This window comes from Lissotriton helveticus, chromosome 3_1, assembly GCF_964261635.1.
Source record: "Lissotriton helveticus chromosome 3_1, aLisHel1.1, whole genome shotgun sequence".
Classification (NCBI taxonomy): domain Eukaryota; kingdom Metazoa; phylum Chordata; class Amphibia; order Caudata; family Salamandridae; genus Lissotriton; species Lissotriton helveticus.
In genome coordinates, this window is record NC_136061.1 from 1,165,146,198 (window position 1) to 1,165,290,376 (window position 144,179).

Genomic DNA, 144,179 nt, shown 5'->3' on the forward strand with positions numbered 1-144,179 from the left:
TGCTGTGGAGAGTGGAAAAAAGTGTTACCAATGGATGAAGAAGTCTGTCTGAAAGCCCTATACTAAATACATTAAACATAGAATGCTAGTAACGTCAAAGAGGCCTTGGCTACAACTGAAATGAGCAGATACATTGCCCAATGATGTATGCTGTAGAAGTCTTGACTAACAGCAAACATAAAAAAACTTACACTGCTTTTCTAAACCATGCTTAGATTTCATGATCCCTTGATGGTAATGTTAAATTAAATGCAGTACGATTATTTATAGTACTTTGATTGCCAGAATAACAAATATAACATTCGTCGAAAATGTTCCTCACTGCTGTTCCTTCGACTCTTCTCTGTGGCAGTTCTCTTCCTGTGTCATTTACAGCTAGATTCATCAAGCTCAATTGCGCTCGCAAAGGGCCAGATTCTGAGAATCTGGCCCTTTGCGAGTGCAATTTTTGCATTTGGGATTCATCATCCCAAATGCAAAATTCACTAATAAAGAATTCGCACATTTGCGAGGAAATGCATTTAAGGAATCTCTATTTGAGATTCCTTAAATGCAATTCATTAACCATTTCTACATTGCGAATTCGCAATTTTTGGTCGCTATTTACCACGAAGTCTGACTTCGTGGTTAATAGCGAAAAAATAGAAAAAAACACTTTAGTGCATTTTTCTCAATTGCATGTTGCACACACACATGCCCTTTGGACATGTGTGTGCGCAACACCTGTGTAAATTTACATTTCAGGGGTGCTACAGGGTGTCCCTCTTCCTCGTCCTGACCGTATGTAGAGGTATTGTCGTAGTGAACCTGTACGAGTAGACGTGGTCGTTTCACTGTCGCGGCATGGATGGTCCCAAGCTTGTTCACTACGACAATACCTCTACATATGGTCAGGACGAGGAAGAGACTTAACTTCCCGGATATTAATAATTGCTCGACATTGGGAACGTGAAACGTATGTGGGGAAGACTACATCGCCCCACATGACAGACCAACATAAAAACTGCTAGACGGGCAGGAAAAAGAGATATTATTCGAAAACAAGAATTAGAGTGATTTAATCATATGTGTCCTGATAAGCACCTATTTGCCCTGAAGAAACTCCCGGGAAGGGAGTGAAACGCGTTGGCTGATCTGTTTTGTAAAGTGCCTGGTGACTTGTATTTTAAAAGAATGGATAAAAATAAATAAAGAACTTTTCTATTTACACGAGCAATACTCTTTTTTGGACTTCTTCTTGGTGCGCCCCCACAACAAATCGAACTATGTATCCCTTTTGATCTGGAAAGCACAGCAACGTCAAACAGCAGCTGACGTTGGGGTTGGCAGCACAAAGCTCTAAAGACTTATTCTGGAATTGGATTTTAGGTGCGGCACCGTAGGGTCCGCTGCTGCATTCCCTGAGATTTCTAACAAATACGTTGGTGTTTTTTTACATTTAAAAATCAAGACCGTGTCAGAGAGACAACGTCTAGGCCCACACTACCACCACAAATCCTATCTCCAGTGCTTAATTTGAGCTGGTGTTTGAAGGTGATGCTCAATAGCACTTATATGTATCATCATATCTTGCCCCTAGTCCCACCCCTAGCCCTGCCCATTTGCCACACATCTAACTCATTTTAATGAGTACCTGCACTTATTTTTCCCCATTTAAAGCACTGGTTCTGTGTGTAAAGACAAAGCCTGCTTTCAGGTGTTTAGCGGTGACGTTCTTAAGAGCAGAACAAGGACAGAGGGTGTGTGTTGGTATTTTGTTTCAGGCCATATGAGGAGGAGGGAGGTAACAGGCAAACTATTCATGGCAGAGCTGATGTATTTGTGCCAGGGCCTTGGGGTGTTAGGGGCCCACAGGATTCAACCTTCTGCCTGTCTTTTACTTCCTGACCAATTGATTATAGGAATGCATGACCCCCCACGCTTCGCTTCACATGCACGATGAGGAATCCCTGCAAAATGAGATGAGGGACCACAGAAACACCAATAGCTGACATTCATACACAATGATGAAGACGAAATCCACTCCTTGTATGGCCGCACCAGTGCCTCTGCCCTAAATCGGGTCTGGTGCCTTTATCCTGTAGCCCTGCATCGAACCCTCCATGTGAGCCTCATTTAAAGGGTCCGGCTGGCACCCCACTCTCGTTATTGCACAGAAAGACCACGTCCCTGTCCCTGTCTCTCTAAATAAGCCATTCACTCTGATGCATCCAAATAACATGGTCAATGCGGGCAGCGACCGCGCCTCGATGTCAGTAGCCTTTCATTAAACCACAGGAATAGGGAACTTAAAAGCTCTTCTCCACACATAAAATCAATCGCGGGCACCAAACAGCACCACCCAGAGTAGGGATTTCTGAAGGCGGGTATTTAGAGGGATATTTTTGAGAATTTGGGGGAATATTTACATGGGCTTTATCTCCGCTTTTTTGGCTTACAAAGCCAAAAAAGCAGAGATAAAACCAGTGCCCTATTTACAAGAGGGTGATAACATGCATAATCGCATGTTAGCACCCTTTTCCCCAATGCCTCCCTTTGCATCTCCAATGAGATGCAAAGTGGGCGTTAGTGGGCGTACCCCAGATGGACTACCTTGTAAATATCGCTGATGTTTACATCGCGATATTTACAAGGCAGCCCACATGATTTTAGCACACATTAGATTTTGGTGAAAACAGCAGTTTTTGCCAAAATCTAACGTCTGCTAAAATCCTGATTTAAGGCAACTGGGGGTTGGGCCCGCTGGGAAAGAGGGTAGGTCGGGCCACTAGTAAATACAGAAAAAATGGGGATTTTACCTATGCCTCTATTTTGAATAAACCAATGAATGCTGGATTGGGTAAACCAAAATTTATTAGTTTAACCAGACTTTCAAGTCTTTTGAATTCATTTAATTTTTAAGTCGATCAGTTGTTCTAGTTTAGGCACAACAAAGAACATTATCAACTTCACGAATTGCCATATACTCTACAATACATAAATATTCCACAAAAATACCAACATTAATACAGTACAAAAGACATGACTACATAACTAATAATTACATGTATGTACAATTCCAATACCAGAGTGCTCTTGGACACAGTGAAAAAGATAGCGCTGTTATCTAATAGTACAGTCTTGATCCTGCCACACTTTTAGACAAAAAAAACATTATCAAGTATCTCAAACCAATACAGCATATATCTGCTCATATGCAAATCTGAAGGTGTTCTGTATTAATCACAATCAAATGAATGTAACAGAAATGAATAATGCCGACGCGTTTCAAGTCCCTTGGATGAATCAAAGGACTCTCATCAGGGCTGTCAAAGTCTGGTCCATGGAAGCTATTTCTAAAATAAAAAAACATAAAAAACGTAATCTATCTTGTCCTACCGCCATTCAATATTTACAAAGGGATTTCTCCCGTTGGGAGGTGCAGCCTACCTGCTAAGTTCGAATTCCAGGGCTGCACTTTACGTGTACTGTGGTCTGTGCCGTGGGTGCTCACTGGAACAAAGTGAGATTGTTTATATCAAAAATCTGTGTGGTTTCAAATTCAAAATAAAGAGGCCACCGGGGCAGTGTTTTACCTTTCATGTGTTGGTGTTGACGTCACGTGTGTGTCACTTCAACCGACAGGGGAAATTCCTCACCCGGGTCACATATTCTACAATAATGTGAATAACAGTAATCAGCCTCACATTGACTGCGAGTGCAATGCTTTAATATTTAATAAGTGCTGCACTGACTTACTTTTGGTCCGCTCTGGGGCGGTTCGACCCCGCTCTGAGTGAATTGATGTACTTGATTTCTGTAAAAATGCAAGTAAAACGGACACGTTTTAGTCTGGGCGCGTACTGGCGCCAGACGCAACATCGATCTCATTGTTTGAGCCTTCCCAAAGAAGCCTACCTTAACCCGTCTGACACGGGGCTTCTGCCTGTCGCTGCCGGTGGTCTCAATGATTCAAAGTCTGAAAGAACAAGCGGTGCACGTGTAAAACGGGCCGCGTTGTACTGAGTATGAAGCCAATTATCACACACTTCTCTGCGCTGCACAGGGGCTTACCTTATTGTTTGTTTTAGGTAAACGTCCACATCACCCGGGACAGTGCTGCTACAAACGCTTAGGAGATCGCGCGGGTGTTTTGCAAGTCTTAAGGAACCAAGTCACATGATCATCATGTGACTTGGAAAGGTGTGTGCCCCAACATGGAGGCTTCTGGGAACAGTAGTTCACCATGACTGTGGATACCTGCCTATTGTTTACATTCTGTTTATTTCGCTCAGACAGTTGAGCCCATTGTTCACACTATTGAACTTCATTATTAAATAGGCTTCCTTCTGGAGCAAGGCCGTTTCTACATTTGGATTATATTTAGAGTCAATCCAAAAAAGAATCGTCCACTTAAAATCATTTTCGGTGTGTTTACAGCTCACAAAATGTTCCACCATTGGCGCGGTCAGCACTTTTTTCTTAATCCGTGACCGGTGCTGTGTGATTCTGACATTGGCTGCTTGGGTTGTTTTACCTATATACACTTTGTCACAGACGCACACCACAGCATAGACCACATTTTTAGTTCGACAATTTGTGAAGACATCATGTCTCCATGTCACATCATTATTGGAAAAAACATTTCCTTCAAGTGTTGACGCACAGGACACGCAATTGCCACATTTGCGGTGCCCGCAGATGGGTTTTAAATTCCATTGGGCAATAAGATCACTTTTTGGCTTCTGGATAAAACTGTCTGCCTTTACCAACTGTTGCCCTATGCTTTTATTTTTACACATGGCGAAGATAGGTTTTTGAAGGGGAGGGTCCAGCGTTTCCAGTAAATGCCAGTTATTTAAAATGATGCGCTTAAATTGGTTTGTGTGTTGGCCGTAGGTCGACACACAGACCAATCTCGCAAGCTCCTCCTTCTTCTTCACCTTGAGCAAAGAGTCCCTTGAGATGAAACTAACTCGTTTCTTCGTGTGTGAAAGCAGCTTTTTTGGGTACCCCCTATTTGCCATTTCTTTACAAAATATGGAAGCATGTGTCTCAAAATCAGATGAGTTCGTGCAGTTGCGTTTTATCCTTAGCATCTGCCCGTAGGGCAAGTTTTCTCTTAAACTTTGTGGATGCGAGCTTTTGAAATGCAAGATTGTATTTCTATCCGTTGTTTTTTTGTGCATTGTTGTAAATAGCGATCCCTCGTTGTTGCCTACTGTGACATCCAGAAAGGTCATTTTGTTGTGACTAGAATTTAATGTAAATTTAATGTCACTGTGGCGAGAGTTGAGCCAATCATGGAATTCATCTAGCTGGGTCTGACTCCCCTGCCACAGGAGCCAGACATCATCGATGTATCGTAGCCATTGATGTATGTTGTCCCTGAATGGATTGTTATTATATATGAACCGATGTTCATATTGGTCCATATATAGTACCGCCAGCTCCGGCGCATAGGGACAACCCATGGCTGTCCCCTTGATCTGAATGTAGAACTCGTTTTCAAACTTAAAATAGTTGCTCCGTAGCGTGATTTCTGCTAGTGATAAGATGAATGACGTTGGGACCCTGTGTGGTCTTTCCCGCTGGTCTAAATAAATCTCAATCACTTCCAAAGCCTCATCTTGAGGGATTTGAGTGTATAAAGAGGCCACGTCTAGTGTTACCATCAGTTGTGTGTCTGCATCAAATGGGTTACCCTCAATTTTGGTGATGAAATCCATCGTGTCACGAAGATGTGACTTAACCTGCAGTATACACGGTTTCAGGAAGAAATCTATATACTTCGATACTGGCTCAAGTGCAGAGTCACAGCCCGAGACAATCGGGCGGCCCGGTGGTACCTGGGCATTTTTATGTATTTTGGGCAGGAAATACAATACCGGTGTTCGGGGTAATTTTTTGTTCAAGTATTCATACTCTCTGGATCCCAGATAGCCCTCATCAAGCCCTTGTTTTGACAGTCTCTGGATTTTATCTTGAATCGCGTGTACCGGGTCTTCCATGGATGGCCTGTACCACTCGCGATTATTCACATGTGCCTGGCCCTCTGTAAGGTACATGGAGCGTGGCCATAGCACAACCGCCCCACCCTTATCTGCCTGCTTGATTATGATCGAAGTGTCTGATTTCAAGTCACTGATTGCTGTAGTCATTCCTTTACTGATGTTTTTTTTCAAAAATCTTTTCGTTTTTTCCAGTTTGGTCAGTGATGATAAGACCGTTTGCTCAAAAGCAACTATTTGTTTGTGGATATTTTGGGTGGGTGTGAACCTCGACTTAACTCTCAAACCTGTGGTTTCTCTACTGGATGTCATTTCGGCAGAAGCGAAGAATGCCTTTAGTCGTATCTTCCGACAAAAGTTCAATGCTTCCAATTTTAGTTTTGTGAAATCTGTTTTTTTGTTCGGGACGAACTTGAGGCCCAGGCCCAAGAGCATCTCCTCATCTTTTGTTAACTGTTTTTCAGAGAGATTGACTATGGTTGACACATTTAGTTGTTGTAAGTCTTGTTGCGGGTGCGCATCTCCCATGGTTGTTTGAAACGGACGCGCGTTTGCCCGCCCCTGGCTAAAAAAGACGAAGAGGACGAGGAAGCCGATGCGGCACCTCGTCGTTTTGAATTATTTTGCCTAGAGTCGTTAGAGGAATCAGATGATGTTGTGTCAGAAAAAGTCAGGAATCTATTCTTTGATCTACCTTGATACGATGAAAGTGCTCCCCGTGACTCACCTGACGTGTAAAAATCCTCTTTAAGAAAGGGATACACTTGTTCAAGTTTAAAGGCTTTAGAGTCCCTGTCAAATTGGGTGGATTTAATAGTAAGAGTGTTATCCTTAAAGATCGCAATTTCTTTCTCAATCTTATCAAGCAATGCTTTAGCCTCAGTCACAGTTTGGGTATCATTAATAGCTTTAATCAATTCCTCGATCTCTGACTCTTCTTTACTGCAGATGCGTTGGGCTGTCTCAATGGTATGCACCATTAGATCTCTGCTACACTTCGTATTAATTTGACTAAACCCCTTCTTGTATTCTGTGTCTTCTATAAAGATGACCGGGATATTCTTCACCTGAAGGCCCCACGGTATCGTCCCTGCTTTAAGGTGTTGTAACAAAAAATGGCCGTGCAGTTCTGTGCGGATATGTTTTTTTTGGAGACGTATCAATTTGTCAGCCTCATTTTGCTGTTTTGCTGAGGTACTGAGAGTGATTGAAGAGAATGGGGAGGACGCAATGAGGTTCTGTATATGGCTTTCCGTGAAGGACAGCGTATCTTTGTCTGCCATGCTATGCAGGAGGCAGATCTCCTGCCCAGGAATTAATCACTATCGCGATCTGTAGGAAAGACAAATAATTGTCAATCCCAACCCGCTCGGGTGTACACCCGCTCAAGGAATGAAGGCAACTGGGGGTTGGGCCCGCTGGGAAAGAGGGTAGGTCGGGCCACTAGTAAATACAGAAAAAATGGGGATTTTACCTATGCCTCTATTTTGAATAAACCAATGAATGCTGGATTGGGTAAACCAAAATTTATTAGTTTAACCAGACTTTCAAGTCTTTTGAATTCATTTAATTTTTAAGTCGATCAGTTGTTCTAGTTTAGGCACAACAAAGAACATTATCAACTTCACGAATTGCCATATACTCTACAATACATAAATATTCCACAAAAATACCAACATTAATACAGTACAAAAGACATGACTACATAACTAATAATTACATGTATGTACAATTCCAATACCAGAGTGCTCTTGGACACAGTGAAAAAGATAGCGCTGTTATCTAATAGTACAGTCTTGATCCTGCCACACTTTTAGACAAAAAAAACATTATCAAGTATCTCAAACCAATACAGCATATATCTGCTCATATGCAAATCTGAAGGTGTTCTGTATTAATCACAATCAAATGAATGTAACAGAAATGAATAATGCCGACGCGTTTCAAGTCCCTTGGATGAATCAAAGGACTCTCATCAGGGCTGTCAAAGTCTGGTCCATGGAAGCTATTTCTAAAATAAAAAAACATAAAAAACGTAATCTATCTTGTCCTACCGCCATTCAATATTTACAAAGGGATTTCTCCCGTTGGGAGGTGCAGCCTACCTGCTAAGTTCGAATTCCAGGGCTGCACTTTACGTGTACTGTGGTCTGTGCCGTGGGTGCTCACTGGAACAAAGTGGGATTGTTTATATCAAAAATCTGTGTGGTTTCAAATTCAAAATAAAGAGGCCACCGGGGCAGTGTTTTACCTTTCATGTGTTGGTGTTGACGTCACGTGTGTGTCACTTCAACCGACAGGGGAAATTCCTCACCCGGGTCACATATTCTACAATAATGTGAATAACAGTAATCAGCCTCACATTGACTGCGAGTGCAATGCTTTAATATTTAATAAGTGCTGCACTGACTTACTTTTGGTCCGCTCTGGGGCGGTTCGACCCCGCTCTGAGTGAATTGATGTACTTGATTTCTGTAAAAATGCAAGTAAAACGGACACGTTTTAGTCTGGGCGCGTACTGGCGCCAGACGCAACATCGATCTCATTGTTTGAGCCTTCCCAAAGAAGCCTACCTTAACCCGTCTGACACGGGGCTTCTGCCTGTCGCTGCCGGTGGTCTCAATGATTCAAAGTCTGAAAGAACAAGCGGTGCACGTGTAAAACGGGCCGCGTTGTACTGAGTATGAAGCCAATTATCACACACTTCTCTGCGCTGCACAGGGGCTTACCTTATTGTTTGTTTTAGGTAAACGTCCACATCACCCGGGACAGTGCTGCTACAAACGCTTAGGAGATCGCGCGGGTGTTTTGCAAGTCTTAAGGAACCAAGTCACATGATCATCATGTGACTTGGAAAGGTGTGTGCCCCAACATGGAGGCTTCTGGGAACAGTAGTTCACCATGACTGTGGATACCTGCCTATTGTTTACATTCTGTTTATTTCGCTCAGACAGTTGAGCCCATTGTTCACACTATTGAACTTCATTATTAAATAGGCTTCCTTCTGGAGCAAGGCCGTTTCTACATTTGGATTATATTTAGAGTCAATCCAAAAAAGAATCGTCCACTTAAAATCATTTTCGGTGTGTTTACAGCTCACAAAATGTTCCACCATTGGCGCGGTCAGCACTTTTTTCTTAATCCGTGACCGGTGCTGTGTGATTCTGACATTGGCTGCTTGGGTTGTTTTACCTATATACACTTTGTCACAGACGCACACCACATCTATGCTGTGGTGTGCGTCTGTGACAAAGTGTATATAGGTAAAACAACCCAAGCAGCCAATGTCAGAATCACACAGCACCGGTCACGGATTAAGAAAAAAGTGCTGACCGCGCCAATGGTGGAACATTTTGTGAGCTGTAAACACACCGAAAATTATTTTAAGTGGACGATTCTTTTTTGGATTGACTCTAAATATAATCCAAATGTAGAAACGGCCTTGCTCCAGAAGGAAGCCTATTTAATAATGAAGTTCAATAGTGTGAACAATGGGCTCAACTGTCTGAGCGAAATAAACAGAATGTAAACAATAGGCAGGTATCCACAGTCATGGTGAACTACTGTTCCCAGAAGCCTCCATGTTGGGGCACACACCTTTCCAAGTCACATGATGATCATGTGACTTGGTTCCTTAAGACTTGCAAAACACCCGCGCGATCTCCTAAGCGTTTGTAGCAGCACTGTCCCGGGTGATGTGGACGTTTACCTAAAACAAACAATAAGGTAAGCCCCTGTGCAGCGCAGAGAAGTGTGTGATAATTGGCTTCATACTCAGTACAACGCGGCCCGTTTTACACGTGCACCGCTTGTTCTTTCAGACTTTGAATCATTGAGACCACCGGCAGCGACAGGCAGAAGCCCCGTGTCAGACGGGTTAAGGTAGGCTTCTTTGGGAAGGCTCAAACAATGAGATCGATGTTGCGTCTGGCGCCAGTACGCGCCCAGACTAAAACGTGTCCGTTTTACTTGCATTTTTACAGAAATCAAGTACATCAATTCACTCAGAGCGGGGTCGAACCGCCCCAGAGCGGACCAAAAGTAAGTCAGTGCAGCACTTATTAAATATTAAAGCATTGCACTCGCAGTCAATGTGAGGCTGATTACTGTTATTCACATTATTGTAGAATATGTGACCCGGGTGAGGAATTTCCCCTGTCGGTTGAAGTGACACACACGTGACGTCAACACCAACACATGAAAGGTAAAACACTGCCCCGGTGGCCTCTTTATTTTGAATTTGAAACCACACAGATTTTTGATATAAACAATCTCACTTTGTTCCAGTGAGCACCCACGGCACAGACCACAGTACACGTAAAGTGCAGCCCTGGAATTCGAACTTAGCAGGTAGGCTGCACCTCCCAACGGGAGAAATCCCTTTGTAAATATTGAATGGCGGTAGGACAAGATAGATTACGTTTTTTATGTTTTTTTATTTTAGAAATAGCTTCCATGGACCAGACTTTGACAGCCCTGATGAGAGTCCTTTGATTCATCCAAGGGACTTGAAACGCGTCGGCATTATTCATTTCTGTTACATTCATTTGATTGTGATTAATACAGAACACCTTCAGATTTGCATATGAGCAGATATATGCTGTATTGGTTTGAGATACTTGATAATGTTTTTTTTGTCTAAAAGTGTGGCAGGATCAAGACTGTACTATTAGATAACAGCGCTATCTTTTTCACTGTGTCCAAGAGCACTCTGGTATTGGAATTGTACATACATGTAATTATTAGTTATGTAGTCATGTCTTTTGTACTGTATTAATGTTGGTATTTTTGTGGAATATTTATGTATTGTAGAGTATATGGCAATTCGTGAAGTTGATAATGTTCTTTGTTGTGCCTAAACTAGAACAACTGATCGACTTAAAAATTAAATGAATTCAAAAGACTTGAAAGTCTGGTTAAACTAATAAATTTTGGTTTACCCAATCCAGCATTCATTGGTTTATTCAAAATAGAGGCATAGGTAAAATCCCCATTTTTTCTGTATTTACTAGTGGCCCGACCTACCCTCTTTCCCAGCGGGCCCAACCCCCAGTTGCCTTCATTCCTTGAGCGGGTGTACACCCGAGCGGGTTGGGATTGACAATTATTTGTCTTTCCTACAGATCGCGATAGTGATTAATTCCTGGGCAGGAGATCTGCCTCCTGCATAGCATGGCAGACAAAGATACGCTGTCCTTCACGGAAAGCCATATACAGAACCTCATTGCGTCCTCCCCATTCTCTTCAATCACTCTCAGTACCTCAGCAAAACAGCAAAATGAGGCTGACAAATTGATACGTCTCCAAAAAAAACATATCCGCACAGAACTGCACGGCCATTTTTTGTTACAACACCTTAAAGCAGGGACGATACCGTGGGGCCTTCAGGTGAAGAATATCCCGGTCATCTTTATAGAAGACACAGAATACAAGAAGGGGTTTAGTCAAATTAATACGAAGTGTAGCAGAGATCTAATGGTGCATACCATTGAGACAGCCCAACGCATCTGCAGTAAAGAAGAGTCAGAGATCGAGGAATTGATTAAAGCTATTAATGATACCCAAACTGTGACTGAGGCTAAAGCATTGCTTGATAAGATTGAGAAAGAAATTGCGATCTTTAAGGATAACACTCTTACTATTAAATCCACCCAATTTGACAGGGACTCTAAAGCCTTTAAACTTGAACAAGTGTATCCCTTTCTTAAAGAGGATTTTTACACGTCAGGTGAGTCACGGGGAGCACTTTCATCGTATCAAGGTAGATCAAAGAATAGATTCCTGACTTTTTCTGACACAACATCATCTGATTCCTCTAACGACTCTAGGCAAAATAATTCAAAACGACGAGGTGCCGCATCGGCTTCCTCGTCCTCTTCGTCTTTTTTAGCCAGGGGCGGGCAAACGCGCGTCCGTTTCAAACAACCATGGGAGATGCGCACCCGCAACAAGACTTACAACAACTAAATGTGTCAACCATAGTCAATCTCTCTGAAAAATAGTTAACAAAAGATGAGGAGATGCTCTTGGGCCTGGGCCTCAAGTTCGTCCCGAACAAAAAAACAGATTTCACAAAACTAAAATTGGAAGCATTGAACTTTTGTCGGAAGATACGACTAAAGGCATTCTTCGCTTCTGCCGAAATGACATCCAGTAGAGAAACCACAGGTTTGAGAGTTAAGTCGAGGTTCACACCCACCCAAAATATCCCCAAACAAATAGTTGCTTTTGAGCAAACGGTCTTATCATCACTGACCAAACTGGAAAAAACGAAAAGATTTTTGAAAAAAAACATCAGTAAAGGAATGACTACAGCAATCAGTGACTTGAAATCAGACACTTCGATCATAATCAAGCAGGCAGATAAGGGTGGGGCGGTTGTGCTATGGCCACGCTCCATGTACCTTACAGAGGGCCAGGCACATGTGAATAATCGCGAGTGGTACAGGCCATCCATGGAAGACCCGGTACACGCGATTCAAGATAAAATCCAGAGACTGTCAAAACAAGGGCTTGATGAGGGCTATCTGGGATCCAGAGAGTATGAATACTTGAACAAAAAATTACCCCGAACACCGGTATTGTATTTCCTGCCCAAAATACATAAAAATGCCCAGGTACCACCGGGCCGCCCGATTGTCTCGGGCTGTGACTCTGCACTTGAGCCAGTATCGAAGTATATAGATTTCTTCCTGAAACCGTGTATACTGCAGGTTAAGTCACATCTTCGTGACACGATGGATTTCATCACCAAAATTGAGGGTAACCCATTTGATGCAGACACACAACTGATGGTAACACTAGACGTGGCCTCTTTATACACTCAAATCCCTCAAGATGAGGCTTTGGAAGTGATTGAGATTTATTTAGACCAGCGGGAAAGACCACACAGGGTCCCAACGTCATTCATCTTATCACTAGCAGAAATCACGCTACGGAGCAACTATTTTAAGTTTGAAAACGAGTTCTACATTCAGATCAAGGGGACAGCCATGGGTTGTCCCTATGCGCCGGAGCTGGCGGTACTATATATGGACCAATATGAACATCGGTTCATATATAATAACAATCCATTCAGGGACAACATACATCAATGGCTACGATACATCGATGATGTCTGGCTCCTGTGGCAGGGGAGTCAGACCCAGCTAGATGAATTCCATGATTGGCTCAACTCTCGCCACAGTGACATTAAATTTACATTAAATTCTAGTCACAACAAAATGACCTTTCTGGATGTCACAGTAGGCAACAACGAGGGATCGCTATTTACAACAATGCACAAAAAAACAACGGATAGAAATACAATCTTGCATTTCAAAAGCTCGCATCCACAAAGTTTAAGAGAAAACTTGCCCTACGGGCAGATGCTAAGGATAAAACGCAACTGCACGAACTCATCTGATTTTGAGACACATGCTTCCATATTTTGTAAAGAAATGGCAAATAGGGGGTACCCAAAAAAGCTGCTTTCACACACGAAGAAACAAGTTAGTTTCATCTCAAGGGACTCTTTGCTCAAGGTGAAGAAGAAGGAGGAGCTTGCGAGATTGGTCTGTGTGTCGACCTACGGCCAACACACAAACCAATTTAAGCGCATCATTTTAAATAACTGGCATTTACTGGAAACGCTGGACCCTCCCCTTCAAAAACCTATCTTCGCCATGTGTAAAAATAAAAGCATAGGGCAACAGTTGGTAAAGGCAGACAGTTTTATCCAGAAGCCAAAAAGTGATCTTATTGCCCAATGGAATTTAAAACCCATCTGCGGGCACCGCAAATGTGGCAATTGCGTGTCCTGTGCGTCAACACTTGAAGGAAATGTTTTTTCCAATAATGATGTGACATGGAGACATGATGTCTTCACAAATTGTCGAACTAAAAATGTGGTCTATGCTGTGGTGTGCGTCTGTGACAAAGTGTATATAGGTAAAACAACCCAAGCAGCCAATGTCAGAATCACACAGCACCGGTCACGGATTAAGAAAAAAGTGCTGACCGCGCCAATGGTGGAACATTTTGTGAGCTGTAAACACACCGAAAATGATTTTAAGTGGACGATTCTTTTTTGGATTGACTCTAAATATAATCCAAATGTAGAAACGGCCTTGCTCCAGAAGGAAGCCTATTTAATAATGAAGTTCAATAGTGTGAACAATGGGCTCAACTGTCTGAGCGAAATAAACAGAATGTAAACAATAGGCAGGTATCCACAGTCATGGTGAACTACTGTTCCCAGAAGCCTCCATGTTGGGGCACACACCTTTCCAAGTCACATGATGATCATGTGACTTGGTTCCTTAAGACTTGCAAAACACCCGCGCGATCTCCTAAGCGTTTGTAGCAGCACTGTCCCGGGTGATGTGGACGTTTACCTAAAACAAACAATAAGGTAAGCCCCTGTGCAGCGCAGAGAAGTGTGTGATAATTGGCTTCATACTCAGTACAACGCGGCCCGTTTTACACGTGCACCGCTTGTTCTTTCAGACTTTGAATCATTGAGACCACCGGCAGCGACAGGCAGAAGCCCCGTGTCAGACGGGTTAAGGTAGGCTTCTTTGGGAAGGCTCAAACAATGAGATCGATGTTGCGTCTGGCGCCAGTACGCGCCCAGACTAAAACGTGTCCGTTTTACTTGCATTTTTACAGAAATCAAGTACATCAATTCACTCAGAGCGGGGTCGAACCGCCCCAGAGCGGACCAAAAGTAAGTCAGTGCAGCACTTATTAAATATTAAAGCATTGCACTCGCAGTCAATGTGAGGCTGATTACTGTTATTCACATTATTGTAGAATATGTGACCCGGGTGAGGAATTTCCCCTGTCGGTTGAAGTGACACACACGTGACGTCAACACCAACACATGAAAGGTAAAACACTGCCCCGGTGGCCTCTTTATTTTGAATTTGAAACCACACAGATTTTTGATATAAACAATCTCACTTTGTTCCAGTGAGCACCCACGGCACAGACCACAGTACACGTAAAGTGCAGCCCTGGAATTCGAACTTAGCAGGTAGGCTGCACCTCCCAACGGGAGAAATCCCTTTGTAAATATTGAATGGCGGTAGGACAAGATAGATTACGTTTTTTATGTTTTTTTATTTTAGAAATAGCTTCCATGGACCAGACTTTGACAGCCCTGATGAGAGTCCTTTGATTCATCCAAGGGACTTGAAACGCGTCGGCATTATTCATTTCTGTTACATTCATTTGATTGTGATTAATACAGAACACCTTCAGATTTGCATATGAGCAGATATATGCTGTATTGGTTTGAGATACTTGATAATGTTTTTTTTGTCTAAAAGTGTGGCAGGATCAAGACTGTACTATTAGATAACAGCGCTATCTTTTTCACTGTGTCCAAGAGCACTCTGGTATTGGAATTGTACATACATGTAATTATTAGTTATGTAGTCATGTCTTTTGTACTGTATTAATGTTGGTATTTTTGTGGAATATTTATGTATTGTAGAGTATATGGCAATTCGTGAAGTTGATAATGTTCTTTGTTGTGCCTAAACTAGAACAACTGATCGACTTAAAAATTAAATGAATTCAAAAGACTTGAAAGTCTGGTTAAACTAATAAATTTTGGTTTACCCAATCCAGCATTCATTGGTTTATTCAAAATAGAGGCATAGGTAAAATCCCCATTTTTTCTGAAAATCCTGATTTAGCCATCCCTAACATTGGGGTGGATTATGCTGATACGACCCTCTGGGTCGTAGCAGCATGTTATCACCCTTTTGCAGGGAACATCGCTGGAAAACCAGCGATGTTCCCTGCAAAAGGGCGATGACCTCGCTATCTCTGGAATTTGTATCGCCCTGGAGTAACGCGTTGTTAATTACGCGCTACCAGGGCGATAAATACCAGAGATGGACGGTGATAATAAAACTATCGCTCAGCACGGCCAGCGATGATTATCGCTGGCCATTGTTAATATGGCCCTTGGTATTTTAAGAGGGGTGGTTTATGAAAGAGAAAGTGAAACTTGGTGCAGAAGCATCTTACTTAAGACCGGAGGAATCCTCTTTGCTGACTAAAGGATGGGTAACCCAATACAGTGCGGCTTACAGCTGCTCATTAGGTCTCGCCCTGGAACAGGGACGGAGACTTATAGTCGGCTGATGCCGGGGAATGAGGGACACAAAACTGGCACGATTTTTAGCAGTCGGATTTGGCTGCGCGAACGCGCACGTTCCGTCCTGCGCCGCCCTCCCAGCCTACTGCGCATGCGCCGCCCTCCCAGCCTACCGCGCATGCATGCATGCACACAGACACAGACACACACACACACACACACACGTCGCAGACAGACACTCGCTCACACACACACCCCCTCCCCCACAGTCACACACACGCACTCCAAGACACATACACACACGCACGCACACACATACACACACATACACAGGCCGCCCCCCCCCCGCGCCTACATGCTCCTCTCCCTCCGCCCGCCCGCCGCTCAGCAACGCACTCACCGGCTTCCTCTCCTCAGCTGCAAGGCCCGGCAGCAGGACTCTTCTTCCCTCCTTCGGCACCGGGGCGCAGGGTAGGCTCCTGCCTGCTCCGGTGCTCCCTGCTCCCAACACGGCTCCAATCGCGGCTCTTCCGTGGGAGGCGGGGTAGGCTCCCGCCCTCCTACTTCCTGTTTCCGGGTGTCGCGCCGGCCTGCCTGACTTCCTGGTCGCAGGCCGGCAGAGTAACGAGGATGTTTTGCGGTATGTATTTATTTATTTAATTATGCATTTTTATATAGCGCAGACTTTACCCGAAGGCGGTATTTATTTATTTATGTATTTATGCATTTTTATATAGCGCGGACTTTACCCGAAGGCGGTATTTCTTTATTCATGTATTTATGCATTTTTATATAGCGCGGACTTTACCCGAAGGCGGTAATGCTTGCCTTAGCGTAATGGTGTTCCTTCTTAATTTATTGGTGGTGTCCCTGTTAGAATTATTCCCACTTTTAGTCTAGCAATGCTTGGCATGATGTTGGCATCTTTGGCATTATTGAGCCCATCCCTGGTATAATGGGACCACAACGTATTGTGGGCATTCTTGACCCAATTGTGCTTCTCTTCACCAGCGGTGATGGTCATCCCTGGCATGCGATGGGTGTTCATGGAATTGGATGTTGATATGTAGACATGTAAAGCCAGACTCTGTCCATGGGGCAGTAATATTCATGAGTACTTGATGACATGGAGATCAAAGATACAACTAAAACTGAAAAGCCATTATTTTGAGAGACTGTCATATTTGTTTTTGGGAATCAGAAATATTTATTAAAATGAAATGCTTGTAATAACAAGCCAATGCATGATTACCAGCTGTGATCGTGTTTTCAAAATGTTTGTAAAGTTGATATTAAAGTGATAATTCATGCTAATTTCTGTAGTCTTATTTACATCTTGTTTACAATTATACTATACTACTAATGTATGTTTACTAGCCATAACTGTACTGTTATATGTTACATTTTAATTACAGTGTTTGCCTTTTACAATCATTTTCTTACAAACTACCTCGTAAAACAAAAATATTTATGGCTAAAATATTTTGCACTGTTTGCACAATATATTTGTGATGTTTACACTTACCTATTTGAAATTAAAATGTACAAATGGACATTTAGTCAATTACCATTAAAAAGTTTAACTTTTTTGCTAAGATATTCTTGTAATCTTTTATGCAAACAAATTTAAATACTGCATAAATAATTTTAACAACAAATACTTTATATGTAGCTTTTTATGTACATAAGAAAACTATAGCATAAAGCAAAAAACATTGCCATTTACAATAATAATAGCTCAAACTTAAATAATGCGAGACCTATTGCATTGCAAATGCTTGTTTTTATATGCTGCAAACAAAGCACTATTATCAGCATAAGGCTTCTTTTCGACAGAGACTGCCACTCCCCTGGCATCACTTGAGCCCCACTAGGGGGGGGGGGCACCTCCCAGTTTGAAGAAGCCTGCTACTAGGTGCACACGTCTCACCTCTTCGATCCTGCCACCCGCTGTGAGTTTCACCCCCGGCTGTCTGGGTCAGGTGCCTCCCTGTCCTCCTTACAGCTGAACACAGGCTGGCATCTTCCTTCACAGCCTGACCCGCACTTTGCATACTCAAATGACTTCCGTTGGCGTGGAACGAGGGGCATTAGTGGAAATTTCACATGGCCAGTCACAGGTTGTTACTGCTGATCCTATAAGGGACATATAGGTTAATTAACTGCAAAACAGGGAATTCAGTTTGATTGCAGTCGCACGGTTGAAACTTGACAATTGCATTTATTCGATCCAATTGGTATTTTTATTTAACCACCTGAATTTTTTTAATGATTCTTTTTATTGAATAACATAGATCAGCAATTTAGCAATGACAAGTTGACATTTTACACATGAGAGTAAAAGATAATCAGACACAATGTTAAGCATGGTATGGGTTGAGCAGAGTTACAACAGCACAATGAACATTTCAGTTAAGGCGATGACATATCAGCAGTAGGAGATTCCCGTGGCGGAGTGCAAATCTCTCCTCAGTTGGAACTCCAAGCCCCCCATATCAACAACTACTTCTTCGGGCAACCCCTAGTGAGGTAAACTGTCTTTTCACGAAACATGCACCAGTCCATCTGCTTTTCCCAGTCCGATACTGTTGGTGAGGTTGTGGCTCCCCATAATTGAGCTATGTTCCGTTTTGCCACTATGAGGCCACGAGTGACCCAAACCTTACCCATTCTACTCAGATCCGTGGGCTCCCACACATTTAGGAGGCATCTCTTCACCTCTAGTCGGATATCCATTTCAAGCACCTCACTGAGAACAGTGTGAATCACTCTCCAGTATGAATGAATGTGCACACACTCCCATATGATGTGCATGAAAGTGCCTTCGCCACCGCACTGTCTTCTACATTTTCCTCCCTGTGCCCTCCCCATGCGACTTCGACAAGGCCCAGTGACCTATATCCTGTGCAATATCTTCAACTGAACAAGCCTCAATCTAGCCGATATTGCTACCTCTCGTGGAGAGGCGAGTGCCTCCTGCCATTCCTCATCATCCAGATCGAGGCCATCTCCCTCCCATCTCTCTCTGACTGCCTGGAGGGAAGTCCCAGTGTTGTTTATCATTTTTCTGTATGCGAGTTAGACCGTCTTCTCCGGTAAATAGCCATCAAGTAATCTATCCTCGAGGGGTGTGTATTGTGGGGGGGTGGACCCTTTAGGAATACAGGATTGTAGGGCATGTCGGACCTGAATATATCGAAAGTACTCAGTCTGCGCAATTTCGTATTTCTGTTGTATGGTGTCAAATGACATTACGTCTCCCTTCTCCCAAAGGTCTCCAATATTCGAGATCCCAATAAGATCCCACTTGTCAAATCCCTTCGATTTCCAAATATCCCCAAGTATCTCCCAGTCCCAGAGTGGTGTCGTCATCGTCAGTTTCCATTCCCATCCCAAAAGTTTTGTTGCCATGTGCCAGATGTCCACTGAGTGTTTAGTAGACCCGGTAACCACCAGAATTTTACCTCTATGTCTGAAATTCAATATTCAGCAGTTATCTTATAGGTCACACTTGGCCATAGGATAAGCAATTTAAACTAGTTAACAGATACATCCAAGTGTGCCCCTACCCTCAAGACTCACTCATTAAGCATGAGCCCCAAGCATTAAAAGACATTAGTTTCTCAAGAGTGTGAGTGAGACGAGCAAGTGTGAGAATAAGTATTCTTTAAAACGCGCAAACAGCAGTATGAGAAAATATCTTTAAAATTTACAACAAATAAGTACAATTTTACATCTCGAGGTAAATAATGGACAGCAGCAATGTAGAGTTCCACCTCTTCATATCTACATATGACGATTTCTGTAGATCCGATATGTTGAATCAAGGCCGCTTCAGCGCGCTCGCTAAGTGCCATTTGTTGAGGGTTAGTTGCGATAGAGATCGTTGTGATGGAGACAGGCAGACAACTTGCAATTAGCAGTTAAAAGGCTGGATTGATCGTTGCTGCTTCACTCTTTTTTCTGCATACCATGTGCTGTCCTCACACTTGATGTTTAATCTGATAACAAATCAGTCTCCTCACTGTGGGGCATATTATCAAGGGATTTATCTCCGGTTTTTTGGCTTTAAAAGCCAAGAAAGCGGAGATAAAATTATCTCCCTATCAGCAACAGGGTGCTAACACGCAAATTCGCATGGTAGCACCCTTTTTCTCTACGCTTCCCCTTGAATCTCTAATGAGGGAGGCGTTCCAGAGAAAAATAATAGGAGAAATGTTGTTAAGCGACATTTCTCCTATTATCAAGGATTTCGCTAACCCTGGTAGTGATAAAAAAAAGCAGCGCTAACCGCGGTTAGCGCTGCTTTTTTTACACCTGGTATTTTCCTGACTTAGCCATGATATCCTATGGAAGGTGGATATCATGGCTAAGTTTGTGAGCCCCTATCATCAAGCTAACGCCAAACTACGAGAGATTATCATTGGTTTTCCAGCGATAATCTCTCATTTGGCAGCTAGCGTGAGGATTTTTATCACTTCTGAGATAAACCTTGCTAATAGCAAGTTATCTCTGCGATAATTTCCGGCGATGCTTAGCGTTAAAAATTTTGTTGCTAAGCATCGTTAGCGATAAATATCGCTAATCGTTGGTAATATGCCCCTGTGTTCCCTGGGATGACAAACAATTTTATTCACTCTTTCTTTTGAAATAATTCCCGTCAGTAGTAGGTTGCGAGCGAGGTGATGAGGTAGTTGGTCGAGAGGGAAGGGGTGGGAAGTTGCTAGCAAGTCAGGGTGAGTCGCCGCAAACATTTCCTACCTTACACGTCAAAACACTTTGCCACAGTGCTCCGGGTCCAATTTGCCTTTCAGGGCTCACAGCACTTCTATTACATTAAACACCTTCCTGTGAACGTTCAGAAAATGCAAATCGGAGCTGCCCCAGTACAATGGCAAACAGCGCGGTTCATCCGCCATGCAAAAAGTAGCTGGCCACTTTTTGGTAACACTTGGAGTTCCTGCCTGCTCTACCTCCCCTGCAGCTTCTATTCTTTAATTTCCCAATTTCCATTGCCCCCTTTTCTCACAGAGAAGCAGTGGAGGGGTTCATGCATGGCACCTTTCCGTGCGTGCGCAAACAACCCGGTGCCTGCTTCAAGTGAACTCCCTGAGAGGCGCTCCATACAGGCAGCCATTCTGGACACAGGTTTTGTGTGTGTCCAAAAATCTCCCTATTGTCAATGCTATGGACAGCTGCTTCACTATTGAATTATAGAATATGTATATGTCTATGTATGTTTGTATATATGTATATGTACACTTGATGAAAGTCTGAGTTTATTAGATTCAACTTCGGTCTATACATGTTGCCTTCCTTATACATATATACCTTCCGTGTACTTATGTATCTTTGTATTTATTACTTTGCTTCTAATTCAGCATCTCCAATGCAGATCATGTAAATAAACTCACTTCTTCTTCATTTAACACCCTCAGAATAATTTTAAAAGTCCTGCCTTTCATACCTGCCAACCTACAAAAAACATTAGTTACATCGCTGATCCTGTCTAGTGCCGTTTACTTGCCGGGCATACTCGCCGTTGCCAAACAGAAGAATTGTGGGACCATTTTGGTTGAAGTCTATCCTTACTTCATCCGCACTGTGGGATAGTCGATCAACAGTGCGGATATCACTCTCTGATTACTGGGGTTGTATCCCACTCACTGTTACTGCTTTTTAGCATTCCCTTACGTTTGGATCCTGCTGTATAGCGCATTTTGATTATTTGGGCCGGATTCTAAAAATATTTAAACTTCACTGTGGGATCTTCTACTTTTTTCTATACAGTTGGATTGTTTAGCCGATAATGCTTAGATCACTCTGACCGGAATCTAATGTTACTCTGCCCGCAGCATGGGACTGATTATTCCCTTGATTTATGCAAAACCTTCCCTCTTCTATCCCTCCAGTATCCTTTCAATCCAACTAACAGACTAACATTTCGCACTTTCAAATTAATTTCATATTTCCCTATACTAATTGGCCTTCTATCCTGTTTGGGTTCCATAGCAGCGTGCTACTCGCCATAAAGCACCTCAACAACTCATCAGGGGTATCAAGTGCTATATAAATGTAAAACCTTCCCTCTTCTATCCCTCTACTATCATTTGCAATCCAAATAACAAACTCACATGCCCACCGCTCAAATTAATTTCATATCTCCCTTTACTAATTCACCACAAATCCTGCTGCTCACGAAAGTAGGCTGCTACTCACCAAAAAAGCGATTTGACGCCTCATCAGCGGTAGTAAGTGCTATATAGATACAATTACAATACAATCCAGATGCCAAAAAAGCTGCTCTTTCCTTGACGTAAACATATAGGGGCATATTATCAAGGACAGGCGATACATTATCGCTGCTGTTATCGGCAGGAAACTGCCGATAAAGCGGCGATAATGGCCTTGATAATATGCTCTATGAATTCCAATTGAAGCCCATGTTAGATGTGTTCACATCTAACATGGGCTTCGATTGGAATTCATAGAGCATATTATCAAGGCCATTATCGCCGCTTTATCGGCAGTTTCCTGCTGATAAAAGCGGCGATAATGTATTGCCTGTCCTTGATAATATGCCCCATAAAGCTTAGGCAGTAGCTTGGCTTATGCCAGGAACAATTGGTGCTTGAAAGCTGTGGATCATTAGGTGCTTTGATGCTATGGGATGGAACTGCGACCTTAAATGTTTAAATGTTGGGGTCTCCTGATATGTAAAGTACATGCCTGGTGAAGTCAGCCTCTGAATAAGCTGTAATGCTGTCAATTTTTGACTCCACTGTCATGAGCAACTGTGCGAGGTCACTGCAAGTAGCTTTAAATAAGTGTCCCATGCTATCCCATGAAGGACCACTCAGCCCCACTCAGCCCCCTCTTCACACCAGCAGCACAGGTCGTAGGTACGAACACGTCCATCGCTGACTCCATCCAAAGGCCACCCCCTATCTGCCAACTCACACTGTGCCACTGTGTGACACACAATATCAGCTCCCATCACACGATCTCCCGGTGAGGAGCCACAATCACACAGTGGCAGGGAAAACAAACTAAAAACCACTGTAAACAGTGGATTTCCAGCTCGTTTTCGGAGGCTTTAAGCTGCCGACGTCCATAAAGTGTTCTGAAAACACCCCAGGATATCAGCACCAGCCTCACAGTGAGATTGTTCTTTAAGTTGGCAGGTATGCCACCTGGAGGCAAATCTTCTAGCCCCCCTGCCAACCCCACCTGGCCGGAGTCTGGTCCCTGGCTCTTCTGCAGCGCTGCCTCCTCACCTCTGCATTCACTTTTCACCGCTGCCTGCTAACAGCCCATTTGGTTAATTACAGCCTTCCATGCAGGCGGAGCAGGGCGGAGCAGGGCCCCCAAAAGAAGAAAAGTAACACACTCATGTTAAACAAGCACATAAGAGGAAATAGATCTTCTCTAACACATACGAGCGCAAAACAGGCAGCACCTGTGAGAAGTTGGCCTGGTATATGCTGTCCACTACAAAGAGGGGGGACCCCACATCACTTAAGGCAGGTAGACGGGGAAAATAACAGATAAAGGCAAAGGAGGGTTACCTGCCCAAAATTTTCACACAATAGGCCTCAAAGAGGTCCTAAGATAATTTAATGCCTGGAAGAGACAAGGTAGCCATTCCAAATATATATAAAAGATAAGGATAGACTCCACCAAAGCTATACCAAGGATTCAAACCCGGTGAACAATAAGTGCACCACGACCAAATGTACATCAAGTGGGATAGAGATAGGTGTGTATCAGTCCCCAAAGCACAATAAACCTCCTATAGTCCAAGAGACTTAGCCATGCTTCTAGGCCATTACCTGTTTCTAAATCAGGAGGTCACAGTAAGGTTTCTCGTATAGGTACTGGCCTCAACCGATGCATTACATTTTCACTGTGGCCCCATAAAATGTGTAACCAGGATTAGTCTATGTTTTAATGCTCTATGAACTGATTAAGCTTGCTTTGAACCATGTGTGATTTTCTCCTAATTTTAAAACATGTGTATGTATTTTTTTCTTCACAGACATCCCTCGCCACCTCGCCCCTGTATACTCCCGCCCTGATGAAGGTGTAGCCCCGCCCTGGGGCCACACACCGAAACACGCGTTTGCGTTTGTCTCCATCTAGGAATCATTTGAGCGATTTGGAATATTGTTCCAACTGTTCCTTCCAAATCAATCCTTGATTGCGATAATCTTGTGGAGTGATGAATGGTTTGTGATTAGAGTGGAATGTATGCTGGTATGGAAGTGTTGATTGGAGTGTGGGCTGTGGTGAGGATGTGATTGATCTATATATTTTTTGTGCTTATTTTTCATATCAAAGACTTATATGTATTATAATTATGAAATTGAAAAAAAACTTTTATAAATTTGTAATCATTCTTGTGAGATTCTCATGTGTGGTTCAAGGTCTAGTGAGATTATCTTGGGACCTCTTTGAGGCCTATTGTGTGAATATTTTGGACAGGTAACCCTCTTTTGCCTTTTTTATGCTGTCCACTAGTTATAATGGGCACCTTGCACCAGTCCAAACAACCCTTATTGATGATGAGGTTAAAGACAACCTTTATTGAAAGCTATCCTAGTGGTAGCTATGGAGAGCAGCCTTTAGGCTAAGTCTCGAAGGAATATAAAGCAGCTTGGTTTGTGATGTATTCCTATAGGTTCTGAATCGATCCCCCTATTCCTGACCCTATTCTGGTTAAACAAACCAACAAGTTAACTAGCAGTCAGCCCATGAGGCAGAAAACCCCCATGATGCAGATACCGTTATCTGACGCAGTCACACTACGGCATAGGAACGTGTTATCTGATTAGGTCATAACGCTTGCGATCTAATTAGACAAGCAATATTCCTCCAGCCCCTGATAAGGCATACGGAGTTCTCATAACAAATCAAACCTATGACAACCTGGGCAAAACCCTGCGGCCATTGTTTTGATTTCACCGAGAACTTCAGCAAAAGAATGTGCTAACGAGCAAGTCGTATGACATCCTTATTGACGTATCTATGTCCATCCTTACGTCAATCTCGGCACCTTAAAGGTATAAATATTACCGATATTGCCCTATGCAAACACACGCGGTGGTGACGAGACGGAGCAGCCATACTTGCCGAAGCCCAGAGCTGAGCAGACCCCGCTGGCACAGCCCCGCCTTCCTGACGCGCTGAGAACGAGACGCGCTGATTTCTCCTGCCGAGAGATCCAGCACCGGCGCTTCCGGGTAGCCCTCGCAGGCAGCCTGGAATATCGAGACCAGAGAGAGAGATACCATCCCTCATTCATCCTTAATTCCAGGTACAGAACTGAACAACCCCTTGCAGAGAATTCTTTAGTTATTCACTTGGCAAAAACAAACTTAACTTAAACTGTAACTCTCTATTCCCGCCCACGTATTAGGCTTAGGTCAGGTACACGGGGTAGGCGTATTTAGAAACACCAGTTGAGTACGTTTAGTCAAATGTATATGTGTATGTAATATATTTTATTCATTTTAAAACATCTTATGGCTTAGAAACCATATCAATGTTTTTACAGTATTATTTCATACTATTGCTTTTAATGTATGCACTTTACTTAACTATAAGTATTGCAATAATATCGATCCATTTCTCTTGTATGAGAAAAGAGACTGATCAATAAATAACACCTTTTTATTGAACACGCCCGTCTCTTCCTTTTCTCTACATTCTGATGAGACTAAGAATGCACGTACTGACTGAGTAAAATAAATTGCCTTTTGTTCACACGACTCTCGAGATACACTCTTGATTAGGGGAGAGCAAAGTTGTCATGTTCTATGGTTGTCAGAAACTAAATCCCTTCTTGTCTAATCAGGGAAGTTAATTCCTTCCTGAACATTCGAGAAAGTTTCTAGTGAACTCTGAGCTAGCTGGCAAACCCAAAACTTTAAGTCTAATATCGTCAGTAGTAGACCTAGTTAACGTCTGGTCTAGGCCTTTACTATTGAAGGTATTATTCCAATGCGCAGAGCCTATTGGGATAATAGGAACTACACTACATGGCGCCCAACGCGTTTGGAAAGGGCGATAAAACTAACGTAAGACATTTAAAGTAACTCAGTCGTGCTTTCTCACTCAGACCCCTTTCTCCCATAATACTCCAAAGACGTCTGGAGTGGGTAAAAGGTCATATCCGCCAGATCTCGCAGAAGGGAACTCCTATGTATGGTTCTTGGTATAGTCAACGTTGAAGGATACACTGTTCCAAAATATTGTGCATCTAATCTTTGTTTCCATAAGAAACCTGATCTGCAAACAAACAAAATAACCATCCTGTCGGTAAAATGGTAGACAGTGATGAAGAAAGAGAGGCAGTTAGATTAGCAACTGAACTCGCAGCAGCTGATGCTACCATACAGGAAGCAGACCCGGATATAATACTCATCCCGGTCATTAAAAGGAAATCTATAACCATAAAACTTATAGAAAATGGACTGACACCTAGAGGTGGTACAGTCATATTCGTAATTGAGGCACACGAATATCGGCAGACAGAGGTATACTATTCATGGATACATTTTCCAGCAGCAAATCCTGTAACAAAGTACTTCCACTATTACAAAATAGAGGAACCTCCTGAAACGTACACTCCTTTCGAGGAGGTGGAAGTACCACTCAAATTTCAAGAGCATTTGCTCTTATTTGATGGCGCCCTAAAACATAATAATCACATCACCAGGCTCGGTCCTTTAGGTAGACCAGGAGCAACGTGGCCGGTCCTAGCCGGATACACACCACATCCAGACATCGACGGGATGTCTGCAGCTAACCTATTAACACAGCTAAAACAATTAATAAAAATACATAGACAATTAGTCCAGTATGTGATGCGGACTTCAACAATTCAGCCAGCGATTAAACTCCCACAGCTGACCCCTCACCAGGGGAACACAAATAAAATTACACCACAGAACATCCAGTCCTGCCTAGGTAAAGTACCGGCTAAACGGGAACAAATACCATTCTGGCTAGCGCAGAAAATCACCCAAATAGAGGCGGTGTTTCCAGACACCACCCCGCTAGAAAAGCACAGGATTCTGACTATCTGTCTTCCAATGGGAATCGCACCACACATTGAGGACTGTGACACTTGGGGTACAGTCTTTGCTTCCATCTACACAAAAACGCACGGTGTTCCATCCATTTCGGTAATACCAGATGTGCTAAAACAAATTCAAGACGAATACGGTCCAGAACCCGCTTTAACTCTTGGTATGAAATTACTAAAAGACTTCAAGCAGGTCTCGGCTATATTATTAGCCAACATAAAGGGAGAAGCAGCAAATGTGTCGATCCGCCAGAGGTTAAAGGAAACAGATATAGCAGACCAACCAGCTGAAATTGCCAGAATCATAGAAAAATCCTATGAGGAACTAGGTAGAGATAGTTTAGGTGGAATACCAGTAAAACCACAACTAATTGAAAGTCCTGAAAAAATATTTTTTAATAATAATTCAACATCACAGAAAAAGAGCTGGGATGGAAACAAACAATCCAATCCCAAAGAAAAGAAATTCCAGTCCAGAGGACGGTCTCCTAGGCGAAGAGAGAAATCTCCGAACCAAAGACACAGGTCACCCCAGAGTGACCCCTCTGGGAAAAGATATAACCTTAGAAATAGGGATAATATAAAAAAGCCTGATAGATATCAAGACATTGATACACGTCCCTCTCAATCTTTTCAGACTTCCTCGCAGAAATCGGAAAGAAGAGGACGATCAGAACAAAGAGAAGAGCACGCCAAGTCCAAAGACAAGGAACCTGCTCAGCTAAAAAAGAAATTACAATTTCCAAAGAAGAAGGTAGCCAGCATTAAAATAGTTAACAATGCCGAGAATTCTGAGGACACAACTGAAAAACGGGGAATGGGCTCAGACAATGCTAGACAGCGCAGCAGAAGTGAGCATAGCTCGCAAAGTCCTTATGAATCATCTGGAGACAGTGGACACGAATGAATATCTTCAAGTGGAAACTGCAGACACCAGAGTTAGCAAACCTCACAAAATATACGAAATAACATTACGTATAGAGGGAGATAAGACTAGAAAAATAAGGGGACTATTTTGGGATAATCTCTCCAAGGGCTATGATATCCTTCTAGCTGAAAAAGACTGGCCACCAGAGTTTGTCAGGGATTGCCCTCATGGCGAAGAAGTAATTATGCCTGCCTTCTCAAACCATATCCCAATTCATAAAAAATACACACTTGCTAGAAAGTGGGCAGTGGCTCTAGCCCCTGCTTTATATAAAAATCACGTGGGATGGGATGAGGACTCTCCTCCTCACAAAATCCAGTTAAAATCACAACCTACTGCACAAAGGCAGTACCCAATTAAGCAAGAAGCTAAAAAACAGGTAAAAGAAATACTAGACCAGCTAGAATACCAGGGGGTGATTGAAACTTGCACCTCACAAATGAACAACCCTTTGTTTCCGGTCTCCAAACCAGACAATTCATATCGTCTAGTTTTGGATTACCGACACCTTAACACATGTTGCAAAACTTTTGCAGTGCAAAATTCGCATAGTGCTGCACTAATGAATAACATAGTGCGCAAAAAATACAAAACAACATTAGACATCTCTAATGGATTCTTTTGTCAAAACATAGCACCAGAGAGCAGATATTTGTCTGCGTTCTCAATAAATGGCACTCAAAAACAATTCTGTCGGTTAGCCCATGGGTACAAGAACAGCCCGGGAGTATTCTCAGCGAGAGTAACAGAATTACTACAAATATATGATGATGAAGCATTATCTTATGTCGACGACATTTACTTAACAGATGATGACTTGGAGACTCACTTGAAGAGAGTGAACACCATAATACTTGGGTTCGCAGCAGAGGGTTACAAATTCAACTTTAAAAAATCCAGAATTGCCCATCTGACAGTCCTGTTCTTAGGATATGAATTATCAAGTGAAGGCAAAAGCCTGGCCGACAATTTCCTAGAGAAATGTGCCGTAATCCAAGCACCTAGAACACTAAAAAACCTACAGTCGATTCTAGGCTTCCTAAATTTCGGAAGAACATACATTGCAAATTACGCAGAAAGGGTCAAACCCCTATATGATCTGATAAAACCAGATTTTAAAAGATCCAATTGGACTCAAACACACACAGAAATTTTGAGATCCTTACAAACAGACATGCTAATTAAAACAAAATTAGAAACACGTGATAACACACGCAATCTTGTGATTCGAGTCATCCCAGGGAGATGCGGATTCACATACCTGACCTCTAATGAGGGAGAAAAGGTGCCAATTGCATTCAAATCACACTTGTACACTAAGGCTGAAATGAAATTTAGCCCTACGGAAAAAATTCTAACTGCAACACAGACAGCTATAGCAAAAGAACGAGCCCTGGCACAAGGTAAACGAATAATAATCGTGACACCGATACCAGCCCTAGAGGCGGTAACAAAGGCAAGCATTCCAAATGCTAAAGCGCTCCATCCGAGATGGATACAATGGGCTAATTCTCTTGCTGCAACGGATGTGGCATACAAATTTGATCCAAACTTAAAAACACAAGAATTTCTCCAATATGAATTTGAATGTCCTCCGCCGACCGAAATTCTGCCTCTAGATCATTACGGCTGTATAATATATACAGACGGATCAGCACAACCCGCAGTCGGGGGTAAACAAGCTTATAGTGCTGCGTGCGCGATTGTTAAAGGTCGCTGGCACGAAGGGAAATTTAAACCAACCCTCACTAAAACGCAATCTCTAGGAGATTGCACAGCTCAGTGAGCTGAACTACTGGCATTTAAGATGGCGCTTGAAAATACCGATCGAGAATTCCCCACGCTGATAGTGTGCGATTCGTATTATTGCGTTCAGTCTTATAATGAATACTTGCAGATCTGGCTTCAAAATGGTTTTAAGGATGCAAAAGGAGGCACAATCAAGCATAAAATGCTCTGGGAACAAGTAGTTCTTTTGCAAAAAGAACTACCAAAGTCTCACGTGATACACACACTGAGTCATCAACGTGATGGCGTTCACGTTGCAGGGAATTCATTGGCTGATGAGGCCGCGAAGGCAGCTGTGCAAACGGCTTCCGTAGCTGCCATCACCCGGTCAAAAACAAAAATAGACAGCGAAATATTACAAGCTGTCAGCGCTTCAGAAAAGGATTCGATAGAAACACTCCCGAAAGGCTTTCCAGTAAAATACTCATACATAACTGATGCAAACAATGTTCCTTTTGCTCGAATCCCTGGAGTGGGGGATAGGGCAATTCCAAACATGGAACATAGGTTAGGACTAATAATAGCGGCACACGAAGGGCTTGCTTCCATCCATGCTGGCGTCTCAGCCACAGTATCATTATTAAAACAGAGATACTGGTGGCCACAAATGAGAAGACAAACAAGGAACTATGTTCTAGAATGTGAAATATGTCAAAAAATGAAAGTATCAACGGTGAGACGTCCAGCTCAGACGCCCCTTCTAATCTCGGATAAACCATTAGCATGTGTTTATCTAGATCACTGCGGTCCCTTACAAAGGGACGGTAACTATAAATATATCTTGGTCGCAGTGGATTCATGCACGAGATTCATATGGATGTGGCCCCAGCGAACGGCTGACGCCAGAACTGTTATAAAAGATTTGCGAGTCTTTATCGGCACATACGCAATTGGCATGCTGCATTCGGACCACGGTCCTGCTTTTAGCTCTAGAGCTTATAAGGAGGCCATGGTCAGCATGGGCGTGGCATTGCGGTACTCTTGTCCATTTCACCCTGAGGGGAACGGAATTGTTGAAAGAAAAAACCGTGACATAAAGCAATCTATAACGGCAAAGGTATTAGGTTCGGGAGCTGGGTGGGTCAAACATCTAATAAGTGTCCAACGTAGTCTAAATAACTTGCCAAGAAATTCTCTGAAGGGATTCAGTGCGTACGAATTATTATTTGGAACTAGGATGTTGATCTCTGACATTGATAGTCAGACTTCAGTGGTGAAAGAAAAAAGCTTTGATATCAAAGACCGTTTGGCTATTTTGCAGGACTTAAACAAAACAAGAAAAGACCTGAGCAACATAAAGTTGAAACAACAGCCAACAACCACTGAAGAACCACCACCTGTCCCAGCAAGACCTGTCTGGATTCCAAAAGTCGGGGATCTAGTCAGGGAAAAGATCGCGGTAAAGAAGGAATTTGGGCCTTCTTACAGAAAAGCAGTTCCTGTCTTGTCTATCAACGGGACAAGATCTGTTGTACTACCGCCACTTGCTGGTAAAAAGGAGAACCGAGTTGTATCCATCGACCTGGTAAAACCACAATCATGTGGCCGATAACAAACAGTAGGCCAAGTGGACTCCCAATAAGTAGCCGAACACCAAGGTTTGCTACCAGTACAGAGGTCCTAACGAAGAGGCTCATCACATTCGAAACGCCTACAGAAGAACAACAAGGACTATGCAACAATGCAATAGAACTCAGACCTCTGAAAACCCAAATAAAAACTTTTGGCAGAGACACACCAATCTACAATGAAGTACCAAGCGAAAATGCAGGAAACAGTAATCCTGAAGCAATTGGAACAATTGACAGAACTGCATCCGGCTACTTCATAAACTTCGATGATTCCTCTGAAGGCTTCAGTGAATCAAAGACACAGACATCATCAAAAACCTTTAAAGATAAAGCTAAAGAACTTTTGAAACAACTGAAAGAAACATATCTGATTTCTCCATGGATCAAATTTTGGGTGGGTTTTGGTGCATTTATCCTCATACTTTGGCTCATCATGGTACTTACTTTGGGACGCTTCATTGAGGGAAAATATGCTAAAATGGACACAGCAAGTCAGAAAATCAACTTGATCCTCAAACCACACACATCGTCACACGTCGAGAAAAGAGAACTTTCTTCAGTCAACTTCACAGCCAATCCGATACCGGGTGGGGTAGCCTGGGACAACACTGACTATGAAATTTATGGTCCGGTCGAAATCCTGAAATATCCACACCAAATTAAGATCTCATTGAGTGACTTTGCAAAACCAAGCTCATTTGCTGATGATTGGGACTTCGAAAGCATTAATAATATGATGTCTGACTTAGTAATGTCTGCTAAATTTACCAAACATGATTATTTGCAGGGTTCTACAAATTATGATAGTATGTACTGTTATAACCACTATGGTAACCATTTTATACATAGATCTGCACAACCTAGAAATGTTTTAAATTATAATCAATGGGAACATTGTGCAACCCCTCCAAAAGGAAGCTCAAGAACCTTCTATGACAAATATTCATACTTTTCAGGTTTTAACATAAGTAATGCTGAAGCATTTTATTTCAAATTGTCAAACAAGACAGGAACTAAGACCATGATAACAAACACAAAATTGATATATTCGGACTCATTTTTTGAACAAATGAATACTTTTGGTTTTGATTATTGGGACAAAAATGTGGAATTGAAAAGTGTTTGGGGTACAAAAGAATGGCAAGTACAGGGTATAGAATCTTTGTTTAGAGCCTGCATGATCCCAGAACAAATGATATTTTTAAACGACACTGTTCAACAAACTACCTGTCTTGGCCTAGCCAAAATCAAAGACTTAAATAAACTGTCTATTCCAAAACCAACAATGTACAGCAATAGCACTATAGATGAAGAGATAGACGTAAATTATGTATTAAACCAAAACAGAACACATCCAGATTGGAAACAGTGGTTGATCTGGCCCACAGATACTAATAACTGTCAAGACAGATTCCTGAACAAAACACAGGGGTTCAAAATGACCAGGCCAGACCCTAGATATCCCCAAAGACATCACCCAGGGATAATAACCACCTACAGTGTGGGCAAATTATGCCTTCAGTGGCTACAAACTTCCACACTGACAGAAATTAAGCAACAACTAACTTTACTTACTGATGGTGCTGACTTGCGTGATTTCATTTTGGGACCACGCAAACAGCGTCAGAAACGTTTGATAGCAGCCTCTGTATATGCAGCATACAATGAGGCCTGGAAGGTTACTCAAATTGAAACAGCAGAGAGAATACGGGAAAATGACCGTATTAATTTGGAAAAATCACTTTCTGTAGTGGACAATGGGTTAATGACTCTGTCCTCCAGAATTTTTTCTTTGGACAGCATTGTGTCTTCAGCAATCGACATATTATCGCAAGACTTACTGTTATTACAACACGGTCAGTCTCAATTGCGTTCTATTATACAGCTTGGCTGGACGTTACAAAATCTACGTTCAGGCTATGTGCCTTGGCGTTTAATCAACACAACGTCACTATTCCAAATCTTTAACCTTACTGATAGACAAATCAGTATGGCACAAAAGGGTGCTGATTATACAATCTTGAGCATTGAAAAACTCGAAAGATTACCAGTGACAATGTCAGAACGACCTGTCAGTGAATGGATAATACATGGGATAATAAATATTCCAATCTCAACCTTCAGGTTTCAATACTGCCAAAAATATATACAGGCTGGCATGTACGAGAAATTGGGAAAGGGGTACATTAAAACAACATGGAACCTGCCCTATTCACATGCATGTGTCAGTAATAAAGGACAGAAAGTGTTTCTTAGTGGCAATAATTGTGCGATGTCACTAAGCGGCACGCTTCTGTGTAACGGAATTAGTTTGCATGGAGCCTGTGAAGGGAATTCATACAACCTTTCATGTCACCAGCAAGGCGCACCTGCAACAGAGATAGAACCATTCTTTCAAAGACTCTATAATGGGAGTTACATTCTAATTGTAGATCGCAGATGTTGTAGTCTCATGCCCGGGACTCCTTATCTCGTAACTACGACTGCGAAGGTCAAGTGCTGTGGACGCTTATTGTTCCCCAGCTCCTTTCCAGACAGGGAGGCAAGGGCATGGCCCAACTTGAAAATTACTTCTATTCGGATAGATACTTTAAGCAGAATGAAAACAGTGCTTCTTCAGACGCCTACAAGGCTCACGTCATCAAAAGAAACATATGATCTACAAGTCGCAAGGACGACTGCAGAGATACATTCATTGTTATCGACTAATTCCCCCTTACATTTCGCAGAAATCCTGAATGAAATCTTAAATATTTCTGATACCAATGGGGTCTCAAAGGTATTTAAGACAGTATTTTCGATGGCATTAACACCATTCAAAGCCATACTGGGTATTTTTCCAGATTTCGTCCATTCGATTTTTGGCGGACTTCCCCTGATCTTGGGACTAATTGCAGGAATACTATTCTTGGTCCTTATTTTTCGTTATGGCAACCCATGTCACAGACCAAACTCTTGCGACAAGGGAAGAAACAATCCTAGCCATTGGATACCGGGACCGGATATCAAAAATCCTGGGACTCTCCCGGCTTAGAGACCTGAACATGACTTGGTTTCTATCATTTCGACCAATGTGGCAAAGATGTGTTTTACCTGTATTAAGGTGTCTGCTATGCGGAGAAGAATGCGTGTTAGACACCTGTCTGACGCTACAATCGGATGCGCCAATGGATGCAGATACATTGTTGAGCCCGATCAAGGTTCACGCTTTGTGCTGCCCTCAACGGCTACCAATCCTGATGACGGCATTCGTGGAAGCTTCACCACTACGATTAAGGGGTAGTGAAGTTCAAGATGAAAGCAGCATCGAACAGGTACGACCTTCTGTCAGCAATGCGAATCAGAATGTCAATGGAGACAATCATGCGCACGAATGCATGGTTACACCTTTGTCCGAGTTAGTGGAACTTTCCCAGGAAGCTGTTGACAGCTTTTTCGAAAGCCTAAATGATATGATGTTCTCACCAGAGCAGAAATAGAGACTTTTGAGCAAGCTCGCACACGGCGTTCCCTGAATTCGGCCTTCAACTTTAAAAATAAAGTCACATGAACAATTTTACCTCCAGTTCACGGACAGCAATTTTTCAGCAGCCCCAAAATATTTTTGCATATTTTTCGGGACACTATCTTCTGCTTAAAGTAAGAACTATTCTTAGAGAACTAAGGTTTCTAAATTTTAGATAGCTTATAGACATTAGCTGCCCGCTGGTATGTTCATAAATATTTTATTGTGTGATGGAATGGTCTCGAATTTTTTTTCTGTATTAAGAGCCATTTCATGTGTAGATTCACATATACCTAATAGCAATAATGTATACAAATGCGTGATTACTTTGGCATTATTCTACAGCTTGAGTGCATACAATACAAATGATTGCAATTTCTTCCGTATATTTGAAAAATTTCAAAATGCATTTATGTATTATGTATTTTGGGGTGGTAAGGTATACACTATACTCTATAGTATGTTTTTACTATGCATAGTTTAGTAAATATGTCCATAGTTAGCGTGGAGTGGGTGTGATGTATTCCTATAGGTTCTGAATCGATCCCCCTATTCCTGACCCTATTCTGGTTAAACAAACCAACAAGTTAACTAGCAGTCAGCCCATGAGGCAGAAAACCCCCATGATGCAGATACCGTTATCTGACGCAGTCACACTACGGCACAGGAACGTGTTATCTGATTAGGTCATAACGCTTGCGATCTAATTAGACAAGCGATATTCCTCCAGCCCCTGATAAGGCATACGGAGTTCTCATAACAAATCAAACCTATGACAACCTGGGCAAAACCCTGCGGCCATTGTTTTGATTTCACCGAGAACTTCAGCAAAAGAATGTGCTAACGAGCAAGTCGTATGACATCCTTATTGACGTATCTATGTCCATCCTTACGTCAATCTCGGCACCTTAAAGGTATAAATATTACCGATATTGCCCTATGCAAACACACGCGGTGGTGACGAGACGGAGCAGCCATACTTGCCGAAGCCCAGAGCAGAGCAGACCCCGCTGGCACAGCCCCGCCTTCCTGACGCGCTGAGAACGAGACGCGCTGATTTCTCCTGCCGAGAGATCCAGCACCGGCGCTTCCGGGTAGCCCTCGCAGGCAGCCTGGAATATCGAGACCAGAGAGAGAGATACCATCCCTCATTCATCCTTAATTCCAGGTACAGAACTGAACAACCCCTTGCAGAGAATTCTTTAGTTATTCACTTGGCAAAAACAAACTTAACTTAAACTGTAACTCTCTATTCCCGCCCACGTATTAGGCTTAGGTCAGGTACACGGGGTAGGCGTATTTAGAAACACCAGTTGAGTACGTTTAGTCAAATGTATATGTGTATGTAATATATTTTATTCATTTTAAAACATCTTATGGCTTAGAAACCATATCAATGTTTTTACAGTATTATTTCATACTATTGCTTTTAATGTATGCACTTTACTTAACTATAAGTATTGCAATAATATCGATCCATTTCTCTTGTATGAGAAAAGAGACTGATCAATAAATAACACCTTTTTATTGAACACGCCCGTCTCTTCCTTTTCTCTACATTCTGATGAGACTAAGAATGCACGTACTGACTGAGTAAAATAAATTGCCTTTTGTTCACACGACTCTCGAGATACACTCTTGATTAGGGGAGAGCAAAGTTGTCATGTTCTATGGTTGTCAGAAACTAAATCCCTTCTTGTCTAATCAGGGAAGTTAATTCCTTCCTGAACATTCGAGAAAGTTTCTAGTGAACTCTGAGCTAGCTGGCAAACCCAAAACTTTAAGTCTAATATCGTCAGTAGTAGACCTAGTTAACGTCTGGTCTAGGCCTTTACTATTGAAGGTATTATTCCAATGCGCAGAGCCTATTGGGATAATAGGAACTACACTACAGGTTTACTAGATTATAACCTCCTGAATGACCAAATGAAAGGAGAACCATACAAGGTATATATAAAATATATGTATTTACTACTAAACACTCTCTACTAACCTCTTTATGAGATTAGAGAACCAGGCACACAATATTACAGTACTAGAACGACCGTAAATAGCGCAATACACAGCGTGCTCCAGGGGGAGACCGAACCATATACTAAGAAAGTGGTATAACAGCCACGACTTGACTAGACACAGTGCCTAGAGCACGTAGAATCGCTGGGACCTCAAGGAACCACCCAAGGTAGTGACACAGGGGACCCACGGGGGACGTGTGAAGTGTGAGAACACAGCCTCGAGCTCCGTCCAACTCTATGGGAAAGTCGCTGTTGTAATTTTAAAGATTAAGGACACTTAGGAGAGGACTTTGAGCAAACCCTTTCAAACATGGAAGGTTCTAAGGCCAGTACCCATGTGAGCACTGGAGTACTCTTATTACCTAACCCAGGGAAGCCGGATGCATAGGTGTCAAATGGTGTCTGGAATCTTTGTCATTTTCAATGGTGTGATGCTGCAAAGTGCTGCTGCCGTGAAGAGGAAAAGTGTCCGGTGTGATCCAAGCCTGGGTCGGGGATGAAAAGATCCTGAAAGCAGAGGGGACAGAGTCTGGGTCACTTCAGGGTGACCAGGGGCTCAGTAGACGAATGCCTACCGATGTTGGGTGCTCCAGGTGAGATGACGCGATGCTTGACTCTGCAGCCACGGGACCAGGAGACATCGAGGATGACCAAATTCTGGAGGTTAACTGTCCAACAAAGGATGTTGAGTGCTGGGAGGTCAGTGTCCGGATGGAACACCAACAAGCCTTGACAACTGCAACCCACGCGGTCAGAGGAATTCAGCTTCGGTGAGGACCAGCAAGGTCCTGGGGACTCTCCAAGCAATGGAGAGTCAGGGCACTTCTGGAGCAATCAGGAAAGCCCACCGAAAGTTAAACTTACCTTCACAGGGATGTAGGAAAATGGCTCTATATATACTGGACCAAAGTAAGATACTCTGTGTATAGAGTCCCCAGTCCCCAGAGGTTTGGCAGAGGCTAAAGTTAGATATAACATTACTCTCTAAAGTGGTAGCTTGATTGAGCAGTAAGGCAGTATCAGAGGACAGTGTAAAGCATTTATTGTACCCACTCAGTCAGAAAATGGTCTCACACACTCAAGAACTGAACTCTAGGCCAATGGTTTTGTATCAAAAGACATAGTTGTTTTATTTTTAGAACCAATAAGGTATCAAGATATACTTTCTCAGGATGATTTACTTTAGTTAAATACTTTTCAAATAGGCAATAGACTTTTTGAATGCAATAGTTACAGTTTCTTGCAATAGGCAACACAATTTCAAACACAATGCAACATTGAGCTATATGGGAATTTCTGGTTAAATGCAATTAGTTTCTTTGTAGTTTACTTTTCTAATCACAGGACTGGATCCTAGTTTCAGTCAAGGGACATGAGCTGTAAACAGTTAAGTAAAAGCATTTTGGTGACAGTAGTGATTTTTAAGGAATATTATTGTATTTTAAAAGTTGACACTTAGAAACTTTTTCATTTGAAGTTACCAATGTTATCCTATGGAAGGAAATTCAATTTGCAGGTAAAGTAGGTTCACATTACTTTTGTAATCCAGTACTGGACTTCTAGGTTCAGCACTGGGACCCCTATCTAAAACAGGTAAGTAATTACGTTTTGGTAGTTGGTACGATTTTTAAAGAATATTTGTAGTTTGCAAAAATCGACACTGAAAAACAGTCAATGGTTTCCGATGGAAGAAAATTCAATTTGCAGGTAAAGTATGTTCACGTTACTTTTGTGATCCAGTACTGGATTCCTAGGTTCAGTACTGGGACTTCCTTCTAAAACAGGTAAGTAATTACGTTTTGGTAGTTGGTACGATTTTCAAAGAATATTTGTAGTTTGCAAAAATCGACAAATAGAAGAAATTTCACAGAAAAACAGTCAATGGTTTCCTATGGAAGAACATTCAGGTTACTGGTAAGTACTGTTAAAATTACTTTTCAGGGTTGGTGCTGGGCTAAAAGGTTCAGCCCGAAGGTCTCTCCTGATAACAGGTGAGTAAATCGGAATTCGTTGTTCGGCTGATTTTAGATGAACATTTTAAAGTTCCAAAACTCCACACTTAGAAGAATTTCCGAGTGAAACCAGTCAATGTTAGACTATGGAAGAAAAGTGAGTTATCGGCTTTTAGCTAAGTACTCGACTAGCAGAGTTAAGGTTCTGGGCATAGACTCAGGGGTCTCCCAGGGTCAGGTAGGTACAGTTGGTACACCCTCAGAGGCACAGGGGCAGCCGGTGCAGAGGTAGTTAGGCCCAATATTATCCAAGGAGAGGCAGGGGGCCTTCGGTTGGCGGCTGCTGGCTAGCAGGCCACACGGCTGTGGGAGCTGGGCTCCTGGTCGCTTGCTCAAGGCAAATGGGGAAGTAGGATAGGACACAGGTTGCACTGCCAGGGACACTCCGGCGGCTGGGTGCAGGGTGCTTTTGAGCCGTTGGGCGCTCAATGTTATTCAATAGAGATCTTGAAAAGGGAACAAAGGCTACAGGCCCGGGGACGGTGGATCTTCTGGAGCAAACAACACTTCGAGGGATAAGTTGGGTATAGGAGGCCGGGGGCGCCGGGTGCAGGGGTGTCTTCGGACGTCGGGAAATCTTACCCTCTGCTGGTCGTGGTAGGAGGAGTCCCTGGTTCTGAGTCTACAGGCATCGTCTGGGTCGTCGAGGAGGGTCCTTGGGCACTGGATTCCAGATCAGAATCGCCGGGGGGACGTCCTCAGGGTCTTTGTCCACTTGGGCACAGGCTGGGCTTAGCGGTGCAGAGTGGGCTGGATTCGCAGTTCCTGGCTGACACCAGGGATATTGCTGTTTGAGCAGAGCCACTGCTCATGGGAGTCCCAGTCTCTAAGAGGGTCGAGGCAGGCAGGTCCTCCGGGGTTCTGGACGTTGCTGTCCACAGGAGACGCCGGGATTCAGCAAGAGCAGGTTCAAGAATCAACAGGCCTGTAGGGCTGGGGCCAAGTCAGTTGGTGTTGTCCTCTTGTTAGCAGCTGCACGGCTGGTCTTCTTCTTGGTCTTCTTTCTTGTTTTGAAATCGGGATCTGAGGAAGGAAGGTTCAGGGGGCCCCTAAATACTACATTTAGGGGCGTTACAGGTAGGGGAAGGGTGGGGACCAATAGGTCCCTGTCCTGGGGTGAGTACACCCCCTATCCTGCTCCTCTCCTGTGGGAGGTGGGCAGGAGCCTATCTCAGATTGGGCAGGGCTCCCCATCTTCAAGATGGCCGAAGCCCAGAGTTGTGCTTCACCTCGCCTCTCCCACCGGAGGGGTGGAGTTGGCACAGGCTGGCACACCCCCTTTCCTCACATAGGGTTTCCCGCCAGTCTTCCCACCAGAGTGGGGGTCAGAACTGGTGGGGGGCAGTTGCTGAGTACAGCAAGTGATCTGGAGAAGCTCACAAAGGCGGTATGCCTTAGAAGCTTCCCCCTAACCATCCTGGGGGAGGAGGCCTAGCACCTCGCCCAGGATGTGCCTTGTTGCAGGCCCAGGAGAGCGGGGGCTCTCCACCCAGGGGTCCAGCAATATGTCTGCTGTGTGGCAGCCTAGGCAGCCTCTCAGACCAGAGACTGGATTGTAGGTTAGGTTTCAGGGGGCATCTCTAAGATGCCCTCTGTAGTGCATTTTACATTAAATCGCACACTGGCATCAGTGTGGGTTTAATGTGCTGAGAAGTTTGATATCAAACTTGTCAGTCTTCAGTGTAGCCATTATGGTGCTGTGGAGTTCGCAATGACAACCTCCCAGCACCATATACTCCTAAATGGCATCACTGCACTTACAGTGCCCAGGAAAGGCCCTGGGTACTGCAGGGGCACAGGGCTCATGTGCCTGTGCCCACACCACTGGCATAGGGCACCCAGCTAGAGGGGTGACTGATGTAGGCCAGGGCAATGGGTTTGTGGGCATGGCACACAGGGATGTGTAACATGTCGACTATTTATTTAGGTCTGCACCAGGACACTCAGTCTGCCAAGGCAGGGTGTGGGTGTCAGGGTGCAGGACCCTTAAGGGTGGCACAATAAGTGCTGCAGACCTTAGGGGTCTTCTCTGGTAACAATGCCCTGGGTACCTAGGGTACCATTTACCAGGGGCTGGCATGTGGCCAGAGATGCCAATGGGGTTTCAACTTCAATGCAGTTTTAGGGGAGGAACACAGGCTCTGGGCACCTGATTGGCAGGAGCCCAAGGCACACTCAGTCAAAGCACATCAGCAATTCAGCAAAAAGTGGGGGCATACCATGCAAGAAAGATGGCACTTTCTCACAAGGGACCCACAGGCCAATGGACCAGGGATCGCGAAGGGACCTCGAGAGGAATCACTAAATACAAGCCCATAGAACACTCATGGAGTTTAGGCCGGAAATATTCAGTGGAAATACCGCTCGGGGTCAGGACTACAAGTAGCCCAAAACACAGCCTCAGGGGTCGCCAGAAAGCATATGTTGCTGCAAAAGTACACAGTGCACAGGGTTCAGGTTGTACAGTCCCCACGAGGGATACGGGCCTCAGAATAGCTGAGAGTGTAGATCAACCTCAGAGACCACGGGAACCCACCTCCTGTGTTACAGAAATCTTCAGAGTCCTCAGAAGCTTCGTAGATGCAATCCGGTCAGATGTGTTTAGGTGCCTGCTTAGCAGGGGAATAACTCCTTTACTCCAAGGAAGATTCTTCAGTCGTCCAGCGTTGTGCAGATCGCCGAAGTACTGGGTTTCTGTGGCAGAGTTTATTCCAGGTAAAATCTAAAGTCCTGTAGTCAGGGGTTCCTACTTTATACCCAAGGAAGAGGTGGGACAAACTCTGGGGACCCACCTATGTGAGGGACAGAACAGAGGGGTGGCTACACCCATGTCCTTTGTCCAGTTTCACGCCAGAGAAGGAGTAAATGGCTCCTGCAACCGGTTTGAGCTGCACTATGCACAGGGACACCAAATTTGCCCCCAGTGCAGACATCAAAGCACCCTGAGAGTGCACCCACCCAGCCCCAATTCACTAAAGCCTGTCTGGGAGGTGGTTGCACCTCCCCATGAGAGGAAACCTATTGTCAAGCCTTCCCCAGCTGGAGTTGCGTCCAGCAGCAGAAGGGCAGACTCATGTCTGTGTCTGGCAGCTTCCATCTTGTGATCTCAGGGTCGAGAATACTGGTACCGGGTGTGCGGGTGTTTTCATATTTCTCCCTCTAGGTGTTTGGCACCAAACAAGACATGTTTCCTTGCAGCCGTTTTAAAGTTAGCATTCACCACAAGGTTATAAAGCTCTTAAGAGTATATGGTTGGCTGCATCACAGAACAAACCCGGAGAATAGATTCCGAAGGCTGCAGAGGGGCTTTGGTCATGCATGGGCACCCTCTCACACAAAACACAGCACCCTGCCTTCAGGATTGATAAGGCCTGCCATAGGGGTGACTGATAGGTTTATATGTGCAATGATATAAGGTAGATATAGTGAACCTATATCTCAGTAAGGGGTGCATGTACCACCTTACACAGGCTACAGTAGCAGACCTGTGTGTCATTTTGAATGATCTCCCAGGGGTGGCATAATACATGCTGCAGCACCTGGGAGACCTCTGGGGTACCTATGCCCTGGCTACATAGTATACCATATACTAGGGACTCGCAAGGGTACCCCAGAATCCAACATGGAGTGTACCTAAAGTACATACAATCGATTTAGAGGAGAAAGCAGCTAGGCTGGGGTCCTGGTTAGCAGGATCCCAGCCAGTCTAAGTCAAAAACAGTGAAACATCAGCAAACAGTGAGGATAACTATGAGAAGCAGAACCTACTATCCTACAGCACCATCACAGACTTTCCTGTGCTTTAAGTTTGCTTTAAAAATCGGAGGGTCTTTAAAGGTGATGTAGCCTAGGAAGGATAATTAAGAATACTTTAAAAAGGAGAGTTGCCACTGTAACTAAGAGCATGTCTGGCCTACAGCCCCCTCCCATCCCTCAGGGCATGATCCTCCTAGCCTAGCAACCTCTATGATCCTCTTCCTCCTGGTTCCACCTGGTGGTCTTGGCACTCCTGGGGGCAGGGCTTTATTTCAGCCAGTGGTTTCTAGTGCTCGGGACACGGGCACTTATGACAGTCTGTCACAAGGTGGCACTGTTTGTCTAATTTAGAGATGAGCACAACAACAGCTGTTTAGTAATTCAATACACATTAAAAACAAAATTACTAATGCTTGCCACCCAAGTTATTCTTGTAAATTGGGGACAGTCAGAAATGTCACACTAACAAGAGTGTAATGGTTAGTAGTTGTGTTAGTGCTGTGAAGCGTAGCGCTACTAAAGGGGGTGGTGATGGACGGAGCATCTGAACCAAGCAAAAACACTCACACCCAGTCAAAAGATCTGGGCTTGATCCATCACCGTTTTTTAGCCCACTCTGCCACCCCAGTTCAGACATGGCCATATGCAAATCAGTCTGACCCTGAGCCTCTTGGGAACAGTCCAGCCCAAACTGCCAAGCCATGCCTTCCCTGGACCGGAAACAAGCTTTCGAGGACCGGTTTCTGGCATTACAGCCGTCTTCAGCCCGGCTTGCTTGAATCCAGTGGCAAGGTGAGCAAGGGACTCACGTCTGAGCATACCCTGCCACACTTATGGCGGCCAAAGAGGTACAAAAGGGGGTGGTGATGGACGGAGCATCTTTGATCCATCACCGCTCTCTAGCCCACTCTTCCACCCCAGTTCAGACATGGCCATATGCAAATCAGTCTGACCCTGAGCCTCATGGGAACAGTCCAGCCCGAACTGCCAAGCCATGCCTTCCCTGGACCGGAAACAAGCTTCCGAGGACCGGTTTCTGGCATTACAGCCGTCTTCAGCCCGGATTGCTTGAATCCACTGGCAAAGTGAGCAAGGGACTCACGTCTGAGCATACCCTGCCACACTTATGGCGGCCAAAGCGGTACAAGAGGGGGTGGTGATGGACGGAGCATCTGAACCAATCAAACACTCACACCCAGTCAAAAGATCTGGGTTTGATCCATCACCGTTCTTTAGCCCACTCTGCCACCCAAGTTCAGACATGGCCATATGCAAATCAGTCTGACCCTGAGCGTCATGGGAACAGTCCAGCCCGAACTGCCAAGCCATGCCTTCCCTGGACCAGAAACAAGCTTCCGAGGACCGGTTTCTGGCATTACAGCCGTCTTCAGCCCGGCTTGCTTGAATCCACTGGCAAAGTGAGCAAGGGACTCACATCTGAGCATACCCTGCCACACTTATGGCGGCCAAAGCGGTACAAAAGGGGGTGGTGATGGACGGAGCATCTGAACCAATCAAACACTCACACCCAGTCAAAAGATCTGGGTTTTATCCATCACCGTTCTTTAGCCCACTCTGCCAACCCAGTTCAGACATGGCCACATGCAAATCAGTCTGACCCTGAGCCTCATGGGAACAGTCCAGCCCGAACTGCCAAGCCATGCCTTCCCTGGACCTGAAACAAGCTTCCGAGGACCGGTTTCTGGCATTACAGCCGTCTTCAGCCCGGCTTGCTTGAATCCAGTGGCAAAGTGAGCAAGGGACTCACGTCTGAGCATACCCTGCCACACTTATGGCGGCCAAAGCGGTACAAAAGGGGGTGGTGATGGACGGAGCATCTGAACCAATCAAACACTCACACCCAGTTAAAAGATCTGGGTTTGATCCATCACCATTCTTTAGCCCACTCTGCCACCCCAGTTCAGACATGGCCATATGCAAATCAGTAGGACCCTGAGCCTCATGGGAACAGTCCAGCCCGAACTGCCAAGCCATGCCTTCCCTGGAGCGGAAACAAGCTTCTGAGGACCAGTTTCTGGCATTACCGATGTCTTCAGCCTGGCTTGCTTGATTCCAGTGGCAAAGTGAACCAGGGACTCACGTCTGAGCATACCCTGCCACACTTATGGCGGCCAAAGCGGTACAAAAGGGGGTGGTGATGGACGGAGCATCTGAACCAATCAAACACTCACACCCAGTCAAAAGATCTGGGTTTGATCCATCACCGTTCTTTAGCCCACTCTGCCACCCCAGTTCAGACATGGCCATATGCAAATTAGTCTGAGCCTGAGCCTCATGGGAACAGCCTCATGGGAACAGTCCAGCCCAAACTGCCAAGCCATGCCTTTCCTGGACCGGAAACAAGCTTCCGAGGACCGGTTTCTGGCATTACAGCCGTCTTCAGCCTGGCTTGCTTGAATCCAGTGGCAAAGTGAGCAAGGGACTCACGTCTGAGCATACCCTGCTACACTTATGGCGGCCAAAGCGGTACAAAAGGGGGTGGTGATGGACGGAGCATCTGAACCAATCAAACACTCACACCCAGTCAAAAGATCTGGGTTTGATCACCACCCCCTTTTGTACCGCTTTGGCCGCCATAAGTGTGGCAGGGTATGCTCAGACGTGAGTCCCTTGCTCACTTTGCCACTGGATTCAAGCAAGCCGGGCTGAAGACGGCTGTAATGCCAGAAACCGGTCCTCGGAAGCTTGTTTCCGGTCCAGGGAAGGCATGGCTTGGAAGTTCGGGCTGGACTGTTCCCATGAGGCACAGGGTCAGACTGATTTGCATATGGCCATGTCTGAACTGGGGTGGCAGAGTGGGCTAAAGAACGGTGATGGATTAAACCCAGATCTTTTGACTGGGTGTGAGTGTTTGATTGGTTCAGATGCTCCGTCCATCACCACCCCCTTTTGTACCGCTTTGGCCGCCATAAGTGTGGCACGGTATGCTCAGACGTGAGTCCTTTGCTCACTTTGCCACTGGATTCAAGCAAGCCGGGCTGAAGACGGCTGTAATGCCAGAAACCGGTCCTCGAAAGCTTGTTTCCGGTCCAGGGAAGGCATGGCTTGGCAGTTCGGGCTGGACTGTTCCCATGAGGCACAGGGTCAGACTGATTTGCATATGGCCATGTCTGAACTGGGGTGGCAGAATGGGCTAAAGAACGGTGATGGATTAAGCCCAGATCTTTTGACTGGGTGTGAGTGTTTGATTGGTTCAGATGCTCCGTCCATCACCACCTCCTTTTGTACCGCTTTGGCCGCCATAAGTGTGGCAGGGTATGCTCAGACGTGAGCCCCTTGCTCACTTTGCCACTGGATTCAAGCAAGCCGGTCTGAAGACGGCTGTAATGCCAGAAACCGGTCCTCGGAAGTTTGTTTCCGGTCCAGGGAAGGCATGGCTTGGCAGTTCGGGCTGGACTGTTCCCATGAGGCACAGGGTCAGACTGATTTGCATATGGCCATGTCTGAACTGGGGTGGCAGAGTGGGCTAAAGAACGGTGATGGATCAAACCCAGATCTTTTAACTGGGTGTGAGTGTTTGATTGGTTCAGATGCTCCGTCCATCACCACCCCCTTTTGTACCGCTTTGGCCACCATAAGTGTGGCAGGGTATGCTCAGATGTGAGTCTCTTGCTCACTTTGCCACTGGATTCAAGCAAGCCGGGCTGAAGATGGCTGTAATGCCAGAAACCGGTCTTCGGAAGCTTGTTTCCGGTCCAGGGAAGGCATGGCTTGGCAGTTCGGGCTGTACTGTTCCCATGAGGCACAGGGTCAGACTGATTTGCATATGGCCATATCTGAACTGGGGTGGCAGAGTGGGCTAAAGAACGGTGATGGATTAAGCCCAGATCTTTTGACTGGGTGTGAGTGTTTGATTGGTTCAGATGCTCCGTCCATCACCACCCCTTTTGTACCGCTTTGGCCGCCATAAGTGTGGCAGGGTATGCTCAGACGTGAGTCCCTTGCTCACTTTGGGGGGGTTGGAGGTGCAGCCGAGTTCTTTGCCGGGGCCGATTTTCGGCCGATTTTGGTACAGGGCCGATTTGGCAGCCAAGCTGCAAAACCGGCCCTGTAACGAAACCGGCCCCCAGGGGCCCAAAACCAGCCCCCACCCATGCGGCACACCGGGGGATTGCCCGATGCCCGCTATGGCCAGCCGGGCCTGAGCAAGATCCTGATATTGGTCCTACTGGTAGTTCTACCCTGGTTCTATTGGGTACCCTGGTGGCCCTCCTTCCCGTGATTCTGCTTCTCCTTCTTTTTCCCCAGGTCCTCTACACTTGGCTCTCATACTTTTATAGGGGCCCACTCTTTAAAGTATTACTTCATTGTTTTCTCATTCATTGGCGAAAGAACTTCCTTCAAGACAGAATCCTCACTAATACCCATAACTCCAAAGAACTTTTCTCCATCATCCAGGAATTTGCCAAACCCGGCAGCAAAACTACAGACATCCCTCCCTCCCAAGATCTCGGCAACAGACTCAACACCTTCTTCCACCTCAAGATTAAGGTGCTCTACGACAACTTTGCCAACCAGGACATCTGCATCGCCTTAGGCCCCACCCACAGAGAAGCCACCCAAAAGACCCTACTCACTCCGACCCCGCTGACGACAAAATTCACCTTGAAGACCATGAAGAGTACCACTCCGGAGCACCCTCAGACCCCTGTCCCCCCACTTCTTCCACAGAGCGGCCACAGCCATTGTACACAAACTACACCCGACCCACAACTACTCCCTCGAGACCTCCACATTCCCAGACAACTGGAAACAAGCCAAAGTCAACCCACTCTTGAAGAAACCCGCCGCTGACCAGTCAGACCTCAAGAACTTCAGGCCCATCTCACTGCTCCCAGTCGCAGCCAAGGTCATCAAAAAGGCCATCAACACCCAGCTAACAAACTTCATCTAAGCCAACAACGTCTTGGACATTTCCCAATTCGGATTCCGCAGCAGCCACAGCACCGAGACCGCCCTACACGCCGCCACCGACGACATCCACGCCCTACTTCACCAAGGCCAAATGTCATACCTCATCCTCCTGGACCTCTCAGCTGCCTTTGACACTGTCTCCCACCACACACTACCTACCAGTCTCCATGACGCCGGTATCCGAGGAAAGGCCCTCGACTGGATACTCTCATTTCTCACAGGCAGAACTCAATGAGTCAGACTCCTGCTCTACCTCTCGGAACTAACAGAGACCAGATGTGGAGCACCCCAGGGATCCTCTCTCAGCCCCACCCTCTTCAACATCTACATGCCCCCTCGCATCCACCGTCAGAAACCACGGGCTCAACATATAGGGTGACCAGACGTCCTGGATTTGCCCGGACAGTCCCCATTTTTCACCGGCTGTCCGGGCAGATTTCGGCAATTTTGTCTCATGTCCCAGTTTTTAGAAGGGGTCGACTGAAACAGTGAGAGGCACTTTATTGAGTGTTCTAAAGCTTTGCTAGTTAGAAACTGTTATAAAAAACAATTTAATTAATAGGTATGATTTTGATTGTAGAAATTACATTGTATTTACTTTCTAAATGCATCTTCTGTGATCCTATGTTGATGACAGCTGTCATTCTGCGCCATTCCATGGATGAAAAATGTTAGTCCTTCTTCTATTTTCCCCAAATGTCCCGGTTTTTGGTTCTCACGATCTGGTCACCCTATCAACATAGTCTCCTACGCCAACGACACCCAGCTCATCTTCTCCCTCACGAAGGAACCCACCATCACCAGGCACAACTTCCAAGAAGAGATGAAAGCTGTCACCACATGGATGAAGGACAGCTGCCTAAAACTCAACTCTGAGAACACAATAGTCTTCATCCTTGGCTCCACCCACTCAGCATGGGACGACACCTGGTGGCCTCCTGCCATCGGAAACCCCCAACCTGACAGACCATGCGAAAACCTCTGCATCGTACTGGACTCATCACTCTCCATGAACTCCCAGATCAACGCAGTATCCTCTGCCTGCTTTAACACCCTCCACATACTCCGGAAAAAGTTCAAATGGATCCCCTCTGAATCCAGAAAAATGGTCACATACGCCCTCGTCACTAGCAGATTGGACTACGTCAAAGCCCTCTATGCTATAATCAACAAAAAACTCCTCCACAAGCTCCTGACCATCCAGAATGCCGCAGCCAGAATAATCCTGGACATTCCCTGCCACTACCACATCACCAAACAACTATGTGACCTCCACTGGAACCCCATCGAAAAAAGAATAACTTTCAAGCTCCTCACGCATGTATACAAAGCCCCCCACAGCATCGGACCAGCATACCTAAACAACCGCCTATCCTTCCACGCACCCAAGAGAAACCTCCGTTCAGCTGACCTCTCTCTGGCCACCATCCCACATATCTACAAGACCAGAACAGGTGGAACGTCCTTCTCCTACCTCGCAGCCAAGACCTGGAACGACCTCCCCTCTCCATCTCCGGCAAAGACCTACACTGCTCCAGTTCAGGCAGGACCTCAAGACCTGACTCTTCAGATAAACAAAGCACCTTTCGGAGCCCCCCTAACGCCTTGAGATCCTCAAGGTTGAGTAGTTGCTCTTCACAAACCCCTGATTGATTATTTTTACACTGGTCAGCACTGTCCGGGCATAGGTAGCAGCTCGTTAGTACCAGTTCAACACCCAAATATAGTAATAAACAACAGAAAAATGACCGGTCAACCTTTGCAAAGGGCATTCACACACGTCATGGATGAGTAACAGCTGCCTGAAGCTCAACTCGGAGAAAACAGAAGTCCTCATGCTCTGCTCAACCCCATCTGCATGGGACAACACTTGGTGGCCCCCTGCCCTCGGAAACTCACCCACCCCAACGGGCCATGCACGCAACCTCAGCATCATACTCAACTCTTCACTCACCGTGAATCATCAGATCAACGATGTATCCTCGACCTGCTTCAACACCCTCTGCATACTCAGGAAAAATGTTCAGATGGATCCCTTTCTAATCCATAAAAATGGTCACACACCCTCATTACTAGCAGATTGGACGACCGCAACACTCTCTACGCCGGGATCAACAAAAAACACCTCTGCAAACTACAGAACATCCAGAACGCCTCAGCCAGACTTTCCCTCGACATTCCATGACATGACCACATCACCCAACATCTCCGTTACCGCCACTGGCTCCCCGTCGAAAGAAGAATAACCTTCAACCTGCTCACACATGCCTACAAAGCCCTCCACAACACCAGACCCCAATACCTCAACGACCGAATCTCCTTCCAAGCCGCCAAGAGAAACTCTGCTCTGCCGAACTCGCCCGAGCCACCGTTCCTCATTTCTACAGGATCAGAGCAGGTGGAAGATCCTTATCCTACCTCGCAGCCAAGACCTAAAATGAACTCCCCCTTCACTCCAACGAAGCCCGACACTGCACCAATTCAGAAAGGACCTCAAGACCTGGCTCTTCGAATGACCCCAATGGAGATGCCACCCCCTTAGAGCCTTGAGACCCTCACAGGTGAGTAGTGCACTCTACAAAACCTTGATTGATTGATTGACATCACTGCGTTTTCAGTAACATTAGAACCGTTTGGGTTGGATACTTTTTTGGGGGTTAAAATCTGAAGATTATGCTTCTGATGACGGATTACGTGGCAAATCCATAACTGTGTGAAAAATCCGTTAGTGCACCTATTGCCTTTCTCAATAATAGTTTGTAGTATATCAGTGCCCCTAGCCCTGCAGAGAAAGTACAGTGTCCCCAGCCCAGCAGGCTCCATTGTAGCAGTGCCCAGCTGAGCAGACTTCAGTACAGCCTTGCCAAGCACAGCAGTGCTCTGAGAACAGCAGTGCCTGGTATAGCATCTCATGAAGATGAAGCTACAGTACAGCAGTGACCATGCAGAATGCTTCCATCCTGTCAATGTCCTGCCCTCCTTCTGGTGTTTGGAGGACCAGATATCAAGTCACGTGACAAAAAGATAGCCTATAACTCTTGTTTCTAGATGGCCGTTCTTCCTTTTGACACCCCAGGGACAGGTTGGGCGCTTTTCTTCCCCACCTATTGGACTGGGTAACGGGTATGTCCTAAGATCTTGCGAACAGTTCACGCTCATGTTGAGGACTTTATTTCACCATGGCATCCAGTCCTGTGCATTCAACATGCTACAGTGCATCCTCAGAATTGCACTCTTGTTTAGTTCCATTGGACTAAATAATCTTGACAAAATGATCTTCAATCAGGATACAAGTCGGAGGTGGGCACAGCTGCAAGAAATCCAATCCTTAATAGTTCACTGTTCTACATTAGGATTTTAATTTATAAGCTGCAAGTAACAAAAGGATCTCTCTCAAAAGCAGTAGCCCATTCGATTTACATTATAAGCGCTCTGTGATCTGCAAGATACACATTCTTTGCAGCAGCCATATTAGCCATCTGCCCTACCTTATGGTGAGTCGAAACTTCTACTTGCATAAACTCCGATCTCTCTCCAGGAAGTACATTAATCACTGGAGTTATATTGACATTTATTGTTGCCTTGACATTTTTATTGTTGCCTGAAAAATTCGGGAGAAAAGGAACAGGGAAGCAGTTGCTTTTAAAACCACCGGTCTCACTGTCCTAGAGCCAGCCCTGACTGGAAAGAAAACAAGAGCCCCCAGCACCCTGCAGGCTGCAGCTCCATGGAGCTAAGGGAGAAGTGAGTCTGACCGATCCACCTGACAGCACACAGCACTGGGACCCAGACAGGAAGAGTCACCTTGTACTTCAGTTCTGGCTCATGAATAGCCACTAGAACAGAGCTCTGCTGGTTCCAATTCTATTCTAGCAATGGATCACTGACTGCACTTTGACAACAAGAGCAGGTACTTCGAATGGCATCACTGCACCTCACACATTAGTAATTCTTTGCTATACTACACCCTATTGAAATCCACCAAACACACCACACAATGCAAAATATCAATGCCAATCTGCACAACACCTACAATGTCCTACCATACTCCCCCAACACACTTCACACATACAGCACAACATCAAACAATAGAACTCCTTTTAATGCAACAACTGACTTCTCCTAGGAATTGTCCAGTCTGGCTTCCGCTCAGGTCATAGCACTGAAGCTTTGATCCTTAGAATCCCTAAAAAATGCACTTCGTCTATTTAACAAAGGAAGTTTCTGCTGCCTGCTCTTTCTTGACTGATTATCGGTCTTTGATCACGATAGCACCTCAAAATTCTATGAAATATAGTGGATGTTGAAGGAATAGAGTAGAATGGCTTAGGTCCTGCGTTTTTGACAGAACACAACTTTTCAAAATAGGGAATTGTTTCTCTAATCCTTAAGAGTCCCTTGGCGTGCCATCCTTGCACCCCTGCTCTTCGGTCTCACAGCAGAACCAAGAGGCAATGTCCAAACTAAACAAGCATCTATTTTTTACAATATGCTTTTATTACTAAGTAATTTATTAAAGTCAAATGCTCCAGCAGTGTTACAATCTTTATATCCTTTTTTAAGGAAATTCAGACCTGGATGATGAATATGTATCTGAAACTGGACCTCATGAAGACTGAATTTTCTCTCCTCTCCCCTACAAAGGAAAAAACTTCCCATAATTGATCTAATCAACTTAAGGAAATGGGTATCACAGCAAAAGCTATCACCTCAGGAAACTATCTTGGCTTTAAATGTATTTTCACAAGCTACTCAAATGTTCTGGCAGTTGACTTGTAATGTCTGTTAAAATACTCGAATCCAATAATGTACTTGAATGGCATCCACAAACATCTTGTTAGTGCATTTAAGATTTAGTTTTAACTTTGGAGATTGATTTTCAAACCAACATGAACTGCAAATCATCCTCCCATTCGAAAGCTTGACTTGACCAACAGCCTACACCTTGGCACCACCGAATTACCTATACATAAAATGGAACTCATCCAAAATGCTGCAGCCGGGCACCAGGCTTGCACCACTTATCATGAAAACCACCTTAGCTTACGAAATCCATAGAAGACACTGCCTTCTCAGTACAAGCCACCAAGCTCTGGAGCCCACTGCCAGCCAACATTAGAAACAGCCAGGAACATATACAATTCCAAAGACATTTGACACATGGCCATTTCTTAGATAACAGCACCACCCACATCCCAGCAACAAAGCCCAGAAAACAGTTGCACCCTCAAGCGCAGTCCTCAGTTTAAAACCCACTAATTGGAAACAACTCAACCAGCAAACTGCTTTCGATATACAGGTAAGCTAAAGAGGGCTGACCTATGTTGCGGCAAGGCATTATATAGTAATGTGCTCGCATTTTTCCCCGTTTTGGCCCACACTAATGCTAATACCATAATACGCAGTAGTCAGTAGCAAATTGTAACTTATACCTATTAAATTCACATAAGTCATATCTGCATTGAAGGCTATCCATCACCTGCACTGAAAAGCCAAAAAGACAAACACCATCAAATGTATGGGCACTGAATAACTGAAGAGATCAGTCGCCCACTACTGAACACTTTGTAGAATTTTAATCCAATCCACCATTGCTGGTCCCAAATACATATACAATCTGACTGCTTCTTTACACCTCACAAAGAGACTCGAATATGAGATGACAATAAAAATACCCGTCCCAAAAGATCTCTCCACTTATCATTTCAGGGCCACAATTATACAAAAAATATCAGACTGGACAAACCTGTGCGGTAAACAGCTAAGCAAACTATATAATAAGAAATACTATACAGGGACCTGCAGAGCTGTTCAACGATGCCAGCATACTGAAAAACATAAAACTGCACGTCTCTCACACTTCATCATCCACCACACCGCTATGCTCTGCATCCCTTAACGCAATAACTGCATATCTGTGGTCATCATGCATGACTTGGAAACACCTTCCACATAGGATCAACACAAAGACAACATTCTTTCAACCACAAACCCCCTAAACAATGTAACGTGCTACCTATATAGGCACACTCATCCGCACACTGAATAGGGGAAGTAAGTGTTGAATAAATCCTGCAATACTATTCAGTACAATCACCATGTTCAAAGAAACAGCTATGAATTCCAGGTTCCTGATAAGCCTGTGCTGCAGCCTCAAGCCCATCCTCCTAAACAACAGACGATTCTCATGGTTCACCTCACCCACATTCAGAATACTCCAATATCTATCAGTTCTCTTTTTAATGTTATTAAAAAATAATAAAAATAGATAATGGCTTCAGCTTGCTATTTCTCTCCCTCTCCACCTCATATGTAGTTTTTTCCTAGCCCTCTCTGCAATTTCTGCTTACCATATCCTCCTTAAGGTAACCAGCTTTCCATTATCACTTCACAGACTTGCATGTGTGGGGACAGAATTAGTGCACAAATACTTCTAAAGATGTTTGTTGGGGAGTGTTCGAAAATAACCCACTTCAATAACAAGAATTGCAAATGTAATAGATCTCGCATTTGTTGAAGTTGGAGTTATTGGCATTATAAACACAAATGTGTTTTGCCTAGCCATGTTGCAGGGTGCAGTGCCATATGTAACCAAAAGAAGTCCCATGGGACTCCAACAAATGCATAGACAGAATGGAGACCTGTGGTGAGGTAGAAAGATGTGTAAATTAGTTCAGCTATGGGTGAATGTGTAAATTAGTTCAGCTATGTGTGAAAAGTACCTTTTTTGCAGTAGATTGTGAAATTGGTTGGATGTGTTTCATATAGTGTGCCAAAAGATGGTAAGGTAGATAGGGAACAAAGGGTTTTTGTGGAGACAGCAGCATTGAGCACTTAAGAAAATACTTAGCCGTGCAAAAGTTCTTTAAAGATATGTGTGCTACTATGTTACTATAAAGGCGCCTGAAAACTTGCAGTTAATTTGTAGTTTTAAGTGCAAAAAAACCCTACTGTGTTTGTTGGGTTATTTTTGTTTTTTTAAAGTAATTGTAGTGAGTTGAGTGCATGTGAGTAGATTTGTGAGAGCGTGTGAAGGTATAGTTAAACCTGAGGCAAACTAAAAGTGAACTTAAACCGAAAACAAAAAGCATTATAGTAAGGGAAGCGAGATATCGCTGCTCCCTTAGGTAGTGTTATAGTTGAAGTGTTTTTAAAATAAATATTAGCTGCTGTGCGTTATGATGGTACTGTTATACCCCAGGGCGGGTGTAAAGTCACTGCAGATAGAATTTTTATATAATATAATTATATTGTGTTTTGTGAAATGTGCTTTTGTTGTGGCTGCAACATTATAAATAAATAGAAAGTGAGTCTTATAATAGGGTAATTTTATTTTATGTGCATAGACAATAAATATTTTTCATTGTAAATATGATTTTTTTCACAGTCAAAACCTTGCATATAATGTGGACAATTTTAAAGTACGGTAGAGCATTAGGCCGATAAACAAAAAAAGTAATTTTATTGGTCCCAACATTGAAGACAGTAAAGACCCGGAACGCATCTTATTGTTAAAAACAAAATGTTATGTAGCTGCTGTGCGGCCTGCTATGGTGTTTTTACATCCAGGGCCTGATTACAATTTTTCTCAGCCCAAAAAGTGAATCCATTTTGATTGGTGAGGCAGGAGAGCGTGTGAAACTGTAGAGAATGCCTCTGGCCGACTAAACACCCCAAACATATTTGAGAATGCCTTACATTTGGGGCAGTGAGACAGAGCGCTGCTCCCTTTGCGTACGAACATAGGGCTAGATGTAGGTAAATTAGATTTACCGATTCATAAATACCGAATTTTACCGCTTCGGTATTCATGAATCGGTAAATCTAATGTAGGTAATTATTTGGTAAAGAATACCTAATCGGTAGGATTCGGTATTTACAGATTCGGTATTTACCGAATCTGTATTTGTCATTGATTCCTATGGGCCTTGAAGCCCATAGGATTCAATGGCAAATACCGATTCGGTAATTACCGAATCGGTAAAATTACCGAATTGCCAAGGGGGACAGGGTGTCACTTTGACACCCTGTTGCACCCCTGTTTCTGGCTTGTGTGCCATGTGACACACATACATGCCTTTAGGGCATGTATGTGTGCCACATGGCACAGGTGTACATGCACAGATGTGCATGTACACAGGTATTCGTTATTTACCATGCAATAGTATTACATGGTAAATAACAAATCGGTAAAGGCTTGTGGCACTGTTTTCAGTGCCACCTACATTTCAAATCACCGATTCGGTAAATTTACAGAATCGGTAAATACCGATTCTGTAAATTTACCGATTCGGTAATTTTTTAGCCCCCTACATCTGAAAATCCAAATACCGGTCGGTAACGGCCGTTACCGACCGGTATTTGCCATCCTACATCTGGCCCATAGTGTTTTAAACGGGATATATGTAGCATGTAGTGGTGCAGGTACATCGTGGGGCAGGTGAAAAAGTTTCACACAGACACCCGTAAAGTTAATTTTTCCATTGGGTTTGCGAAAATAGGTTGATGTAAAAGTCTCCATGAATTTAAAAGAAAATACATTACGGTGGGGAGGCGGGAGAACATGGTATGGTGCAGCTAGACGGTGGATCCACTGCAAATGAAAGAAAATATATTGTAATTTGGGAAGCACGAGAGCGTGTTATGGTGTATTATGTATGACCCTGGGTCCAATTAAAAGTAACCTGAAATTACAAATAATGGCATATTTTGTTTCAGATAGTTTTATGTCCGGTACACTATGATTTTATTAACTAATTCATAAATTATACAAAAGATCTTGTAAGTGCCAAAAGTCAATCTTAAAAAAGCACTGCTGTATGTAGATAAGTTAGTGCTCCTTGTATCATTCAAATATTAAATTGCACCGCAGGGCTAAATAGCACCAAGCCACATAAATAAATATGAAATGCGCTGCAGTAGTGTTTACCAAATATTTAAAAACAAGCATTGGCAAAGCCAATAGGACTCGCCTTTGGGACCTTATAAGTGTTTAGCCATGCAACAGTTGATGTTGTTTCACCAAGGATATTGTGCTGTATAACTAAATACTTAAAAGGTCCCAAAAGCAAGACCTATTGGCTATGCCAATGCTTTTTTATGTGGTTACAATCACATTAATTCTCTCCAGAAATCATAATTTTAGAAACCGTTTCCCGAAATGGATGCATGGCCTAAAAACTCCCTACAATTTCCACAATATGAGAAGAACAAAATGAGGATACCATGCACTCGAATGTAAAGTAGAAGTAAACTCTGACCACATTAATTAGCACAAGGCCTAGTTTCTCTGAGGTCAGTGTAAATCTCACTGACCTACTTAAATAGTGAAAAGACATTCTGAGTAGAATAATCTGAGGAACAAATCAGCACACAAGTCTTCGTGAAAAAGGCCTATTGAAAATCATTGCTTAAGAAGTGAGGCTGCATTCGTCTGCCACTGCCTAATATAGACAGCAAATAAAGCACATTTCCGACTTTCAACAAAAAAAGTTCTCTTTTTGTCACAATGTATTGACAACTGTGAATGTAAATCCCGCTACTTTCCCTGCCTCCTCCCTTCTTAACACATTACTTATCAGAAGGGCACGAGTCGGGGTACCACGTGGGTGGACGGCATCCCCCCACTTATTTTCGAGGGTTTTCCAGGGTGGACGCCGTCCACCCTGCTCAATCAAAACGCCGTCCACCCTGCTCAATCAAAACGCCGTCCACCCTTACAAAATAGGAGCGAGCGGGTGGATGGCTGAAATCGGAAGTGTATCGGACTGCCGCAGGACACCACGCCGGTCACCACGCCCCTTCACCTACCAGGTTCGCCGTTGCCAGGGTGACGTCACTTCCGGTCGTGCCGTCACTTCACGTATTTGAGCGTCTCCCCACGTCTAGGTTTTGCCTTTCGTGACGTCACTTCCGGTCGTGACGTCACTTCCTGTCTGTGAGCGTCCCCCCACTTCTTTATTTAGGACTTGTGCCCTGCTTATCAGTGTGCACAGAGGACAGCTAACAGCCATGAGTGACCAAGCGAAGCAGAACCAATGCGTGGTGGACTACAAGTACCACAAGACACTGGGGCAAGAACTCACACGGACCCCACAACCCTGTGGTGGTTCAAACAATCTTGAAAGCTCCAAACGATCGTTTGACAGGAACTTTCTTGCTTGATATGCTTTTGCGTGCAATGTATCTGCCTTCCCTTAGTGGGAACAGGTCAAGGGATTGTGCATCCGTAAAAAATGAGGTTTTCTGCAAGACATGATTGTACGGCATGTGTGTGCGCCGAGCAGACCAAGCAACAAAGAGCATGGCTTTGTCTGCAGATAGTGAACTGTTAAAGACGCCGGATTCATGAACCAGATAACATCTGCAGACTTGAGTGCCCCGGCCTCCTAACAGCACCCTCCGGAGCAAATCTTCTCGCGCTCCACATCTGGTAATTCCGGAAAATGCTATGTGTAACCCAGCCCAGAGCTGTGCTCTGCGCTGCCATGAATCTCCGCTGCCCTTCTCTCCCCTGCGCCATAAATCAATCAATCAATCATTGCATTTGTAGAGAGCGCTACTCACCCGTGAGGGTCTCAAGGCGCTAGGGGGGAGTGCCGCTACTGCTTGAAGAGCCAGGTCTTGAGGTGTTTCCTGAATTTGAGGTGGTCTTGGGTCAGTCATAGGTGGGCAGGGAGAGAGTTCCACATCTTGGCCGCCAGGTAGGAGAATGATCTTCCTCCGGTGGCGGTTCTGCGGATCCGTGGGACGGTGGCGAGGGCGAGGCTGGCGGAGCGAAGTTTGCGTGCTGGAGTGTAGAACGTGAAGCGGTTGTTGAGGTATTCGGAACCTATGTCATGGAGCGCTTTGTGTGCGTGGGTGAGGAGCCTGAACGTGATCCTTTTGTTGATGGGAGCCAGTGCAGCTCTCTCAGGTGAGTGGTTTCAAACGGGTTCTCTGTCAGATGTCTCAGCGGGCAATAAATCACTCCCAGCACCCTTCTCTTTCATGTCAACTTCTCTGGCGGTAGACAAAAACATATTTTAAATACTTCCTTCCCTCTTGGTCGCCTGTCTTACTCAGCCCCGGTTCTGGGGCGGCCAGACCTGAGAACTTTGATGTGACTTCAGTGGATAGAAATATGCATGTTTCTTAAAAGCTAGCTTGTTTTTTGCTACTTATTAATATTTCTGTGTTCTTTCATGGTACAAGTTGGGAAGTTCGGAATGCATATTCTCATTCATGCCAACCCTCCCGATTCAGACGTGAGACTACTGATTTCAAGGCTAGTCTCCCGCCTCCCGATTCCTGCAAGCAAAAACCCGATTCCTCGGGGTTTCAGTTGACAGGGCTTGGTATTGTGTAACGAGCTAATTCTTCAAGCAATAGCCAGAGAGGCGATGCAGGGGCTTTAGAAGGGGTGAAAAGCCAACAACCCTCATTACAAGCGAATGGTCTTTAAAAGACCTGTGAAGTACTCGGGGCGGCTGTGTGTGTGCCTGGGAAGCTGTTTCAGCCTGGGCTGCCACACAGGGGGATGGGCGGGGACGGTGTATGCACTGCCAACAACCTCCCAGGCCAGTGCACAACACTTGCATCACCCACTCTCTGCCTGCCATTGCGCTCCATACTTCTGAAAGGTAAGAAAAAAACGTGCATTTGCGTTTCAAATGTCCGATCCTGCAGCTCACTCTCAAAGCCCATACATGACAGTAACCCGATTCAAGGCCCCATTCTCCCGATTTTTTTTGTTTTAATATCCCACTTTGCTCTTCTGAAATGTTGGCATGTATGTATTCTGTAGGAAAATAATTGACACAAGCGCATGCACCTCGTGCCGAAAGGAGGCAGCAGGGGGAGGGGAGAGAGGAGGGGGCCTGCGCCTGTTTCCCTCGCGGAAGCACACATGGAAAAAGCAAAAACAAGGAGAAAAATTAATTTCTCCTCATTTCGCCGATTGAAGACCAGGATTTTCCTGGTCTTAATTTTGGCCTTGCCTCCTATGTATGCCACCCTTGTACATAGGGGGCACTCACTGCATGCCCCTTTCACGCTAATAGCGTGAAAGGGTGCCTTATGTACAAGGCAGCGTTAAGCCACTTACGGTGGCTTAACGCTGCCTTGTACATAAGGCAAGGCCCCTATCACTAGGGGAACGTCACAAAACGTGACATTCCCATGGCGATAGGGGCTTGTACATATGCCTCTAAGTATAGCGTGAAAGGGGGCCTTGTAAATAAGGCGAAGCCCCTATCGCCACAACATCGTGGAAAGTGACGTTTGGGTGGCAATAGGGGCTTGTAAATATGCCCCATAATGTCCTATTTTTAGGGAAGTGAAGGAGCTCTACTAGCATAGCGAGCGTAAGAACTAGAGGGCTTGTTAGATAAGTATTATTTACTGTGTATTATGACAAGGCAGTTAGCCACGACAAATAAAATCAAAGGGGGCAATCCAAATAGGGCAAAATAATTGTACCTACAAAGAGAACATATGTTTTACAATTGTAAAGTTGCTAGCTTTTTTGCATCGAAAACATAGCGGTAATTTGTGCAATTTAAAAGTTTCGTAAACCACTATGGCACTAAGACACTGAAAAAACGTATGTGTTCCAACACTTAAAACTTTAAAGACCCGTTACGCACTTCACCTTATTTATTAAATGGTAGGCGCACTGCAGTTGTGACAGCTCAGTTACACCCCGGGTTTATAAGAAATCACAGCAGGCAGAAATGTCAGTCTATTGTGCTTGCTGAAATGGGGAAGCGTGTGAAAGTGCAGTTAATCCCCGGGCCAACCAAAAAGCCCCAGCAAACACCCAAGCACATGCCCTACAGTTGTAGAAGTGAGAGAACGCTGCTCCCTTTGTGAGCGTGCATAGTAACCGGCTTGTAACAAATAGTTTTTGTTGTGAGTTGTGAGCCGCCTGCAGTTAAACCCCAGGGCGTGTAAACAGTCACCCCACAGCAGAAACGCAGCCCTGCTAAGAATCACGCATCAGGTGTGATACTAACGCATTTTTGCGCAGTGATCCGCATCACCGCACGAAAATGTAAAGTCACGCATTTGTATTGCCTCAAGTTGACACCACCGGCGGTGCAAAGGAAATCGTTATCCTGGCCAAACAGTGCACTACCGATGCATAGCTGCCAAGGTTTCAGATTGCTATGTGTGACATTTTCATAATTCCAGTGAAATTATGAGTGACATTTCAATGACTATGTGTGACACTTTATCGCAAACAAAATCAAGCAAGGAAGACTAGGAAAACATATAAATAACAGCAATTGCACCCATTTGAGCAACAACACTCTCTAAGAAGATGTTTAAACTGTTGGAAATAATCAGAAACTGAAGCACCAAGTGCCCTTCTAAGCGGACCATACTGTTAAACAAAACGAGGACTCAGATATGCACCACTCATTGGCAGTGCGCGCCGCACCACTGCAAACAAAAGAAGGTTTCTCTAAATTTTAGCAACAGGAGTTATTGTAGTAGGGTCAGATTATGTGTTGCAAAACCGGCGCAATGTGCCACTTGCTCACCTCATGTGCAGAATAACACAATTACTGCTATAAGGGGGGAGAAAAGAAGGCGATGAAGACTGTTTTCCAGATTGGGTCTCATCACTTGAAATCGTACATCATCGGTCGCTGGGGTACTGAATGTATCCGAGGCGCAGACTCCACTACCGAAATTTTGAGCAGGTGTTCCTCTTAATTTCTTCAGCTCTGACAAACGTTACATTTTATTAAGAGCACTGAACTGATCGTTTTACGAGTTAACATGTTATAAGTAATGTTTAAAGTTGCACTTGCTTACTTGGATTTGAGGCAGGCTGGTACATGATCTCACAGTTGCAGGCAGCAGCTCGGCCCGAGTCACTGACCCCTAATACGGCAGGATCATGAATATATACTACACTACGCATTGCGCACTGAGCAGCTGGCCGAAAGTGCACTGGTGAACAATATTCTCTGCAGTGAGGGCGGCAGCAGGCTCACAACAGCGGGTCAGCAGCAGGCAACGTAGGAGGGTCGGTGAGCTTCAGAGAGGCGGAGGCAGGCTGGTGGTGGTGCGAGCGCTGGCGTGCTCCTCTCCTCAGCTGCTCAGGATGATCTTTATAATAATAATCTGCTCCTGCCTCTTGTCATGAGTGATCTGTCCAGTGAACGCCGGTGTGCATGATTGAGGGGGCACCATTGACAAAATAATGAAAGAAAAAACTACTACACTCACCCTGCCGCGCTCTCCGAGAGTTACGAATACAGTGTCTGTTGCAATCACGTGACCTCACCATGTCACGTGATTGCCGTGGTAACCCCGGCCGGCGGCAGCAGCTGGGCTAATTATGAATGCTCATTGCTGCAGACAGGACAGCAATGAGCCACCAGTTCGGCGCGATGCTCCTGACCTGAGCAGACTTTCACACTACTACAATCACTCCCTCTGCCAGAGCAGTATAGCGTGCTCATCGGTAGTGCACTGTTTGGCCAGGATAACGATTTCCTTTGCACCGCCGGTGGTGTCAACTTGAGGCAATACAAATGCGTGACTTTACATTTTCGTGCGGTGATGCGGATCACTGCGCAAAAATGCGTTAGTATCACGCCTGATACTTGGCAGGGCTACCGATGAGCACGCTATACTGCTCTGGCAGAGGGAGTGATTGCATAAAGCCATTATCTGACCCAGGGTGGTGTGGAGTGCAAAAAAACGATGGATTTGGGCCCAGATCTTTTGACTGGGGGAGTGTGTGACATTGATCCACATTCAGTCCATCACTTGTTGTTTTTTGCAATTGCCGCCCTAAGTGCGCTGGGGATGCCCAGACGTGGGTCCCAGGCACTCCACACCACTTGGAGTCAAGCTAGCCGGGCTGAAGAGAGGTGTTACCTCGAAACCGGTCCGGTCCTCGGATGCTTGATTCCGGTCTGGGAAAGATATGGCTGTTGTAGTTCGGACTGGACTGTTCCCATGGGGCAACAGGGTCAGAGCTGATTTGCATAAAGCCATTATCTGACCCAGGGTGGTGTGGAGTGCAAAAAAACGATGGATTTGGGCCCAGATCTTTTGACTGGGGGAGTGTGTGACATTGATCCACATTCAGTCCATCACTTGTTGTTTTTTGCAATTGCCGCCCTAAGTGCGCTGGGGATGCCCAGACGTGGGTCCCAGGCACTCCACACCACTTGGAGTCAAGCTAGCCGGGCTGAAGAGAGGTGTTACCTCGAAACCGGTCCGGTCCTCGGATGCTTGATTCCGGTCTGGGAAAGATATGGCTGTTGTAGTTCGGACTGGACTGTTCCCATGGGGCAACAGGGTCAGAGCTGATTTGCATAAAGCCATTATCTGACCCAGGGTGGTGTGGAGTGCAAAAAAAGATGGATTTGGGCCCAGATCTTTTGACTGGGGGAGTGTGTGACATTGATCCACATTCAGTCCATCACTTGTTGTTTTTTGCAATTGCCGCCCTAAGTGCGCTGGGGATGCCCAGACGTGGGTCCCAGGCACTCCACACCACTTGGAGTCAAGCTAGCCGGGCTGAAGAGAGGTGTTACCTCGAAACCGGTCCGGTCCTCGGATGCTTGATTCCGGTCTGGGAAAGATATGGCTGTTGTAGTTCGGACTGGACTGTTCCCATGGGGCAACAGGGTCAGAGCTGATTTGCATAAAGCCATTATCTGACCCAGGGTGGTGTGGAGTGCAAAAAAACGATGGATTTGGGCCCAGATCTTTTGACTGGGGGAGTGTGTGACATTGATCCACATTCAGTCCATCACTTGTTGTTTTTTGCAATTGCCGCCCTAAGTGCGCTGGGGATGCCCAGACGTGGGTCCCAGGCACTCCACACCACTTGGAGTCAAGCTAGCCGGGCTGAAGAGAGGTGTTACCTCGAAACCGGTCCGGTCCTCGGATGCTTGATTCCGGTCTGGGAAAGATATGGCTGTTGTAGTTCGGACTGGACTGTTCCCATGGGGCAACAGGGTCAGAGCTGATTTGCATAAAGCCATTATCTGACCCAGGGTGGTGTGGAGTGCAAAAAAACGATGGATTTGGGCCCAGATCTTTTGACTGGGGGAGTGTGTGACATTGATCCACATTCAGTCCATCACTTGTTGTTTTTTGCAATTGCCGCCCTAAGTGCGCTGGGGATGCCCAGACGTGGGTCCCAGGCACTCCACACCACTTGGAGTCAAGCTAGCCGGGCTGAAGAGAGGTGTTACCTCGAAACCGGTCCGGTCCTCGGATGCTTGATTCCGGTCTGGGAAAGATATGGCTGTTGTAGTTCGGACTGGACTGTTCCCATGGGGCAACAGGGTCAGAGCTGATTTGCATAAAGCCATTATCTGACCCAGGGTGGTGTGGAGTGCAAAAAAACGATGGATTTGGGCCCAGATCTTTTGACTGGGGGAGTGTGTGACATTGATCCACATTCAGTCCATCACTTGTTGTTTTTTGCAATTGCCGCCCTAAGTGCGCTGGGGATGCCCAGACGTGGGTCCCAGGCACTCCACACCACTTGGAGTCAAGCTAGCCGGGCTGAAGAGAGGTGTTACCTCGAAACCGGTCCGGTCCTCGGATGCTTGATTCCGGTCTGGGAAAGATATGGCTGTTGTAGTTCGGACTGGACTGTTCCCATGGGGCAACAGGGTCAGAGCTGATTTGCATAAAGCCATTATCTGACCCAGGGTGGTGTGGAGTGCAAAAAAACGATGGATTTGGGCCCAGATCTTTTGACTGGGGGAGTGTGTGACATTGATCCACATTCAGTCCATCACTTGTTGTTTTTTGCAATTGCCGCCCTAAGTGCGCTGGGGATGCCCAGACGTGGGTCCCAGGCACTCCACACCACTTGGAGTCAAGCTAGCCGGGCTGAAGAGAGGTGTTACCTCGAAACCGGTCCGGTCCTCGGATGCTTGATTCCGGTCTGGGAAAGATATGGCTGTTGTAGTTCGGACTGGACTGTTCCCATGGGGCAACAGGGTCAGAGCTGATTTGCATAAAGCCATTATCTGACCCAGGGTGGTGTGGAGTGCAAAAAAACGATGGATTTGGGCCCAGATCTTTTGACTGGGGGAGTGTGTGACATTGATCCACATTCAGTCCATCACTTGTTGTTTTTTGCAATTGCCGCCCTAAGTGCGCTGGGGATGCCCAGACGTGGGTCCCAGGCACTCCACACCACTTGGAGTCAAGCTAGCCGGGCTGAAGAGAGGTGTTACCTCGAAACCGGTCCGGTCCTCGGATGCTTGATTCCGGTCTGGGAAAGATATGGCTGTTGTAGTTCGGACTGGACTGTTCCCATGGGGCAACAGGGTCAGAGCTGATTTGCATAAAGCCATTATCTGACCCAGGGTGGTGTGGAGTGCAAAAAAACGATGGATTTGGGCCCAGATCTTTTGACTGGGGGAGTGTGTGACATTGATCCACATTCAGTCCATCACTTGTTGTTTTTTGCAATTGCCGCCCTAAGTGCGCTGGGGATGCCCAGACGTGGGTCCCAGGCACTCCACACCACTTGGAGTCAAGCTAGCCGGGCTGAAGAGAGGTGTTACCTCGAAACCGGTCCGGTCCTCGGATGCTTGATTCCGGTCTGGGAAAGATATGGCTGTTGTAGTTCGGACTGGACTGTTCCCATGGGGCAACAGGGTCAGAGCTGATTTGCATAAAGCCATTATCTGACCCAGGGTGGTGTGGAGTGCAAAAAAACGATGGATTTGGGCCCAGATCTTTTGACTGGGGGAGTGTGTGACATTGATCCACATTCAGTCCATCACTTGTTGTTTTTTGCAATTGCCGCCCTAAGTGCGCTGGGGATGCCCAGACGTGGGTCCCAGGCACTCCACACCACTTGGAGTCAAGCTAGCCGGGCTGAAGAGAGGTGTTACCTCGAAACCGGTCCGGTCCTCGGATGCTTGATTCCGGTCTGGGAAAGATATGGCTGTTGTAGTTCGGACTGGACTGTTCCCATGGGGCAACAGGGTCAGAGCTGATTTGCATAAAGCCATTATCTGACCCAGGGTGGTGTGGAGTGCAAAAAAACGATGGATTTGGGCCCAGATCTTTTGACTGGGGGAGTGTGTGACATTGATCCACATTCAGTCCATCACTTGTTGTTTTTTGCAATTGCCGCCCTAAGTGCGCTGGGGATGCCCAGACGTGGGTCCCAGGCACTCCACACCACTTGGAGTCAAGCTAGCCGGGCTGAAGAGAGGTGTTACCTCGAAACCGGTCCGGTCCTCGGATGCTTGATTCCGGTCTGGGAAAGATATGGCTGTTGTAGTTCGGACTGGACTGTTCCCATGGGGCAACAGGGTCAGAGCTGATTTGCATAAAGCCATTATCTGACCCAGGGTGGTGTGGAGTGCAAAAAAACGATGGATTTGGGCCCAGATCTTTTGACTGGGGGAGTGTGTGACATTGATCCACATTCAGTCCATCACTTGTTGTTTTTTGCAATTGCCGCCCTAAGTGCGCTGGGGATGCCCAGACGTGGGTCCCAGGCACTCCACACCACTTGGAGTCAAGCTAGCCGGGCTGAAGAGAGGTGTTACCTCGAAACCGGTCCGGTCCTCGGATGCTTGATTCCGGTCTGGGAAAGATATGGCTGTTGTAGTTCGGACTGGACTGTTCCCATGGGGCAACAGGGTCAGAGCTGATTTGCATAAAGCCATTATCTGACCCAGGGTGGTGTGGAGTGCAAAAAAACGATGGATTTGGGCCCAGATCTTTTGACTGGGGGAGTGTGTGACATTGATCCACATTCAGTCCATCACTTGTTGTTTTTTGCAATTGCCGCCCTAAGTGCGCTGGGGATGCCCAGACGTGGGTCCCAGGCACTCCACACCACTTGGAGTCAAGCTAGCCGGGCTGAAGAGAGGTGTTACCTCGAAACCGGTCCGGTCCTCGGATGCTTGATTCCGGTCTGGGAAAGATATGGCTGTTGTAGTTCGGACTGGACTGTTCCCATGGGGCAACAGGGTCAGAGCTGATTTGCATAAAGCCATTATCTGACCCAGGGTGGTGTGGAGTGCAAAAAAACGATGGATTTGGGCCCAGATCTTTTGACTGGGGGAGTGTGTGACATTGATCCACATTCAGTCCATCACTTGTTGTTTTTTGCAATTGCCGCCCTAAGTGCGCTGGGGATGCCCAGACGTGGGTCCCAGGCACTCCACACCACTTGGAGTCAAGCTAGCCGGGCTGAAGAGAGGTGTTACCTCGAAACCGGTCCGGTCCTCGGATGCTTGATTCCGGTCTGGGAAAGATATGGCTGTTGTAGTTCGGACTGGACTGTTCCCATGGGGCAACAGGGTCAGAGCTGATTTGCATAAAGCCATTATCTGACCCAGGGTGGTGTGGAGTGCAAAAAAACGATGGATTTGGGCCCAGATCTTTTGACTGGGGGAGTGTGTGACATTGATCCACATTCAGTCCATCACTTGTTGTTTTTTGCAATTGCCGCCCTAAGTGCGCTGGGGATGCCCAGACGTGGGTCCCAGGCACTCCACACCACTTGGAGTCAAGCTAGCCGGGCTGAAGAGAGGTGTTACCTCGAAACCGGTCCGGTCCTCGGATGCTTGATTCCGGTCTGGGAAAGATATGGCTGTTGTAGTTCGGACTGGACTGTTCCCATGGGGCAACAGGGTCAGAGCTGATTTGCATAAAGCCATTATCTGACCCAGGGTGGTGTGGAGTGCAAAAAAACGATGGATTTGGGCCCAGATCTTTTGACTGGGGGAGTGTGTGACATTGATCCACATTCAGTCCATCACTTGTTGTTTTTTGCAATTGCCGCCCTAAGTGCGCTGGGGATGCCCAGACGTGGGTCCCAGGCACTCCACACCACTTGGAGTCAAGCTAGCCGGGCTGAAGAGAGGTGTTACCTCGAAACCGGTCCGGTCCTCGGATGCTTGATTCCGGTCTGGGAAAGATATGGCTGTTGTAGTTCGGACTGGACTGTTCCCATGGGGCAACAGGGTCAGAGCTGATTTGCATAAAGCCATTATCTGACCCAGGGTGGTGTGGAGTGCAAAAAAACGATGGATTTGGGCCCAGATCTTTTGACTGGGGGAGTGTGTGACATTGATCCACATTCAGTCCATCACTTGTTGTTTTTTGCAATTGCCGCCCTAAGTGCGCTGGGGATGCCCAGACGTGGGTCCCAGGCACTCCACACCACTTGGAGTCAAGCTAGCCGGGCTGAAGAGAGGTGTTACCTCGAAACCGGTCCGGTCCTCGGATGCTTGATTCCGGTCTGGGAAAGATATGGCTGTTGTAGTTCGGACTGGACTGTTCCCATGGGGCAACAGGGTCAGAGCTGATTTGCATAAAGCCATTATCTGACCCAGGGTGGTGTGGAGTGCAAAAAAACGATGGATTTGGGCCCAGATCTTTTGACTGGGGGAGTGTGTGACATTGATCCACATTCAGTCCATCACTTGTTGTTTTTTGCAATTGCCGCCCTAAGTGCGCTGGGGATGCCCAGACGTGGGTCCCAGGCACTCCACACCACTTGGAGTCAAGCTAGCCGGGCTGAAGAGAGGTGTTACCTCGAAACCGGTCCGGTCCTCGGATGCTTGATTCCGGTCTGGGAAAGATATGGCTGTTGTAGTTCGGACTGGACTGTTCCCATGGGGCAACAGGGTCAGAGCTGATTTGCATAAAGCCATTATCTGACCCAGGGTGGTGTGGAGTGCAAAAAAACGATGGATTTGGGCCCAGATCTTTTGACTGGGGGAGTGTGTGACATTGATCCACATTCAGTCCATCACTTGTTGTTTTTTGCAATTGCCGCCCTAAGTGCGCTGGGGATGCCCAGACGTGGGTCCCAGGCACTCCACACCACTTGGAGTCAAGCTAGCCGGGCTGAAGAGAGGTGTTACCTCGAAACCGGTCCGGTCCTCGGATGCTTGATTCCGGTCTGGGAAAGATATGGCTGTTGTAGTTCGGACTGGACTGTTCCCATGGGGCAACAGGGTCAGAGCTGATTTGCATAAAGCCATTATCTGACCCAGGGTGGTGTGGAGTGCAAAAAAACGATGGATTTGGGCCCAGATCTTTTGACTGGGGGAGTGTGTGACATTGATCCACATTCAGTCCATCACTTGTTGTTTTTTGCAATTGCCGCCCTAAGTGCGCTGGGGATGCCCAGACGTGGGTCCCAGGCACTCCACACCACTTGGAGTCAAGCTAGCCGGGCTGAAGAGAGGTGTTACCTCGAAACCGGTCCGGTCCTCGGATGCTTGATTCCGGTCTGGGAAAGATATGGCTGTTGTAGTTCGGACTGGACTGTTCCCATGGGGCAACAGGGTCAGAGCTGATTTGCATAAAGCCATTATCTGACCCAGGGTGGTGTGGAGTGCAAAAAAACGATGGATTTGGGCCCAGATCTTTTGACTGGGGGAGTGTGTGACATTGATCCACATTCAGTCCATCACTTGTTGTTTTTTGCAATTGCCGCCCTAAGTGCGCTGGGGATGCCCAGACGTGGGTCCCAGGCACTCCACACCACTTGGAGTCAAGCTAGCCGGGCTGAAGAGAGGTGTTACCTCGAAACCGGTCCGGTCCTCGGATGCTTGATTCCGGTCTGGGAAAGATATGGCTGTTGTAGTTCGGACTGGACTGTTCCCATGGGGCAACAGGGTCAGAGCTGATTTGCATAAAGCCATTATCTGACCCAGGGTGGTGTGGAGTGCAAAAAAACGATGGATTTGGGCCCAGATCTTTTGACTGGGGGAGTGTGTGACATTGATCCACATTCAGTCCATCACTTGTTGTTTTTTGCAATTGCCGCCCTAAGTGCGCTGGGGATGCCCAGACGTGGGTCCCAGGCACTCCACACCACTTGGAGTCAAGCTAGCCGGGCTGAAGAGAGGTGTTACCTCGAAACCGGTCCGGTCCTCGGATGCTTGATTCCGGTCTGGGAAAGATATGGCTGTTGTAGTTCGGACTGGACTGTTCCCATGGGGCAACAGGGTCAGAGCTGATTTGCATAAAGCCATTATCTGACCCAGGGTGGTGTGGAGTGCAAAAAAACGATGGATTTGGGCCCAGATCTTTTGACTGGGGGAGTGTGTGACATTGATCCACATTCAGTCCATCACTTGTTGTTTTTTGGTTTTTCACAGGGGGCGGGAGAGGACACGGACGGCGGGAGGGGGCGGGAGGGGGCGGGAGAGGACACGGACGGCGGGAGGGGGCGGGAGAGGACACGGACGGCGGAAGGGGGCGTGAGAGGACACGGACGGCGGGAAACGTGCACAGGACAGCGAGGGGGGGCGGAAAGGCACACGGAGGGGGCGGGAATGGACAGCGCATCTGAAATCACTTTTAGTGAAAGGGGAGGGAACGGGAAAAAACGTAAATCCGCCCAGGGAAAAAATCTCGGGAACGCCCCCGAATCTGGTCCGGCCTTGACGGACAGATCCGGCACCCAATGGCTAGCCTCCATTTATGGAGCTAGCCAATGAGAGCCGGGGGACGTTCCCGAAGTCCTTATGGTCAACATAGGATTTCACCTGCGCCGAAAAGCTGCGCAGAGCGCAGCCTTCGGCAGGCGAAACCCAAAAAGGAGCCCTCCAACAGGGCAAATGTAATTTATCTAGATTTCCAACATATTTGAAAGCTTTTAAAATTGGATATATGTAAAATGTTATGGTTCGCTTACATCCCGGTGCAGTTGAAAATGTATCGTAAACACTCCCATAAAAATATTCCATAGTGTTCGGGGAAATAGATTGCTGTTAAAGTTATCGCTTACATTAAACAACATTCCTGATGGTGGAGGAAGTGGGAGAGCAGGTTTGGTGCAGTTAGACATGTTTTGGAGAAATATAAAGGTAGCGCGTCAATGGGGCAACTGTATTTTACCTGCATTACCAATATAATTTGTATCGTAAATGTGATAGGTGTAGTGTGTTTGGGCCAGATGTAGGTGAAATAGATTTACCGATTTTAAATTACCGAATTTTACCGATTCGGTAATTAAAAATCGGTAAATCTATGGGGTCAACATGTAGGTATTCCAGATGTGCTGGAATACCGAATCGGATGATTTCCGTATTTACCGATTCGGTAAATACCGAATCGGTAATGCCCATGCATTCCTATGGGCTTTGAAGCCCATAGGAATGAATGGGCATTACCGATTCGGTATTTACCGAATCGGTAAATACCGATTTTCACAAGGGTGCAGGGGGTGTCACTTTGACACCCTCTGGCACCCCCAAAACAGGCTCGGGTGCCATGTGGCAGGCATACATGCCCTAAGGGCAGGTCTGCCTGTCACATGGCATAGGTGTGCATGCACACATGTGCATGCACACCGGAATCGGTATTTTACCATCAAATTGGATTTGATGGTAAAATACCGATTCGGTAAGGCTCCTGGGACTCTGAAGAGTCCCAACTACATATGGGTGGCTCAGATTCGGTAAATTTACCGATTTTTTATTTTACCGAATCGGTAAAATTACCGAATTGCTAATTTTACCGATTCGGTAAAATAAAGCCCCCTACATGCCAATCACCTATTTACCGATCGGTAACGGCCGAAAATACCGATTTTCGGCCGTTACCGACCGACCTACATCGGGCCCGCAGTGCAGTAACAGCCAGGAGCGGGCTATAATTTATCGCACACACATGCATAAAATACATGAATCCATTATGTTTGTGGAAATAGGTGGCTGTCAAACTTATCGCAAATATAAATCCAAATCCATTATGGTCGGTGAAGCGGAAGAGCGTGTCTTATTGCAATTACACATGGAGATCCATTGCAAACGGAGAACATAATTAATTACAGTTGGGGGAAGTGTGAGAGCGTGTTATCTTGCACTAAGACCCAGACTGTGATCACAACTTAACAGAAACACAAAACTAAATGCCTAGGAGAGCATGTCACGATGCACGTAGATTCCATTGCTGATGAAAGCATAAGAAAGGCCAATTAAAATGCATAACGATGGAGGAATTTAGATACATTTACGAATGGAAGCGCAAACAAAAGATAACAAGCATTGGCATAGCCAATAGGTCTCGCCTTTGGGAACTTATAAGTGTTTAGCCATGCAACACTTGATGGTGTTGCACCAAGGATATTGTGCTGGATAACTAAACACTTATAAGGTTACAACGGCGACACCTATTGGTTATGCCAATGCTTGTTGGTACTTGGTCTTCCATGACCAGAGCAATCCCAGGAGAGTCTTGGGTTTCTCCCACAAAAGCTAATTCATTTCATGGGGCCCTGGCAGAAATCTGACCTGCCCACCACAATTAACAATAATCGAGCCATTAGGGCTCGCCAGAAGTGCACTAATCATTCCATTTGACTGTTTGATTGCAACGCACTTACCCCTCCTCCCAGAGGACTGGCTATCCACCCAAGCTCGCCTTGCACCGATATCGAATCCAGGAGCTTCACTGCAAAGGAAAATGAAAGAGAATATGATGAATGCCACTTCTGAGAATGAACAGCGTTTAATGGGTGGTAAAGCGGCCTAGTACATGGGTGTTCAGCATAGGTCCAAGAGGGCCAAGCCCATTCACGATTTTCAGGGGAGGCACATATGATACATTTGCACACAATTATTGTTAACTAAACTAAATCACAGAGTCAGTGGCTATTCAGAAAAGCTGGCTTTGATCTGACATTCATGGACTCCTAAATGAGTGGATAATTTGGTGGTTTTAAACCCACTTTTGGAGCTAGAGTAAACACTTTATAAGTCTAGGCACACTGCTTAAGTTCACTGTTCCCGAAATTTCAAGTATGCTTAGTGTTTAAAAAGTGTCGATATGTATAAGTAAAGCAAATGTAACGTATTGTGATTTTTATTGCTGGAGCCATCACTTGCACGACTGCTCCATGTAACCTTGATTCAACATACTGCACTGCCTTGTTAATATGCTCACTGCTCCTTGTAGAACTGCTTTACTTGTAAACGGATACATTTGTTCTCACCAGAGGAGCTGTTATGTTTACATTGAATATTTAGTAGGCCTAGCAAATGTTTTACATTCACAAACAATCTACCCTGTGCCATAAAATATAGTTCTGATAGGATTTTAATAAAAAAATAAACCTGGGACTCCACAAACATGCCAGACGGGAAAATAGGGGAGGCCGGGGGCCAGTTCTGTACCATGGTAGATGTATTTTGTAGCACGTTTTCTGCAGGCATGAGACGCAAAGAGGCGCTGCCCCAAAAGTAGTTGCAAACCCTTGGAAGGAGCTATTTCCAATAATCATACCTATATCTAAATGTAAAGTCCTACTCCAGCAGTATGAGCTCCACTCCCAGCTCCAGCTTTACTCCTACATTACATTTACCTCAAAAAAGCACTATCGTTTTTCACTTTTGCTTAGTGTGGGTCTGTGCTCAAGTTGTGCTCGATGTATGCCTTTCTGAGATTGTTTTGAGTACAAATCATCGAGCAAAGAAAAGTTTTCTCCCTTCCTATTTTTGGTGCAAGGTGTAGGCTCACAGGGAAAGAAAGGTTGCAAGTAATACCAGTGAAAAGAATTTCGTCAGATGCACTAATATGTTGTGAAAATTGCACTTATTCTGTGAAAAATAACTGAAACATTCGTGCGCCCCTAATTTTGTGGCATGTTCGGCCTTATGTGTTACATGAAAAAAACATTTTAATTTATAGCGCCTTTTACAATACGTGTTCTAGCAGCAAACCCCTGAGGTAAATCGGAAAGTGCTGGGCTCTCTGTGCTCTGTAATGACTCCAGTATTTCGAGCCCCAGGTCTGCTTATTACCGCCATCTTTTTTTTTACACGCGCAGAATGGAGCGGCCACATTTAACTGCGCCATAAGCGCGAGCCTGACTGCTACCCGGAGGCTGAGACCGCTAGCAGCATTGCCGCTTGCCGAACCAGCCGATGTAGAGCCGCTATCAAAGGCAAATTAGTCAAGCAGATCAGAACAGTGACTCTCACCTAGCAAGGCCCTCCTAAAAAACAAACAACTCATAGCAGCAAGGAAATCCAAGAGAATGGGACTCTTGGGGCAACTGGACCCGACCCTCTTGGTGAACTCAACAGTCATAGCAGCAGTCCTTCCTGAAGAATAAACCACTCATAGCTGTAGGTAGGGGCCGCCTAGAGGACAAACCATTCATAGCAGTACAGGCCTCCTGGAAGAGGTGTCATTCGTGGCAGCAGCGCCCTTCTAGAGAAGAAACCGCTCCTAGAAGCTGGGCTATCCAAGAAAACATGCCAGCACAGCAGCAGGACACTCATAGATGTTAAAAGAAAACAGTCTGTGCATCAGGACCTCCTCGATAACGAACATCCTAGCAGTGGGGCCACCCGAAAGGACTGTGCCCCCACAGCAACAGGGCCGCCCTAGAGTAGGGTCCTCCCAGAGAGAGTGCCTCTCATGGCAGCAGAGACCGCGAAGGAATTACCCCATCGGGACATCTGGTTCATCAAGGCAGCAGAGGATGCCCGGGGGTTTTTTGTTACTCATGGTGGCAGTGCCATCCCATAGAACATGGGCTGAGTTGGCAGACCCCTCCTGGAGATCTCAGTCACAATAGGGCCACCCATCGCATGGACCACACTAGAAAACACAGTCACTCAAGCGGCTCATACCGAAACCAGAATCTCTCATGACGACAGAGACCAGCAAGTCCAGCAGTGAAACAGCACTGCTACCCATCAATCACTCATTAGAGCATTTATAGAGCGCGCTACTCACCCGCGAGGGTCTCAAGGCGCTGAGGAAAAAAAGGGGGGGGGGCTGCTGCAGTTCGATAGCCATGACTTGCTGCTGCTGCTCGAAGAGCCAGGTCTTGAGGTGTTTCCTGAAGGTGAGATGGTCCTGGGTTGTTCGCAGGTGTGTGGGGAGGGAGTTCCATGTTTTGGCTGCTAGGTAGGAGAACGATCTTCCTCCGGTGATGGTACTATGAGTCCGTGGGACGGTGGCGAGGGCGAGGTTGGAGGAGCGGAGTTGGCGCGTGGGAGTGTAGAACGAGAGGCAGTTGTTGAGGTATTCGGGTCCTATGTCGTGGAGTGCTTTGTGTGCGTGGGTGAGGAGCCTGAATGTGATCCTCTTGTTGACGGGGAGCCAGTGCAGTTTTCTCAAGTGGGCGGATATGTGGCTGTGGCGGGGGATGTTGAGGATGAGTCGTGCGGAGGCGTTTTGTATGCGTTGTAGTCGGTTCTGAAGTTTGGTGGTGGTTCCTGCGTATAGGGCGCTTCCGTAGTCCAGTCGGCTGGTGACGAGGGCCTGGGTGACGGTCTTTCTGGTTTCGGTGGGGATCCATCTGAAGATTTTTCTGAGCATGCGCAGGGTGTTGAAGCAGGAGGACGAGACGGCGTTGACTTGCTTGTTCATCGTGAGGGATGTGTCTAGGATGAATCCCAGGTTGCGTGCGTGGTCGGCTGGTGCTGGGGCGGAGCCCAGTGCTGTGGGCCATCAGGAGTCGTCCCAGGCGGAGGGGGATTGTCCGAGGATGAGGACCTCCGTTTTGTCTGAGTTCAGTTTCAGGCGGCTGAGTCTCATCCATTCTGCGACGTCTTTCATTCCTTCCTGGAGGTTGGTTTTGGCGGTCGTTGGGTCTTTGGTGAGGGAGAGTATCAGCTGGGTGTCGTCGGCGTAGGAGATGATGTTGATGTTGTGTTTGCGTGCGATGGTGGCGAGGGGGCTCATGTAGATGTTGAAGAGGGTTGAGCTGAGCGAGGAGACCTGGGGTACGCCGCAGATGATCCTGGTGGCTTCCGATCGGAAGGGAGGGAGGCGAACTCTCTGGGTTCTGTTGGACAGGAACGAGGTGATCCAGTCCAGGGCCTTTCCTTGGATCCCGGTGTTGGAGAGGCGGGTTATTAGGGTGCGGTGGCAGACGGTATCGAAGGCTGCCGAGAGGTCCAGGAGGATGAGGGCGGTTGTTTCCCCGTTGTCCATCATGGTCCTGATGTCGTCGGTGGCTGCGATGAGGGCAGTCTCGGTGCTGTGGTTGGCTCGAAATCCGGACTGGGACGGGTCGAGCAGGTTGTTAGCCTCGAGGAAAGCAGTCAGCTGTTTGTTTACGGTCTTCTCGATGACTTTGGCCGGGAAGGGTAGTAGAGAGATGGGGCGAAAGTTCTTGAGGTCTTTGGGGTCCGCCGTGGGTTTCTTCAGAAGGGCGTTGATTTCTGCGTGTTTCCAGCTCTCGGGGAAGGCGGCTGACGTGAACGAGCTGTTTATGACGTTCCGGAGAAAGGGTGCGATGATGGTGTCGGCTTTGTTGAAGATATGATGGGGGCAAGGGTCGGAGGGGGAGCCGGAGTGGATGGAGTTCATGACGCTGGTGGTGTCTTCAGTGCTGGTGGGGGTCCAGTCGCTGAGGATGGAGGTGGGGGTCGTTGGTTTGGTGGCTGCAGGCGGCATCTGGGGTCCAAAGCTGTCGTGTATATCTGCGATCTTGCGGTGGAAGAACGTGGCAGGGAGTTGCAGAGTTCTTGTGATGGTGTGACATCGTTGTTGCTGGCGCTGGGGTTGGAGAGCTCTTTGACGATGCTGAAGAGCTCTTTGCTGTTGCGGGTGTTGTTGTCTAGTCGCTCTTTGAATGAAGACCTTTTGGTGGTTCGGATAAGCTGGCGGTGCTCGCGGGTGGCGTTACTTAGGGATGTCATGTTCTCTGTGGTTCGTTCGTGGCGCCAGGTTTTTTCAAGGGTTCGGCAGGATTTCTTGGATACTTTAAGTGCGGTTGTGAACCATGGGGTTTTCCTGTTGCCGGTCAGGCCTGGGGGGTTCTTCAGTGTTGCGAGGTTGTCGGCGCAGTTGGTGATCCACCGTGCGAGGTTGTGGGCTGCGTTGTTGGCGTCGGTGGTGTTGGCTGGCGGGTTCTGGCTTAGTGATGAGAGCAGTTGGTCTGTAGTGATTTTGCTCCAGCATCTGCGGGGGATCTGCCGTGTGCGGTGGTGGGATGTGTTCTTTTTGAAGGTGAAGTGGATACATCTGTGGTTGGTCCAGTGTAGCTCTGTGGAGTGGCTGAAGGAGACGTGGTTGCTGCCGGAGGAAGACATGACAGCAGGACAGAGAGAATAACCCCCACATAAAGAGTGTCAATAAACTGAGCACAGACACCGAAAGCAGCAGGACCATGAAAATGAAAAAGGCTGTTCGGAACAGTACCACCACCGTGGTGCACTTTGTCATCAATGGTGTGCAATGCCACTGCACAGTTCACTGCACCAGGCTCTGTGCATCATGGCCATCACAGACAACACAGGATGCAATAACACCAGATTAACATGGGTGAAATATCGAGAACCAAACAACGCCAAAGAGGGGAGGCACGTACAAATGCACTGTGCTTGCTCTGCTAAACTCCACAAGTAAGTATCCTGGTGTGCAGTCAATAAAACCGACGCTGTGCTTACATAATTCCCTTCATAATGTTTCAGGGCTGTATATTTGGCCACGGTACTCTTGCATCACAACATTTTTGCCCTCAACATTCTGGAGGTAGATATCCAGAGTGCTGCAGTAGTGTTTACCAAACATTTTAAAAACAAGCATTGGCATAGCCAATAGGTCTCGCCTTTAAGACCTTATAAGTGTTTAGCCATGCAACAGTTGATGTTGTTGCACCAAGGATATTGTGCTGCATAACTAAATACTTAAAAGGTCCCAAAAGCAAGACCTATTGGCTATGTCAATGCTTTTTTTTTATGTGGTTACAATCACATTAATTATCTCCAGAAATCATCATTTTACAAACCTTTCCCCAAAATAGATGCATGGCCTAAAAACTCCCTACAATTTCCACAATATGACAAGAACAAAATGAGGATACCATGCACTCGAATGTAAAGTAGAAGTAAACTCTGACCACATTAGTTAGCACAAGGCCTAGTTTCTCTGAGGTCCGTGTAAATCTCACTGACCTACTTAAAAAGTGAAAAGACATTCATTCTGAGTAGAATAATCTGAGGAACAAATCAGCACAGAAATCTTCTCGAAAAAGGCCTATTGAAAATCATTGCTTAAGAAGTCAGGCTGCATTCGTCTGCCACTGCCTAATATAGACAGCTAATAAAGCACATTTCCGACTTTCAACAAAAAAAGTTCTCTTTTTGTCACAATGTATTGACAACTGTGAATGTAAAGGCCGCTACTTTCCCTGCCTCCTCCCTTACTAACATATTAATTATCAGTGTGCACAGAGGACAGCTAACAGCCATGAGTGACAAAGCGAAGCGGAACCAATGCGAGGTGGACTACAAGTACCACAAGACACTGGGGCAAGAACTCACATAATAGACCCCACACCCGCGTGGTGGTTCAAACAATCCTGAAAGCTCCAAACAATTGTTTGACAGGAACTTTCTTGCTTGATATGCTTTTACGTAAAATGCATCTGCCTTCCCTTAGTGGGAACAGGTCAAGGGATTGTGCATCCGTAAAAAATGAGGTTTTCTGCAAGACATGATTGTACGGCATGTGTGTGCGCCGAGCAGACCAAGCAACAAAGAGCATGGCTTTGTCTGCAGATAGTGAACTGTTAAAGACGCCGGATTTATAGACCAGCTAACATCTGCAGACTTGAGTGCAACCTCAACATCATCTCCTACGCCGACGACATCCAGCTGATCCTCTCCCTCACCAACGACCCCGCCACCGCCAGAGCCAACCTACACGAAGGGATGACAGACGTAGCCAAGTGGATGATGAGCAGCCGCCTGAAACTGAACTCGGACAAGACGGAAGTCCTCATCCTGGGATCCTCACCCTCCGCCTGGGACGACTCCTGGTGGCCCCCCGCCCTGGGCAGCGCACCCAAACCAACAGACCACGCACGCAACCTGGGCTTCATCCTGGACTCCTCCCTCTCCATGACCAGACAAGTCAACGCCGTTTCCTCGTCATGCTTCAACATCCTGCGCATGCTACGTAAGATCTTCCAGTGGATCCCCACCGAGACCAGGCCCTCGTCACCAGCCGCCTGTACTACGGCAACTCCCTCTACACCGGAACCACCGCCAATCTCCAGAAGAGACTCCAGCGGATCCAGAACGCCTCAGCACGACTCATCCTGGACATCCCCCGTCGCAGCCACATCTCCGGACACCTGAGAGATCTGCACTGGATACCGGTCAACAAGAGAATCACCTTCCGTCTCCTCACCCACGCACACAAGGCCCTACACAACCAAGGCCCAGGATACCTCAACAGCCGCCTCAACTTCTACGCTCCCACACGCCAACTTCGATCGACCGGCAACGCCCTCGCCGCCGTCCCCCGCATCCGAAGAGCCACCACAGGAGGAAGGTCCTTCTCCTACCTGGCCGCCAAGACTTGGAACTCCCTCCCGAACCACCTCCGCCGGACCCAGGACCACCTCGCCTTCAGGAAACAGCTTAAGACCTAGCTGTTCGAGCAGTAGCGGACCACCCCTCCCCTAGCGCCTTGAGACCCTCCGGGTGAGTAGTGCGCTATATAAATGCTGTGTTTGATTGATTGATTGATTGAGTGCCCCGGCCTCCTAACAGCACCCTCCGTAGCAATTCTTCTCGCGCTCCACATCTGTTAATTCTGGAAAATGGTATGTGTAACCCAGCCCAGAGCTGTGCTCTGTGCTGTGATAAATCTCCTCTGCCCTTCTCTCCCCTGCGCCATAAATCTGAGTTGTCCCTTAACCAGAGGACACCGGTTTCAAACCATTTCTCTGTCAGATGGCTCACCGGGCAATAAATCACTCCCAGCACCTTTCACTTTCATGTCGACTTCTCTGGGGGTAGAGAAACACATATTTTAAATACTTCCATCCCTCTTGGACGCCTGTCTTCCTCAGCCCCGGTTCTGGGGCGGCCTGATCTGAGAACTTTGATGTGACTTCAGTGGATAGAAATATGCATGTTTCTTAAAAGCTAGCTTGTTTTTTGCTACTTATTAATGTTTCTGTGTTCTTTCATGGTACAAGTTGTGAAGTTCGGAATGCATATTCTGTAGGAAAATAATTGACACGGTCGCGTGCGCCTTGTGCCGAAAGGAGGAAGCAGGGGGAGGGGAGAGAGGAGGGGGCCAGCGCCGGTTTCCCTTGCGGGAGCGAGCGAACCATCTGTTAATTACAAACAGATGGTTTCAAAGATCGCTTCCGCAAGGGAATCGCCAAACGTGCACACGTTGCCATCCAAAGCAATGCAATGCCTCCACGTTTTCGGCTGAAAAGGGGAATTGATTGCTAAAGGTCTCCTATGCAGCATGTACGCGATGCGCAGGCGAGACCTAATGAACATAGGGGCATATGTATGTAATTTGCATTTAGCAATTCTCAAATAGTGATTTTTAAGGAATCGCTATTTGAGAATTGCAAAATGGAATGTATGTAATAAATCGCAATTTTTTGCGAATCTCTAAAATTCCTTAATTGCGATTAGCAAATTGCGAATCACAATTAAGGAATCAGTGTCCCATTCATTCCTATGGGCCAAGAGGCCCATAGGAATGAATGGGGATACATTCTCAAATTGTGATTTTCTGTGAGAAAATCGCAATTTGAGAATTGCAATTCCAAGGGTGCCAGGGTGTCCAAAGGACACCTGTTGCACCCCTGAAATGTGCATGTGAGTACATGTGGCACACATAAATGCCCTAAGGGCATGTCTGTGCGCCACATGGCACTTTGAATAAAAAAAAAAAATGCATTTTAACAGGAAATCGCAAAATACCATCTACTTGGAGTAGGCGGTATTATGCGATTCCTTAAGCCAAAATCGCAATTTGCAAGGCACCCCTACATAGCATTTAAGGAATCGCAAAATTGCGATTCCTTAAATGCTTGAGCAAAATAAACAACCACAATTTTTGGGATTCCTAATTTTGCTATGTGGCCCATACGTACCAAAACACCGTTTGCGATTCGCAAACGGCGGAATTCTGCGAATTCCGGCGTTTGCGAATCGCAAACGGCTTCTTACATATGCGCTTTAGTTTTCTTTTTATTGCTTTAAGTGTTCGCATTTCCAACCTTAAAGTAAAAGAAGCAGAGAATAATAAAGTACACCACTGCCAGAGATTTATGAAGGAAGTGTAAAGTGTAACAGCATGTAGTGAAAAGCATGTGTTGTTTCGTGTCTGGGTGCTGAGCCCAGATTAAAAAAGATGTTGACGGAGATAATGACGAAAGGCCTTCTGAGGAGACTGCCAAATTGAATTGCTTGAGGGAATGTTTTGCAAAAGAAAGCAAATATTGGCATGTGCTTGAAGTTACCTGTTTTGCCTACCTGAAGGCCCATCCATCAGTACGTGATTATATATTAAGATCAGTGTTGCTACACGGCATGTCACTAAACATAGGGTCATGTTTACAAAGAAAGTGGCAAAGCTGTTGTTAAGCCTAGAAGGCTAACAACGCGCGCCGTCACTTCTGAAAAGCAGAGCTGCATCATATTTACAAGAATATGATGCTGCACTGCATTTACCACTGCGCTGGCGCTAAATTTAGCTCCCTAGCGCCAACACAGGCACCTTTGCACCATAGTGTAAGGGTGCCTGCGTTGAAGGGAGTGATTGTTTATGTGTAGGAAGGTGTCCCTTCCTGCACACAGACAATCTTTAAATGGCGTTGTAACTTTTATTTGTGCTGCTTAATGCAGCACACATTGAAGTTGCAAAACTACATTTTTTAAACAAGCATTTGCAATGCAATAGGTCTCGCATTAGGAAAGTTTGAGCTATTGGTATTATAAATGACAATTTTTTTATTTTTGTGTTGGTTTTGAAAATAGCGAAATTAATAGCTTTGTCATTTACAATGCCAATACTTTTAACTTTTGGAAATGTGAAACCTATAGCATTTGTAATGTAAGATGTTTTGTATTTACGTGACTTAGATGCATTGATATCACAAATAACAATGGCTTTAACATTTTTAAAATAATTAATACTTAAATAAAAGTTATTGTAATTTATAATGGCAATAGCTTAAACTTTTGAAAATAACTTTTGTGAAGATTATGTTCAGTGTATTTTATTGTGACGAAAATCCAAGGACAGAAGTGAAATATTAACATCTTTTTGTGACATTTGTAATAAAGCTTGAAACATTGAGAGAACTAATTTGAACCAGTTGTTGTTGATTGGTTGCACAGATTGATGCTGTGGTGGCGCTGAGTGATGTTGTGGTGGTGACGAGTGATGCTGTGGCGTTCAGTGATGCTGTGGTAATACATAGTGATGCTGTGGTGCCCCTGAGTGATGCTGTGGTGGTGCGATAGATAGATAGAGTGAGGGTGAGAGATAGATAGAGGGAGGGCGATAGACAGAGTGAGGGCGATAGATAGAAAAACAGAGTGAGTGCGATAGATAGATAGAGTGATGGCGATAGATAGAGTGAGTGCGATAGACAGATAGAGTGAGGGCGATAGATAGACAGATCAATAGAGTGAGCGGGATAGATAGATAGAGTGAGGGCGATAGATAGACAGATCGATAGAGTGAGCGGGATAGATAGAGTGAGGGCGATAGATAGATGTGTGTGGTTGTGTGTGTGGTTGTGTGTGTGTGGTTGTGTGTGGTTGTGTGTGTGGTTGTGTGTGTGGTTGTGTGTAGTTGTGTGTGTACTTGGGTGTGTAGTTGTGTGTGTAGTTGTGTGTGTGTGGTTGGGTGTGTGGTTGGTTTTGGTTGTGTGTGTGGTTGTGTGTGGTTGTGTGTATGGTTGTGTGTGGTTGTGTGTGTGGTTGTGTGTGATTGTGGCTGTGTGTGGCTGGGGTTGTGGCTGTGTGTGGTTGTGTGTGTGGCTGTGTGTGTGGCTGTGTGTGGTTGTGTGTGGCTGTGTGTGGTTGTGTATGTGGTTGTGTGTGTTGTGTGTGGTTGTGTGTGTGTTGTGTTTGTTTGTGGCAATAGCTTAAACTTTTGTAAAAACCTTTTGTGAACATTATATTCAGTGTATTTTATTGTGACGAAAATCCAAGGACAGAAGTGAAATATTAACATCTTTTTGTGATATTTGTAATAAAGCTTGAAACATTGAGAGAACGTATTTGAACCAGTTGTTGTTGATTGGTTGCACAGATTGATGCTGTGGTGGTGCTGCGTGATGTTGTGGTGGTGACGAGTGATGCTGTGGTGTTCAGTGATGCTGTGGTAGTGCATAGTGATGCTGTGGTGTCCCTGAGTGATGCTGTGGTGGTGCGATAGATAGATAAAGTGAGGGCGATATATAGATAGAGGGAGGGCGATAGATAGAGTGAGGGAGATAGATGGAAAAATAGAGTGAGTGCGATAGATAGAGTGATGGCGATAGATAGAGTGAGTGCGATAGACAGATAGAGTGAGGGCGATAGACAGATCGATAGAGTGAGCAGGATAGATAGATAGAGTGAGGGCGATAGATAGATGTATGTGGTTGTGTGTGTGGTTGTGTGTGTGTGGTTGTGTGTGGTTGTGTGTAGTTGCGTGTTTAGTTGCGTGTGTACTTGGGTGTGTAGTTGTGTGTGTAGTTGTGTGTGTAGTTGTGTGTGTAGTTGTGTGTGTGTGGTTGGGTGTGTGGTTGGTTTTGGTTGTGTGTGTGGTTGAGTGTGGTTGTGTGTAAGATTGTGTGTGGTTGTGTGTGTGATTGTGTGTGGTTGTGGCTGTGTGTGGCTGGGGTTGTGGCTGTGTGTGGTTGTGTGTGTGGCTGTGTGTGTGGCTGTGTGCGGCTGTATGTGGTTGTGTATGTGGTTGTGTGTGTGGTGTTGTGTGTGTGTTGTGTGTGTGTTGTGTTTGTGTGTGGTTGTGTGTGGCTGGGTGTGGTTGTGTGTGTGGTTGTGTGTGTAGTTGTGTGTGTAGTTGTGTGTGTAGCTGGGTGTGTAGTTGGGTGTGTGGTTGGGTGTGTAGTTGTGTGTGTGGTTGTGTGTGGTTGTGTGTGGTTGTGTGTGGTTGTGTGTGTGTATGGTTGTGTGTGTGGTTGTGTGTTTGTGGTTGTGTGTGTGGTTGTTTGGTTGTGCCTGTGGATGTGTGTGACTGTGGCTGTGTGTGGTTGTGTGTGGTTGTGTGTGTGGTTGTGTGTGTGTTGTGTGTGGTTGTGTGTGTGTTGTGTGTGGTTGTGTGTGTGGTTGTGTGTTGTGTTTGTGGTTGTGTGTGGTTGTGTGTGTGAGTTTGTGTGTGTGGTGTGGTTGTGTGTGTGTAGTTGTGTGTGTGTGGTTGTATGTGTGTGTGCGCATGGTTGTATGTATGTGTGTGTGTGCGGTTAGAGAAGGATGTATGTGGAAGAGAGCAGCAGATCAGCACAGCAGAAGAGAACAGGGAGTTAAAGAAGGAGGCGGTGGAAGAGAGCAGCAGATCAGCACATGAGAAGAGAACAGGGAGTTAGAGAAAGAGGTAGGTGGAAGAGAACAACAGATTAGCACAGGAGTAGAGAACAGGGAGTTAAAGAAGGAGGCGGCGTGGAAGATTGATGCTGTGGTGGCGCTGAGTGATGTTGTGGCATTTAGTGATGCTGTTGTGCCCCTAGGTGATGCTGTCGCGTTCAGTGATGCTGTTGTGCCCCTGGGTGATGCTGTGGCGTTCAGTGATGCTCTGGTGCCCCTGAGTGATGCTGTGGTGCCCCTGAGGGACGCTGTGTTGCCCCTAAGGGATGCTGTGGTGCCCCGGAGTGATGCTGTGGTGCCCCGGAGTGATGCTGTGGCGTTCAGTGATGCTGTGGCGCCCCTGAGTAATGCTGTGGCGTTCAGTGATGCTGTGGCATTCAGTGATGCTGTGGCACCCCTGAGTGATGCTGTTGCTTTCAGTGATGCTGTGGTGCCCACGAGTGATGCTGTAGCGTTCAGTGATGCTGTGGTGCCCCTGAGTGATACTGTTGCGTTCAGTGAAGAGGGCTCACTTATTCGTGCATGGTTTGCACACACATATTAATATATATTGGAAGGCGGTGTTGTCATCAAAGATACAGTGGGATTTTCCCTGTTTGCACACCACTCCACCACAATATTGGGTGTTTGCTTAACAGACAGGGAGGAGATCCTCCATGGGAACAGGAAGCTGATATACAAATGGTTACAAATTGGCAGGCGGCCAGTCTCACATGGCATGCATGATTCCGGAGTATTTGGCAAACAAGGGTGGCGGAGAAGCTATCTGCACATCTAACCAAAAGGCGGAACGATTTCCTGGTAGTTTAGTATTATATTGAAGGAGATTAGAGAGGTATAACGTTCTGCCCTTAATTAGGAGCCATCAGAAAAAGGAAATGCTCAGTACGGACGTACTAAGTCAGAGCAGCAAGGCAGCCAGGCTGTCGGGCAAGCGAACTGGATGGCTATATGACCAGCAGCAGGGGGAGCAGGAATGAAGTCCGATTCGCCAGATTTTAAGAACAAAAAAGCCTCTCTTTCCCTTCTCATTGTGCGGTGGAGGGTTCAAAGGTGTGCATGTCTCTCACTCTTTCTAGTGAAGACATAATAAGATAATTTCCTCCTGTCCTGGTCCACTAACAAACAAGCATTGACAAAGCCACTATCTTTCGCTATGAGAGATCTGTTGGCTTTGTCAAAGTTTTCGAACATGCTGCACAATAGCACAAGCTGCTGCGCAACATGGCTCAAAGTAAATAAATACATTTAAAAATTGCTCTGACACAGCCAGCACTGACCGCGCCAAGCAACTTGAGGGTGGAGAACAAAGAACTGACAGCGGCGGTTGAGGCAAACCGAACGGACAGTTGGAGGAGGGTGGGCAAGGATTTAATAGAAAAGTATGGTCAATTTAAGCATTATTATTTTAATTTTAATCTGACCTAGTGTCATGTAATATGGTGCCAATGTAAGCACTCCAATGCACATGGGCCATGTTCGTGCAATATAAACACTGCAGAAAGAAATAAGTCAGATGGGAGGTGTTTTGTAATCTCATGATCACATCGCAAAATGTATCCAATGCTGCAGTTCAACTGCCAGCCGGTTTCTCAAATTATGATCACATGATGGAGGTCAGAAAGAAGCTTCATTGGCTGCCGCCCGAATTAGGTGAGTAAATGTCTTTTAGCGACAGATGACACTGCTCATATCTCAGTATGGATGACCAGTGCCTAGAGACCATTTATTCTGAAGAGGCGCTTTAATCACAGACTCAATCAATGGAAATTATACTTTCCAAAAATTATACATGCATATAGAACATTCGGTGGTTACAGATCAAGATTGAATAAACAAATGTGCATACCTGTCAGGGGCGGAGCTATAATAGTTCAGCAGGTTAAGTGACCGGGAACCGTGTGTGTTAGGATCCATCTAAACTCCAGTCATGGCACTATTTTAATAGGCCACCAATAGAGAGGGAGTCCTCTTTTCATGCTTGCAACTGGGTCACAAAGAGGGCCCACTGATGATGGTTAGCAAAAATGCACACTTTATGCAATGCAGAGGCTGACTCAGTGAGCTGTTCAATTACATGCTGTTATTATTTATATTTGGAACTGCATGACAAGGTACATGAGGCTTGTCATGATGTTTTTATTAGCGCTCTAAAGTGGAGTCCTGAATTTGTGGGTGCTATACAAACACAACTAATATAGAGAATATTATCTATCACACAGAGCGGGGGAAACAATATTTATATGCGTTATAATTGTTCTGAAATTACTCAAAGTGACATTTTACAGCAAAAGGGTAGCAAGTTTTGTTTGTCTGTTTAAAGTGGGGTGTTTTCAAAGATATACTGCTGAAATGTGCATGGGATCTACAGGAGCTGTTGAAGTAGTAACAGAACTGCTGCTGCCGACTTTGGAGCTGGGAAACCAGGTTAGAGTCTCGGCGTCAGCTCAACAGCCTGTGCCTGGGCAAATCGCGTAATTCATTCTCAATTAATGTATTGAGACTTTATGAAAAGTAAGAAATAATAATGCCACGCCAAAACGCAAATGCATATGAAGAAGAATCTGGAATGGATTTTAAGTGGTCACTGAAATGATTCTTAATTCGGACGCCCGCCAATTAAACACAACAAGCTCTCGGCATTGCTGTGGGGGGGGGGGGGGGGGGTGAGCAGCAGCCTTTGATGTCTGATGGTGGTGTAAGAGAGACAAATGTTGGTGTGCGAGGCTTCCTTTCAAGTCGGGTGGGGGGGCAGGGGAGATGGGGAGCGAGCGAGTGGGAGGGAACGAGCATGGTGGTGTGCGAGGCTTCCTTTCAAGTCGGATGGGGGTGGGGGGGCGGGGGAGCAGGGGAGCGAGCGAGTGGGAGGGAACAAGCATATGGGGTGTGAGTGAGAAGTGAGGCCAAGCGCGCGCTGGCGAAGCATCGCGCTTGAATACCTCACATGAATTGGGAGGAATCCGCGCTTGGTCAAGAGTTTGTTTCGCCTACTATATCCTCTTGCTATTAATCCCTCCGGGATATAATAGCGAGACCTAAAAAGGTTGTTCATTTGGAGGGAGGAACACCTTCCTGCATATAAACAATCATTGGCGTTTTGCTGTTTCCATGTGTGCCTCACAATGCAGTACACATGAAAACAGCAAAAATGAAGAGATAAGGGTAAGAACAGGTTTTCCCTGGTCTTAATTTTGACGCTGCCCTATATTTACGCCAACCTTGCATATATGAGGCAGCATCAAAATCAATGGGTGTTGCAGTGGGACGCCCATCACAACACCCATTGCCCTCCCCTTTCACACTAAGGGGGTATGTACAATGTAGTGGCTGGGCGTGTCGTTAGCGTCCTGGGCTTAACGACACAGTCTGCCTCTTCAGAAATGCAAGGCTGCACCATATTTACAAGAATGTGGTGCAGCCTTGTGTTCCCCCCTGTGATGTTGCTAAGTTTAACAACTTAGCACCCAAGCAGGCACCCTTGCACAAGAGTGCAAGGGTGTCTGTGTGAAGGGGAGGATTGGATATGTGTAGGAAGGTGTCCCTTCCTGCACATAAACAATCCTACGATGCCATTTTACAAGTTACAAAATTGGTTTATTTTTAAAGGTTGTTTATGTACAGGAAGGGACACCTTCCTGTACAATACATAAACAAACCATGGCATTTTGTTTTTCCATGTGTGCTGCACAAGACAGCGCACATGGAAAAAGCAAAAACAATGAGAAAAATTAATTTCTCCTCGTCTCGCCGATTTTGGCCTTGCCGCCTATGTACGCCACCTTGTACATAGGGGGCAGTGTCAAATACAATGGGTGTTGCAGTGGAACGCCCACCACAACACCCACTGCACTCCCCTTTCACGCTAAACATAGCGTGAAATGGTGCATTATGTACAAGGCAGCGTTAAGCCACTTAAGGTGGCTTAACGCTGCCTTGTACATAAGGCAAGGCCCCTATCACTAGGGGAATGTCACAAAAAGTGAAATTCCCGTGGCGATAGGGGCTTGTACATATGCCTCTAAGTACAGCGTGAAAGGGGGCCTTGTAAATAAGGCGAAGCCCCTATCGCCACAACATCGTGGAAAGTGACGTTTGGGTGGCAACAGGGGCTTGTTAATATGCCCCATATGTCTTATTTTTGGGGAAGTAAAGGAGCTCTACTTACCATTGTAAAGTTGCTAGTTTTTTTGCATTGAAAACCTAGCGGTAATTTGTGCAATTTAAAAGTTTTGTAGATCACTATTGCACTAGTATATATATATATATTACCTACTGGCGGTCGCCAGTAGGTATATATAGTTAGGATTTTTTCTCTATGGGATTTTTGAAAATTCTATGTCTAATAACTTTGGCGTTTGTGGACGGAATTGGCTGAAATTTTCAGGAAAATGGCACATTTTGTTTCTGAGCAGCCCTTGAAAATTTGGGGGGGGTTCGTCAAGGGGGGGCCGAGAAAAAAGGGGGGTCCCAAAACGTGTTTTTAACATTGAGTTTTCCATAGGGCGGTTGGCCTCACTTTTAGCCCGAACGGCTGAATGGATTTGCACGAAACTTGGCAAAATTGTAGGGACTGGTAGCCCGATGTGCCTTTTGTAGGTCTCAATATATGTGCTCCAGTGGATTTTGAGAAATTAACGTTTAAAAAAAGATATATATCTGTAACAGCGGACCGGGCAGCGTCCCAGGACGCGTACTTTTCGCGCAACGGAGCTTTGTGAAGCGAAGCTGATTGGTTCTCTGGCGTCTGTCAACATTCCAAAAAGTCCGTAGCGGCCGCCATCTTGTCTCTCGGTAGGATCGAGAGACAAGAGGAGGCCAAAACAAAGGGGGAAATAACCATAAGGGGGCATAGTAGATCCTCGCTGACCCCCTAGGTTTGATGTGGAGGTTTTAAAAGGGCCCCGCGGGGCAAAAAAAATAATAATAATAATAATCGAACGGCTGAATGGATTTGCACGAAACTTGGCAAAATATTAGGGACTGGTAGCCCGATGTGCCTTTGCTAGGTCTCAATATATGTGCTCCAGTGGATTTTGAGAAATTAACGTTCAAAAAAAGATATATATCTGTAACAGCGCTCCGCTTCGCGTAACGGAGGTTTGCGAAGCTGATTGGTCATTCTGTCACTGGGCTATAGTTGGGCTACATCTGGCTGATATTTGGGCTACATTTGTTTTTTTGTGTGTCTGGCGGCCATCTTTGGGCTACATTGGGCTACATTGGGCTTCATTGGGCTACATTGGGCTACATTTGGGCTCCAATATATATATAGGCCAATGTAGCCCAATATATATTTTTCAAAGTTAATTTTCGTAAAAACCACTGGAGCATATATCTTGAGACATAGCAAAGGCACATCGGGCTACCAGTCCCTACAATTTTGCCAAGTTTCGTGGAAATCCATTCAGCCGTTCGAGCTAAAAGTGAGTCCAACCGCCCTATGGAAATGAAGGAAATGAATGGGTAATTTGTAATTAGCAAATAGCTAATCGCAAACTAGGAATGGTAAAGAATCGCTATTTATTCCTTAAAGTTCGCTATTTAGGAAATGCAAAAAACTTTGATGATACATATGGCGGTTCATCTCTAACAAGATAAGAAGCATAGGGATACATTTATGATGACTGGCGCATCACCAGGGATGTGTTAGTCATTCTGTGCCGCTGTTCCGTCACCTATGGTGTGCTGCATTTACAATGCGGCGCATCATGGGGCAAAAACAGCACAGATGCGTGATGTATCTGTGCCGTAAAGGTGGCGCATTGCTGGAGTTGTATCGCAAGTGTGATGAAGCTCCAGCAAGGGTCGGGGGTGCCCCTGTCGCAGGGTTTCTGTTCTCACACAGAACTGTGGACAGAGGATTGGAACCTCGGCGAATTAGGGTGTCCCAAAACTCACGTTGGTAATCAAAAACTCCTTAGCAAGCTAGGTACAGTGTCACATTGGATATAACAAACTCTCAATGTTTAGACAATCCAGAATATGAACTTATAGTACCTCAGGATACGTGGAACTCATGAACAGTCGGTCGTTATATATTTCTTAGAAACCAGAACATGGAGTTAAGAAGAACACATGTGTATTTGAAATGTTTATTTACTAATGCCGTCTTCTCAGGCGTAGTATCTTAGATAATACAAGTACACATATTATCAGTAGCAAAATTACCAGCATAGTTACTAGTACATAAAAAGCGAATGGTGATAGTATGTTAACATGCTGTAAATGAATAAGAGTTAGCAACACTTATAAGCAGCCGTGGGCCGTGGAGGGAGTTACGGTGAGGCAGGGAGGCGGGGAGGGGGAGAAGCAGGGTGGAGAATACAAGTACACATATTATCAGTAGCAAAATTACCAGCATAGTTACTAGTACATAAAAAGCGAATGGTGACAGTATGTTAACATGCTGTAAATGAATAAGAGTTAGCAACACTTATAAGCAGCCGCGGGCCGTGGAGGGAGTTACGGTGGGGCAGGGAGGCGGGGAGGGGGAGGGGCAGGGTAGAGAGGGCTCCACCCTGCTTCTCCCCCTCCACGCCTCCCTGCCTCACCGTAACTCCCTCCACGGCCCGCGGCTGCTTATATCTCACCCTCCCTAATACACATATTATATTATTTGCTAAGAAGGTCTCTTTGTGTTGGTTTAGGGCGTGCCCATACTTTAGTGTCTTAGATTTGAAGGAATCACATCAGCATACACCAGCTCTCTCTTCATGTGAACCGCATCAACTGTTGTGTATGTGTGTTCGGCAAAGCAATATAAAACCCGCCTCATGCCCAGAATTGGCAGAAGTTGCACTTATGTTATGAGTATGAAGTCGTGGAGATCAGACCTCATAACAATTCTGTATCGTGTTGTTCTTGAAACTTTAGCACTCGCTGTACAGATATAGTTTAACAAGCAAAGCAGATAGTAGAGCAATAACATATTATTCTCATGTAAACCACGATGAACTACTAGGTGGAAAGCTAAAGCAACAACTAAGTGTTGTGTGCAGAAGTTGCAAAAAAGGAAAAATGGCGTTTAAACCGGTAATGAGCCCATGCTAACTTAACACGGTGTAAAGATATCCAGGACCTAGATGACACCTCCCCATGATCCGGAAACGAACTGAATAAGATAATAGAAGTGCCATCTCATGAGAGCAGATTGCAAGTTTATATGTGGACGGTCCGCAAGGTAAAGCATTAAAAACTAGGAAAATTTAATGCTAAAGAAAAATAAAACAGCCAAGTACTTTATCGAGTCTTAAGCCAATAGGCAAGGTAAATAATAAAAACTTGACAAATAAGTCAATGAATTGTCAATGAAATGCTAGTACTCAGCATATCAAACATGAAAAAGGTCTATGACATAACTGTGTATGCAAAATAAGCTGCAACAGCCTCCAATAGGAAGGCACCGTCTTCATCCGAAAACAGTTCAGCCATCCAATTTAAAAGCGGAAAAGAACATACGTGCTCTCCCAGCACCGGATCCTCTATCACCATCAGAGGACAGCTCGGTGGGTTTTCAAGAAAGCTCTGTTCCAAGAAAGACTGTGCTGCCGCCAATAAATTCCAGGGACCAATTAGTCCATGCATCAATGCCACAGCCATAATCCTTTCGCCAGGACAAACCAACTCGTGAGTAATGATAGGAGTCATCAGCTGATTAAAGTCGACGTCAGGAGAAACCGGTCCGCAGAGACACAAATCAATGGCCCAATCGAAATCACAGGTCAGGCAGTGAAATACAGGCTGGACACAGGTGAAGTAGGAGAATCGAAAAGATAATCCATATGCCGTGCTTAATATCGCCAATATTCTAGCATGCGATTGCGGAACAGTGTCAGCAGCTGCAGGGTGGGAGGTTGCATAGGAGGGACATCCATATTTAAAAATGTAAAAAAGCACAAGAGCGTCCGCTGGTAATGCAAGTAAAAATGCCAATCCACGAAGCAGAGTGGAGAAAATAGAATGAAAGAAAGCAGGGATGACTCCAAAGATTTTCTCAAATGAAGTCACGAGACCACTGGTAACAACTTTAAAAAAGTGCGCCAGGGCCTTTGTGGAGGATGCGTTAAAGATAGTCCGAACCATCTTGCTGAAATTGAAAGGCAAATCTGAATTGAAAAGGGTCTGCACCTCTGTACGGGTGTTCGCTATGTGAAGCACGAAAGTTTCACGGGCCGAACTCAAGGCCACCTCTCTCTGAGACAAAAGAGCTCTTATTCTTGCCATGCCGTTGAAATCTCTCCCAAGGTTGGTATTTGTGGCCAGATTGAAAACTCCCTATGTTCATGTGTGGGAGAAAATAGAACATTTCTGCAGCAAATAACCCGTTCACTTACTGTTACGATAAAAGGAATACTTTTAATTAACTCAGAACAATCTTCATTATTGAGCATCAAATAACTACCATTTTCCAACAACTTGAACGTGGGGATGATAGCAGGAACTGGCGTGCCTTGCAACACGCAAGCCATATTTGGTCGGTGTTTGTTGCATGAACCGTGTAACTGTATGTGCCTACACATTAGTGAATGATCTGGCGTCTCAGTGCATTCCTCTCCATTCAGATAAACTTCTTGATCATCTTTGAAACATCTGTATGTGTATGGAAGCGACCAGACCTCATGAAGAAAAGCACTACCTAAAGGTTCATAACGACCTATTGGTATATATTTCATACAATTTGAAAACTTATATAAAGCAAAAGGCAGCGTTATTAAACCGTGGATAAGGCACGTTGCCAAAAAACCCGCAATCCTCTGCTGATGATGTCACTGAGCATGTCATGAATGATGTAATATGTGACATCATCAGCAGTGGATTACGGGTAATAGTATCTCTAGTTTACTCCCCTATAGCTGTCTTTCTTTTAACATAAGTGTCTGTTTCCTTCCCTTATACTTACTGTTTTTGGTTCGCTTCCGGTTCGCTTACCGGCGAGCGAACTGGGAAGCGAACTAAGAGAAATAGAGGTTGGCACAGTTCCAAATATTGTACCAATTTTTTAATAACGGGGAGGTAGTTCTGAAAAGAACTTTTTTTTTATTGTTTTTGTTGTTTTATATTTTTTTAATTATTTTTCAGAACATTTTTTTACTTTTTTTAAATTTTTCTGAACAGTTTTATATTTTTTGGGGTTTTTCTTGGAGGGGGCAATGAAAACGATTCATTGTAATGGCTCAACAGGAGCAACAAAACAAAAAAAAAGTATTTATTATTTTGGGCGTTTCGTACAAACTTGCATATGATAGTCAATAGCTCTGTTGATCAGAGTGATGCTTCTTTCTCCGTAGCAAATGAATCCATCGCAAAATACGCAGATGTGTTATACTTCACCAAATCTCATTTGTATATTTGGCACCATCTCCCTGCCCTCTGGTCCCGTTACTTCCGGTACAACAGATCTTCTGGCCATAATAGGGAGATTATCTAGGTCGTTCCGAAACTGTGCAGCACTGTAGTTGTTAGGATGCCACCTAGTCATATGGCGATGCATTGTGTAGTTTCCGAAACTGTATTTTTTCTCGGTTCCTCTGGACAGTCTATCTTGACATATAAGGCAAGTTACGTATCTTGCATTTACTTTTTTCTGACCTTTGGGAATTTTAAAAAATTGCCAAATGAAGTTTTCTTTCCGGTGAGACGTCCTGGGTTCCTCAGGCAAAAACTGCCTCTCTTCCTGCTCTTCCTCGTCTTCCTCTTCTTCCTCTTCTTGCTGAATTATAACTTGAGCAGGTGGTCCACTCTTCCTTGGATGTGGTGGAGGTGGTGGGGAAGCACCAGCTGAAGCTACTAAAGAAGCCATTGCTCAGTGATCACAAAGGGTCTTTCTCTCACAATGATGAAAGTCAGAGTGAGGAAAGAAGGAGGGATTTTCATCATTTGGGGAAAAACAAGAGTTCTCAACCAATCAAAAGTGTTCATTTTAGATTATATGACTTAGTCTTACATCATTAGGAAACCAAAAGTGAAATGAACCAATGAAAAGTGTTATTACCAAGTCACATGACTTGCTGTGTTTACGTTAAGCGCTTTGCAGGGCCTCCCGGTTTGCTTCCAGAAACCTGCGCTTTGCGACTCGCTTCGCGTACCAGTTCGCTAACGTAGCACGTCATATGACGTATCACGCGACAACGTGAAACGTCATGCGGACGGGAGGCGTCACGATGTTGTTTTCTAACGCGGCACTTGCGGTAAAGAAACGTTTACCGGCTCGCGGTCTATTTCGCGGCATCAAGGTCAGCTAACGGGAAGCTTCCCGATTCGCGAAGCGGGAACGAAGAAAAAAAAATATTAAAAAAAAAAATTATTCATAAACATATAAAATATATTTTTGGATTTAAAGAAGAATACATTTTACAGCTACAGATATTAGCTGTTAAAAAACCAATGAAATTCACTGAAAAAACCATAGGTTATAGACCATATATAGTTAGGAATTAGCATTTACAAAACCTTGAAAATTCACTGAAAAAACCATAGGTTATAGACCATATATAGTTAGGAATTAGCATTTAGAAAACCTTATTTTACTCACACAAAACCATTGAAATTCCATATATAGTTAGTTGCACTAACTATATATCGCGCACCCGCAATCCACTGCTGATGATGTCACATATTACATCATTCATGACATGGTCAGTGACATCACTGATGACATCACTGATGACATCTCAAATGACATCATGACACACCAATACCAGTTACTACATACGCACTCACTGATTCCTACGTCTACACACACATTCACTCATTCACCCATACAATAACTCATACATACAGTCACTTATTATTACAACACTATCATATGCACTCATACACCTATGCAGACAGTCACACACTGCCACTCATCCATGGAGTTACTCACACACCAAGTCAGTCCTGTAAAGAATCAATCACACTTCCATTTCTTCATCTATACAGTTAAACACAGAACACCATACTTCAGTGACATCACTGATGACATCACTAATGACATCTGAAATGACATCACTGATGACATCTCAAATGACATCACTGATGACATCATGACACACCAATACCAGTTACTACATACGCACTCACTGATTCGTACGTCTACACACACATTCACTCATTCCCCCATACAATTACTCATACATACAGTCAGTTATTATTAGAACACTATCATATGCACTCATACACCTAGTCAGTCCTGTGAAGAATCAATCACACTTCGATTTCCTCATCTATAGTTAAACACAGAACACCATACTTTTCACACATATACTAACACATACTTACTCTCTTATACAATCACTGATACAAGTACACATTGATATGCACAGAGTCACACACCTCCCAGCCAGCCACACACACACTCAGTCTTCCATACATCCAGTCATTCTTCAATATGTAAAACGTATTTAAACTTTACAAAAACACACAGACACTAGATGATGTCATCAGTGATGTCATTTGAGATGTCATCAGTGATGTCATCAGTGATGTCACTGACCATGTCATGAATGATGTAATATGTGACATCATCAGCAGTGGATTGCGGGTGCGCAATATATAGTTAGTGCAACTAACTATATATGGAATTTCAATGGTTTTGTGTGAGTAAAATAAGGTTTTCTAAATGCTAATTCCTAACTATATATGGTCTATAACCTATGGTTTTTTCAGTGAATTTTCAACGTTTTGTAAATGCTAATTCCTAACTATATATGGTCTATAACCTATGGTTTTTTCAGTGAATATATATATATATATATATATATATATATATATATATATATATATATATATTATATATATATATATATATATATACACACACACATTTTTCAGTATCAATACAAGAAAATATAGGCCTCAGTAACTTAGCAACTTACAATATCTTTCTGTATAATTGGAACCCAGGCCACCTAGATCATTCATATCTTAGTTCAATACTTGCATTGTTGTCATTGTGGGGAGAGAGTCAATCTGTTCAAATTCATACTTCAAAGACTAGCACTTGAAACACGGACAATACTCATCAATGCACTGAATTTTTTCTTTTAACCAGTTCTGTTCATACCCACAGAAACTGTTGTAGTGTGTGGTTTAGTCTTGGCACAATGCCCAGAATCCGTTATCCGTGGGCACTTGGAAAGAAATCAGGGAACGTAAATTTGGTTATATCCAAACTATAATATGGAGAGAGGGGGCTGTGACCGTAGCCCATTAAGACGCAGTATTGTATTACATTTTTTTCTGTGCATAACTTTAACAGCTAATTTTTCTTTCTGCAGAACTTGGAAGCCGGACAAGCTACTTCCTGTCCCGTTGTTACAAGAGAAACAGCATTTGAAACATCCTGTCTAAAGTTCTATTTCGTTAACTTCCTCATTTATGAGTTTGTGCGAAAGGTCTGTTTATCATGAGCTCGGTGCGTTGTGCGCCTGTGGTAGAGAATGCCAGTGCAAACATATATGTTTGGCACGGGCAGATGTATCCTTTCCAAAAAAAAAAACACACTTCAGCGTGCCCCCCCACTCCCTCACAGAGGAGAAGCGTGCTCACTCACGTACATTTAATCTAACTGAAGGGATGTGTCTATTTTGAGATAACGGGGCTGTTGACACTTTCTTGGAGCACACCAAATAGAAGTGTCACCCAGTCTAGCATGAAAACCAGGTGCCAAGCAGCCGTAAATGTCCCAGTCAAACACACAGGAACCATCCCCTGAAACTAATTCTATCAACCCCTTACGGATGATAGTCGCAGTTGGCCTGCCCGAAATTCATTATGCAAGCTCAGGGTCCAAGAGCTCTGGTGCTAGAGTATTACAAAACAAACCCATAGTTATTGGCTGTTAGACCAACCAAACATTTTCTGCTCACTTTTCACACACACAGACCACACTGCTTCGTTGCTACTGGGGAGCCTGAACTGTAAGCATGGGCGCAAAATCCGTTCCGCTCACGGATTTTTCGGATTTTCGGCAAATCCGCAATCCGCGAACTCTCGCGGATGTGGTGAAAATACGCAAATCCGTGCGAAGCGGATTTTTTGCTTGTGTTCGCACTGCTCGCGGTCCGCGGCGCGGGCAGCAACAATCTCGCACTCGCGAAAGTACAAAAATTACAATTGGGGAGGGGTGAAGGAAGTGGCCCAGTCTCCAACTTCCTGTTCCTGTCCAGCAAGCTCCTCCCATAGGGGTGGGGTGAAGGAAGTGCCCCAGTCTCCAACTTCCTGTTCCTGTCCAGCAAGCTCCTCCCATTGCTTAGTCCATTTCCTGGCCACTTTGATTTCAATCTTGACTGGGAAGGATTACTTTTTGTGGATGCTGCTGGATATTTGGATTTGAGGCCTTTTGGATTACTTTTGGATTCGAAATTTTATTTCACAAGGAAGTAAGTTGATGTTGTTTGTTTGTGGTGATTTTTGTGTGTGTTGCTTGTTTTTCGACTTTTTGGGGGGGAAAATCTGCAAGTTCGCGAGCTGAGGATTTTTTTGCTTGTGTTCGCACTGCTCGCGTCCCGCGCAGCAACAATCTCGCACTCGCGAAATTGTAAAAATTACAATTCTGCACATGAATTGAAAACCACAAGGCTTAGTTATGGGTGCATGCATGATACAACTGTTTTGTTGAAATTTATTTTTAACATGATTCTGGCCAGGGCATGGATGGCATTGGATCATGGTGATTTTTGTGTGTTTTATGACTTTTTGGGGTGGTGTTGGGGGCTTGTTATGTGGGTGGGGGCCATTTTATTGCCTGGTCCCGTGTGGGTGGGGGTCTATGGGCCATTTTTAAGCCAGTTTGTGTGCTTTGTGCCATAGGCCTGCACCCAGTGTGCTCTGATTTCATCCATTATGGCCAGGGGGCCCAGAATCGGTCTGTTCGTGGATTTTGCTGGTTTTTTCGGCACGTTCGCGCCGTGAAGCAACAATCTCGCACTCGCGAAATTGTAAAAATTGCAATTTTGCACCAGAAAACCACCAGCAGGCAGCATAAGCCTTCTGAAACTTCATGGATGGCATTGGATTGTGGTGATTTGATTTGTGTTGTGTTTTTTGACTTTTTGGAGTAGGGGTTGGGGGCTGGCTATGTTGGTGGTGGCCATTTTGAGGCATGGTCCTGGCCATGTGGATGGGGGTCAAGCGGCCATTTTGAAGGCAGGCAGTGAGCTTTGTGCCATAGGCCTGCACCCATTTTGCCTTGCTTTCACCCATTGTGCCCAGGGGGAGTCAGTGGTACATGAAACTATAACCCTCTCTGTATGTGCTCTCTTGGATCAATGTTAAATTCCTGTTTCCCAAAAAATTTAGCAATTCTTAATTTTGAAATTTCCATATTGTGTGGTGTGCACGAGTGTATTCATAAATGCCTACTTGCAAACTATTTATTGAAGTGCTACATATGCAACATATATTTACTGATGTTCCTCTGTCTTTGTTTGCTTGTAGGTGCATAAAGTCAATAAATCTGCATCATCGTTGAGCATCAGTGCCAGGAAGAAGTCCTGCTGCGGCCTGTTGTTCCGACATCTGAAGAAGATGGCTCCAAAAAGAGGTGCCCGTAGGTCCTCTAGCAAGAAAGATGTCTCTACTAAGGAGAAGAAGAAGCAAGTGGCACCACTTACCAAGGAGACTGGTGGCACCACCACTAAATTTTTGTGGGGAAAACAAAGGCCCACCATGAGTGCTGGACAGGTAGCCTGTTTAGTGGTTACATCACCAACGACCAGTGATGTTGGCTCATCGCAAGAAAGTAGCAGCACACCATCAACACAGGTTGTAACTCATCTCACAAGTACTATTCAACAACCAAAGCCGCAACAACAACTGTATGGGTTACTAGTACAAGCACAAGTACATGCGCAAGGAGCTGTCCGAGAAGGAGCTGTCTGAGAAGGAGCTGTCTGAGAAGGAGCTGTCCGAGAAGGAGCTGTCCGAGAAGGAGCTGTCCGAGAAGGAGCTGGCCGAGAAGGAGAAGGCCGAGAAGGAGAAGGCCGAGAAGGAGAGGTCCATGGAGAGTTGCAAGTAGCGATCAGTGAAGAGGCCCATGTAGCGGCGCATGGAGCGGTGCAAGTGCCCACAATGGTTGTTCTTCCAGAAGTAGGGGCACAGAAGTAAATTGACTTTGGAGCCGGGGTATCATGTCAGGAAGACGAAGGCACTCCTCCTGATGATTCATTTTCTCCCAGCTCCCCACCAAAGAAAAGATCAAGGAGTGTGTGTAGAAGTTCCTCTTCAAGCCCCGCTCCATCAGATGATGATCTGGATCTAGATTGGCACCCATCTCCGACGTCTGAGAGGGAGGCACACCATGAGCTGCGAAAGGTATCAAATGTTAAAAGGAAGGGCCCCAGAAAGCTCATACTTATGGATCCGAACGTCGGACTTGATGAAGTGGTTCATTCTGATGTTGATGAACAGGATGACAGCAATGACCTAGTCATCACACACGTCATTCCAGCCACACCGGCCATGCAGCAGACAGACATTAATACCCTATCCCGACGTCAGGCTGAGCGTGACCCTGGCGACGTGCCACTGGTAGCACCACCAATGCAGTCAAGTAGTACAACAAGTTCAACAAAACCTACAGCTCCCATATTTTCTCCCCAGAGGGGGACTCCATCCAGCTCGACTCCCTCAAGTAGGGTTGCTGAAATAATTGCACAACCCAGTAGATGTCTGCAAGGCTCATCCACCACTGCTTCATCTGGCATTGGCAGTATCATCTCGTGCGCCAAAACCAGAGGTTTCAAGTCCCCAGTTTAGAACTCCTTTAGTGTCCATGCAAAGTATGATAACATAGCCGTTTGTTGCATTTGTAAGACTAGCGTTAGCCGTGGTAAGACTGGTACCAACTATGGAACCGGAGGCCAGATAGGTCATCTTGAAAGAAGGCACGCTGTCGAATGGTTTGCGCACCTAGCAAACATCAAGGGAAAGCAATCCCAAAGGGCAAGTGGCCAAAATATACCCATACTAGGTGTTTCATCTGAAGATGACGGGGAGGTAGAAGAAGCGTCAGACATGTGTCCGGTTGCACCCAGTACCCCTGGCAGCACCACACCCTCCGGAACACATAGGAGGCACACTGAGAGTCTGGGAGACACACCAATGCGGAAAATGTCAACACTGATCAGAAGTGGGTCGAAGAAGGCATCAGCATCATCCCGTAAATTTGTCCAGCACACCATTTCAGCCATGTTCTCCTCAGATGTGCAATTTCAACGCAACCACGCAATTGTACGCCTGTATAACACTAAGCTGGCTAAAATGCTAGCGGTGGACCTTCTCCCTTTTTCGTTTGTCGAAGGTGTGGGTTTCCTTGAACTCGTGGCAACACTGGCCCCTAAATGGAAGGTTCCTAGCCGGTTCTATTTTGCCAGGGTTGCTGTTCCAGCACTATATAAAGAGGTGCTTGAGTTGGTTGGGGCTGCTTTGCAGAAGAGTGCTGTTCACACTATACACCTGACAACCGACATGTGGACCAGTTGCCAAGCCCTTGATTACATGTGCATCACTGCACACTGGGTCTCTTTTTCAGGGGTTACAAAACAGATAAATGCAGGTGGTGACTTGGTCGAGATTTTTAAGGGTGCTCGTAAACATGCAACATTAGCCATGTTTGGCATGGAGAAAAGTCATACTGCAGCCAACATTTTGGATGACTTTAACAAAAAGGTCTCGCAATGGCTGCCCCCAAGAAAATGCAAGGTTGGTTATGTTTCTACTGATAATGGCAGCAATGTAGTTAGGGCCATGGAGGACGGTTTCTATTTCAGAGTGCCGTGTTTGGCGCACTGTATGAACCTTGTCGTGCAAAAGTTCTTGAAAAAAGAACTTGCAGTCGACAAAATACTGACCATCTGCAGAAGAATATGCACACATTTTAACCATTCGTTTAAGGCCCGGAAGGAGCTGAGGCGCAAGCAAAATGAACGTAGTATGCCAGTGAAAGCACTTATCCAGGAGGTGGCAACACGTTGGAACTCAACCTTCTACATGCTTGAGCGTCTGCATGAGCTGTTTCCAGTAGTCAATGAGTATTTCTACAACCTGGGTGGTGATACAACAGAAATGATGCTAGCGGTGGAGCAATGGCAGCTAGTTAAAAGCCTGACAGACATGCTTCGTCCTTTTGAGGTCTTCACGCGTGACGTCAGCAGGGAGGACTGTTCTTTGAGCAAAGCTATCCCATTGTTGCTGAAGCTCGAGCACCAAGTCAAGGTGGTGTCTTCACAATTAAAAGATGCTGGAAAGAATGAAGCATATGAGTTGGTGCAGAGATTATTACAACGCCTAGTTAGCAATAAACGGCTTGTAAATATCAAGAAACAACAGCACTACATTTGTGCTACTATTCTGGATCCACGTTACAAAAAGCCATTGTTTGGCAAAGTAATAATTCCTTTTGAAACATCAGATGTTACAGAGTACAAAGGTTGGCTAGCTCAGTCAGCCATTCGTTTTGAAAGAGAGCGGAAGGAAACTGTACGAGAAGACAGTACTACTAGTGAATCAGCAGGCCATCAGGCGTCCCAAAAAAGCACTTCTGCATCTGTGCCTCTGGCAGAAGTGAGTGACTTTTCCACTAAGCCGTTAACCACACCAGCAACCGTATCATCTGCACCAGGCCCAGGCGATATGTCTGAAGCGGATTGGCTAAGTGAGCTAGGGTTTCCTTGTCCCAGAAAGGACACAGAAGTGCAAAGTACAGGAATGCGGGAGGACATTCTTTCAATGGTGCAGGCCTATCTGGATGACTCCACAGCGGTCAATATTACTGAGGACCCATTGGCGTATTGGCATGGGAAAAGAAAAATATGGCGAGAGCTCACCAACCTGGCTATCAATTACTTGTCTTGCCCACTCGCAAGCGTGTCTTCAGAACGTGTTTTTAGTTCTGCTGGTGGCATTGTGACTTGCAAAAGGTCCCGCCTCTTGCCCGCAAATGTGGAGCGGCTCACCGTGATAAAGATGAACCAGCACTTCATACCACCAGATTACAAAGTACGAGAATGCACGCAGGAAGAAGAGGACACCGACCTACCTGAGGAAAGTTCTCCTCAGTTACCAGAAGTACAACCGAGTGATGAATTAGCAGAGTATGAGGATGAGTTCTGCTTCCCTGACAGCGAGTTCTGAAAATGAGTCAATGACTCATTAACTGTAAATGTAGTCCTCCTTATTCACTTTTATTCCTGTGTGTCTGTCTTTCTTTGTTTAGCAAGTGCTTCATCACATTCACAACAAAACTGTAATCACCCCATCACAAGCAACAACAAGCCAATCAGCAGAACTGTCTTGATTTTGATGCCGCAGCATTCCTCATGTTCACAACAGTTAGTTGACAAGAACTCAGTCCTGGTCGTCTATCCTCCTCCTCCACTCATCCTATCCATTTCCCGTAATGCTGATGCCTGGATTCTGCACAATGAAGAAACTTACGTTGAGTCCCCTAAAGAGGGACTGGAAGTAGTGAGTCCTCATTTAAATACATTTTGCTAAGTGTGACTTTTTTTCCCCGATTTGCATTTTTGGCTGTTTGGGGGTGTCAAACTTGTTTGCGCTTGGGTTTACGGGTCTTGGCTGGGCCATTGCTGGCAAGGTCTATTAAGGGATGAAATTGGCCAGTTGTGGCCCTGCTGCAGAACGCTTTAGGACTCTGTGAATTCCAGGTGGAGCCAGCCCTCAAACACAAATTACAGGTAAGATAAGCGTTTGGATGGGAGGTAGTATAATGGAGTGTTCGGAGAGGCGAGAGAGTGACAGTGGTACTAGTAGTAAAGTCCTAGGGCTCTTGAATTAACAAACTCTGTGACAGGCATTTACTTTGGAAAACATTTGGCCTATTGCACGTGAACGTTTAGGCGTTATTATTGCTCGCTTGCCTGTCTTAGGGGTGCTGTCTGTGGGGCTTCTAGGTTTTTGTGGTGTGTGAGCACCGCTGCCACATTTCTAATGTTGATTGCTTTTGTTTTGCAGAAAATCCACGCCGGGAAACTCCAGTTGTGGCCCTGCTGCAGAACGCTTTAGGACTCTGTGAATTCCAGGTGGAGCCAGCCCTCAAACACAAATTACAGGTAAGATAAGCGTTTGGATGGGAGGTAGTATAATGGAGTGTTCGGAGAGGCGAGAGAGTGACAGTGGTACTAGTAGTAAAGTCCTAGGGCTCTTGAATTAACAAACTCTGTGACAGGCATTTACTTTGGAAAACATTTGGCCTATTGCACGTGAACCAACACGATGACAGTGTTCAGTTAAATGAACTTACTGCAAAACCACCACCCACCAAGCTCAAAAGTAGTAAAAAAACAGGTATGCTCAGATAAAGTTTGAAAAAGTATATTTATATCCCTAACAAAATAATCTCCCGCAAGACCCTCCCTAACCCCAACAAATAAATAGTCCTTCAAAAGTCCCCAAAAAACCCAACTCCCAATTCCCACCCCCAAAAGTCTCTAAAAAAGGGGCAAGGGACACTCTAGGGATGCAAGGTGTTGAGTTTGGCCTCCAGGGCATCATGCCTTAGGGCCAGGGCATCATACTTCTCCTGGAGGGTGGCGTGATCTAAGCGGAGGCCCTCCACCACATTCTGATACTCGTTCCATTTTTGGACCTCCGCCTCTAGGTCGGACACTCTGCGGAGTGCACGGCGCAAGCGAGCCTTAACAGTACTGTGAGGTGCAGCCTTTGCTGCTCGGCGGTGGCGTCTTCCAGCACGGCTCCGGTTCGCTGGAGCACTGCACTTACCGGCAGAACATGGGGTCACGGAGGAGGATGTAGATGTTAGATTTGATGCACTGGAGTGCGTGTCGTCCCCCTCCAGTTCCACCAGCCGCCGATATTCGGCAACAGTTGCTTCCAGCCTCCGTTTTGAGATTTTAGTATTGCCAACTATATGAAGAAAGAAAGACATAATATGTAACCAATGCTCTTTAAGAATATGATTAACACAAAATAATTCAGCAGGAAGTTGTGTCACAGTACAACTAGCAACTAGCCAGCGCAGTACAAAACTATTCAGGCCAGTATCATGGGCGTCCGCAGGGAGGGGCAAGGGGGGGGCGCTTGAATCACCATTTCCCTTCCCACAACTCACTTGTATCCTTGGTTTGATGCTCTTTCATATGAAAGAGATCTGGCAGAAGCCCAGGCGATATGTCTGTTTCCCTCTCTCTCTCTCGCTCTGTCTCCCTCTTTATGTCTCCCTGTGTCTCCCTCTACCTCGCTGTCTCTCTCTCTCTGTCTCCCTCCCTCACCCTCCCTCTGGCTCCCTCCCTCTCTCTCTCTCCTTCTGTCTTCCTCTCTCTCTGTCTCTGCCTCTATCTGTCTGTCGGTCCCAGCCTGCTGTAATTACCATATTGTAATTTGTCACTGGGCCACCACTGGATACACATCATATCCTATCTAAGAGTCAGATAGTACCATGATCCAGCTAACCTGTACTCGCCACCGCCACTGTCTCCTTCCTCACAGTCTGTACTTCTTGGTCCGACTCCTCTAGCGCCGCCTCCTCCCCAGATTGATCCTCGGACTCAGAGTCAATGATCACCACCACATCCGAGCTGGCCCCGCCACCAGATGTTCCACCTACAAAGTAGATTTAAGAATGTTAGATTACACCACTCACTAGTATTTGGTCTATGAATGAAAAAATGTGAAAACAACAGAAAAATTAATTGACTGTCTACTCTAGTCTAAAGTAAAAATGTCCCTCCTTCCAGGGAAGGCTGTTGTCTTGCTTCACTTTTTTGTCACAATTGTTGAATGCTTGCTTAATTTTAACACACACCATTTTTCTCTGAACAGACAGAAACTGGACTTCTAAGGACAAGAGCAACATCAACTTCAAACCAGGTGAAAGCTCGGCTCGACCACAAGAAATGTGTTCCATTACTCATCAACTCAGCACCAAGCACTTTTCCATTTCCAACTAACTTTATTTTAATATATGTGTTTACTTAAACTTTTAATAAAGCTTTTAAACTTGAATAGACTCTGTGGTTTTTGGTCCTCCAGACTAGAGTGACTGAGCGAAAAGTTTTGCAATTTTTGCAAGGAGGAGTCCGTGCCGCTGACACTACCAGGTTTCAACAGTGTCCCAAACACGCCACTCTGAAATATTATTACTCTGGTCTTTGGTGTCCATAGTTCGGTTTGTGGAGAATTGTCCCTGCAACAGTAGGATTATTGATTTTGCTCCTATCTAAACACTATTTCGAAACAATTTAATTAGGAACGCTTGGACAACAAAAGGTCCTCTATATTTAAATGAAAACTTACTGGGGCCAGCAAAGGAGCACTCGCCGCCCTGGCCTGCATCCTCCTCCTTTGGAGCCACTGCATCCGATTTTTCGGTCCGCTTGCCCCTGGGCGGACCTGACGTACAACATGAAAGAATGAACAGAAAACATTGATGATTGCTGCTTGCCGATGTCCTTGTCAACCAAATCAAACATTTAGAAAGAACAAGAACCAACTATTTCATCCAAAATGAGGGCTACAAAGGAAGGACTGCACCTGAGCCTCTACTCTAGGGGCAGATTTACAAGCCCCTTGCAGCTCTTTTGCTCCATTCTTGCGTCAATTTTGTGACGCAGCGCCACAACAAGAGAGGCGCCATGGTGTGGCGTATATTAACAACGTTACGCATATGGGAGATGCATCCCATTCTAAAGCCCTGCGCCATTAGGGAGCGTTCCAGCGCAAGGGAGGGCGTTCCTGCGCAGGAACGCATGCTAAAAGTGGCTATGGGGAATATATAAAATTTCAATCAGTCATTTAGGACAATGATGCGTCACTGAAACCCTGCGCCTGCATGAAGCAGACTTACGGCTTGACGCAGCATTGCTGGAGCTGCGCCATCGTTGCAACGCAACTCCATCAATGAGCCGCCTTTACGGCACCGATGCGTAACGCTTCGGTGACGTTTTGGGACCATGGTGTGCCGCATTGTAAATACGGCGCACCATGGGTGGTGCTGGCGTGCCGCACACTTTGCAGGGATGCGCAGGTAATTGCTAATCTGACACTTAGGGGCATACTTACGAGTTCTGAGCTGGACACCTCCAGATGTGCACCAGAACAAATGTGTAACGCAAAACTAACCTTGCGTCACGGCAGATGCGCCGCTATTACAATGCGGCAAACCCTGGCGCAAGGGTAGGCAGATGCGTGACGCATCTCGTGACGAAAGAGGGGCGCATCTCTAGAGTCGCGTCGCGGGCGCGATGCAACTATAGCAATGCTCAGGGCTGCCCAATACTCAACATACCGCATCAGTCCTTACGCCTGCTTCAAGCAAGCAGGCATAAAGAATTGACATAGCAGCGTCGCGGAAGTGCCTGCGTTAAATCTTGTAGATTTCACGCAGGCACTTTTGCGAGGCGCACAGCTGCCTGACCGCCACCCCCCCCCCCCCCCCCCCCTTGCGGGGGAACGCACCCATTGTGGCGCAGGCCCAGGCCTTAACGTGACGCATCTCCTTAGATGGATCACGTTGTACATGACTCGCAGGGATGCGCCACGTTTACGTCGCTGTGCGTCAGGTAAGGCAGCGTAAACGTGGAACAAGGGGCTTGTAAATCTGCCCCTTTGTGTCTAGCATTACGCAGTTCTGTAAAATACACTCATACATTACTCAGCCCAATTAAATGAACACAAAATAGAAAACAAATAAGCAGTGGCACCGCCACAGAGAAGGAGAACAGTGCACCTGAAATGCACAGAAGATTTTGAAATATTAATTTACCTCTCTTATCAATGTAATCAGCAGCATTATTGCTCTTTGTAAAAAAATTAAAGCAAACATTTGCAATATAACACAGTCACACAGAGCAGGAGAAAAAACAGAGTAGTGAGTGATGAAAAAATTGCTACTACTACTCACCAAGCCCGGGGACCTCCACTCCCAGCACGTCTAGCAGGTCACGCTCTCGGTCCAGGATATCGGTCCAGCGGTGGGTCACTTGATTGTAGGTGCGCTGGACCCCCGTGATCTTAAAAAGGGCCCGGCACACCTGCCCCCACCGCTTCCGTCGCTCCTGGCTGTTGGTATAGCCAGCAGCGATCCTGCCGCCTGCCGCGATGGTCCTGGGGAGACGGCGCTGCACATAAAAAACAAGTGCGCCCACCTCCTCAGGGCTGAAGATCTCCCGGGGCACCACCATTTCCGCCCTCAAGCGACCACACGGGAGCCGGGCACGGGCTGCGGTGCCCGTCTCGGGCAGCTTGACAGCTGTCTTGACCATGTTCTGGGCAGGTGTTAGCAGTAAAGAAGAGACAAAATGAAAAAGAATAAGAGTAGGGAAGAAGGAAATAAAAGTTTAAAAAAGTAGTTGAAAAGTAAACAAAAGTAGCCTAAAACACAAAAATATAGATCTAGAAAAATAGAGGGATAGAAAAAAAGTTAAATAGATCAAAAAAATATTAAAACAAGCAATGGATGGCAGAGATATACAGAGGATAGAAACACCATGCCCAGACACATGAATGAAAAACAAGATGGCGGCCCGAACACGTGCGTGTAAGTAAGTTCGCACGCGATTTCTCTCGCGAACTCGTGCGAACTTGCATTCGCAAGGCGCTCATTGCGCGAGATTACACATAGCGGGCGGAAACGGAAATACGTCACGCAAACAAAATGGCGGCGCCCATACTCAACCTTGGGGTAACTCACACGAGTTCGCGGCTTCCACGGTCGAGTTCGCACGACGCCGCGCCTCGCGAATAGGACGAAATTACCGAAAAACGAGTTTTGCAAAAGCAAAACCAACGAGCAGGTGCAAACGTTCGAGCTCATCATTTGTAACCATTTACCTGTAGTGCTTCCTGAAGGGGCCCTCCAGAATCCGGTTGCCTACTTGCAACTATTGTGTGACCCTGCTCTGACAGTCACAGAATAGTTACAAGTATGCCATTGCATCCTGTTATTGCAACAAAAAGGAAAGGGAGCAGACAAGCAGGTGCCAGCCTTCATTAATGTCAGTTGGGGCAGGGCAGGTGTTGTTGTTTGCAAAACTTAGTGCAGGTGTGCTTGGCTTTGCCACAATAATGTACACTCACTAGTCAATCAGAGGGTGCTGTGATGACACCGAGGGTGGCATGGGTGTGCCAGCCAGAGGGTGGCATGGGTGAACCAGAGTGCCAGTGTTGACAGAGGATGGCAGTGCTTTGCTTTGCCCCAATAATGTACACTAGTGAACCAGAGGGTGCTGTGATGACACAGAGGGTGACATGGGTGAGCCAGAGGGTGGCATGGGTGACCAAAGAGAGTGCCAGTGGTGACAGAGGGTGGCAGTGATGAAGAAAGCCTTGCAAACAGGCTGGGCACGTAGAAACAACAAGTTCGCAAAACTGGCGACCCGACAAGTAAGTTCGCAATTTGCGAAATTGTACAAAACCCTCGCGAACTTGCAGAAACCCGTGCGAACACACACCCCCCAAAAAAATACGCAAATCCGCGAGTATTCGCGGATTTTGCGGATTTTCGCAATCCGCAAATACGCAAATCCGCAAATTCGCGGATTGCGAATCCGCAAAATCCGCCCATGCTTACTGAACTGTGGACTGGTAATCAGTCATTTGACATATAATTAGCATATGAAAGGTCAATCGCAAAATACCAAGAATCTCACTGAATCACAATACATTGTGACAATCAAAGACAGCATATCAAAAATAAAAGCACTTCAAATAAATGCATACAATACAATAACAGCACTTCAAAGGAATGCATGTAACACCCTCCTTGTTGTGAGTAGATGGACACCTATTCACATCTGGAGACCACCCTTGGTATCCAGCAGGAGGCAGTGTACCAGCCACAACTGCTCTACAGCTACAACTTCCCAAAAACTAGTTCCACACTGTAATCTTCCATTCCTTTTCTTCCAGGAGAATGATCACAGTCACAAGAAAGATATTTCAATCTAAACCAAACACAATATTTAGTCCTATGTCATAATTGTACCCCCCATTTTCAAGGGATGGAAACAGCAATGCAGTTGTGTTACTTGAAAAGAACTCGTACCCCAATTATTGTTCTGTGTAAGTGTATGTAGGAGGGAGTCATCTGTACCTCTTTCAGTAGACAAACTTACAGACACACTTCGGTACAGTGATACAGAAGGTAGTCAGCAGACTATTTGTGGCTGCTCATTCCTGAGGTGTGGGGGACGGATAACAGATACGTTCAACTAATCATGCAGCAATCATACAGCCAGCTGCGCATTGTTAAAATGAAGCAGAGCAAGCACCCATCATCAGACAACGTGACATGAAATGGCATTTGCTACAAGTTCACCGAAAATATTCATAGATCGGAAGAAAAGAGACAGAGGTAGAGTAAGATATTTCGTCCCCTTTCTTTCTCTCTGGGCCACGCAGACTCACAGAGGTGCTGTTGAACAAAATATTTAGAATCACATAAAAGGTGAGACAAAAACAGGTGAACTCTGCACTTACACAGGCACACACATATAACACAAATAGCCGGGGTCTATCCCCAGTTGGTGTGGATCTACACAAGCACCTGTTATCTAATCCCAAAATAGTGTGAGTGTAATGAATGTAATTATAATGAGAGCTGGAATCTGTCATATCATAAGTAGCACTGCACAGACCTAGGGTAATGTGCAATATAAAAACAATGTGAAAGTGTCTATTTGAGCAGTCTAGAAATATTATTGTATGAAAATGGCAACAGAAATCGGTGTCCTCTTGTCAAAGTCAGATCAGTCAAAAATGTAGATGTGCAGTCAAATTTGATAACTCATGAACACTGGTATTAGGAAGAAAAGAGACAGAGCATTAACAACAAAAATCATAAACCTCAAGAAACGTATTAATGCAAATCAAAGAAAACAACAGATTACGTATTCCTTCCCTGCGTGAAACAAGGCGTTCACCCCCCCTCCTTTTCTCAGCATCCGACACCTTCCACCCCTGGAGCCAGTGAGTGTCGCTGGCAAGACAGGGAACTGCAGAATTTCACCCTCCCTGAAACATCAGTAGTCTTTTGCTGCCTATTTTCAGGGAGTTACTGCGTGGTCAAGGAACAAAAGCGAACTTTTGCCCTCGCCGGACACCAGTGGTGAAGGTGGCAGTGCAGCAAGTCACATCATCAAGGAGTGAGGTGAACCCTGAATCATAGACAGCGAGAGAATACCAGGGGAGTATCTGCACTTACAACCCCTCGGGATGCTGGGTGTGCTCAAACTGCGACTGCACCCATGGGCCAACTTCCGAGAATTCCCACCAAATCCTCCTGACCCGCCTCCCACTGAGCAGGGTCCCCGGACCAATCATTCTGGTTGGCGATACAGCCAAGCGCTGCATAGCACCAGGGAGTGACTGCGTGCATGGAATCGAGCAGAAGGACACCATCGCCGGTCTGGAGGGGTGGAGATGAGGACCAGGAACTATCACAAGATCAAAATGCACATTAAAAGACAGCTGAGAGGCGGCAGCTGAGTCAGAGACCAGAACGCAGAAAGAGTTCTAAAGCAGAAACATAGTGAGTGGCGTCGAGCAAACGGTAAGAGGAAGTGAAGGAAATGTCGCCAGCAGAATGGTGACACAGTGACATGGAAATTATCAGAGCTAGAAAAAAAAGAGAACAAAGAAAGGAATGAGGACGGCCAGTATGACAGCCAAGAAATACTTCGGTAAACAACCAACGGAGATATACCCTAGACAGAGGCATACCGGCCAAAGTAGCACTGGCAGGGGCGTGAGAAGAGAACCAAGAGAAAAGGAGATATGAGAGTGCTTAAAATCTGGTAAAAACAGTGCTATACAAATGTGCTGAGCAGGGCTGGACTGGCCATAGCGGGCACCGGGCAATCCCCTGGGGGGCCATTTTTGTTACAGGGACGTTTCGGCCCTGTACCAAAATCGGCCGAAAACCGGCCCCGGCAAAGAGCTCGGCGGCACCCCCAACACCCCCCGAGTTAGGAGGGGGGAGCCGGCCGAGCACTTTGCCAGGGCCAGTTGTGGTTCCCAGTCCGGCCCTGGTGCTGAGCGAAACAAAGCAGGAACCAAAGCACTGACACAGACAACAAATGGTTAAGCACCGGTGTCATCCTCCAACAGCCAGGGAGCGTAGATAGAGAAGACACATTGAAATGTCATCACCTCAGGTCTCCGAGCTCCTAGGTGTCGGAGGCCAGCAACCGATGGCCGTTTCAAGCTGGTCAGATGTTTGGGGCTGCATTCTCCACCAAATGTGGAAGCTGAAAAAATAATAGTAAGGAATAATACAAATAACACAAGTCTCTGTCTGCGCAACTGCTAGCAAGATTTATTGGGGAACAACAAATAATGCAAAGGTGCGTGCAGCACGGAAGCAGACAATAAGTACTGAATGCCCAAAGATGTGACATTGGTGACAGCTTTTATAGGCAAAAACCACAAAGGATGTGGCATCATCACATGCGTAGCACAAATGAAGCCCTAGTCATTTGACCAATTAGCAAGAGTTTATGCCGTTGTATACCATGTAAGGTCCGAACTATACTGTTGCAGACCAAGTTACCCAAGTGGGCAGCTTCTGGGACTTTCCACTGTAATGTAAGATATAAGTCTGGTACTTCTCCAGTTAATAATTGCAACATAATAGAAAGAACCAGACATATTGCAAAATGTGCTATGCTGAAAAGTCTGGGCCTATGTGAGCATCTTCCCTGCCCCATATTATTCTCGATCAAACCTCGTGTTACAAATCTGTGTATCTGAAGCAATTGGAAAAGTACAAACATTTGTGCACTGCTTATTATGTCAACTTAGCAGGCCCTAAAAGCTTACAGCATTTGGTATCATACAAGAATGATGGCTTCAACAAACCCACCTTTGGAGCTAGAGTAAACACTTTATAAGTCTAGGCACACTGCTTAAATTCCCAGTTCCCGAAATTTCAAGTATGCTTAGTGTTTAAAAAGTGTCGATATGTATAAGTAAAGCAAATGTAACGTATTGTCATTTTTATTGCTGGAGCCATCACTTGCACGACTGCTCCATGTAACCTTGATTCAACATACTGCACTGCCTTGTTAATATGCTCACTGCTCCTTGTAGAACTGCTTTACTTGTAAACGGATACATTTGTTCTCACCAGACGGGCTGTTATGTTTACATTGAATATTTAGTAGGCCTAACAAATGTTTTACAGACACAAAAAATCTACCCTGTGCCACAAAATATAGTTCTGACACGATTTTAATAAAAATAATAAACCTGGGACTCCACAAACATGCCAGAAAGGAAAATAGGGGAGGCCGGGGGCCAGTTCTGTACCATGGTAGATGTATTTTGTAGCACGTTTTCTGCAGGCATGAGACGCAAAGAGGCGCTGCCCCAAAAGTAGTTGCAAACCTTGGAAGGAGCTATTTTCAATAATCATACCCTTACCTAAATATAAAGGACTACTCCAGCAGTATGAGCTCCACTCCCAGCTCCGGCTTTACTCCTACATTACATTTACCACAAAAAGCACTATCGTTTTGCACTTTTGCTTAATGTGGGTCTGTGCTCAAGTTGTGCACGATGTATGCCTTTCTGAGATTGTTTTGAGTACAAATCATCGAGCAAAGAAAAGTTTTCTCCCTTCCTATTTTTGGTGCAAGGTGTAGGCTCACAGGGAAAGAAAGGTTGCAAGTAATACCAGTGAAAAGAATTTCGTCAGATGCACTAATATGTTGTGAAAATTGCACTTATTCTGTGAAAAATAACTGAAACATTCGTGCGCCCCTAATTTTGTGGCATGTTCGGCCTTATGTGTTACATGAAAAAATGCATTTTAATTTATAGCGCCTTTTACGAGACGTGTTCTAGCAACAAACCCCTGAGATAAATCGGAAAGTGCTGTGCGCTCTGTGCTCTGTAATGACTCCAGTATTTCGAGCCCCAGGTCTGCTTATTACCACCATCTCTTTTTTTTTACACGCGCAGAATGGAGCGGCCACATTTAACTGCGCCATAAGCGTGAGCCTGACTGCTGCCCGGAGGCTGAGACCGCTAGCAGCATTGCCGCTTGCCGAACCAGCCGATGTACAGCCGCTATCAAAGGCAAATTAGTCAAGCAGATCAGAACAGTGACTAAAAATCATTTCTTACACCTGCGAGGACGTGTCAGAGTATTTCACACAGGAGGTGAGTGCTGCCAGGGAGGCGTCTCTGTCCCGTCGCCCTACCTCCCGTCTAGCGTCCCTGAGGAAAGTAGTTGCCCATCCGTGGCTTCAATTGAAGAGGGCCACGAGAGACAAAGGGAGCAGGGCCTTCCTACAGGACAAGCAACTCACAACACCAGGGAAATCTGGGAGAATGTGTCACTCATAGCAGCAGGGCGCTCCTAGCAGCAGGGCCGTCTGAGATAATGCATCACTTGTGGCAGCAAGGCTTTCCCAGAGAACAAACCACTCATAGCTGCAGGGCCCTTCTAGAAAACAAACCACTCATAGCAGTAGGGCCCTTCCTAAATAACAAACCACTTGTAGCAGCGGGCCCTTCCTAGAGAACAAACCACTCATAGCAGCAGGAGCCTTCTAGAGAACAAACCACTCATAGCAGCAGGGTCCTTTCTAGAGAACAAACCACTTGTAGCAGCAGGACCCTTCTAGAGAACAAACCACTCATAGCAGCAAGGCCCTTCCTAAATAACAAACCACTTGTAGGAGCGGGGCCCTTCCTAGAGAACAAACCGCTCATAGTAGCAGGGCCCATCCTAAATAACAAACCACTTGTAGCAGCGGGGCCCTTCCTAGAGAACAAACCACTCATAGCAGCATTGCTCTTCTAGAGAACAAACCACTCATAGCAGCAGGTCCCTTCCTAGAGAACAAACCACTCATAGCAGCAGGGCCCTTTCTAGAGAACAAACCACTTGCAGCAGCAGGGTCCTTCTAGAGAATAAACTACTCATAGCAGCAGGGCCTTCCTAGAGAACAAACCACTCATAGCAGCGAGGACCTTCTAGAGAACAAACAAGTCATAGCAACAGGGCCTTCTGAGGGCAAATCACTCATAGCAGCATTACCACTCAGACAGAACAAACTAATCATAGGAACATGGCTCTCGTAGTAGGGGTGCTCTCTGTGACAACACGCCAACTCATAAATACAGGGCCTTGCCCTTACGAAAGAACATGGTCTCTCACCTAGCAAGGCCCTCCTAAAAAACAAACAACTCATAGCAGCAGGGAAATCTAAGAGAATGGGCCTCTTGAGGCAACTGTACCCGACCCTCTTGGTGAACTCAACAGTCATAGCAGCAGTCCTTCCTGAAGAATAAACCACTCATAGCAGTAGGTGGGGCCGCCTAGAGGACAAACCATTCATAGTAGTTCAGGCCTCCTTGAAGAGGTGTAATACGTGGCAGCAGCGCCCTTCTATCAATCAATCAATCAGGAGTTTGTTAAAGTGCGACTACTCACCCGTAAGGGTCTCAAGGCGCTAGGGGTGGGGGGCTTGGGGGGGTGCAGGTTCCATTCCATCAAGGAGGGGGTCTGTCGAAGAGCCAGGTTTTGAGGTTTCTTGCGAAGATGGGGAGCGATGTTGTCTGTCTGAGGTGGAGCGGAAGGGCGTTCCATGCTTTGGCCGCGAGGAAGGAGAAGGAGCGGCCTCCCGATCTGGTCTTTCTGGTGCGGGGGACCACAGCGTAGGAAAGCTGGGCTGATCGTAGGGTCCTTTTGGGGTGCGTGGAATTTGAGTCGGCTGTTCAGGTATGCTGGTCCGGTGCCGTGGAGGGCCTTGTGTGCGTGGGTGAGCATCTTAAAGGTGATTCTCGCCTCGACGGGGAGCCAGTGGAGTGTGCGCAGGTGCTGGGAGATGTGGCAGTGTTTTGGCAGGTTGAGGACCAGTCTTGCGGCGGCGTTCTGGATGTTCTGTAGCTTGCGGATGAGGTTTTTGTTTATTCCGGCGTAGAGTGCGTTGCCGTAGTCGAGTCTGCTGGTGACCAGGGCGTGAGTGACTGTCTTTCGGTGTTCGAGGGGGATCCATTTGAAGGTCTTACGAAGGAGGCGGAGGGTGTGGAAGCAGGAAGAAGAGACAGAGTTGATCTGGCGGTCCATTTTGAGCTCGGAGTCCAGGATGATTCCCAGGTTGCGTGCGTGGTCTGTGGGGGTTGGCGGGTTTCCGAGGGCGGTGGGCCACCAGGTGTCACTCCAGGCGTCGGGGTTTGGGCCCATGATGAGTACTTCTGTTTTGTTGGTGTTTAGTTGTAGGCAGCTGTTTTTCATCCATTTGGCGATGGCTTCCATGCCTTCTCGAAAGTTGCGTCTGGCGGTGTTGGGCTCGTTGGATAGGGAGAGGATGAGCTGGGTGTCGTCTGCATATGACACAATGTTGAGTCCGTAGGTTCTGACGATGGGGGCAAGTGGAGCCATGTAGACGTTGAAGAGCGTCGGGCTGAGGGAGGAGCCCTGGGGGACTCCGCAGGTGATAGGTGTGGGGTCCGAGAGGAAAGGGGGGAGTCTGACCCGCTGCGTCCTGCTGGAGAGGAAGGAGCAGATCCAGTCGAGGGCCTTGTCCTGGATTCCTGCATCGTAGAGTCTGCGTATTAGGGTGCGGTGGGAGACTGTGTCGAACGCCGCTGATAGGTCGAGGAGGATGAGGGCTACTGTTTCTCCTTTGTCCAGTAAGGTGCGGATGTCGTCTGTTGCGGCGAGGAGGGCGGTTTCCGTACTGTGTTTTTTTCTGAAGCCGGATTGGGAGGAGTCGAGGATGTTGTGTTCTTCAATGAATGTGGCGAGTTGGCTGTTGATGGCTTTCTCGATGACTTTCGCTGGGAACGGGAGCAGGGAGATGGGTCTGTAGTTTTTGAGGTTGGTGGGGTCCGCTGAGGGTTTCTTTAGGAGGGGGTTGACTTCAGCGTGTTTCCAGTCGTCGGGGAATGAGGCGGTCGCCAGGGAGCGGTTGATGGTTTGGCGGAGCATGGGTGCGATGGTGTTGGCGGCTCTGTTGAAGATGTGGTGGGGGCAGGGGTCCGTGGGGGCCCCTGAGTGGATTGACTTCATTGTCTTCAGTGTGTCTTCGGTGGTGAGGGCTGTCCAGTCATCAATCGCTGGTTTCCGGGTGTCGGGGGTGGTTGGTGAGGGTTCAGTGTGTTGGTTGTCTTCGTCGAAGTTGTCGTAGATGCTCTTGATTTTGTGGTGGAAAAAGATGCTGAGTTTGTCGCAGAGGTCTTGTGAGGGAGGGATGTCGGTAGACTCGCTGGTGGGTTGGGCGAACTCCTTGATGATGCTGAAGAGTTCCTTGCTGTTGTGTGCGTGGGTGGAGATTCTGTCTTCAATCGCTTTTTTCCTCGTTTCTCTGATGAGTTGATGGTGGGCGTTGGTGGCGGCTCTGAAGTTGTTGTGGGCTTCTGTGGATTTGGTGTTTCTCCAGACCTTCTAGAGAAGAAACCGCTCCTAGAAGCTGGGCCATCCAAGAAAACATGACAGCACAGCAGCAGGACACTCATAGATGGAAAAAGAAAACAGTCCGTGCATCAGGACCTCCTTGATAACAAACATCCTAGCAGCGGGGCCACCCAAAAGGACTGTGCCCCCACAGCAACAGGGCAGCCCTAGAGTAGGGTCCTCCCAGAGAGAGTGCCTCTCATGGCAGCAGAGAACTCCAAGGGAATGACCCCATCTGAAAATCTGGTTCATCAAGGCAGCAGAGGATGCCCGGGGGTCTTTTGTAACTCATGGTGGCAGTGCCATCCCATAGAACATGGCTAAGGCAGCAGACCCCTCCTGGAGATCCCAGTCACAATAAGGCCACCCATCGCAAAGACCACACTAGAAAACACAATCACTCAAGCGGCTCATACCGAAACCAGAATCTCTCATGACGACAGAGACCAGCAAGTCCAGCAGTGAAACAGCACTGATACCCATGACAGCAGGACAGAGAGAATGACCCTCACATAAGGAGTGTCAATAAACTGAGCACAGACACCGAAAGCTACAGGACCATGAAAATGAAAAAGGCTGTTCGCAACAGCACCACCACCGTGGTGCACTTTGTCGTCAATGGCGTGCAATGCCACTGCACAGTTCACTGCACCAGGCTCTGTGCATCATGGCCATCACAGACAACACAGGATGCAATAACACCAGATTAACATGGGTGAAATATCGAGAACCAAACAACGCCACGGAGGGGAGGCGCGTACAGATGCACTGCGCTTGCTCTGCTTAACTCCACAAGTCAGTATCCTGGTGTGCAGTCAATAAAACCGACGCTGCGCTTACATAATTCCCTTCATAATGTTTCAGGGCTGTATTTTCGGCCACGGCGCTCTTGCATCACATTTTTGCCCTCAACATTCTGGAGTAGGAGACGGCGCGGCGAGGCAAGATGGCCGCCACCTGAGGAGCCCCGTCACATCGAGCAGCGCTTGTATGAAAAGGGACCTCCTACAGGACTTTCTGCTCCGCTCAGACGGTGGATTCCAATGCCGGAACTCATGGGGGCAGCTTCTTGCAAGTATCAGACCTAGACAAGGTCTGCATGACTCTTTATTTACTCTTGTTTTCTCCTGTGCATTTGTGGCCGCCATTTTAGCTGCTTTCCTTCCCGCGCCGCATTCTCTCTCAGCGCGATGTCGCTGTGCCACATTTGCTATTCTACCTCATTTCCTCACCTTCTATCAGCCTGACTACATTGTTTTTTGGGGCAAAATCAGTTGCTCTCTCTTCCTCTGTTCCATATGCTAGGGTTTTGGAGATTTTGTATTGCTGAATGAGATACCACCTCCTGCCTCATTGTGGTGGCAGTTTTATCGTGCTCATACACTGCTTCCAGTGATTTTCCTTGCACCAGTTTTTCAGGACAAGCCCACTTTTTCTCTTTTTCCTCATTTTTAGTGCCATTTTCTGTTTGAAGCCTCTCTGACATACATTTTGTGGTTTTTGACACATCTTCAATTGATTTGCTCTATACAGTGACATTGTGGCTATTTATTGTCTTCTGGCCTCTTTGCAAACATGGATCATCCACACAAATCTCAAGGTCCCTCAACTGGTGGGCACAAAGATACCAATGCTGGTCCTGGTAAATGCCTTAAAAAGGACCCGCATTCTCCTTCCAAATCACCACTTCCTCTCACGCTGGAAGATATTATGAAGGAATTGCGCCTCATTAGGCCTTTTATGACTGACACTGCCTCTGCCCTACAACGCATCGAAGACAAATGGTCAGGTCTTGACTCCAGACTTGCAGACGTCGAACAGAAGGTTAGTGATGCCCAAGATGTTGCAAGCAAAGTTGAAAGTCTTACAAAAGAAGTTACTCAATTTAAAGAAGACCACAGAGGATTTGGAAAATCACAACAGGCGCAATAATTTGTGCATTTATGGTATTCTGGAAAACTCTGAAGGTAATAGAATTATAAACAAGGGTACTCCCAAAGTTTCATTTAAGGTCTAGAGGGGGGAGTAACAATACAAAAACTGAAAACTGAAGCCTCTTAACTGACCTATTTGTTTTACAAATCATAGACTAAATCTCATCATTTCACATAGGATGCAACATGAATAAAAATATTTAAAACAGCATATTATTCTTTAGTTTTCTATTTATTTTCATTTTCATAATTTGAGATAGGGAAACATTTTTATAACATTTTTCATATTTTTCAAGACAAAAACAAATAAATAGTTCAAGGCTAGAAACTCATTATTTACAATAATAAATTTGATATGAACCCCACAAAAGAACTATAAAATGCTATCAGTCTATCCATCAGTCATTCAACATCATTCACTCTCAATCTTGCATACTCACACTGGTGACAAAAATACAGTGGAAACAAACAAAGGACAACAGTACATCTGAGATCCCAAATGGTCTTTGCAATTAGATATCCATTTCTCTTTCGCTTAGTTATCGCTATGCGAGCCTGTGTCTTTCCAAATAGTAGTTCTTTTTAAATGTAAATTGCAAATTAAAGTTCTTTGTAAATAGGATGCAATAGATATTGTTAAATTAACATACAACATATTATATTCTCATTTTTCAGATGTAAAGGACCCCCTGATTTTAAATACATGTGTGCAATAGTTTGTGTTTTTGATGGCCCTGATGAAGGTGATAAAATAAGCTCACCGAAACGATCGTAGGCCCTATACACCTGAAACCCTCATATAAAGAGACAAAAAGGAGAACGAAGTTAACGATCAAATAACCCATAAACTGGATATAACATATCAAATTTATTATTGTAAATAATGAGTTTCTAGCACAGAACTATTTATTTGTTTTTGTCTTGAAAAATATGAAAAATGTTATAAAAAAGTTTCCCTATCTCAAATTATGAAAATGAAAATAAATAGAAAACTAAAGAATAATATGCTGTTTTGAATATTTTTATTCATGTTGCATCCTATGTGAAATGATGAGATTTAGTCTATGATTTGTAAAACAAATAGGTCAGTTAAGAGGCTTCAGTTTTCAAACTCTGAAGGTAATGACTTGATTACGTTCTTGAAAACTCAAGTTCTTCAGCTTGTTGGTCGTCCAAAGACTATGGACTTCAATATCCAGAGGGCGCATAGACTTGGCCCTTAGAGTGTTCTACTTATTCCAAGCCGTGTGGTATCATTGCTTATTTCCTCCTTTACTCAGACCTCATGGCAATTCTTAGTGCTGCAAAACTACATAAACAACTCTTCTGGTCTGGTCACAGAATCTTCTTCAGTAAAGATGTCGCCAAGTCAACTGCCAGTCGTCGGAAGGAATTCCTCGATCTGAGACTTGCACTTCGATCAATGAATGCACGTTACGGACTAATCCATCCTTGTTTCTTCAAAGTTACTTACACAGATAGAACTCTGAGTTTTGAGGATCCAGCTGACCTTCGAAAGTTTATCCACTCTCACAAAGGAGAATTGATGGAACTTAGCAAGCCATGACAATATTTCATTGTTTATTAAATGTGTTTTGCTTTTTGTTTCTTATGTTCCTCACAATTGTTTAATATCTCCTCATTATTCCCATATGTGTTCTCCAGGTTCATCTTCCCCGTTGTGACTGACGATTTTCCTTTCACTCGTTGCCCTCCTGTACGTAATTTGTGTGCTATATTACTCCAAGGCCTCGTTCTCCCCCAGTGTATGGTAAGCTCCTTTTATTCTCCCTTATTTTTATTCCTTTCCACAACAATTTCTTTTACCATTCTACTTCATAACCAAATATGTATTTTTCCTCCTTTCTGTCCCACTTTATCACTTCTTTCTTCTCGATGTTCCTCTCCTGTGTGGCTGTTGTGCCTTTCACCGCCCCCTCCCTTTTCAATGTCTTCTCCCTTGAATAGTTCTTTGACTATAGTCTGTGGACTTTTGGTCATCTTCTTCTTGATATCTGTTTTGGTGGAGTCCTATCCTCCACCTCCTCTTTCTTTGTTTCTTGCTCCCTTTTTTCCTCTCTTCCCTTCTTCTTTTTTTCTGGGTCCTCACACGCTTTTCTAATCCTCAACCTTCTCTGTCATTTTTTTTTCTTATTTCTTCATCATGCACCCTTCCAGTACTTATTGTTTGGTTTATCTCATGACCTTTGGATCTTTTCCCCCCTTACTCCCTTTCTTCTCGCTATATGACTTCTCTATCTCCTCCCATTTCCTCCCTTTTATATTTTCTTATTCACTTGTGTACATTTTTTAATCATTCTTTCGTTAGTTTCAAATTATCTATTTTCTCTGGGTTTTTTCATTCAAATCTCTCTTTTACTGCTCTACCTTTCTTTATCCCTTTCTCATGAAAGGAATACGCATTATAACGTGGAAAGTTAAGGGTTGCGCAATCCCATTAAAAGACAACAGGTGTTATCGCACCTTGCTAGATTGAACTGTCAAATTGCAATGTTGCAAGAATCCCACCTCAGGATCCAAGATTTACCTATGTTACGTAAACACTGGGTTGGTGAGATTTTTTGTTCACCCGCTGTCAATAATAAGAACGGTGTGATTATTTTATTTCATAAATCTTTAAATGTTTTATTACAGAACGAGTTTGCAGATACTAATGGTAGATGGTTATGTTTAGATGTCAAAGTTAACAATCATCAATTTTCTGTATGCAATGTTTATGGTCCAAATGGTGTCGCTGTATCCTTTTGGAGTGACTTTTCCACCTTCCTTTCCTCACACTCTGCTTAACACTTAATCCTGGGTGGGGACTGCAACCAACTTATGGACCCATTCCTTGATCGGAAGTCCCAGACTAGATATATCCCTAATAGGAAGAAGAAAGGCTTTCCTAAGACTATTACCAACAGGGGACTAATAGACACCTGGTACACTTCCCACCCTGACACTCTAGAATTGTCCTTCTTTTCCCCTGTTCACAAATCACACTCACGGATTGACTATATCTTTCTTACACAACCGGACCTTCAATATATGAATAAGGTTGAAATTGGTTCTATACCTATATCTGACCATGCCCCTGTTATGCTTGATATGGACTATCCCTTTCCTTCTTCTGCTTCCAAAAGATAGCGCTTTAATAATTCCCTCCTCCTAGATATTCAATTCTCTGAACAGTTTCTCTCATTTGCCCAAGAATATTTTCAACATAATCTCTCCTCAGTCTCTCAATTTCACATTATCTGGGATGCTTTCAAAGCCTCCGCCAGGGGATTTGTCATTGACTTTGTATCCCGGAAAAAAAAGAAAGCTCTTTCACGTTCCTTATCGCTTCTTAAACAAATTAAAGCTCTGGAGCATAAATATTTCACCACTAACTCCCACAATACTTTACCTCTTCTTATTCAAGCCAAAATGCAATACAATAAACTTTCTTGGAACTCTGCTAGCAACACTCTCCTCAAATTTAATGCCAAAATGTATGGTGGTCGCAATAAGGCAGGTAGATCCCTAGCAAACTACCTTAAAATTAAGAAACAAAAGTCTAAATTTGTAGCCATTAAGGACGACCTAGGAATTGTACACTTTTCTGATTCCTCCATACTTGACTGCTTCTCTAAGTATTGTTCCTCTCTCTGTACACCCGAGACTTCTCCATCTTCTGATCTTATTGATTCCTTATTTCAAAACATCCCTAAATCCCTTGACAATGTCCCCGACCTTACGTCCCTAGACGTACCCATTTCTGCCACAGAACTTATAGAGGCGATGACCCTACTGCCCTAAGATAAGATATGATGGCTTTACTGTTCGATTTTTTCTACATTTCAAAAAACTTTTGACCTCTCATCTATTGTCATTGGTATATTCCTTTTTGCTTGCTGGTGAATCACAGGGCTCTTTTACGCAAGCAATGCGTTGCCTCATACCTAAAAATGACAAAGATCCTACTTTGTGTAAGAATTATAGACCAATCTCCTTAATCAACACTGATTGTAAAATTTATGCTAAACTTTTCGCCCTCCGCATGAACAAGGTCATACCTAACTTAGTTAATATATATCAATCTGGTTTTGTGAAAGGCCGTTCTATTACAGACAATTCTCGTACCCTTCTTAATATCATACATTTAGCCTTGAAATCTGAATCTCCTATCGCAGCTATTACCCGTGATGCTGAAAAAGCATTTGATAGGGTAAGCTGGGACTTCATTTTCGGGTCTTTGAAATAGCATGGTTTCAATACCACTATCATTAAATTCATTAAACTTTTATGTTCTGCTCCAACTACATCTGTTTGGGTTAACGGTTGTCAATCCCGATACTTCCCTCTTCTCAGAGGTACTAGGCAGGGTTGTCCTCTATCCCCCCTCCTCTTCATCCTTGCCCTTGAGCCCTTTTTAGAGATCATTAGACGCTCTAAATGCCATACAGGTTTTCACTTTCAAAATGTTGACATAAAATTTACTGCCTATGCAGATGACATCCTACTTTTTATTTCAAACCCATCTGTCTCCCTACCGGCCTTTTTTTCCCTATTAAATAGTTACTCCACTGTTTCGGGATACAAGTTGAATGTTGATAAATCTGAAATCCTACCTTTAAATAAATTTTGCCTCCCCTCTATGTTCACTGACTCTGGTTTTGAATGGTCCTCTTCTCAAATCAGATGTCTCGGTATCTAATACTGTAACAATCTTAAAGACCTTCTTAAACTCAATCATGCTGAAATTCTTAAGAAAATTTCGGTCCTCATTGACAATTGATCCCCTCTTTTCCTTTCATGGTGGGGTAGATTAGCTACGATCAAAATGACGTTTCTTCCATTTATTAATTTTTATCTATCTCTATGCTCCCTATTTCTCTTCCCAATACTTTCTTTTGTACCATCAATAGCCTAGTCATCAACTTTCTATGGAATAATCGCAAATCTAGAATCTCACTGGCCCGACTTCAACTCCCTAAAGATTTGGGAGGAGTTAATTTTCCCAATCTTAGGCGATATCACTCAGCTTTTACCTTGAAAAAAGTTTGGACCTTTTTGTCTGAATCCACTTCCTCGTCTTGTACAGCATGGAGTGCCTTAGAACAATCCCGATGCTTTCCTTTTCTCTTCTTTCTGCCATTCAGGTTACTTTACCTCCGAAACGCATGTCTTTCCCCACTCTCGTTCATTCTAAGGCTTTAGTTCTTTCCTCGCTTCGCACACATCTCTCTTTCAACACTCGTTCCATGGACATCCCTCTTTGTTATAATAAAAATTTTAAAATTAATAATCGCGCATTGTTTTGGAAGGAGTGGATAGATAAAGGTATCATTACCCCTCAACAACTGATGAAAGATGGCACTTTCATGCCTTTTTCGGAACTTCAATCTCTATATAACATCTCCTTGCTACACGCCTCCCAATATAATACACTCAAAGATGCTCTCACCTGTTATTACTCCCTTGCAAACTCTAATCCTATTACTTCTTCAAAGCACTCACCTCCTCCCTTTAACCCTATTGACTTCTCCACCCAATTTAAAGCAGCCACCATTTATAAGTTGCTATCCCCCCCCCCCTGCAATCAGAGTTAAATCCCCTCTAGAATTACTGTGGGAAAAAGATTTAAGCCTTGATCTTCCTGTGCGTACTTGGGATCTTCTTTGGTCCAAGATTCATACCACCTCCCGTTCAGCGAGCACAACACAGACTTTATATCATTTTTACAATAGAATATTCTTGACCCCTAGTGACCTCCACCGATTTAACTTACTTGACTCTCCTAAGTGTTGGTCATGCCCTCATGTTACGAGAGATCTCCTTCATATGTTCTTCCAATGCCCACTAATCGAAACCTTATAAATTACTATTTGAAATAAACTCAATTATATTCTCCTATTAGATATTCCATTCCATATTACACATGTTTTCCTGGGTAGTCTTTCCCCTGTGTTTGTTAACCATAAGGATGTAGGTAATTTTGCTAACTTGTTCCTAGCTATTACTTTTCAGATTATTACTGTTAACTGGAAGGACACTTCAAATGTCTCCTCCCAAGCATAGTGGAATTTATTATGTCATCATCACAGAATGGACAGAGCATACGCAACTTCCACCTCCTTGTTGATTAAAAGAGACTTATTATGGTTACCTTTAACTAACTTTTTATCCAGAAAGTCAAAATAACCTTTTATTGTTACAACTTTTGAATGTTATCCATTTTAATCTGTACATGTTTTGCAATATTTTTATTTCCCTATTTCTCTTCCTCTTTCAGGACTTTTCTTTCTTCCTTCTCCTCCTTCTTCTTCTTTCTCTTCCTTTTCTTTCTCTTTTGCTCTTCTCTTTTCTTTCTTTTTCTCCTATCTTCTCACGTTAAAATTTTCTAAAATGCTTTTTCACTAAGTACAGTTTTATTTCTTAAGGATACTGTGTAACATTGCTTTTATTTCATATTCCATGTTATCTAACTTCCTGTTACTACTAGATTTTGTACTGATGTTTTACATTGTTATATAATCTCAATAAGGCATTTTAAACTTGAACATTCTGGAGTACATTTTTGGGCATTACCTGGGTCTCTCCTCATGTCAGCACGACGTGCTGCCTGCTGCAAAAAAGAGTGCATACCTCCCTCACCCCACCCCAATAAAAGGGAAATGAATGGCTCTTGTTTTCACCTTGTACGAACACTTTATCTTTAAGCAAACTGCTACCCTGCCATACTTCTGGCTTACCACAGCAAATGGTGCCATAAAATGTGACCATTCCCCAACCCCTCTATCACACCTTGAGTAGGTTGTCCGTCTGGGGATACCAGTCAAGATAAAGTATGCACAGAAGCTGTTATCGGACTACTAGTATTTTCTACAACAGTCTAAAAAGGAAAAGAGGGTACAAACAAAAATGGAAGACAGGCTTTGACGTTAAACAGGGTCTAAATGCTGAGCGCACAACTAATCATTTCTCCTATGCAAATTAAAAAAAATGCAATAATACATTGCTTATTATTATATATCACTGTGCACACATACACACATTTTGCTGTCACTTAACACTGTGGATGGCAAGCTGCCGAAGATAAGGGGTTCATTGTAAAGCGCGCAGCCGGCTTTGCCACTAATACAATAACGTTGAAGCGCTGACATATTTAGTGGACGTTAAGCTTGTACCAGGTATTGCTGGTGGCTTGAATATATCGTCAGGCATAATATACATAATATAGCTCCAGATTAAACTCTGATCCAGCTCTTTAAAAATGTGCATCTAGAGCCTACATTCTACAAAGCAACTGCACAGAAACCAGGTCAGCCAGCGCCACAAAAAGAACACAGGCTTTCAAGCGCCTGACTGACACACCGAAAATGGTGATACTGTGCAGGTCCACATCAAAAACCTTACCACCATCGGAGAACCCCAAAAATACGGCTATGAAGCAATCTGTAGATATCCAGAGCGAACCCCCACAATATTTTGGGTAGTCGGGAACATCACGGTAAACATCGGGAGGTGTTTAAGTGACGTAGCCAAGGAAGGGCATGAGACACTTCGGTATTAGGCAAAGATGAGTGAGAAGGAAAAAAAGTCGAAAATGTGTAGAGAAAGATAGCCATGGGTGGAAAAAGAGAGAGAAAGAAGCACACGCACGCCTCGCGCTAAAAGTGGGAGGGTTGAGGAGAGTGCGGCCCAGAGCACACAAAGCATTTCCCTTACGGGAGGGAGCCAGGGGAACCATGTGTTTGCAAGTTAATTACAAACATATGGTGTCAAAGCTTGTTCCAGCAAGGGAATCATCAAACGTGCACGCGTTGCATTCAAAGCAGTGCAATGCGTGCACGTTTTTGGTAGCAAAGCGGAATCGATGGTTAAAGGTCTTCTCCTATGCAGCGCATGCGCGCTGCTAGGTGAGTCCTAAAAATAGAGTGCTGTAAATAAAACTCATTGCAAAAAAAAAATCTAAATCCATTAAAGTTGGAAGAGGGTGTCAAGGTGCCCTAAGACCACAGTCAGAGCAAAAGTCAAGCAAAGCAAAAAATTAAATGCATTTCTTCCTCGTCCGTCTTCCTTGCCACAGTAATTAACACATGAGCTTTAGGCTCCCATAGAAACTCCAAGCAAAAGAAAGTCAGTCTACTAGTCTCACTTCTCTCCAACATGGCCCCCACCTCCATCCAACAATGGGATAAAAGGAGGCACCATACATCTCAAAGACCTGTTTTTTCATTTTTGCACTGCTCTGAGTGCTGTTTCCAGTTTTGTAGGTAAGTGAGATCGAGGTCATTCTTTAGAAGACTCTAGTATCCATGAGGTGGAAGTGTGCTGGAGATGCTGGGGCGACCTCATCTTATATATGATATGTTTCATGCTCCCTGTATCCTTCTTTAGGGGACTCCCGGGGAGCGCGGTCCTGGCATGGTCTGTGCGGGCCGCCTACTGTGAACTATTTGCAGCGTACTCTGCCGGTCTTGTTCTGCTTGAGCGGACTTGCCCGTGAGTCGCGATCTTTGTCTCGGGTGTTGACTCACCTTTTCGGACTTCCCTGGTGCTTCTTTCTTGCTGTACGGGGTCAGAGCAGCCCGGCCTCATCTTTCTTTTCACAGTTTCCTATCAGAGGCGTGTGGGGGTGGCTTTGTAACGGGTGGCAGGTCCCATTCGCAGGCAGCCCTGGGGGTCTATATACTGTTTACAAGTGGCGTGCATGCTTGAAATGTGCCGGCGACTCCCTGACAACCAAAGCGTTTGTTTACATCAAGTGTTTGTATGTTTTGTAGGTTATTTCTTCCTGTGCTAGGTCAGTTGTGTGCTGTGCTACAAGATGGAGTTGAGTGGCAAAGCACTTGGAAAATCCCAGAACGTGGAGGAGGTATAGCCATCGGAGCCTATTCCTCCCTTAGCAGTTATTCAGCAGAGGATTCAGAATGCTATGGCTGCTGCATTCTATGACAGGGTGGCTGTTCATCCTTCTAAAAAGTCGAAGATGGATCCTGGTACCTCGCATGATGCAGATAGGCAGGAGGATTTGGAGCTGAAGGGTCGTTATGTGCAGGTTTTGGACTAGAAGGAGGTCCTTCAGCACATTCACTCTAATCTGTTGTTTCCTGAGGCAGGGGTGTCTGAGGAGGACACAGAGTTCTTTTCCTAGTATCAAAAGAAGGAGCCTGAGTCCTTACCTATTCACTCGTCAGTTCTTAGGGTTTTGAAAGCTGAATGGAAGGATATTGATATGCATGGGTATCCCCGTTTTTTGGCCAGACGCTATCCTTTGCAGGACTTTGCAGATAAGTTTCCTGCTTCTGTGAATGTGGATTCATTAATGGCTGGGATGACTTTTCAGGGTGCTATTATATCAGAGGATGCTTCTCCGTCAGACCCTGTTGATAAGACGGTGGATGTGGCTATTAAACATACTTTTGCTGCTTCCAATTTTGCTATTAGAGCTCCCGATATTCCTCGTATATTATTCCGAATGAGATAAGGTAAAGCAACACGACCCACATACAGTGAGACATCTTTTTGACACTTGATGTAGTGGGGCATCAATAACGAGAATTCACCCTGATATTTTAAATAAATCAGTTCAATTGCATATAATGATAAGCCCATATGATAGAGGCAAATGTATATGTCCTTCTAGAAAAGCTTAAGGAAGAGACTTCACAAGGAGCACATACTGAGTCTTAAATATGATTCAAATGGCAATGAGAAATGATGTAGGTTTAATGCTATATAATTGTGCTTTTCAAATTTACTATGGTAATAAGAATTTTCCCAGTCCAGTGAAGATTTTATAAAACTAATCAAGATATATGGAAGGTCCTAGATTAGTTCATTGAGTTTTAGGATGCTTTAAAACTGTCATAGATCTAGAACGATGCATAATAATATATAATAGTGTTTTTTAGATGGATTGTGGTTATAATCATGTATTATATTAGTGCTTGTCCAACAGTTTTACAGTGTAGTAAATGATCTATGAATTGTAATGAGTTCAACATCAAGAGATCTAAATACAAATATATGATTTTGTTCTATACAGGAGTTGGTATTAATGGCAACCACACAGTGCCAACAAGAGAGAGCTAAAAGTTTGTCTTGAAAAAGATGGAAAAATAATACAACCATTGAAATGTGTTGACGCTTTTGTTGCATAATCCGTGGAACAAGCTTATCCTGCAGATAAAAGATAATACAGTATATCCAGGAGTAGCTAGTAAAGGGTTCTGACCGGATATGCTTTCTATGATATTGTCTTTGTGTTTCTCTCTAATGTGTGATTTTGTGGTTGGTGAAATGAATGTTTTTTGTATATGAATTTAATACCTGTACTGTTGTGATTCCTATTGGGTTTTTATGACATTGTGATGTGTGATGTTTTAATCTAAATAAAATATTTTTTATTGCTGACATATAAGTGTTGTACATGTAATTGTTAGGCTCTACCATATGGGCTGCAGTGTTTGTGGTGAAAGGGTGTAACGCAGGGGCGACACAATCCTTTTTCTGCACCCAAGCATTGCACCAAGTGATCTGATAGAATTCTCTACCAAGGGATAACTCTTTCTACCTTTAAGTAGCACCCTATTCCCCTGGTTTGGCTTAAGGGGTCTCTCTCTCTTTCTTGACTTTGCTGAAAGACTTCCAGTCTTTGGAAGAGCTAATGGAGGTGGCAATAACATTTCAACAATACTTGCTCTGATGGAGCAGCAGGTGTGGCTCCTATCTGACATCTCTTTTGATTCCTTGGGGGCGGCGGCCTCTATGGCTGGCTCTTCTGTCCCTGCTCGCTGCCAGATGTGGTTACATTCTTGGAAGGCGGATCTCAGGGGTGAAGCTCTTTAGGCCTCTTGTGGAGGATATGGTTAAGGGGTCTGCTGAGGATCGCAAACTTCTGGCTCCAGAGAGGTCAGCCAATCCACATTTCTTTGGTGCTCTGAGGGCTTTTGGTCCGGCTTGGCAATGGAGGGCTCACCAGCCCTTTCGTGGAAGGGTCTGTGGCCGGGATACCGCTTCAGCTGACCAGTCCCGGTTCCCTGCTTCTTCTTCCACCTCCTCCGCTACTGCCAAACCCTGACTATATGGCTGTGAGTGGGGTCCAAGTGGGAGGATGCCTGTCCCTCTTGGTGGACAGGTGGAGATGTTCCATTTCGGATCTGTGGTCCTTTAGGTGGTGACGGAGGGGTTTCGCATGGGTTTTTGCAGTGAAACCCCTGACTGTTTTCAGATCACACCTTGTCCCCAGGATGGGTTTAGAAGAGAGGCTATCCTGGCATGGGTTCTGAGTCACCCGGAAAAGGGTGCTGTGGTTCCGGTACCCCCAGAGCAGGTGCGGCTCAGGGTTTATTCCATTCTTTTTCTGTTCAAGAAGAATACCGATGACCTCAGGTCCGTGTTGGATCGTCATCGCACCTGTCAAATTCAAGATGGGTATCACTACAACTGACTCTTCCCTTAGTCACTCTGGGATTTTCTGGCTTTCTCCGACCTGCAGGATGCTTATCTCAATGTCCCGGTCCATCAGGAGTTCCAAAGATTTCTTTGCTTCTGTGTTTTGGGCCGTTATTATCAGTTCAAGGTATTGCCTTTTGGTCTTTGTTCCTCTCCCTTTCTTTTTACTAAAGTGTTGGCCCCTCTGATTGGGGTGTTGCATGGGAGAGGTATTAGAATTTTTCCCTACCTGGATGATCTTTTGATTTCTGCCCCTTCTTTCCCTAAGGCGGAGTGTCATGTCCATGGGGTTTGCCAAGTACTGAGGGCCAATGGATTTCTGGTGAATCTGACAAAATCATGCCTCGTTCCAACTCAGGATGTCACTTACATTGGGGCTCACTTCATGACTCTGTTGGGGAAGGTTTTTCTGCCACAGGGCGCAAATTGACACTGATGTTGGAGATTCCTGCATTGTTGTCCATGGACTGTCCTCATGTAAAAAATTGGTTAAGGGTGCAGGGCCTGATGTCTGCTTCCTTGATGGTAGTTCCTTGGACCCGCCTGCATATGTATCCTGTTGTGAACCATATTTTGTCCCACTGGATCCAGTGTGGTCAAGATTTCCGTTAGGGAGTGCCGGTGACTGCTCAGGTCAGGGTGGATCTGGGGTGGTGGTTGGACGAAGCAAACCTCTACTGGGGTCATCAGTTTCTGGTTGTTCCTTCTCGAGTTGTGGCGACTGATGTCAGTCTGTTGGGCTGGGGTGCTACCCGGGGGCTCTTCGATCCAGGGCAAGTGGTCCAGGACCCTGATATCTTGTTTTTTGAATTACAGGGAACTGAAGGCGGTTCACTTGGGACTCTTGGCCTTTGCAGCTCTTCTGGCGGGTCACCATGAGCAGGTCCAATTGGACAACCAGGTTGTCATGTCTTACTTGAATCAACAGAGGGGTTACAGGGTGCGGTCCCTCATTTGTCTCAGCTGGGTCGTTTTGCTCTTGGTCAGAGATGATGTTGGGCTCCCTATCTGCTATTTAGTTGCCGCGCAAGGAGAATGTGGTGGCAGTTTGTCTCAGCAGAGTGTTTCCCTCCATGGGGTCACTGTCCCTTACCCCAGAGGTGGTCCTGATGTTGCAGGTGCGGTTTGGGTCTCCGAATGTGGACTGGTTTGTCTCTCTTGACAATGCCATGCTCCATTGTTTCTACACGATTATGCGTTGCCTGGGGGCTTGTAAGGCAGATGCGATGTTCTTCCCGTGGCCTCAGGGTCTGTTGTATGTGTTTCCCCCGGTTCCCCTGATTCCAGCAGTTCTACAAAAAATTAGGCGGGACGAGGCTTTGGTACTTCTGGTTGTCCGCCACTGTTGTGGGAGTTGGCGGTGCGTCCGGGCTGGGCACTTCCATTTCATCCGTATCCTTTGTTGGGTCTCCAGGATCCCTTTCCAGTGTTCCAATCAATGAGTCTTCAGGATTGGCTCTTGAACAGCAAACTCTGATCCAAAGATGTTGTTCCCAGGTGGTTGCTGTCCAGGCGTCCTTCTACTTTAAGAGATTATGTTAAGCATTGGGCCAATTTTTCTGGTTGGTGTCTGCGCAAGGGGTTGTCTGTTGATGTGGTGGATCTGGCTCATGTTATGGAATTTTTAATGGTGGGATTTTTTAATGGAGGGTTTTGATCTGGTGTTGGTCCTTTCTACTCTCTGGGCCCAATGGGCGCTATTCGGGTGTTCCAAGGTCCCCTTTTTGTTGACGTTGAGCTGCTGGTGGCTCGCTTGTTGAGGTCTCTGTAGTGTTGTGCTCTTTCCTCGTGGGTACACTCGGCTCGAGTTTCCCAGTGAGGAAAGTGTAGAACCACTGGTTAAGGATATTCTAATGCTTACCTTCAATTCGTAACGTATTCCTGACGGCGGTTGGAGGAGAGCGAACTGTTGCTGTAGGTTGTTATCGTCTGGCTGAGAATTTCAATAAAGTATTAAAATACTTTCATCTTTGTGTGTATTTCACCAAACAATTATTGGCGATGATCTTGGCCAGACCGGACCCTCGCATTCTTCAATTTGCTCATTTTCTGACGATTTCCAGCTGCTCTGCTAAAGTCTCCAGAGTTCCTGCTCTACACGATTTCATTGGTGCCGTTTCTTCACGTTTATACAAGATCATCTGCATTGGTTGAATTCCTCCATCTTCAGAGAAGTCCCAGCCACTCATCGCAAACTTCAACAAGGCTCCTCCTATTTTGCTCCAATTATCAGCAGTTTCAAGTCCCAGTAAATCGCGGTACACGTCAGCCGTTTTTATTCTATATGCTGTCAAACCGCGTTTGGTGACATTTCATTAATCGTGGTGTACGTCAACCAATTCCTTCTTGTTTCGAGCCGCGTAAGTGTCATTTCTTGCCGAATTTCATCGTTCTTCATCAAGAGGTATGTCAGCCTACTCCAACTTTCTTTGAACCTTTTTGGGATAATACGTTGTCTTTTTCTCTTCTGACTGCTTCGTTTAAGTGAGGTGAGACTGTGGTGACATTATTTCGAGCATGTCTTCATAACTTGTGCTTACTATTTTTGAAGCACTACATTATTTTGAGCATACTTCAACAGAATTTCCTTAACTTCTAAGGTGTTTTGTAAACTTATATAGTTACATTTCCAGTATATTGTTACATGCCAATTGGTTGTTTTCACTGTATTTCTATTTTCTTTTATCAGGGTAGTCGCATTTAACTTTTATTGTAAGTCTAAGGATTTGTATTCATTTGTATTTTCACTTTTGGTACTTCAACATGACTACTCCAACTACCAGTATGATTGTAAATCCGCCAAAATAATTTTTGTGTGTTCCAGGTGATCCACCCATTCCTTGGTTACAATGGAAAGAATATTTAATTAACTATTTGTTTACCATTGACCATGCCATTAAGCTTTCAGCAGGCAGGAAAAAAGGTTTGTTAATGCATAGTTCGGGACCTGAAGGGTTAAGGATTTACAGTAAACTCAGCAAAGATATGGTTGCAGGTGGTGATAATGTTTTTAACCAAGCCATAACACAATTAGATAATTATTTTTCACCCAAAGTGTGCATTGGAGTTACACGTTTAACTCTTCCAAAGAGAACAACAAACAAATGAATTGTTTGATGATTTTTGTTACTGCTCTTCAGAAACTAGCTATTAATTGTAGATTTGGTGTCACTGAAGAAGAGTTAATTAGAGACCAAGTTGTGATGCATGCTTATGAATCTTCAATTCAAGACAGGTAATGGGTTAATGGTGATAATAATCTTAAAGATGTCCTGGCTGTTACCAGAAAAGCAGAGTAATCGGGTAGGTGTGCGAAGGCCCTTAAAAATGAAAACCATGATGGCACACATCAACCAGAGTTCTTACTAGTAGAACAAAAATTTCTACTTCCACCAAAACCTCTGCTGAAAAACATACAAATTCCAATAGTAAAGAGTTCAGATGTTACCGTTGTGATAGTAAACACCATCTTGCTAACAATAAAGGTTGCCCCGCCCTTAGACAAAGATGCACCATTTGCAAGAAAATTGGTAATTTCAGCCGTGTGTGCCATAGCAAAAAATCTGCAAAGGATAAAGTCAAGTGTATTGAAGATGGGGTTATGTCTTCTTCTGATGAAAGTAATGAGGAAAGTTGCCTCAATTCATCATCCACTGGAAATGTTGTCCTCGATATTTTACATGCCAGTGATTCTAACAAACCAATTTGCTTAATGTCTATAGGTGGTGTTAACATTCACATTACAGCTGACTCAGGTTCTCCATTCACGATTGTGAATGAATCTGTTTGGTCTGATAAATTTGTCTCTAAACTTGGAACTGATTTACTGCAACCTGATATTGCTCCACAGAGTTACACTGGTGAACCAATTGATCTTTTGGGTTTTTAGAAACCTTATTTTTAAATTTAAAAATAGAAGTGTGCTGTGTAAACTTTATGTCTCTAAAAAAGGCCCGTCTGTTCTTGGATGGAAGGATCAGAGGAAACTCAACACCATTTTAGATCCCAACAGTGTGGAACAAGTTCTCGTTTTGGACGAAGGTGAATGTTTAGGCAAAATGTTGTGCGAAAAATTTCCTGTTGTTTTTTCAGGTAATTTAGGGAAAATTGAAGGTTTTGAACATCAAATTCGCCTTAAACCTGATGCTTCTCCTAAAGTTCACAAATTGCGAAATATTCCTTTTACGGTGAGGGAAGAAGTAGAGAGAGAATTAGGCAGATTAGTCAAAATTGGTGTCATAGAACCTATTGAATCCTCCCAATGGGTTTCTCCGTTGGTCGCCCCAAGGAAGGCCAATGGAAAGCTCAAATTGTGCATCAACTTACGCAATCTTAATGAGAACAATTTAATTGACCAGTTTCCTTTACTCAAAATTAACGAATTAATAGCTAAAACCAGAGGTATGGAAGTTTTCTCCACCATTGACCTCTCACAAGCCTACCATCAAATACCCCTTTCTAGTGCTTGTAAAAATCTGACTGCTTTTATTTCTCACATTGGTTGTTTCCAATACACTAGGCTGCCTTTCGGCCTAGCGTCAGCTGCTGCGGTATTCCAGAGATTAATGTACAGAATTTGTGGTCATTTGGAATATGTTCTCATCTTTCAGGATGATATTCTTGTTATGGGTAGAAAGAGTGATGATAACATAAACAAACTGCTTCATGTACTTTCTATTTTGAACAAATTTGACTGTTGAATTTTCAAAATGTAAATTTCAAGCCAGTAGTGTGAGCTATCTGGGTCATACAATCAGTGCAGTGGGGATACATCCCAAAGCCAAGTTAGTTTCTGCTATTACTGATGCTCCTAACCCAAAAAACAAAGATGTTGTTAAATTATTTTTAGGCTTTGTAGACATTTTTTCTAAATTTGTAAAAGACTTTTCGAACAGAACTTTGCACATTAGGCAACTTCTTAAATCCAATTCTAAATTTCTTTGGTCAGATGTTTGTCAAGAGGAGTTTTATGACATTAAGAATGCTATTGCTCCTGCACCTGCTCTTCAAGGTTTCAATCCAAAAGGTAAAAACATAATCACTACAAAAGCTAGCGGCACTGGTATTGGTGCAGTTTTTTCACAGATAGATACAAATGGTTTTGAATCTATCGTTACTTATGCTTCTAGGTCTTTATCTCCTGCCGAGTGTAAATATGCTGCGATAGCACGTGAAGCTCTCGCTTGTGCATGGGCACTTGAGCATTTTCGCACTTTTGTTTGGGGAAGTGAACAAACAATTAAATTTGACCATAAACCGTTAGTCAAGGTACTATCCAATGTGGGCATGATTAATGTTTCTGCCAGACTAGCACGCATTTCAATGAGATTGTTAGATTTTGTTTATAAGGTTGAATACTTGCTTGGAAAAAAAATGCCATAGCTGATTTTTTGTCACGTTTACCGGTTCAAATGGTAGAAAACCAAGATGATCTTATGGATAATGTTCACGTGGCTTGTTTATGGGTACCATGGTTTGGATTCCTTTAAAAAAGAAGAGTGGAATGAAGCTTTAACTAAAGATGAGTGTTTAAGTAAAGGTTTGGAATTTTTTAGCATAGGTTGGCCTCTCAAGGTTGATGTTTTCAAGGTGAAACCATTTTGGGAAGTCAGAGATGAATTATCTGCTTTGGATGGAAATCTTATGAGAGGTGATAAATCATTCCTCCATCTGATCTAAGAAACAAAATCATTTCCCTCTGTCATGAGGGACATTTAGGTATCAATAAAACTAACAGCATTGTCAGAAGCAGATTTTGATGGCCTGGTGTTGATATTGGGGTTGAGAGAGTTGTGAGAGATTGTGGTTTGTGTTCTACAGCTGACAAAACTCTGAAAACATTAAAACCTCCCATGAGTGATTTTATGTGTCCAGAATCACCACGAGAAAGTGTTGTTGTGGACATCATGGGTCCTATTGGTAATTCAGGGAAAGATGGTATATCCATGATAGATGTATTTTCTAAATGGCCGGTGCTCAAGATTATCAGGAAATTAGACACTGATACAGTGATTTAATTTTTTGACGAGGTTTTCATGAGTGAAGGTACTCCTGGTGTTATCATAAGTGATAACGGAGTACAATTCACTTTGGATGTCATGATTCAGTATTTTTCTAAGTGTGGTATTCAGCCCAAGACCACATCATTGTACAATCCCAGAGGTAATGGTTTGGTGGAAAGGTACAATAGAGTTTTGAAGGGTGCCATACAACTTGCTTGTAAAAATGACATTCCCTGGGTAACACAAATGTTTAAAACTCTTTGGTCCTACAGAGTTTCTATTGTTGATTCTACAAAATGTTCCCTGTTTGAACTGATCAGGGGGAGAAAACCTTTGTAGAATCAACAATAGAAACTCTGTAGGACCAAAGAGTTTTAAACATTTGTGTTGAACAACACTACACATCTCTTTCCTTACAAACAAAAATAAAATGTAATTACAAACATAGTCTTACAGGAAGTTTGATGGTTCTTTTCTCACGAGTCTTGTAGTCTTCATCCCGAGGAACTGCATCCTTTCGAACATCTTGCGAGACGCTGACATCACTTTCCTGAGAAGAATCATGAGGACCATCAGTAAAATCATCAGAAAAAACATGCAATGCAGGAGTCTTCTTTACATCTACATTTGATGGAAAAAGATCTTTACATAATGCAATTCTCTTGAGATTCCAACATTTTCCATCTTCCAAAATAACAGCATTTTTCCTTAATTTGGAAATGCTTTGAGGGTCAAAGAATCTACTTACATTTTTTGTACAAAACCTAGTTTCTTGACTCTAACCCACTGACCAACAGAAAGTTTAACATTATGCATGTTGTGTTTCATATCATACAATTTTTTTCACTTGTCATGTTTAACCATAAGGTTATTCTTCACATCAGCGGAAGACCAATTAACTTCACCATAACTTGAATAGAGGCTTGTAAAAAAAAGAAAAAAAGTTGTCCTGAAAGATATAGATAAAGACTTACAGTGTAAGGAAACTGTAGTGCCAGTGCTCCTGGTTTAAAAATGGAAGTGAATTATCGGGAGCACTGGCCAAAAAACATTGGCCAAAAAGGAGCCAGGAAATAAGAGCTATGGAGTTGTGAACCGATGGCAAACAGCAGGTGCAATTATACTCCATAGAGTGAATACAGCAGGTCTTGCAGACAGTGCATGCACTCTGATGCTCTACCTCAAAACATTATTAAAGATTGAAACAATTCAGGGAACTTGGCCCAACCTTGAATTACTGTGATTCACAGTGAAATAAAGCAAAGAAAAATTAGATTTCTCATTCCTATTCAAAAATGTTTTAGTGACAAAGACAGAAAATGCTCAACTCCATCCTACTAAAGAATAAAAGATGCACAATTTTTATTATGTGGCAATCACTAAAAGGTGATGGAGGCAAGATATAATTTGGTAAGTGTAGGAAAATGCCCTTTTCGACCTGGTCACCCTCTTTTTTTTCCTGGTATTTGATGTGATTTGGACTAGAAGTGCACTGGGCTCCTGCCCACCAAGGTCCCAGTGGCAGTTCTTTCCCAAAACTGTACAATTGTTATCCCCAATTGGCAATACCTATGGTACCCTCTGACAGTCACTAGTAAATGGTACCCCTAGTACCTAGAGCCTTAGATACTAAAGAGGGTCCTTAAGGGCGGCAGCACAAATAGTTCTACTGCTGAAAGTACAAGTGAACAGGAAACCCATTTTACAAGTATGTGATGGACATTGGTAGAAACGAGTTCCCCAGTTACATGATGGCTTCACTGAACAACTGGATGTTTGGTATCAAACATCTTGTATTAATAAACATGCGCTGATGCCAGTGTTGGACTGAGTAAAATATGCACACAGAGGGCACCTTAGAGGTGCCCTCTGAAAACACACCAGGCACTGGTGTCCTGACTGAATGGTTCTAACCAGCCTGCCACCGGAGAAGAGTTTCATTGTTTAGATAAAAGTTGGAATTACAATAAAATAAACCTTTTTCATATATTCACATTTGCTTGACCCTCATATGTGTATTGTGAGTTTCGTATTGTTGTATAGTTGCCAGGGAAATTTTAAGCACATTAGTATTTTCCCTGCCCTTGGAACTGGCATTAGTAGCGGGCAACTTTTTCTTTACATGGTCTAGCCAGCATGCAACCAGAGACAAGTTTCTGACCTCTAAGGGTGAGAGGCTTTCCTCTCCAGGGGCCATAAACCAAGCCTGCTCGAGCGAAGGGTGTCTTGTACCAAGGTCGGGGAGCTTCAAAGAGGCCCACAGCCTTTGGTATGCAACTCTGGTTTCTGTCACAGCAGAGTAAATTGATCTTCTTTGTCCAGAGCCCTTTGGCACCTGGTCAGATGGGAAAATTAGCTAGGCAAGACAGACATGTCCGATCTCAGGCAAGCACCACCCCTGAACAGGGCTACCTGAAGTGGATGCGACTTTTCAGAGGTGACCATCTTGGCGACGGCAAATTTAGAATCTCTGGGACAGGGTTATGTCCTCTTCCCCCAGGAAGTGCTCATATAGTGAGCATAGTGTCCCCAGGGCTAAGTAGTTCATTTGATACTACCCTACACCACACTAACACCCCTAAATTCAGTATTTAAGGGGAGCCCTGGCACCAGAAAATCAGATCTTGCAGGCCAAAAGAAGAAGGGCCAAAGAGCCACGAAAGCAAGAACTGCAGGAGAATCAACTGACTTGGCATCAACCCTTCCAGCTTATTTAACTATTCTCGACAAGTGCGCTAAAATTGTCTCATCCTGCAAGCTGCTAATCCTCCAAAGCCTGGTAGTACTACCAGCACTTCTCCAATGACTCAGGAACTCCAGTGGAACAGCAGAGCTGTTCTCCTGCATCTTACAGGTACCAAAGACTGATCTGTGAAGCTCCAAGATCATGAAAACCTGACACTGGAAAGCACCACTGCACCCAAACCGCCTAGCCTAGCTGAAGGGGGCCAACATTGCCAATGTGATCTCGAGATCCTGACTACCTATAAATAAGAAGGACACTGAAGAGCCGCAAAAGCAGAAGATTGATTAAGAGCATCTGACTTGGCACCAGCCCTGCTGGTCTGTCTGCTGTTCCCCGTCAAAACTGCAACAAAGACATATTGTCCTGCAGCTGTTGTGCCTCCAAAGCCTGGGAGGACTGCCTGCCTTCAATAAAGACTCAAGACCTAAAGTGATGCAGCTGAACTGCTTCCCTGCATCATGCAGGCACCCCAAAAACCTGACACTGCAAAATATCACTTCACCTGTGCTTCCTAGACTGAGCTGGAGTGAGCCAACAGTGCCAGGATGGTCCCCGGCCCTCCAGAGACAAAGCCCACCTTGGACTTGTCCACTGCGGATCTTCCAAAGCCGCCTGCAGCCTCTGTTTGCAGGCCCCCTCTACTGTGAATAATCCTTGTGACGATAATCCGACATCTAAAGACATCTCTGCACCCGTCGCCCCTGGTCCATGGTGAAGAGGACCAAAGGCGTTCCTGAGCATCGCAAGAGTTGAGCCCACTTTTGGGTTCATCCTGACTGGTCCCCCAGTCAGCTGTGGTTGGTAGTCGGAGTACCTGCCGGGTGGTGACGTGGGAGGGGCAGGTGGGGGGTAGTAAACTATGGATTACGGATGTTTACAGGAAGTAAACATATAAATAAATAAAACAAATTTCGTTGCGCACACTGCATCGCATTTGGGGATGCAGTGCACGCAACGAAATTTGTTTTATTTATTTATATGTTTACTTACCTGTATACCTCCGTAATTCATAGTTTACTACCCCCACCCTGTCCCTCCCCCTACCCACGTCATTGCCCAGCAGGTACTCCCTCTACCGACCTCAGCTGCCCCCAGTCCAAGCTTGCAGCCTCTTTTCCACTGGACTTATCTCCATAAACTTTAATGGGGCACCCGATGCTGTAAGGCACCTCTGTACCTGGCTGCCACAGTGCTGCCTGAACTGCACGGTTGGTGCTGCCTTGGGCCCTGCCCCATACTCACCTTAAGTCCAGAAGATTGGTCCCGTAAGTCGCTGTTGAGTGCCTGAATGCAATACATGTTTTTCCTCCAGTGGTTAACACTACCACAAAGTGCTTCAATTCCGATTTAAAGTAACAAAATCACTCTACGCTGTAAAACACACCTCTGCACCTGGACACCCAGTGCCTGCCGAGGTAACCTGTTGGTGTTGCCTTGGACTTTGCCCCATGCTCCCCTTAAGACCCGGGGAAGGGTCGCGTGAGTTGTTTTTAAGTGCAGCGTATGTTTTCTGCCTACCTTTATATTGTTCATGAAATCTTTTCTCCCGCTCTGGCAGCACTCTGGCTCCTTAACATGAGCGGAAGAGGCAGAGGGGCTGTATGCAATTAAACACACAAAAACTGGTTGACTGATAAATAGTAATTACAAGAAGACCTGCCAAATATTTCCCATACTGGCACATTTCAAATGTGGATTGTGTAAAGCCTGCCCTTCATGCATGGAAGGTCCTACACTAATGCACAACAAAAAATCCTACAAGCTGCCCACCTTTACAAACTGTAACAGTTCCAATGTCATATACATCATCCTTTGCCCATGCAACACACCCTACATTGGTCAGACCACCCAGAAGGTCAAAACTAGAGTCCTACAACACGTGAGTAAAATCAGATGCAAGGTACAGGGAGCACCACTTGTAGAACATTTTCTGACCCTGAACCATACACCAGAAAGCATCAGATGGAGGGTGGTGGAAAAGATCAACGCCAACCCCAGGGGAGGGTCTATTGCAACGGCTCTGAACCTTAAAGAGTGCACGAACAGCAAGAGATAGCAAAGCAACTGGGCTTGTTGTAGGACCCGCGCCAACCGCTATCCCTATAGTTAGCCGCCATCCCACCGCCATTCGCCATCCCCATAGTTAGCCGGTAGTACATACACTTTGAGACTTGAGCTTACCCACATTAGCCAGAAGATTAATAATATTCATGGTTATACAAACATTACTGTTGAACCTGACTGGAGTATGTAAATTTGATTTCCAATATTAGCCAGTACTTGAATATGATTCATGTAATACATATATTATCGCTAAACCTGTTTGGAGTATGTACATTTATTTTCCAACTATTGTATAAAGACATGCCCAATGGACATTACAAAGGGTGGTTTACCTTGGAATAACCCACTGAACAACTGCCATTATATAATCATATGTACAAGTATCATGCTCGCAATGTCTGTGTATAATTTCTTCAAGTATAGTTCCAGGTTAGGCCAAACAGTTGTATAACCTGCTTAATGAGTATAGTTCCAGGTTAGGCCAAACAGTTGTATAACCTGCTTAATGACTACCATTATATATTAATATTGACAATGTCACATGCTCGCAATTGCTGAATAATTTTGTGCAATACGTTTCTTCAAACGTGATTCTGATTAGGCCACACACCTCCAGACGGCCCCTGATCTCATTAATACTGACAATGTCACATGCTCGCAATTGCTGACTAATTTTGTGCAATACGTTGCTTCAAACATGATTCTGATTAGGCCACAGAACTCAAGATGGCCCCTGATCTCACGTCCAGTGCGTGTTACATGATTACATGATATGACGCCTACGTCGCCTGGCTGCGACATGCACGCAGGTGAACGGCCTGGTCAGTTTCAGCATATAAACTGACTTTCACCGCGCGCATCCAATCTGACTTGATGCAGATGATGGATGGTACTGCGGCCCGTCTATCCTACTATTAGAATTCATCACAAAGGTGAGCGCCCGGCACAACAGCACTATCTTCGGAGTATGCCTGCTTCACACTTTAACAAATTGTATCGGTCAATTATCTAGAACAAGACTCGTCGTGCCCTATTTAAATAACTGTTTCCTTAATTCACATCACCGCACTGTCTATATTATTCACCAGTAGCCATGAGGCCGTAAGTGGTGTTGGGTTAACTGATCGAAAGTCTGATCACACGGCACTTCTCAACGGGTGCATTTTAACAAATTGTATCTGTCGAGTTTCCCAACAAAGAGTCGCCGCGCCCTATGCGCATATACAAGCCCCCTTGTAATAATTGTTTCTTTAATTCACATCACCGCACTGTATATCACTGTATATCATTCACCAGTACCCATGAGGCCTAATGTTTGTTATTGCCTTAAACGCATAGACAAGGTTTCTTATTTCAGATCACCGCTGTTAGTACCAATGAGGCCACAAGTGTTTTTAGGTTTTGCCTACGCAATGCGTACGAAGTACGCATACGCTAGCAAAATCTAATGATATCTCTATGTGGGGTCGGGTATCCGCCCCCTCCTCCCATTGGCTAGCTCCATAAATGGAGGCTAGCCATTGGGAGACGGCTCTGTCCGTCAATCCCGGACCAGATTCGGGGGCGTTCCCGAGAATTTTTCCACTTTGGCTACGTCACGCTACGTCAGCCAAAAGCCGGGAACGCCCCCGAATCTGGTCCGGCATTGAGCCGGCACCCGCCTTCCTGCTCCGGCCGTCTTCTGCGTCTCTCCTCCCCCTTTCCCGCCCCCTCCCGCTTGTTTTCCTGATGCTGGCCTCGCAATGGCGCTGCGTCTCTCCTCCCCCTTTCCCGCCCCCTCCCGCTTGTTTCCTGATGGCGGCACCGGCCGAAGATGGAGGCGTCCTTTCCCTTGCCGCAGAGCTCAGGGTAAGTGAGCTGTAATGCTACAGTCCAGGGCATCAGCGGCATGCCAGAAATGCGCCTGCCTCGCCCGACCCTTAACCTCTCCTGTTGGGTGTCTGTGGGTGGTTGAGTGCCCTCGGTGCACTGCAGAACCCTATCATGTGTCGGCGCAGCCAGCGCGCTGTCTATAGCCGGCCGCCTGCAGCGGAAACCCTATCCACCGACATAATTAAAACATGATCTGATTACCGTCCGCACTGGGTGATTGCGGTCTCATTAACCTTTGTGCGCCTCCACCTGAATCCATGTCCCGGGAGGACAATGTAGCAGGAGGGTGTTGCCTATGACACGCAAACAGATTGTTTACTTCCCAATTCGACCCCTCCCCCGTCACTTAAGCAGTCTCTTTTACCCAGGAGGCGCTTCATTTTCAATTTCACACATTTGAAGTCGAGTGCGGCTTTTTGTTGTGGTATGACACCTAACGCTCCCTCGCTAGGCTTACACTTTGAAGCAGAATCGCAAAGAAAGACTGGATCGGGAAGCGAACTTGTTTGTTTGATTATCGAATCCTGGCAACCTTGCCCGACATAACTGTGTGCTCCTGGCCGACTAGGTTTTGTCTCTTCGCTTGAATTCCTTAAACTACCATACCTGGGACTTCTTAGAGACCTGCTAATGATGCTACACGCAGGTATTTACCACACGATCAAAATTAATTTAGATCAAAAGCCCCCAATTCTTATTCGCGGGGACTCCCTCACATCCAGCCCTGTCGACATTCCCGCTGTGAGAAATGTGCTGCGCCTTGATTGTGGGAGGGCGAGGGTCGTGGTGTCAGTGATGCTAATTGTGAGCAATCTCTCGTGCTGGTGGTCCGAGAGAAGGGCTCAAAGGAACCTGAAGATAGTTACATGGCTATTGTGTCACAACAGCAGCTTTTCACGGACCCATGTATGCATCCACCCCTGGGTTGCAGACTCGCCTCTGTGCGTGTTTACCTCGCAGCTGCGTTGGGTTAGGTTGTGGAGCCGCGTGTCCTGTGAAGGTGCAGCGTGCACCTTGCACTGCCCGATGGAGAGGGTGTGACCTCCATCGGAGTCTCTGCAGAAAGAGGACCACACACTATCAAAGGCTGCTTCACCCCGACATGTAATCTGAGAAACTAGGGCAAAGGCCGTTATGACCTACATACTGTACCGGGGATACATACTGCAGCAGTGGGAATCTGCATTGTAATTATATGTATGGAGTAAATCACGTGGCGTGTTTCATCAGTTATGCATTGTTTCAGAGTTATTGGTGATCAAGGCGTGTTTTGAAGCTGAGACTTCCCCGCAGTGTGACAAGGCGCAGTGTGACACAAAGAAAGCAATGCTCCCTCGTGTGTGTGGAAAACGCCCAAGTGCAGCAAAAACACACAATGAAAGATACTGAATTTGTTAACTAATAAAGCAGCTATTTATCTGCCATTGCTTATTTGTCTTGTGGATTCAGGGTTTATTTATTGTTCCCTAGAGGCTGGTGGTTATCTCCCATAGTGTTGGTTAAGGGAGCAGGATGGAGTAATTTGTGCATTAGCTGGGTTGCTTCATTTTATTTCACGCTGACTTGAGAAAGTTTTTATTACATTCTCCTTAGGCTCAAGTTTGTGTTCCTGATATCCTGCTGACTTGATGGCGGGGCACATATGGATAGAGCCTTTGATGCTGGCCCGTGAATCTGTTTGTTTTAATAGTCTGCTTTGTGCGTATGCTGTTTGCTTTGTCGCATCAGTCTCCTGCCCACTGAAAGTAGCTAACGCCCGTAGTAAAAACAGGAGCGCCGAAGCTT